Source organism: Mus musculus, chromosome 3 (assembly GCF_000001635.26).
Source record: "Mus musculus strain C57BL/6J chromosome 3, GRCm38.p6 C57BL/6J".
In the NCBI taxonomy this organism is placed as follows: Eukaryota; Metazoa; Chordata; class Mammalia; order Rodentia; family Muridae; genus Mus; species Mus musculus.
The window spans coordinates 94,461,328-94,601,616 of NC_000069.6; the positions used below are offsets into that span (position 1 = coordinate 94,461,328).

At 44.1% G+C, this 140,289-nt stretch overlaps 3 protein-coding genes and 1 pseudogene across 45 annotated transcripts; 2 read left to right on the forward strand and 2 right to left on the reverse strand.

The window, feature by feature from the left end:
- Positions 1–3,656: 3,656 nt before the first annotated feature.
- Riiad1 (regulatory subunit of type II PKA R-subunit (RIIa) domain containing 1) lies at positions 3,657–18,999 on the reverse strand. 2 transcript variants are annotated; one of them, XM_011240190.3, is made up of 7 exons: positions 18,911–18,999; positions 11,924–12,028; positions 11,495–11,595; positions 10,836–10,912; positions 5,558–5,604; positions 4,430–4,556; positions 3,657–3,768 (listed from the first exon to the last, which is right to left on the reverse strand). In XM_011240190.3, the coding sequence occupies exons 2-6, from the start codon at positions 11,985–11,987 to the stop codon at positions 4,486–4,488; spliced, it is 360 nt and encodes a 119-aa protein (XP_011238492.1). In that variant the 5' UTR covers positions 11,988–12,028; positions 18,911–18,999; the 3' UTR covers positions 3,657–3,768; positions 4,430–4,485. The 2 variants fall into 2 exon arrangements, with proteins under 2 accessions (XP_011238492.1, NP_079782.1); NM_025506.2 differs by lacking the exon at positions 18,911–18,999 and adding an exon at positions 12,169–12,264 and having other exon boundaries at positions 3,658–3,768; positions 11,924–11,992.
- On the forward strand, positions 16,958–35,459 carry Celf3 (CUGBP, Elav-like family member 3). Of its 38 annotated transcripts, none has more exons than XR_003954425.1 (14): positions 16,958–17,049; positions 17,819–17,924; positions 18,941–19,023; positions 23,490–23,538; positions 23,946–24,074; positions 24,170–24,249; positions 25,197–25,340; positions 25,467–25,608; positions 25,808–25,957; positions 26,376–26,525; positions 26,812–26,952; positions 27,200–27,343; positions 28,144–29,133; positions 29,806–35,459. XR_003954425.1 is itself a non-coding variant. In XM_030252912.1 (14 exons), the coding sequence occupies exons 5-13, from the start codon at positions 23,969–23,971 to the stop codon at positions 28,269–28,271; spliced, it is 1,101 nt and encodes a 366-aa protein (XP_030108772.1). In that variant the 5' UTR covers positions 16,958–17,049; positions 17,819–17,924; positions 18,941–19,023; positions 23,586–23,637; positions 23,946–23,968; the 3' UTR covers positions 28,272–28,280; positions 29,806–35,459. The 38 variants fall into 38 exon arrangements, 30 of the variants coding, with proteins under 30 accessions (XP_030108772.1, XP_030108773.1, XP_030108766.1 ...); XR_003954426.1 differs by having other exon boundaries at positions 26,460–26,525; XM_030252912.1 differs by lacking the exon at positions 23,490–23,538 and adding an exon at positions 23,586–23,637 and having other exon boundaries at positions 26,460–26,525; positions 28,144–28,280.
- A 755-nt stretch (positions 35,460–36,214) lies between these two features.
- On the reverse strand, positions 36,215–121,409 carry Snx27 (sorting nexin family member 27). 5 transcript variants are annotated; one of them, NM_001082484.2, is made up of 12 exons: positions 120,918–121,389; positions 100,442–100,673; positions 69,870–70,062; positions 67,585–67,649; positions 62,859–62,963; positions 58,861–58,939; positions 57,721–57,884; positions 49,715–49,804; positions 42,132–42,281; positions 41,529–41,657; positions 40,843–40,902; positions 36,215–39,944 (listed from the first exon to the last, which is right to left on the reverse strand). In NM_001082484.2, the coding sequence occupies exons 1-12, from the start codon at positions 121,220–121,222 to the stop codon at positions 39,897–39,899; spliced, it is 1,620 nt and encodes a 539-aa protein (NP_001075953.1). In that variant the 5' UTR covers positions 121,223–121,389; the 3' UTR covers positions 36,215–39,896. The 5 variants fall into 5 exon arrangements, with proteins under 5 accessions (NP_001075953.1, NP_083997.1, XP_006502321.1 ...); NM_029721.2 differs by having other exon boundaries at positions 36,215–40,738; XM_006502258.4 differs by lacking the exon at positions 120,918–121,389 and adding an exon at positions 100,892–104,792 and having other exon boundaries at positions 36,217–39,944.
- Positions 121,410–128,138: 6,729 nt separating this feature from the next.
- On the forward strand, positions 128,139–128,398 carry Gm15235 (annotated as a pseudogene).
- Positions 128,399–140,289: the final 11,891 nt, after the last annotated feature.

The following is a 140,289-nucleotide window of genomic DNA, read 5'->3' on the forward strand; positions in this document are numbered from 1 at the left end:
AGCAGTGCCCGCCTCCGCTCAGCAGGCAGGTAAGGGCGCCTTTGTTTCCCCGGCTCCCCAGTCTGCCTGGAAAGGCCTTTCTTGTCAATTCCATGCCAGTTCACAGGAGACTGCCCTCAGTCCCTGCCAAGCCTGGAGCTCTTCCTCCGTCCTCCTGAAACACGCATCTACTTCTGTTCTGCATAGATACTTGCCCTGATAGTGTTGATCTACTGAAATGTGACTGCCTATTCAACTGCAAGCACATCCGCTCTGTTCTTTTCTAATCACTGCTGAGACACAGAAAGGTCCCACCTTTCTGGAGCCGGTGGTGGTGGTGGTGGTGGTGGTGGTGGTGGGATAGTATTTAATCCCAGCACTCATGAGGCAGAGGTGAGCACAGAGGATAAGGTCTTGTCTCTGAGGGATAAGTCTTGTCTTTGAGTTCCAGGTCAGCCTGGTCTACAGTGCAAATTCCAGGACAGCCAGGGCTACACAGAGAAACCCTGTCTCAAAAACAAAACAAGCAAAAGACATGCTCAAGTAAAGCTGTGAGAGGAAAGAATTTCATCTCCCCAGACCATAAGCAACCTTATAGCAGGAGAGCCTCTCCGCCCAAGGATATTGAACACAATACTGAGCGTAAGAGAAGCCCTACCACCAGGTGTTAAACTCATGCTTTTCTTGGAAAAGCTTTGAAATGTATTTCCGATGTGTACATTCTAAGAGGCAACCAAGCAAAGGGGGCTGGAGGGCAACGTGAATAAGGACAAAATATACAACATACACTGGAGTAGCTAATTTGTTTTTCTATGGTTTTGGAGACAGGGTTTCTCTGTGTAGCCCTGGCTGTCCTGGAACTCACTCTGTAGACCAGGCTGGCATCGAACTCAGAAATCCTCCTGCCTCTGCCTCCCAAGTGCTGGGATTAAAGGTGTAGGCCACCACTGCCTGGCTTGGAGTGGCTAATTTTGGTGGTCAACTTGACTGTGTCTGGAATCAACTAAAACCTGAGCAGCTGGGCACACCTGCGAGGGATTTCTCTTGATTGGAGGAGGGATGACCACCCTAAAGCTGGGCCACACCTTCTGGTGGCAGCCCACATCACAGGGCATGGGAGAAGGAAGGGTTTGTTCTTTGCCTGCTGCCCCCACTCACTGCTGAATTTACCTCATCACCGAGATATTTGCTGATGTTAGAACCTGCTACTTCATGACTCCCAAGGAGACTAAAGACCAGTAGCTCCTAGGAACCCTCCAGGGCTCTAGCACTCAAGTGGGACAGCTGGGACATCCAGTTTTGTGGACTGAATAGCCACTGAATTCTGAATTCTTAGCCTTTCTGTCAGGAGAGAGCCACACAGCCTGTAAGCCATATATGTGTGTGTGTGTGTGTGTGTGTGTGTGTGTGTGTGTGTGTGTGTGTATAATCAGTTCTGTTCCTTTAGAGACTCCTGACTAACACATACATGTATTCAAATGTCACAATGAAACCATTTCTTTGTATGACCACTTTAAGTCATATAAAGCAAGGTGGTTAGAAGAACTGGCTGCTCTTCCAGAGGACCTGGGTTCAATTCCCAGCATTCATATGGTGGCTTACAATGTCTACAACTCCAGTTTCATGGGCTCTCACTCCATCTTCTGGCTTATTTGAGTACCACACACACATAAAATGTGCAGACATACATGCAGGCAAAACACTCGTACACACAAAATATAAATAATTTTTTAAATGTACTAAATAAGAAAAAGAACAACAAGCCGGGCGTGGTGGCGCACGCCTTTAATCCCAGCACTTGGGAGGCAGAGGCAGGCAGATTTCTGAGTTCAAGGCCAGCCTGGTCTACAAAGTGAGTTCCAGGGCAGCCAGAGCTATACAGAGAAACCCTGTCTCGAAAAAACAAACAAACAAACAAAAAAAAAAAAAAAGAAAAGAAAAGAAAAAGAACAACAGAGGGGACAAACATTTCCTCATTGCTATCACGGAACCTCCCACCCCAAGAATAAGCCATTGGGTACCCCACCAGCGTTATAGCAGCCAATCAAGCACCTCAAAAATTCTCCTGCTCCCTGATCCCATCTTCTCAGGTTCTTCTCACTGGGGTAGGCCCAGGAGGTTTAATATAACACATCACATAAGGCCTTGCTGTGTGTATGTTTTCTGATCAAAGCTTTCTTTGTTTTTTTTTTAAGATTTGTTTTTATTATTTAATTATGTGTGTAGTGGGAGAGGGGGGTATGTGCATGTGAATGCAAGTGCCCACAGAGGGCAGAGCTGGGGTTACAGGCAGTTGTAAGCTGCCTCGTATGGCTTCTGGGAATCACACTCAGACCTTTAGAAAAAGCAATATGTGCTCTTAGCCACTGAGCCATCTCTCCAGTCCTGTGTTTGTTTGCCTGTTTGTCTGTTTGTGGCAGGGCTACAAGCTACATCCACATGCGCACTTGTGGAGGCCGGAGGGCAGCCTTGGGTGGAGGGGTCTTCTGGCACCATCCACTTTTATTTATTTATTTCATTTTGTTTCTATTTTTGGGACAGGGTCTTCCATTGACCTGGAACTCACCTGCTAAGTTAGGCTGGCTTACCAAGAAGCCCCAGGAATCCACCTGCCTCCACTCCTCCAGTTCTGGGACTATAAGTGCACACTACCACAGTTGGGGTTTTTTAAATGTGAGTTCTGAACTCAGGTTCTCCAGCTTACAAAGCAAGCATTTCACTATCTTCATCCCCCTTTTTGTGTATCTCCTAAGCAAGGACAGCTCTGTCCATGCCAGAGATGCTGACGTATAATTCTGAAAGCACAGCAATAACTCCTCTGGAGCCAGATGTAGCAGCACCTTCAAAGCCATGGCTGAGGCAGGAGGATCATGGCAACTTTGAGGTCAGGGAGTGAGACCCTTTCTTAAAACCAAATCAAGCCAACCTCCGAGGGTTCCGGCTCCTAACGAACATGGTTCTGCTGCGTCTTCCTGTTCCCTTGCCCTTTTTGCCACTGCAAGTGAGGGCAGCTAGGAGCAAGGGAAAACAAATAACACTCAGCCTGTGCTTCTGTTGCCATGGTGATGTCGACACGGGAAACACAGGAGAGCTCCTTCATACACTGGAGTCAGCTGACTGGAGAGGCCAAAGACTGAGGCAACAAACCTGAAAGATGCGCGCGCGCACTCACACACACACACACACACACACACACACACAGCTCCTAAACATGCAAAGGGCTTCATGCTACCATCTGAACCATCTTTCAGCCTCTTAGCCAGACATCAAATAGATGACTGGCTTGCTCCTAAAGTCCCCAAAACAAAGTCCTCTACCTCCCAGCCATCTGTTACAACACTCATGGGCCTCTTGAGTTTTCAGTGTCTGTCCATCTGTCTTGATGTCCTTCCAGCCCAATTTTTCTCACTATTGCGTCTATGGGAAGCAAAGAAAATCACCACCTGACATTTGAGAAGGTCACAGGATGCTGGAGTGAGGACCTGCTTGTTTTCAGCCCGCCACAACTAAATGGCTTGCTCAGTACCCCCCAACTCTGTTTGTAGTTTGATATGTGACCAGAGTGGGAACAGTCCCTGGCACCCCAGACCCCTGACCACCTCCAGGAGAAAAGGAGTCAGGCACAGCAGGCTGCCATGCACTGAGCTCTCCCCCTTTCAAGTGAAAATAAGAGAGAAGGCAGGCAGATCTGGGTTTAATCAGTATCTTAAAGGCCCCTGATAGGAGAAGGCCCACACAGCTTGGAAATCCACACTGGTGGCAATGCTGCTCTCAGGGCTCCAGATGACCCTGCAAAACAGAAGTGGTTTCACTAGATTAGGAGTGGGGCCTTAGGTGGATTTCTGAGTTCGAGGCCAGCCTGGTCTACAGAGTGAGTTCCAGGACAGCCAGGGCTACACAGAGAAACCCTGTCTCAGAAAAAAAAAAAAAAAAAAGAGTGAGGCCTTTCCCACCTCACATTAAGAAAAAACAAAGAAATAAAAAACAAACAAACAAACAAACAACAAAACAAAAAAAAAACAACAAAAAAAACCTCTTCAGCCTTCAGAATGGCTTTAGGAACTATTCTGCCTGTGGAGGGAGGAGGAGCTAAAACACACTATGGCCTTAAGGGCTAATCTGATGTACAAGGTGGTTGGAAGACTGTAGGAGGGAATTCCTCACCTCTAGGGCTCAGGAAAAGGACTTGGTACTGAACCCCCCCTTCCCAGCCCCCGCACCTCAGGACACCTCCCATATCCATTTCCCAATCCACCTCACTAGACCAAAGACTCCTGTCAGTGACACAGAGACCAATTCCAGGCCTCTGATCACAGCCTCTATCCCCCTAGACTGTCAGGAAAATGGCCTACTGCTACCACACTGCTCTGCTGTTTCTCCACTTGCATTCTTTCACAGCCTGGATCCATAAACCCGTGCTGCTTTTCACGAGAGTGAGGCTAACACCCACCCAAAGCTTGATTCCTTCTGGCTTCTCCCAGCAGCTGAGCATTGTGGCTTTGCTAATTAGGTTCCTTTCTTCTCTTTAATTAGCTGCATGTGAATTCTGCTGGGAAGTCTTGGATCCGTGAAATAGTCTGGGACGAAAATCAGAACAACGCAATCATCAATGCTGAAGGGGAAAGCCTGGGCGACAGCTTACTCTGCTAAAACATCGGATGCTTTGTCCTAGCAGGGCTCACTGGTGGTCCCCACTTTACAACACAATCTCGGTGCCTGTACTGTCCCTGGCAGCCATCCCCATGAGTGCCAGGAAACCATCCTAGGTAAGGCCTGTGCATGTTGCCCAGGCTTTCTGCTCTTGGCCCACCTGAAGCTCCGGGAGCCACCAAGGCCTCCCAGATCCTGAGTGTTCTGCCCCTGGTCCATTTAGGACCTGCCCTCCACTCAGTTTGCCATGCAGGCCTTTTCAGAGAACGCCCTCTCCTGGGAGAGCCAGGCTCACAGCGTGATGACGGAAGATGATTTTTACACCAGGAAGAATGTGAGTCACAGTGCATCTGCTGTGGCAGGGAAGGCCTGCTCAGAATACTGTGGGCTCCCAGGGTTAACTGCACCCAAGACACCAGCCACAGCTCCCCACTCTATATTGTTTGACCGGAAGCCATCTCTGCAGCCAAGTCCATTAAAATCACCTGGGGAGTCTTCAGAACCTTGGCTGCCCCCCCCCACCCCCTTCCAGCCCCCAGCTCCCCCCCCCAGACTAATTAAATAAAAATCTCCAGAGACCAGGCCTGAACATCAGCATTTTTTAAAAGCTCCCCAGGTGGTTTTAGTGGGCAGCTTGGGTCAGAAACCACTTTGGGATCCCCATAGACCATGGCTGCCTGACTCTCCTTTGGGAATCTCAAAATTCTTAGTCCTCACCAAGAGAAGTCCTGCCCCAGTGCTGCTCTGGCCTCATTTTGAGAAAAAAAGACAGGAGAATGAAAAGGCTTTCAAAAAATAGCTCCTATGAGGGACATCAGGTGAAAATGGAACCCAGACTCCACAAAAAGTCCCGGGCTTGTCCAACTCTAGATCCCCAATTCTGCTTCTTGCACAGACATGTGGGACACCCCAATGCCACTGTACTCACGTGCAGCAAATTCAAGAATGTTGTCCGGTCTTTTCAGAAACATTTCTCTGTAAAACATTAAAAGGAGAAGGAGAAGGAGGGAGGAAGGAGCAGGAGGAGGAGGAGGAGGAGGAGGAGATAAATGGGGGTCCTGCAGGTTGCAGCCACTGCCCCATCTTGCTCTTTAGGAAGCAATTTAATGACAGGCCTCCCCTTCTAGAAGTCAATAGATCAGGAGATCTTAGACAAAAACATGAGGATCAAAACAATGGAATGGCTAGGCATGGTGCACACTCAGGAGACATGGGCAGGTGGATCTCTGTGTTGTTCAGGCCAGCCTGGTCTACACAGTGAGACCCTGTCTCAAAAGAACATAAACCAAGCATTCAAACAGCAGTAAACAAACCTAAGCCATATTCATTCCACAGAGGAGCTGCGGAGAGGCAGGTGGGGCTTTCTCATCTAACACTTTCATACACTCAGGACCAAGCAAATGTGAAGTGTCTTCTAAGTCCTCAAGAGGCCCATGCCTTATGGACAGAATGCAGCCCTGTGATGGTCTGAGGAAGTTTATCCGTGGATTTCCCGAGGCCAGGGAGACAATAAACAACCTAAAAAACATTTTTTAAAGGACTTCAAATGGGTTATTAGCTCTGCTGCACAGCAGACAGACATGAAGGTAATGGCAAAGTCTCAATGCAGCCAGGGTACTGGAAATGTCTGATAGTCCAGAAAGTTTCACAGTTCATAAAACATGTGTACTAATACTATCTCACTTTATGACATCCCTGTGATAATTGTATTCCTGTTTTGCTTATAAAGAAACCAAACATCACTGGGCGTGGTGGTGCACGCCTTTAATACCAGCACTTGGGAGGCAGAAGCAGGCAAATTTCTGAGTTCGAGGAGAGCCTGGTCTACAGAGTGAGTTCCAGGACAGCCAGGGCTCAGGGCTACAACAGAGAAACCCTGTCATGAAAAAACAAAAAGAAAGAAAGAAAGAAAGGAAGGAGGGAGGGAAGGAAGGAAGGAAGGAAGGAAGGAAGGAAGGAAGGAAGAAAGAAAGAAAGAAAGAAAGAAAGAAAGAAAGAAAGAAAGAAAGAAAGAAGAGTAATTGTATTGAAAGGGGCCCTTGTGATACAAATGGAATTCGACTAGCAAAAATAAAGATTGAAAGACAAGAGCATCCCAGGGCCAGGGATACAGCAAGACCAAACAAAACCCAGAGATGCAAACAGCCCTGTGTCCTGTGTGTGTGACTGCCTTGTGTCCTGGGTGTGACTGCCTTGGGGTTAGCAGCTGGGTTGTATCTGCTCTTATATCCCCAGGGTCCAGGAGAGCACTCAGGGGTGTCTGCCTGGGCTCCCTGGGTTTAGGGAATAACTAGAAAGGCTGGCTGGTTGGCTTGCAGACATGCGGAGTGGAGGAGACAGGAAGACTCCTGGTGGGAAGAGTGGTAGAGCATGTGCTTAGCACAGGGCACCAGGGTGCCTGGCACTGTGAAAAAGAAGGCAGCAATGGCAGTGTGTGCCGGAGTCACAGTCGCAGGATGGAGGTAGTACTGAGTATAAGGAAGTGGGCACAAAGTGGCAGGGACTGGAGAATGCCACAGACAAAAGGCAATGGATGTGTGCTGTTAGACTCGGCTCGCACCTGTCCTCCCACCACCCGGAAAGGCTGAGGCCAGCCTGGTCTGTGTTGTGACACTGAAACCCTTAGTATTGAGATCACCTGAGATGTTTGTTTCTCCATCGGGAGTGTAGCCATGCATGGGAAAGTTTGTCCAGCTTAAGACTTGTCATTTGTCTCTATATTTCAACAGGTTGTTTGAAAACAAACAGAAAAGGCAACATTGAGGAGCCGCTGGAGAGTCTTCTAGACAAGGGGTGATAGAGAGAGCTGTAAGCTTGAAGGAGCCGCTGGAGAGTCTTCTAGACAAGGGGTGATAGGCAGAGCTGTAGGAAGACTTGTCTGACTAAGCTTTTGAGGAAGCTGCAGCTCCAGCCCCGAGTCTGCAGTTTCTCGGTACCTGGAATAGGTTTGGTCTCTGTATTTCTCATTTCTCAGGCCCAGATTGAAGTTATTAAGTTATTAAATGGCCACAAATCACAGAATCCAGAAAACCCAATCTGAGGACGCTCTTCCCAACCGGAACAGTTTGCAGCTTCATCTGGCTTGCACATCAAGAGCACACCCCAGGGACAGGCCTGAACAGGCAAGCTGCCTTCACCTAGCCCTTTCTTCTCCTTCCTCTTCACACAGGAGGAAGCCAGGAGGGAGGAGGAAGCCAGGAGGGAGGAGGAAGCCAGGAGGGAGGAGGAAGCCAGGAGGAGTTCGCCCAGCTGAGCTGCAGGGCAGCAAAGCCACTTGGGCTTGGCTGGTTGGCCTTGGGAGGTGGAAAGGGAGGGAGTGGAAGGCTTTGGGGGCTACAGGGATACTGCAGAGCTGGTCCCAGATGCCCCATCTCTCCCTGGAAACTTCCTGGGCAGAGACACAGGGCCACCCAGAATTCCACCCTCATTCACCACCCAGTGTGCTAATCCCTTGTTTGTGAATGATGCCGGTGTAGATCTAACACAGGTCCTCAGTGTTTCTCTGCCAGAACCATACCCAGCTTAGACTTAGGTCCCAGAACTGGAGCCACGCCATTCATTCTTTATTTCCCTTTAGAATAAAAAATGCAAACATCATCCCCACATCTGACACAGGCAGATGACTGTGAATTTTTTTTTTTTTTTTTTTAAGACAGGTTCCCTGTATGTAGCCTTGGCTGGTCTGGAACTCACTATATAGATTAGATGGCACCTTGAACTTACAGAGATCTGCTTTCTCTGCCTTCTGAGTGCTGAGATTAAAAGTGTGCACCAGTGCACCCAGCTAGCACAATATCATCTGCCCTTCCCAGAGGCCAGGTCTCAGTGTCCACTAATCCCTTCCCTGCCTACTGTGTGAATCTGAAGCTCCTTGGAGAAATGGGCAAAAATATGAAAACTAGAAAGATCCAAGGAAAAGCAACAGGACCTGGGAAACCTCCAGGACTTGGGCTTGAACCCAGGTCTTCACACATGGCTAAGCCATGGTTCTGCCGTAGAAGTTCCGTGCGCACCTGTGCATGCAGTGCCGTAGAGAACAACCAGGGGGTGGGATCCTTGGTCGGCAACCTGAGGAATGAATATACTTCTCATCTGAGCTTAACTTGTCATTTGCAGAAACGGAAACAACAGAAGCTGTCCTCTACGTCTTCTAAGATTTATTTTTACTTGATGTGTATGAGTGTTTTGTTTGCATGTATGAAGATGTACTACATGTATCTCTGATGCCCAAGGAAGCCAGAAGTTGTCAGGACCCCTAGAGCTGGAGTTATAGGCTGTAAGCCATCCTGTGAGCGTTGGGAAATAAACCAAGGTCCTGTGTAAGAGCAACAAGTGGGCATAACCGCTGAGCCATCTCTCCAGCCCCCATAAAATGGCTTTTAATAAATAATAATGAGCTGGGTATATGATGCACACCTTTAACCCCAGCACTCGGGAGGCAGAGGCGGGCAGATCTCTAAGTTTGAGGCCAGCCTGGTCTACAGAGTGAGTTCCAGGCCAGCCAGGACTATATAATTAAACTCTGTCTCAGATTCATCATTACCTCCCTTTTATAGTGTCACTGGGGGATGGGAGGGGGTCACCAAATGTTACCAAGATGCCATCACAGTATAAATACGTAGAGGCACACATGGTACCACCAGCTTGGAACATTAAACCAGTAACATAAACCAAAGATTGATCACCATCACAATGCAGTTTGGTGACTGCCGACATGAGAAAACAAACCAGTCCCTAGCAATGGACACCAGCATTACTTTAACCTTGCTGATTGGCTGGAGTCAAACAGAATTCAAGGTAGTACTCTTGTTTCCGTTCACATTGCTCCATGATTCCTCAGATCTTTGCCTGTTACCCCATTAGGAGATTATTTTGAGACAGGGTCTCACTATGTAGCCATGGCTGGACTTCTCTATGTAGATCAAGCTGGCCTCAGACTCACAGAGATCCACCTGTCTCTGACCCCCATGTGCTGGAATTAAATAGAGGATTAGTGTCTTAGATCCAACGCCTTCACCACCTGGCCTTTCTGCATTCTCAGATTTATTTAGATGGAATACCCTGAAGAAGCCTGTTCTAGGACACCCTGGGAAATGGAAATTTTATTTGTTTCTTTATTGATGTTTGGCTTTTTGAGAGAGGGTTTTACTCTGTCATCAGACTGGCCTTGAACACACAAATCTTCCTGCCTCTGACTTCCAAATTTCGGGGCCATGAGATTGCCATCAAACTTGGAAAATATTATTACTTTGCCCTGATACTTTCTCTCTCTCTCTTTGGTTTTTAGAAATAAGGTCTCACTAATGTAGTCCAGGCTGGCCTTGAACTTGCGATCCTCTCCCCAAGTGCTGCGGTTACTGGCTGGAGCCCATACCTTGGCTCCTTGGCATTTTTCTACAGTGTTCCCAGGTAGGCAAAGGAGCACTATTGGAACCCTATCCTCCTGTGGGAGAGAACAGTGTTTTACACTGATGCCTGCCTGCTGCTCCCCAATGCCACATACGCTCTCCCAGGGACATGCAATGTATGTTTGTCTTTACAGGTGAAGCAAATTAACATTATGGTTTTAAAGAGTGTAGAGATAACTGAAGAAAACTCACAAGTGTCGGAGTTACAAACGGTTGACTCTTGGGAATTCTCTGACTTTTTTTTTTTTTTTTTAATTCTCTAACTTTTAAGAGGTCAAAACCAAGATGCCCTGGGATGGTGTGGTCGAAAGAATCATCACAAGTTTAAGGTTAGCCTATGCTACATAATGAGTTTGTGTTCGAAGCCACTCTGGGCTATATGAGACTCTGTTTTTAAAAATCAATAAATAAATCAAAGGAAAAGGAACAGTTTTGAGTCTGGGTTTCACTGTGTAGCTCAGGCTGGCCTCAAACTGAAGGTTCTCCCTGTGTGGCTTTAAGAGTTTGTCTAGGGCTGGAGAGATGGCCCAGTGGTTAAGAACACCAACTGCTCTTCCGAAGGTCCTGAGTTCAAATCCTAGCAACCACATGGTGGCTCACAACCATCCATAATGAGATCTGACGCCCTCTTCTGGTGCGTCTGTAGACAGCTACAGTGTACTTAGATAATAAATAAATCTTAAAAAAAAAAAAGTTTGTCTAAAGAAAGAGGCACACATAGTAATCCATTCATCTATTCCCAGCCACCTTTGTAAAGTTCTTACTAGCTCCCCAATGCCAGCCTGTCAAGCCACCTACCTGAAGAAGCCGCTGATGAGCAGAGACACCTCTTTGTGGGTTCTCAAGTACTTTTCATTTGCGATCCGAGTCTGGATCTGGGGAGCAACAACCAGGAGTCAAGATCTAGTGAGACAGCTCCAGGATTCAACCCTCAAAGGACACGTTAAGTTGTGTGGGGTGCGGGGGAGTGAACATAAGCCAGGTCTTTTCCTAGAGTGCTTGAAAGCTGTCTTCGGATTTTCTCTTGAGGTAACCTCATTTCTTTTCTCTTCTGGAAGAAATTCATATTGCCTGGGCTGGGCTGGAACTTGCTGAAGTTGGCCTTGAACTCTAGATCCTCTTGCCGCTACCTAGGGCGTGCTAGTTAATGCAGGTGGGGATGAGGTGAAGGGGATTGAAACCCAGTGGTCTGTGCATGCGAGGCAAGCACTCTGCCAACTAAGCTACACCCACTGTCGCTTCTCTGGCCAGACCCCTATCTGGTTCGCCTTGCACTTTCAAGTGCCTGGAGGGTTGGGTTCACGGTCACTCCATCTAGTCCTCTGGCACTTAGCTGGGGGAACAGGCCCCGTGCCCCGTTCCCCTTTCTCGGGACCTTCCTCCCTGTTTAATGGACCTCAGACTTGAGGAGCTTCACTTTGATAGAAACGGGTTTTAGGCGACGCCGACTCACGCACCTTGAAATCTCGCAACTGCTCCAGTTGCTCCGGGTTCAGCGTTCCGGGATCCGGCCCCACTATCCCATGGCCTCTGGTCTCCATCAAGCACACTCGGTTGTCTAGGCGACAAGCCGCCCAGTAACAAAGACCCGCCCCGCTGCCCGCCCCGCCCCTTTATAAAACCAATCCTTTCCAGGCAAGGAAGGCCTAGTCGCACCGAGGGAAGCAAGGGCAATCTAGCTAAATCAACTTGGACTTGGAGACTTCAGGGGAGTACTTTTCTCAGACTTAAAGACTGAGCTGAATTGTATATGAAATGAGCCTTTCTTCTTGATCCCACTCGCCCGACCTCAAATCGTGCATTTTCTTAGCTAGAGGAAAACCACTGAAGAGGTTCCTAGCTCAGGGTCCCCCAGAACCCAGCTCCCAACTTGGGCAGGCACTGACTGTGCTTGCCGAAAGAAATCCAGGCTTCTTCTCTTCCCTCTGGCGCAGAAGCCGAGCATTCCATCTGTTCTGTAGACAGACAGTAGATATTGAAGTCCTGGATTCCTAAAATATGAAATCACCCCAGAGCATGGTGGGATCCAAGCTCTGTAATTCTCAAACTCAGACTGCGGGACCTGGGTGGTACTCGGGCGGAAGTTCCCTTCTTGGAATGACTTCCTCGGGTAGATTAATTTTCTCTTCACCTTAGGCTCCTCATAAATTGTAAATTATTTCTCTCACTTTCAACTGAATTTAAAAAGGAAAGGAAACTAATTGGCTGCAAGATTTGTTTTTCTAGTATCTATTTAGAAGGGTAAATGAAACATAAAACCACAGTTCTTAAAATAGTTGCCTGGAAAGGGCAGGAGCCTGTCTGTCAACACACACACACACACACACACACACACACACACACACACACACACACAAGCTTTCCCTGTTCAGAAATATGGTGCCCAGCAGAGACCTTCAGAGAGGCATCAGAGGAGTTTGGGATTCATGAACAATCCCCACCCCCAATCCTGCCCCATGCCCAAGCCAAGACACAGCATGAGAAAACAGCTAAATGATATGTCAAGGAGGGATCTCTCTGTGATCTGAAGGCCTCCACCAGAGCAGCAGAAACAGAAACAGCGTTAACAATCCCAAGCCCATAAGCAGGTGAATCAGACTGTGGCTATAAGCCTCTTCCTAGAGGCCCATATGGGTTAGCAATCGTTTGGATTGTTTATCTGTTTTTTTTTTAGGCGATCGAGTTAATAGTGAGGGAGATAAGCTGCCATCTGCCAGAAGCACTGTTTCACCAGCAAGAGCAGAGGTTACTAAAGGGTGATAGTTTCTGTTGGAGGGAGAGACTAAGATAAAATCCATATAGACTTGTAGCTAGTGTGTCTGGCACAGTCTCTCAGTTCCCAAATGCTTGAAATGCGGCTATGTTAGATATGCCAGACATTTAACATGCACTCTGGATCCTGAAGACTTAATGGAAGAAAATAATGCAAACTGTTTCAATAACTTTATATGCATTGCATGTTCAAATAGTGTTTTGAAAATAGTAGGTTAAATAAAATCTTTCTGTGCACATGTGTGTGTGTGTTGTGTTGTGCACATGTGCATGTGTGTGCTGTGCACATATGTAGAAACAAGAGGTCCTCACCCCGTGTTAGTCACGCACTATTTGACCTTACACTGAGCCTGGAGCTCAGTGACTGGCCAGGAAGGCCTGGGGTGCAGGAGTCCACAGATGTCCACATTCTCCGCTGCCCCAGCGAGGGAAGCACAGACTCAAGACAGCACCCAGCATTTTACGAGAGTGCTGACGCTTTTGACTCAGGACTTCCATCTCCCCAGTCCTTTAAGATGATCTCTAATCAAAATAAGGTCTCGCTGTAGCCCTGACTGGCCTAGAACTCACTGCACAGACCAAGCTGGCCTCGAACTCACAAGAGCTCTCTGCCTGTGTCTGTTTCCTAAGTGTGGGGATCAAAAGTGTGTGCCATCATTCAGCTCCATAAAATTATTTTTCAAAGTAACTTCACAAGCTAGACACAGACAGTGGGTTATATCTGTAACCTCAAGGACTTGGAAAGTGGAGGCTGGAAGACCAGAAGTTTATCTTGGGCTACATAGTGAGTTCCAGGCCAGCTTGGGATACAGGAGACCCTACTCCAAATAAACAAATACACAATTATTTAAAAGTCAGTAAACAAGTACACACCTTTATTCCTAGCACTCCTGAGGCAGAGGCAAAGAGGGTCTTCATGAGTTTGAAGCCAGTATGGTCTGTGTATCGAGTTCCAGGACAGCCAGGGCTACATAGTGAGATCATGTTTCAAAAAACAAACAGGCAGTAAACAAGCCAGCAAGATGGTCAATGGGTAAAACATCCCATAAACCTCAAGTCCCAAATTTGATCCCCGAACCCCAGTAAAGGAGGAAGGAATTAGAGGATCCACTCTTGAGAGTCCTTTGACCTTCACACACACACTGTGGCACACTCACCCCATACACAATAAAATCATAATAGTGAAGATAGAAGAAGAAGAAGAAGAAGAAGAAGAAGAAGAAGAAGAAGAAGAAGAAGAAGAAGAAGAAGAAGAAGAGGAGGAGGAGGAGGAAGAGGAGGAGGAGGAGGAAGAGGAGGAGGAGGAGGAATAGGAGGAGGAGGAGGAGGAAGAGGAAGAGGAAGAGGAAGAGGAAGAGGAAGAGGAAGAGGAAGAAGATAGCAATGTAAAATCAATAACCTGTTGGGGGCTTGTTGTCTTTCTATGTAGCCCTGGCTGTGGTGGAACTTGCTATGTAGACCAGGCTGGCCTGGAACAGAGATTGCCTGCCTCTACCTTCCAAGAGCTGGAATTAAAGGGATGTGCTACCATTCTTAACCCTATTTTTATATGTATAGGTGTCTTCCTGCATGTATATTTGGGTATCATGTATGTGTATTGCTGTGGAGGCCAGGAAAGGGCCTAAGGTCTCCTGGAACTGGAGTTACATGTGATTGTTAGTTGTGATATAGGTGCTGGGAATTGAACCTGGGTCCTCTGAAAGAGCAGCCAGTGGTCTTAACTGCTGAGCCATCTCTCCAGCACCTTAAAGTCAGTAATTTTTTTTAATACATAGCAACTTAGCTTTGGCTGAAGAGTAATAGGAAAGAGTGAGCTTTGGAAAAATCCCCTGGGGGAATTACAGCCTGAAGCCTCCTTTCCCCAGAAAGAGGGTCCCAAGGATGGGCTTCTGAGTCACAGAGCTCCTTAGTCGTTACCTCACAGAGCTGCCATCCCCTCAGAGTGACAGAACTTCAGAGACATACCCATAGCCACTCAGCTAGGAGAGTCTCCGGAGTACCCTCTACCCTCTCTCAGACCGTACCAATATAGACTGGACACTAAGCAAAGGATTGAAAATTCTTTGCTGACTCTAGCTCTCTCCAAGTTGCTGCCTGGGAAAAGGAACAAGAGGGGTTCATTGAAATTCATTTTTGTGAATGTTTAATATTTCGATTAATGTGATTAGGCTCGAGCCTGAATGGGCAGCAGGGCGGCAGATCTGCTGAGAAGACACAGGGTAATGAGATCAGTGGGCCTGTCAGCGGGGTCTCCCACATTCACAGGGCGTGATCTGTTTAGCGTCTCCATAAATGTCAAGATCAGATTAGAAGGCAAGAATGGAGAAGTGGGGGTGGGGCAGGTGAATGGAAAGTTACTGTGGAGAATTACAGCTTTCAACTTCCTGGTCCCCTGGCACTCCCATGGCATCTCCAGGCCACTCAGTGTGGAGTCTCCTATGACCTCACCCTCCCAACACATTTTAGGGCACCCTACTGGGAGGGCCTGAGCATCTGCATGATGAAGTGTAACCAAGGCTCTGCACATACATTCACTTCACTCACATATATATTTATATACACCTCACCGAATCTAGCTTCAGGCTACAGAGAGCCAGATTAAAGGAGTCAGAAGCAGTCAGTAGGGAACAGGGCAGTAGCAGGAAGCACAAAGTCTTCCTCAATGTTTCAGTGAGCACAGAGGTAAAGAAAGGCCAGGTTCACATCAGTTCATTCCTGCAAGGCTGGGTGTGGGCATTCAGTGCCTGACCTCAGGCCCCACCTTGCCCAGGCTGGAATCTTACGAAGGTGTTTCTAGCTGTGTGATCTTGGCGAGTTATTTAATCACTCTGTGTCTTAGTTTCTTGATCCATATCATAAAGGGTGGTCTAGCACATTTGGGACAATCCCTAGGATGTGGCAGTGTTATTTCAGTTTCAGAGGAGGAACCTGCTTGCTGTGATAACTCAGGAATGGAGGCCTCTGGGATGCATCTGGGAGTCTCAGAGACAGCTGCTCCACCCTGGGCAGAAGGGGAAGCAGGGTGTTCTATGGAAGCTGCCAGTGGAGAATGGATGGATGGTGAGCCAGGATTGCTATCACAGAGAGCTGATGCCAACAGACACATGGGGCAGGTATGGGGCTGGAGCACAGAGGGCCAACCTGGAACATACAACCAGGTTTAGAAGTATAACTGTTTTGGAGAAAAATAGTTTCTATTTTTTTTTTTTTTTTTTTTTTGCCTCCTTTCATCTGACTCTGAGATCTACTCTAGGAACCCAACCAAAGGAAGCAAAGGAAGGAGAAATGGGGTACTTTGCCCTCAAGGGGAGCCTGGCATCTGTGCCTGTTCCCACAGAAGGAATCAAGATTCTCTACTTGTCACAGGTTCTTTACATTTGATAAGCACCTACTATGTGTAAGCAAGACATCATGCTAGACGCTGTGTGCAGTCTTGGTCTACAAGGATAATACGAGAGCTGCCACCAGCCGCTGCCTCCCTGCCCAAGCACTCATACACACAACACCCCCAGAGAGAAGGAAGGGGGTGTCTGAAAATGCCAGACTGCTATAGCTTCCCTTGTTTCTTTTTCTGGAAAAGTATGCAGACTCTCTCTGCACTCACTCCCACCAGCTCTCTCCTTTTCCACACCCGTTCAAATTTTTTTACTCTCCATCTCACTTTTGCTGTTTTCCTCCTAGACCCTGTGGCTGCTTCCTTCCTCATCTACACCTCCCTGTCTGCCCTTCAACCTGCCTGACTGATCTTTCTCATTTCTTTTCCTTGTTTCCTTCCTTGGGTTCTCACTCTCAGACTCCCCAAAGGCCAGGCTGCCCTCTCCTCACCGCCCCCCCCCCCCCTCCCAGCTTCCATCTCCCGGGTCTGCTCTTCCTCTTCCAGCACCGGGGACAGCTCCAACCCCCGGAACAATGGACCCCACCCTAGGGCTCCTCTATAAATTCTCCATCTTCGTCTCTTGCCCAACTCCTGATTGGGGAGTAAGATGGGGGAAGGGTTGTTATCAAGACCAGCTGCTCTTCTGGGGCAGAAAGGGAGTCAGGGAGGATAGAGATAGAAAGAGGGCGTGGCTCTTGCCCGGGTTGTGCGTCTCTCTCCAGGGTAGAGAATTTGTATTCCACCCCTGAGACTGACATCACTGATGTCAGGGGAAAGGAGGTGGGAGTGGGGAGGGGGGGTGTGGAGGGGGGGGAGGTTTTTGTTGAGGAGAGCGCGGCCGGAGAGCAGAGCTCCGGGACCCAGGTGACCGGGAAAGCAGGCAGCCCTAGTGTCGGGAGTAGCCGGCAACAGCCCAGGCCGGGGAACCATACAGGGTGGGGGTGGGAGGGGGGGGTCTAGGGAGAACCTGAAGGGGACAGGGCAGAAGGGACCCCCGAAGCCCTGCCGCCATCAGAGATCAAGCATTTGGCATCAGGGATCTTCGGACCCAGCAGAAGGATCAGCCACAGGGAGGTGTCTTCCCTAGGAAGCCAACGAGAGAGTCACCTGCCCCACATCAGGAGCAGGGACCCCCTCATGACGCTGCTGGCAACCATAGCAGTCCCCTAGCCCCTCAGCCTCTTTCCTATCGCCCTCTTCTGACTTTACCCCATCTCCTTTGGCATCTGTGCCTTTGCTCCCGCCCTCTGAGCTCCACCGTTCCAGCTACCACCCAAACGCCCCAGGGTTTGGTCACCCTGACCCTCAGCCTGGGATATTTGCCAGATCTCTGGGAGGGAGATCCTTTGCTTGGGCTATGCCCCTGGTGGCCTGACACTGTCTGCCTAGACCCCTGACCCCTAGCCCTCAACTCCCCAGGCCTCCTTTGTGTGAAGAGCCCTCCTCTGCTCAGCAGTGTGGTTGGGGGCCAAAGGAAAAGCTGGCCCTGCTGGGCCCCTGGGCCCTACCACCTGCCTCCTGGTTGGGCAGCTTCCCTTGTCTTTGGTCCTCTCCCTGCTCCCCCACCCCCGGCCCCTCCTCCTGGGCCGCCCCAATGAAGGAGCCAGATGCCATCAAGCTGTTTGTGGGGCAGATCCCGAGGCATCTGGAGGAAAAGGACCTGAAGCCCATCTTCGAGCAGTTTGGTCGGATCTTCGAGCTGACTGTCATCAAGGACAAGTACACCGGGCTGCACAAGGGTGAGGGGTCAGGCCAGGCTGGAGAGGAGGCACTGAGTGGCCTGCTAGGCAAGAAGGATGGAGGAGGCTGGGGGGATGGAGTGGCTGGAAAGGGCTGATTTGGAAGCAGAGTCCAGGGGCTGAAGGACTGGATAAAGGAACTAAGTGAGAACTCAGCTGAGAGACAGGGACCATAAGGTGAAAAACTAAGGGGAACTCTGCACGAGATGGAGGAGGGCGTTGGTGGCATGGGATGAACAGAAGGATGAGAAGGACAAGTTTTAGGAGATGATCAAGACTGACAATGTGAGAAGCCCCAGATAATGTTGGGATGGCTGGTCAGGTGTGTTTAACCTAGAAAGAGTGGCCACAGTCAAACCAGGGCAACCCAGGACTAAGATGAAGGAGCCGGGGAGAGGAGCATGGACAAGAGAGACTGGTTTTAGAAAGTTATTAGGAAGAGGTTCCTGAGGTCTCTCCAAGCGCTGTGCTGCTAAGCAGAGCTGGCTTGGATCAGCACTTGGAGAGCTCCAAGCTCCGGGGACCCAGGGCCACAAGACTTCCTGAAATCTTTGGGTTCTGGGGAAAAAGCACTTCCGGCTGTCGCTTCCTTCTCCGCGCACTCTGCGCACCTGTCTCTTGTGAAGTCTAGGAGATTCGAGAAGTAGGGAAAATGGAAGAGAGGGTGATGATGGTCAAGATGGGACGGGGGCGGGGAGGTGAGGGAGAAAAGGGAAAAGAGAGCGAGCAAGAGCGCGCGCACACTACTACTTGTTTGGAGATCACAGCTCTTTCTGTCCCCAGTTCCATCAACAGAGCAAATGCTCTCCCACGTCTCTCACCTCCAGGTCTCTGACCCAGAGATAGGGTATAATTTTTAAACCTCTGGATAAATGCCTCCTCCCTCCCCAGCCAAGCAGGTAGAGATGTCCAGAAGGGGAAAATCGCTCCTCCAGGTCCTTGGTCTGGCAGGGAAGCCCCTTAGGAAGGGGAACATGAGGACTCACCTGACACTGTCTCTCTGCCTGTGTCCTCAGGATGTGCTTTCCTGACGTACTGTGCTCGCGATTCAGCCCTGAAGGCCCAGAGTGCCCTGCACGAACAGAAGACTCTCCCAGGGGTGAGTTCTATGCTCAGCACGGTCAGCCCCCACCTTCCCCCCCCCCCCAATAGCCTTAGGAGTGGCTTCGGACCCATCGCCCTCCTAGGACACCGAGCTATTTTCCACCTCTTCATCACTGAAGTCCCTGTAAGCATCCCTTTCCCTCCGTAGAGGTGTGAAACAGGAATGATTGGTGGAGTGACCTTTTCTGAGGAGCGCATGCTCCTCCCCCACGCCCCAGTGTGTCCCCAGGCCATGCAAGAGGGAAGACTTAGCTGTATGGGAGGAAGGTAGAGTAGACGGGTCACCTGTGTCAGATGGAGCACGGGGCACCCAGGCGCTCTTTTGTGGTGCTAAGACAGGCTGGGCTGTGAGATGGGGGAGGGGCGCTGCTGCCCTGAGAACCAGCAGCTGGGCCTGCTGGACTGTTCTGTGCTGCTGTCTGAGATCACACACAGGCTCCCCTGCCTGACTCTCAGGAAACACTCTAAAACAGAGCCACAGGGCATCAAAGTAGAGAAGGCCGGGAGTTTGGGGACAGCAAACACGAGCCGACACCATCATGGAAGATCAGGCTTGACCCTACCAGGTGTGCCTGGGGAGTAGAGATGGCTCTGAAGTGGCTTCCCTTCTGCAAAGTGACTTTTTCCCCCTTCTTCTTCTTCTTCTGAGACAGTCTTCTACAAGCCTGGGTTGGTAACTGAGAACAGACATCAAGAAGCCTCCTGGTCCTTTTGGCCATCTATCTGCTTCTGTTTTCTCTCAGATTGAGTCCCAGCACTGTCTAGGGGCTGGAGACATCTGTCCTAGCCTCTGCTTCCTTCCCACATGGGACACAGAATGGTACTGACCACCCATCCTCCTGAGAGGAAACAGACAAAACAGATGGGGTGGAGCTATGGAAAATGAAAAAACTACTTAAACTGCCCCAACTTCAGACTCTCTTGAGGTCCTCCTGTAGCCCGCCTCAACCATCTTATCCCAACCAACAGGAACTGCCATTGCCCAGAGTGGAGGGAGGGAGCATGGGTGTGGACAGACACAGGGGTCTAGAGTAAGCATGCACTCGCTCATGCACACATGCATGTGAGCACCTGACAGGCCAGGTTAGGGATACATGCGAGCTGCTGAGTCCCAGCTACCCCTCTTTTTTCTTTCCAGAAGGCCCTCACTAATCAGGTTTTACCTCTGTTCCTGTGGGTTTCCTACAGGAACTGGAGAATCAGGGGAAGGAGCCCATAAGAGGCCAGAGTAGGGACTTGGCAGTGTAGGGATGGGCAGGCGCCCAAAAGCACAGTACCAGCTAGGCACATCTCCCCTGCATCTGGCTCCTCCAGCTGCCCGTGAAGCTCAGGTTAAGCTGTCCTGAGAAGCCAGTGGGCTGGACATAGGAGCCAGGAAAGGCTACCCGGTAAGAATGGCTCTGTCACTCTGCTCCAGGCTTCCCAAGTGACACTAAGTTCCCACAATGGCCTTTGTCACAGTGGACAGAATCCAGGGGGACTGATAAAGTTTCTATTAGGAAAGGAGGGTTCCATTCTCCTAGCAGGAATCTCACACTAAGGGGTTGAGAAAGGTGACTCAGGTCAGTTAAGGGAAGAGATACCTATAAACAAATTTTGCCTTTGTACCCTACCAAGTGGCCCCCTCAGTTGTGTGTGTGTATAGTTCTGTCAGTAAGTTTTTCCTACTGTCTAATCTGCAAACCTTCCTGCAAGGTCTATTTTAACTCATGCAGTTTTAGCCTGCCTGTGTTGCTCCCCTTATCACCCAGAATCTAGTGGCCTGTGGCTGTTGAGCCTCACTCCTCTCCAGCAAGAGTCCCCAGGATGGCTCTGTGGCAGGTTCCTGGGTCTGTTCTGAGTAGGGTGTGGCCTCTTGGAAGTTGGTTATGAGGGATGCCTCTGCCTGGCTTATCTTCCCCCATCTGTTCTGGATCAAACTCCCACTCTGAAGCTGTGGGTTTTCCCATCATCTCGAGGCAGGGATAATGGTCTCTGGGACACCAGGACCAACTGTGGAGCCAGGAGGGGCAGGGCTCCAGACCTGCTCATCAAGAGAATTAGATTCTGTGAGAGAACAAGCTCTTTTTGGAGGTGGGATCTGGACTGTTAATGAGGGGGATGGACCTGAACAGTGGTCCTGTTAGGGAAAGCAGATTAGAGATCCCTGGCTGGGGTATAAATAGCCCCTTCTTCTTTGGGCAGCCCTTGGGAGGGCTTATCACCTGGTGGGTGGAAGCTAGGGATGAGGTGCCTGCCGGTTGCCAGGTAAACACAGTACAGCTGGACTCAGGGGAGGGGGCAGGTGTGCCCAGGTGAGCTAACAAAGCTGAGCTTCCCACAGGAAGTGCCAGGCCAGGGAGGGAGGGCTGAAAATGGGCATTAGGAGTACTGAGAAGTCCTCTGTGAGAGTGGGGAGTTCTGTCCACAAGATCCATAATGTGGTCTGGGCTGTGTCTCCGTGTGAGTGCGCATCAGCCGTGGGTATTTATTGATATGCTATTTTTGTGCTGGAAGCCTGTGCAGGGCGGGTATCACATCATTTCTCTCCCAAGTTCTCGGTCTCTGAGAGAACAGCAACTTGCCAGAGACTTGTTGGATAGGGCAAAGTGCCAATCTAAGATTGCCCCATGCTGTGGCCCTGGTTCTGACTCATTCTATCTTGAGGGATGGGTGTGGCTAGCTGTGCTGGTGCCTGGGAGGGAAGTTCCTGTTTTGGCTTCAGTACAGAAGAGATGAATGGCCATAAGTTTCTAGCCTATAGACCTCCCCTGGTGCGTCGTGCGCGCGCGCGCGCGCGCGCACACACACACACACACACACACACACTTTAGGAGATTGAATTTCAGATAGGATAATCCCAGATTGGTAGAAGGTAAAGCTGGGGGCAGATTGGCAGGAGGATTTATGTGCCGGTGACCTCCCACCCCCCACCAGCTGCTCTCAGATGCAGAGATTTGGGGGGAAGGAAGGCTGAGCAGGAACATCATTGGAGATGAGTCTCAGGTTTGATCCAAGGCTGTGAACACCTGGCTGGCAGAGTCCAGCCAGGAGCTGTATTTATTTCTCCATGTTAGCGGATGTCACTCAAGGTCTCCAAATTTGAGAGCACCAAAGTTGAGTAGCATCTGGCTGCAGACTTCCTGGTCTATCCTCTTGTTTAACGGAAGAGGAAGTTGGAGCCTGGAGGGACACAGCCAGTGAGGGGCAAGGCTCCAGTTAGTTAAGTGACTTTCCTTAGAGTACCCTAAGCTAAGCCTCACTCTTAGCAAGTAAATGAATGCCTCTTTTATGGTTTTGGTCCCTGGAATTAAGACTGTCCCATCATCACATGAGTGAGGGGACTGGGTATGACCCTAGCAGCCAGAGTCCTCCTCAATAGCAAGAGAAGTTCAGAGGCGGAACGCTGCCTGCTTCTATTTTCCAGTTACTCGCCATCTTGGTTAAGGAGATCAACCTGTAGGAGTATTTCCCAAGTCCACTCACCAAACAAGACACAGAATAGAACTAGAAAATTTTCTGCCCACATTGAAGACTGAACAAAGAGTGATACTGTGGGTATCAGGGAGAGGATAGAGCTCTGGAGGACTTCCGAGTCAGGGAGGATTGCAAAGGAACACGGATAGCCTCCGCTCCTTCAGCGCTTCTTTAGCCCTTTCTTGGTTCTTCGGATAGGAAGGATTGGTTGTGGAGGCGGGACGCAGGAACTAGAGACCGGGAATAGTATGGGCCCTGTAGGACTCGCTCCACCTCTCTCCAAGACCAGGATGCTTTCTTGGGCCCCTCCCCCACCTCCCAGCCCCCACCCAATACTCTACCCCCAGCAAACCCTGTTCCCACCCCCCTCCAGTCCTCCTCTGATGTGTGTGGAGAGGCAGAAGTGATGACGTCACCACGGTCGCCAGGGCGACGGGGACGGATAAATCAGGCTGAGTGGGCGGTTGCCATGGTGCGCATTCTCCCGTTGCCACGGAGACTGGGCATCTGCTCCCTTTGTGCTGCCCGAGTGCCTTCCCCCTGGGGTCAAGGGGTGTAGGGGAGCAGAAAGAGGCAGACACACCTCCAGTGGTTAGAAGGAATTCTGGGCCTCTGTTGGGTCTCCCCCAGCCTTCCTTGGGGGTTCTCTATGAGATAGCCTGTTTGCGCTTACTTTGCAGAATGGAGGCAGCTCTGGTTGACCGGTTCCTTGGTTGAGCTCTGACTCAAGACCTAGGTCCCAAGAGCAGGCCTTCCTCACCTAAGAGAGCAACACCTATGGGTGACCCATTCTGAGACCAGCCTGAGCCCAGAGCTGCACCCCATGAAATCTTCCAACGCATCCCTCTCCCCAATTTCTCTAATCCCTTCAGGTTTGAATTCTAGACAAGGTTGGGCCTACCCTTTCCTTTCCATCAACTGAGAGGGTGGAGGCAACTCCGCTCCCTTCATCCCTCCGGATGCTCTGAGGAGGCCCTGGCAGCTTGCTTTTTTTCTCTCCTATAGATGAACAGGCCGATCCAGGTCAAGCCAGCCGACAGCGAGAGTCGAGGAGGTAGGTTCTATAACTTTGGCTTTAGCCCCTTTTCTCCTACCCCCCAGGCCCAGGGCTTGATGGAGCTGAAGGACAGCCTTTCTTGAGGAAGGAAGTCTGGTAATGCTAAAGAATTATCTGCTGAGGTTGGGTTAAGGAGTGGGCGGTAGGAGTGGTGAAGGTAGGAGATCTGGCCCATTTGCAGAGATTACAAAGCGGAGGCCAAGTAGAGTTCACGTCCTTCAGAGCTGAGTTCTGCATGTTACTGAACTCTAATTCCCAACTATCAGTTCTTCACACCCTCGAGCCACAGTTTCCCAGGATGGGGGAGGTGGTGTCAGGAGCAACAGGGATGCGTGAAGGTGGAGGGCTGGGAAAGTGGTCAGGAGGCCCCGTACATTCCTCCCCTCCTACGCCCCACCCCCCAGAAGACCGGAAGCTCTTTGTGGGCATGCTAGGAAAGCAGCAGACAGATGAGGATGTCCGGAAGATGTTTGAACCATTTGGGACTATAGACGAGTGCACTGTGCTCCGGGGGCCAGACGGTACCAGCAAAGGTAGCCCTCTGCCTTATCCCTTCACTGCAGGACCCAGTAGGGTGCCTTCATGGTAGGCACTTACCGCTCTTCTCCACCCCATCCACTTACTCTAGGCTGTGCCTTTGTGAAGTTCCAGACTCACGCTGAGGCCCAGGCAGCCATCAACACCCTTCACAGCAGCCGGACCCTACCGGTGAGCCCCAGTCCCCTCCTTCCTTGTCTCTCTCTCCCACTGGCACACTTGCCAGGCCCTGGCACAGAGCACACTTCCATTCAGGATAGGACTTGTAATGAACTTTCCCAAAAGAATCAACGAATCAAATACCACACTCCCATAGCTGCTGCTCTTCTCTAGTCCAATTCCCTTCCGCTCCTCTCCAGCCTCCCCTCTTAGCTCCTATCGCTTCTCTACCCTCCCGACCCCACCTCATCTCTTGGGGTGTCGGGACCCTGGTTTAGAGGCCCCACCTCTGCACAGCACATGTTGATACCTGCTGTCCCTAAATGTTAGTGTTCGTTCAGTTGCGTATGAGCTGGAATCCCAGCTGGAACCTAACGAGTTGCTTCAAACAGATGTGGGCCTCTCACAACTCAAAAGTTCAGACATCAGACGGAGAACTGAATCAGCTGGCTGGGCCCCTTCACCTCTGAGTCTAGGACTCTCTAACAATACTTGCCAATATTCCGATTTAGATTTGATTTGGCTCAGGCTAACGTTAAAATGTGCTGTGGCACCCACTGAGCACTCCATGAGACCTGGGCGTGGGTCCAGAATCATGGCAGGGAGATGGGGCAGCTTAACATTCCCCACAGCTAATCCGCTGTGGATTGCCAGCACAGACGTCTCTCAGTGCCATCCTTTCTATTTCCACAGGCCTGTCTGGTTTTTTTTTTTTTTTTTTTTTTTTTTTTTTTTTTTTGCTTCAGTTTGGGTTTTTTTGTTTTTTTGCACTTACGTTCACATTCCTCAATTCTATCTAGCCTTTTACATATCCCATTGCAGGGAGGTGGTGGGATTAGGGTCTCCCCATTTGGATTGGGCACTGTAATGGCTGTGCTCCCAAGGAGGCCTGAGGCCAGACGAGGTCCCCCAGGGAGCAGATTCTGACTCTTCCTGTGACATGTGGGGCCCATGCCCAGGGTGCCTCATCCAGCCTGGTGGTAAAGTTTGCTGACACGGAGAAGGAGCGAGGTCTCCGTCGAATGCAGCAGGTGGCTACCCAGCTGGGCATGTTCAGCCCGATCGCCCTCCAGTTTGGAGCCTACAGCGCCTACACCCAGGCCGTAAGCATACCCTCCCACCCTCAGTGCTAGATCTTGCTCATCTCCATGTCCTTCCAGACCCACCCTCTAAACACCAAAGCCCAGGTGCTGGGGGCCGGGCCCTACTCTCCTCTCCCCATCCCACAGCTGATGCAGCAGCAGGCGGCCCTGGTAGCAGCTCACAGTGCCTACCTCAGCCCTATGGCCACCATGGCTGCCGTGCAGATGCAGCACATGGCTGCCATCAGTGCCAATGGCCTCATCGCCACCCCCATCACTCCATCCTCAGGTAAGGCCTGTGCTAGGCAGCTGGGCAGCGAATGACAACATGGTGACAGTGACCAGGGGGAAACCATGGGGTGCAGGAGGTGCTCAGGGGCCAGAGAAGGGCCTTCTGCTCCACTCTGCCCCCCACCTCACCCCCCAGATTTTCTCTGCATCTGTGTGCCTGCCTCTCTGCTCTGTTGCTGTCATGTTCTCCTTCCTAGGAACCAGCACCCCTCCTGCCATTGCTGCCACGCCCGTCTCTGCCATCCCTGCTGCCTTGGGCGTCAACGGCTACAGCCCGGTGCCCACCCAGCCTACAGGGCAGCCTGCCCCGGATGCTCTGTATCCCAACGGGGTTCACCCTTACCCAGGTGGGGCTCTCTGCCTGCCCACCTTGCTCCATCAGCCACCCGGGCCACTACTCCCATTGCTGGCAGCCATGGCTCACCTTCCCTCTCCAACCTCAGGGCTTAAGGTGCTTTTTCTTGCTCTCTTCCTGGGCGGAAATGCTCCTCGGGTTCCTCCCTTCCTTTCTTTCTTACTTGTTTGTTTGTAAAATGTTTTTTTGAGACAGGGTCTCTCTGTGTGGTTGGCCTTGAACTCACAAAGATCTGCCTAGCTCTTCCCTGAGCATGGAATTAAAGGCATGGCTCCTGAGCTCAGGCATTCTTTGGGTTCTTGGCTAGGGCAGCTGAGGCCTTCTTAGCATGGTGACTAAAGTGGCATGTCAGTCTCGGGACTTGCCTACTGCCACATGCATTTCCCTTCTCATCTCACCCCACCCCCCAGATGAGGCTCTGTCTGCTGAGAGAAGTGCTGGCGGGGTTCCCATAATGTCCCAGGCCCACTCATGGCTTGTGATGCTCTCTGCAGCCCAGAGCCCGGCAGCCCCCGTGGACCCTCTCCAGCAGGCCTATGCAGGAATGCAGCACTACACAGGTGAGGCTCTCTAGCCCAGGCCCTGCCCAGGTGGGCGGACTCGCATAGGGCAACCCATCTAGGAACTATAGTCTGAGCTTCTCCATTCTCTGCCAACCACACCCTCAGGCCTTCCTGAGAAGCTGTGCTTGTGAGAGTGGCACACACTCAGGACTTGTCTGAGGAAGCCTCATCCCTGACGTCCTCTAGGCCTGTGGATTCCACTGGTTTGGGCTGAGGGGGGAGACTAGGTTGGTTGTGCCGAGTCAGGGGAACCCATTAGCTTTCTCTGTCTTCACCACCTCAGCAGCGTACCCCGCAGCCTACAGCCTGGTTGCACCTGCGTTCCCGCAGCCTCCAGCCCTGGTTGCCCAGCAGCCCCCACCACCACCTCAGCAACAGCAGCAGCAGCAGCAGCAGCAACAGCAACAGCAGCAGCAACGGGAAGGTGCCAGCCTAGGGCAGGGTCCTGATAGCTGAGAACCTGCAGGGATAAGAACGCCCATGTGTGGGCTTGGGTACTCCCGATGGCTCTTTCCCAGGCTCTGGGCTTGTGTGTGAGGACTGAAGGAGTGGGGAGCCCTGGCCCACACTGCTGGGGCCAGGACTGGTGGCCGCTGTCACCCTCATCTCTGCCAATGCAGTCTGCACTTCCCAGTCTCTGAGCTACCCCTTCTGTCTCTGCTGCCACCCAGGCCCTGATGGCTGCAACATCTTCATCTACCACCTGCCCCAGGAGTTCACAGACTCAGAGATCCTCCAGATGTTTGTCCCTTTTGGTCATGTCATCTCAGCCAAAGTCTTTGTTGACCGGGCCACCAATCAGAGCAAATGTTTTGGTAAGAATATGATGATCCAAAAGACAGAGTATGGACATTTTTGTTTGAACTCTTAGGACTGAGTTCGTCACATCTGAAGGCATTTAGGGCCTCAACGAACTCTGTATTTGAAAGCCTGTGTATCCAAGGCCAAAAAAGAACCATCTCTGCCACACCCACCATCCCATAGTTTCCACTCAAGCCTAGAAAAGTCACAGCTTCATCTTCCTTAAGAGTCAGCCTTGGGGCTAGAGATTGTAGTTCAGAGATCAGAGTGCATTTAGTGGCATGAGGTCCTAGATTCTATCCTCCTCCTCTCTCTCTCTCTCTCTCTCTCTCTCTCTCTCTCTCTCTCTCTCTCTCTCTCACACACACACACACACACACACACACACACACACACACACACACACACGGAACCCAACCTCCTTTCATGTAGTGTGGAAATACTAGATTTCAAAAGGACATAGGTTTCTTTCTGTTGTTTTCCTGTCTTTGGAAGCGTCCTACAGTCCCTTGTTTCAAAAATCACCTATGGGACTTCCAAAAGGAATGTTTTTGAGAGCTCTCAGGCTGAGGAAGGGGCCACTCTTCAAAGAATACTGGAAAGTACATCCTAGTTTGTGTGAATGGCTGGACTGGATTCACTCATTAAATCTATCATCAACAAACGATTTCTGAATGCCTACTATGTGCCAGGCAGGTTTCATGGTATTAGAGATGCCCGGAAGAAGTAGGGTGGGAAACCACACAAGTGGGCCCTGTGGCAGGCAGGACAGTGATGGAGGGCTGGGCCAGGCCTCATGCCCTTCTCACCTCAGGCTTTGTGAGTTTCGACAATCCGGCCAGTGCCCAGGCTGCCATCCAGGCTATGAACGGTTTCCAGATTGGCATGAAGCGCCTCAAAGTCCAGCTAAAGCGGCCTAAGGATGCAAACAGGCCCTACTAAGGGCTTCAGGTGGGTGCTGCTCCTGTTCTGTGACCTCAATGTCCGGATCCACACACTGCAGCCAGACCCCTTAAGTGAATGCCCTACCCCTTCATTACCACCCACCCCACCCTGATGCTGGACACGAGGAAAAGGGATTTGGGCCACTACCCAGCTATTATTGTTCAGTCAGTTGTGTCTCCTACCCACATAGACATGTGTGTGCATATGTACAACACACACACACACACACACACACACACACACACACACACACAACCACCCCAGAGGAGACAAGTCTACACCTGTGTCTGCTCCTAGAGTTTTCCACAGTATTTGGTCTTGTTTGTCTGGTCAGCGTCCATGTGTCTGTGTCTTTCTCTTTCTGGTTTTCTTTTGGGTTGGATGGAATTAGTATTGTAGGTTTTGGGGGCCAGGAGACTGGTTTGGAGAACTGGAGGGTCACAGAGCAACTTGATTTTGAAACCTGATCTCCAGAGAGGCAGAGACACAGCAGTTCCCATTGCCCTGAACTGCAGGTGGTTTTCCCAGGGCAGTGGACCTTGGGGCAGAACACCAGACAGATGGGAGTGGGTGTGGCTTGGTTTGGAGGAGGAAGTAGAATCATACTGAGGAGTCCCCAGCCCATTGTAGGCTGCCATCTGACCTTGGGGCACAGACCGGTAGCCCTTCCTAACTTTGTTTAATCTCCCTTGGACCAAACCTGAAAAATCACAACCCAAGAACAATACCCACATTTCTGTTTCTCCCCTTTCCCCCCAATCCTGGCTGCTTAACTCCCCCCACCCTGGGGGTCCCCAGCCCAGGGTCCGTGTCCATTGTCGGCTGAAGCCCCCATCCCGGACCCCTGCTCCGGGCCCCTGTAAGTTGCATGGAACGAGCGTGTTGTCTTTGGAGCCAATTGTTTGTTATCTGGGGAGGGGCTATGGAGGGAAACAGCCCCCAGCCCAGGCTCAGGGCCGGGGCAGCTCGCGGGATGTGCGTGGTCAACAGTGGTTGGTGACTGTGGTCTGTGGTCTGTGCATTGTTCTTTTGCTTCCTATGTTCCTTTCCAAAAAGGAATGAGAACGCTAAGGGCTGGGAGTGGTGTCACCCATGAGACTCCATCCCTAAGCCCCTCTGAGTCATCCCAGTCTCTGCGGATGCTCCCCTCGCCGGGTGTCTGTCTTGTCCATGCACCCCCAGCGCCTCCCTTCTAGTTACTTCTGCCTGCCTGTCTGTCTCATTTCTTCGCCCTTCTCTCCATCTAGCTGTCTTCCAGTCATTTTGACCTACTTCTTCCCAATAGCTTCAGTTTCTGTACTGTTCCATGCCTCCTGCCCTGTTTCTCTATCCTTGCTCTATGCCCTCATAGCTGGAGGGATGGGGAGGTGAGCAGATGGGTCTGCTGGGACAAGGCCTTTCTGATGGCCTGCCTTTCTCAGGAGGCCCCATCATAGGTGCCATCACTCCCTGCCACCCCAACCTTACCCAGAACCTGTGACCAGTACTGGAAACCTTCCCTGTGCTTCACCTATATTTCCTTCCTTCACAGGTCTGGAGATACCAGAGGAAGGGGCACTTCAGTATACCCTCTTCCTATGACTGGCCCTGGCCTTCTCTGCACATCTGCCCCAGGCCTTGATTGGACTCTGGGGCAAGAGCTGCTTCATGGTCCGAGGGCCCAGGACCTGGCTCACTCCCACCATCTTGCCTCTCTGAAGGGCCATGGTTTTGCTTCCCTGGCTTCAAGAGCCTATTTCCTCCCCAGTGCCCTTTTGGCCTTTGTGAGGAAGCAAGGAATAGGCTTGAAGGTTCAGGGGCATCTGCCTTCTGCTAAGGCTCCTGGATGAGCCTCTGTGCCCACTGCTGGCCCTTGCCTCCCCTCAGTGGCCTGCAGTAGCTGTGCAGGCTCGGAAGGGCAGCAGGACACTCTCCTCTTTCCCAAGCACCCTCCCCCTTGCCTCTCCCCACGGCAGGGCCTTCTCAGAAGCCCTGCCTTCTCAGAAGCTGGCTCCCACGTTTCTCCCCACCCTCAGCTAGAGGTAGGAGATCTCCAAACCCCGGGCTCTCAGCCCTAAAACTCACTGCCTTCCCCAAGAGCCCCCTCCAAGGAGGGTGTGTGTGTGGGGGGGGGGGGGCCTGAGGGCTGCCTCTCTGCCAGTCAGTCACAGAGACCCTCCTTTCATGAGGAAAAGACCTCTCCCTGAGTCCCTAAATATGTTTACAGTCTCTGCTGGCCCCTCCATGTAAATACCATGACCACCAGGGCTTTAATCAGCCCACCCAGCCAGACGCTGCCATCTCTCTTTCTGGGAGTTTAGACAATGCTGCCCTTGGATTTTGTTTTTTTCTTTTTTTCCTCTCTTGATTTCTCCCTTTGCTTTGGGGGTAATTGGGTATTTGGGGGAAGGGTATGGGGAGGGCTAAAGGGGTTTATTACCTGATCATTTTCTTTAGGAAGAGGTTCTAGGGAAAAAAACATGGGGTGGGGTGGGGAGGGTAAAGGATAAGAAGGGGGAATCAATTTCTGACAGTTCTCTACTCTTATTTATTGAGTTTTACTTTTAAAGAGTTGGTCTTTTCTGTCTAAATAAAGAAAAAACATTTGAAAGCATCAACCATGAGTCGTAGAAGGTTGAGAGTAGGGTGCTCACACTGGGGAAGGGGGAGGGAGGGAGAGACTATAGTTTGGCAAAACTTTCGTGGAAGGCCAAGTCTTCTCTGTGTTCAGATCTTGCCCATAACTTCATGATCCTACCTGCTCATCTTTGGGGCTTAATTCTAGAATGTTCTTCCACATCAAGCCCAGGGGAAAGGATATGCAGGTGAGTGCAGAGGCAAGCACTGGTCAGGAGGCCTCTCCCTGTGTCCAGCCACACCCCTCTAAGGCTGGGGTCTTGTAGTTTCAGGGACACTGGGAGCTGGCTTTAATACTACTGCTGTCCTTACTCTCCACAACCCTGTGGGGCAGGATATAATTTTGTAGGCAGGGAATTGGATATTTTGAAGGCTAACTCCTTTTCCCAGGGTCACAATGACAGAAAAGAGAAAAACACGGAAGCTGAACATTTGTCTAACTCCAGAGTATCAAACAGGCCGTTGTAGTGATCCATCCAGCAGAAGGTCTGAAAGTCAATTTCTTTCCTAAGAACTGCTGTTGGCCCACAGCGATCATGTGGTATAGCACCACCCACCTGCTTGTAGGTAGCTCCTCTCCACCAAGCCTTAGAAACTTGCCCCCTCCAGTTATGATCTGGCCTCTGGTCAGAGTTGTTCAGTGAAAATAGGACTGCAGCCTGGGGATGTAGCTCAGTGGCAAAACACTTGGCAAGGGTGTATATGACTCTCTCTACACCAATACAGAAAAATGAGAAAGAAATCAAGGAAGTAAGAAGAGGAAGGAAAGGGGTAAATAAAAGGGCAAAAGAGAACCTGCAGCCATGGGTCAAACCTCACAGCTCACCCCACTGCCCCTCACTCTTCTCTTCTTAGCACAGCCTCTAATAGTTCACAGGAAGTCAGAGCATGGCAGCACATGGCTGCAATTCCAGCACTTGGGGGATTGAGGCAAAGGGTTCAGGAGTTTGAGGCCAGCCTGGGACAGACAGAAATCAGGCAGGCAGGCACACAAGAAACACTATATGGAGATTCTCTTTTTGCGTGTGGCTTTGGGGAGAAACAAATATTAATGTGGTAAGGGTCAGGAATGGGGTGAAGTCCGTACTCCTCGCTGTTCTTATGAAAAGTGGCTTGTTTATAGCTCTAGAGCAGAGTCTGTATCTTTCTTCATTCAGTGTGGGTCCATGGGATGGTGCCAGCCATTTAGGGAGCCCATCTCAGCTCAACTTCTCTGGACATGCTCTCCATCCAGTCAAGCTGTAACCTTGGAACAACAATGAAGCTTAAAAGCCTGACAGTAAGGCTCCAGGCAGGATGTTTAGCCAGTAACAAAGAGCCTGAAATCTTAGTGACAAGTTGTGTGTGCATGCATTTGGCAGCACAACGAGAAGCAGCAAGTGTAAGGCCAATAGCAGCTGGTGGTTAGTGTTTGTAAACTTTCCCCAGAGCTATTTCAACAGTTTGTAGGTCAGAACAAATATGGTGAGTTTTAGCTCAAAAAGACTCTCCCAGAATGACTGTGCCTCCTAACTCCTGGTGTCTTTGGGCTCTTATGCAGATGTGGTAACTCCTCAGGGACTGCCTCTATTGTATGCTCCTTATAACTTGCTGAGGGAAAAAGAGTGTCATGTTAATGGAAGAGACAGGACCAAACCCAAGGGAACCTACAGCTGACGAGACCGCGGCAGGGAAGACCCTGGACGGGTTCAATACTCTTCCTTTTCTGTATTTTTAGTGCTGGGAAATACACATAACACTGTGAGGATGTGTGGATCCATACCACTCACTTCTTTGAGTATCTGTGATCCAAGAATCCCTTCATGGCCAAGCTTCAATGATCTCTAAATATGAGCATTTGGACAGCCCTGGTTCTTAGGACATTCTGGTTCTTAGGAAAGCTTTCTCACTTTTCACCCTCTGTTTTATTACTTATTAATTTATTTAGGTTTTTCTAGACAGGGTTTCTCTGCATAGTTCTAGCAGTTCAGGGACTCTCTATAGACTAGGCTGGCCTCAAACTCAGATCCACCTGTCTCTGGAGTGTTTGGGATTAAAGGCGTGCACAACCACCACCGGTCTCAGCCTCATTTAATGTGCACACACACATGCATGTGTGGCAATGAGCATGTCCGGCACGTGCGGTGGCAGTTGGAGGACAATTTCTGGAATGGACTTGAACTCCCGTTCTTCCTGTCCCCACTTCCCATGTTCTGGGATGGCAGCTGTGCACCTACACAGGGTTCACTGTACTTCTCCCAGAGTCAGCTTCCTCTTGCCAAATGCAAGATCTCCTCCCTCCGTGGACTGGGTCCTTTCATCTGCTCAGGAAGAACAAGTTGCTACCTTTTCTCTTAGTTTTCCTATTAGTAAACACTACCACATATACCCACTCACGGCCAAATCTGAATGACAACTGCCTTGTTCACTGCTAGTACTCTAAATAGGTACTCAACACTAGGAGCTAGTTAGTAAACAATGATGAAATGACCAGTGGGGCTGGAGAGATGGTTTATCAGTTAAAAGCGTTTACCATGCTTGCAGAGGACACAACTCTAACTCTAGTACCAGAGGATTCCAACTCATATATATGCACACACATAAAAAAAAAATCTCTAAAAAGAAATGACTCCTGGAGCAGAAGGTGGCTCAGCAGTTAAAAGCACTGGCTGCTTCAATTCCTACCACCACACAGCAGCTCAATACTGTAACTCCAGTTCCAGGGGCTCCACTGCACTAGGCATGCATGTGGTGCACATACCTGTGCAAGAAGGCAAAAATACCCCCACGTTTTTTTAAAAAGTGACTCCTAGCTATCTATACTGGATTTTCCACTGTGTGTAAATCTGAGTAGTCGAATACTAAAACATGTTCCCTCCAAAGTCTTGGGGCTTTTTGCTTTTCTTTTTTGGTTAAGATTTATTTATTTTTGATATTTCAAGACCAAGTTTCTCTGTGTAGCCCTGGCTGTCCTGGAACTAACTCTGCAGACCACCCTAACCTCAAACTTAAAGATACCACTATCTCTGCTCCCTACCTGTTGGGATTAAAGGCTTGTGCCACCATGGCCAGCTTTAAGATGTTTATGTGTGAGTGTCTACATGTATATTTGGGGGCTGCATATTTATTTGCCTGATGCCCAAAGAAACCAGCAAGGAGGTTGGATCCCCGGAGCTTGAGTTGGAGGTGCCTGTGAGCTGCTGTGTGGGTGGTGGGAACTGAACCTGGGTCCTCTGCAAGATCGGACAGAGCTCCTAACCAATAGGCATCTCTCTAGGATACTTTATTTGGTTTTCTTTGATTTTTGGCATTTCGAGACAGGGTTTTTCTGTGTAGCCCTGGTTGTCCTGGAACTCTGTAGATCAGGCTGGCTTGGACTCTACTTGCCTCTCTGCCTTCTAAGTACTGCCCTCTTCCACTTTATTTTTTGAAATAGAATCCCATGCAGCCCAGTCGGGCTTCAAACCTGCTACATAGTCACACATGATCTTGGATTCCTGGTTATCCTACAATTACATCCTGAATGCTGGCATTATAGCACATCCACCTGGCCTGGCTCAACTCCTAAAATAGTTTGATTCTCTAGTCACACAGAGCTTGGGAGCCCTTCACCCATTTCACGTAAATTCGGTGTCGTTAAATCACAAGATTCTGTTTCTATAATTTCTCCTTATGTCTATTTCTTCTTTCAGTTATTACTGTGTCTGCTTCTTAACATAATAATTATACCAGTCTCCTAATTCATTCCCTCTTCCACATGCTGGAAGGAGAATCAACTCCCACAAATTGTTCTTTAACCTACGTTTACTGTGACACACATATTCGAACACACACACTATAAAAACAAGGGACTGGGAGAATCCTTACCTCCTCCTGCATTCTTGAACATGCCCTATATTCCGCTGACACAGAACTATTCACTGTGCTCTGGACAAGTCTGGTTTTTTCTTACCCCACGCTTCTTCACTCTGCATGCTGCAGTGGTCTTGTACATAATGGCCAATACTGCTCGATACCTGCTTGATGAAATCTTGCTCGTGTTAAATCATTTACATTACATAGCACTTTAAGATTTCCCTTTATCATCTGTAAATCTTACGATTTATTATATTTAATGTATATGTGCGTGCAATACAACTCACATGTGTGCAGAGGATAACTTGTGTGAAATCAGTTTTCTCTTTCCACCATGTGGGGCCTAGGATTCTAACTCAGGTTGTCAGCCTTGGCAGCAAGCATCTTTACCTACTGGACCATCTTGCCCTTCCCCATGCTTTTGAGAACAGGGTCTTATGTGGCCCAGGCTGGCCCTGAACTTGCTATGTAGCTGAAGCCGGCCCTGAACTCCTAAACCTCCTGTGTCCTGTACTGGGGTTATACGCATATACCATCATACCTGGGTCTTTTATGATATCCCTAGAGCACTGAAACCTTGTGTTTCATGGGCCTGTCTCCCCTGTGAGGCTGTGAGCATTCCTGTATCTGCGATTTCACAGGCAGTGTCCCATAGATTTACTAATGCTGTTACTTCAGCCTCTATAATTCTACCCTTTTTATGGTTCTTTATTAAAGAGTTTTTTTTTAAACATATCTAGTGATCAGTATTTATTAGATTCCAAGTACTAGGTGAATGAGACTGTGAAAAATGTCTTGACCCAAATCCAAACAAAATGTGTCAAACTTGGTGGTCCTTGTTCTTAGGGTCAACTAAGGACCAAAGCATGTGGTAAAGGGCTATGAAAATACCAAGAAATGAAATGATGATTCACACAAAATGGAAATGTCTGACCCACTACAATGCTGGGCTTTTTGGAGAGCAGACTCTCTTCTGAGTAAGGAGGTGGCCTGGTACCTGGGTTCTCTGTGTAAGACCAAGGACAGCAAGGCCACTTTTATTCTCAGGCACATGATCAGAGGAAGATCACAACCCCCAGACTACATGGTATTGTTTAGGCACTCATTAGGGGAGATATAAAATATTTCCCTAGTTACTTATAAATGAGATACACATATTCTGGGGGTCAGGTGGGACATACCATGTCCCAAAAGCTCTGCCAGGTTTTGCCTGTGCTTGGCTGGTGAAGGAGTCTTGTGAATAGTCACAAGACTTTGCAAAGGAGAGCGCAACAACTGAGAAGTGAGGAAGCAGGTGGGATTTCCGAGGGAGCCATGGGGAAAGAGCAGCTCCTTCCTTCCTCCCCTGACTCTGTTTCCCCGGGTTAGCTGGGAAAAGCAGTTAGACGGCCCCTCTCATTTTCAGACTAGCTGCTCCAACTCAACTGTCAAAGGCCCCTCTTTACTTCTTCCCACATAACCCAAAGGATTTGTAGTCTAGGAAACCAAAGAATTGTTTCATCAATAAATCAATTTATTTAAAAGAATATGTTACAATTAATTACACTAAGTAACATTACCAAACAATCTTAGAGTGGTTAGCTCTAGAGCAGGGTTGGAGAAACACTGGAGCCAGTGGGTCTCTGCACTTTCTCTTCACATTTTGTAAATCACAAATAAAAGTACAAGATACTGCAGTGAAAATACAATTAGTTTCTCTCAAATAAATTATAAGTGTGCATGGCCTGGGAAAAACTGAAGCCCAGCTCAGCAGCTTACAAGGGGGCATAATAACAAGTTGGCACCCATGGTCAGCAGCTAACCAAGTGCTCCTACCAGGATCAGTCCCTCTGGTGTCGCTCCTCCCCAGAGCCCGATTTCCATGCACCCTCAGTTACTGCTGAGAAAGAAGCTGCTGCTATCCAGGGAAAGGAGCCCTGGCAGATATGCTGAGGGTTAGAGGAAGAAGAATCCAAGACGGAGGACTAAAGAAGCGTTCTCCCTCCCGCTGGCGCTAAGTATTCAGCCACACTGCTGCTCCTCCAAAAAGAAGTTAAAGCAACCCATCCAACTGGTGAAGGAGCAGCAGTGTGCTGAAGCCAGCAGAATGGAAAGGAGGGCAGAAAGGACCTCCATTCCTGGAGACTTCAGCTAAACGCAAATGCATGTAGGTCCCTTTAAGAAGACTGCTTTCTAGGAGCTGGCCCTTAAGCTGGAAACTCTGAGATGAGAGAGGTGCTCCCTCTTATCAGTGCCCTATTTTGCTGCTTCAGGCATCGGGTTTGGAGCAATGAAGGGATAATTCAAAGCTACTGGCCCAGGTAACTAAAGGATAAAATTAAATGGGCCAGGCAAGAGGATGCTAGAGCATTTACCTTGTTCCTCCCTGAGAGCTCTGTCAAGGCCTGGGAACTGCCCTGAACACTGACTGTAGCTGTGCTGAGCTGAGGCCTCCGCAAGGGCAAGGGGAAGGCGGAGAGACGAAGACCGGAATAAAAGTACAAAGAGCGGCAAGCTCAAAGCACTGCCCAAGCAAAGCTTCCTAGAGCACCTGGCTTCTCAGGGACTAAGTAGTTTCCTGCTCCGTAAAGATCTCTTGAGTTTTAGTATCAGAGAACAGAAACTCCTCGTGGAGGAAAGAACAGTTGGAGACCAGGAAGATTCTGCTGGAGTGAAGCTGGGAGGGGAAGTCCCTTCCCCAGAGACAAACTGCCCAAAAAACCTGTAGATGCCTTCCTGGGCAGAAGCCAGGTCTAAGAAACATAGAAGGGATTAGAGAAAGGAAGGGTAGGGGTTTGGGGGAGGGAGTAGTTACATCTAACACTGCTTCATGCAAAAGAACTTGATCCTGTGGGCCTCTGTGGGCCTCTAGGCCACCGTGACCTCCTCTTCCAGGACTGCAGCTCCACTGGGAGACCCTGGGAGCTGCTTCTTCCCAGCTCCCTGCTGCAGCTGGGTGTTCTGGTAGGAAGACTACCTAAAGCAGGGTGTTCCTACAGATTCTGTTAACCCCAACACAGTGGGGCTGACTCTTCAGGACTTCCAAAGCCCTGTCCCTATTCTGGAAGGCTCTCTTCCTGAGGGAATTAGCTGCAATGTTGCTCTTTTTACAGTTTGAACACAGCTGGCCTCCAGAGCATCTTGGAGAGGAAATCAACTCGCCCCCTCTTAAGGTACTCAGACTCATTAGTAAAGCCAAGAGGGAGAGTTGATCCTGATTAAAGCCTCCAAATCAGGTATTGCCCTTTTCAACTTTAAACACTACTATATTTTGTACTTTGTGGTCCCACGGGTTTGGACAGGGGAGGGAAAGACTATCCTAAAAGGTGTGTTTACACCTTCCTGCGACAAGTGGCTGCCAGAATAATGGAGACAGAAAAGTAGCCTCATAATGAATGCTCTGCAAAACCAAGGCATGAAAGAAACTTTAAACCAAATCCAACACTGCCAACTACATCCAATTCTGGCTGCCTTTCAGCTACATAAAGCCAAAGACGAAGCCTGTGGAGGCTTCAATATCGAAGGAAAAGTAGATAAAGAGTTTCAAAGACGTGTTTTAGTTGTACCTAACCTCAGAGTTCTTTACACTCAAGGTTTGAGACTATTACTCTAGTGCCAGCCTGGCCTCTGTCCCAAATGTTGCTTTTAGGTCCTAGGAGGTCTAAGTGCAGGGGCAGGTAAGGAACTCTTCTACTTTTGAGATATGTGATCCAGGATAGCCTTGAACTCATTAGTTAGCAGAGGTGGACTTGAAAATTCTGAGTTTCCTGCATTCCCCTCCCACGTGCTGAGATTACAGGTGTGTGCTACAATACCCCAACACCCAAATTTTATGTGGTGCTGGGGATGGAATTGAGGGCTTTATGCAGGCTAGGCAAACACTCCCGGCCCCAGCCTCAGCCTCGGGACCAGCCCCAGCTCCAGGTAAAGAACTCTTTAAGAGATTTCTCTTCAGTCTCCTTTGAAGTAAATGGTGGTGGTGAACTAAAATTGACCATACTCCCACTTCTTGGGCCCTCAGCTGTCATGAACAGGGCTCTGATTTGGTTGGCAGCAACCCAGACTCTAAGTTTACCCAAGACACTCCTTCCACGTACAGCTGTTTAAAGAACTCACAGAGGATGTAAAATAGATGGTTACTGGACAGGAATGGAAGAGGTAAGGCCCTTATAAATCTGAGGCACAGCTTCCATCCTCCCTTTCCTCCATCTGTCCAACCTCTGATGTCAGGGTTAGTCCTGATACAACCCCTGTTGCAGAAGAAAAAGTTTCCTACTATAACAGCTTCCTCAGATTACCCTGAACTGTTTTGGGTCAGTTAAAAGGGAGCATAATAAAAGACCCTAAAGAAACAGGAAGGAGATGGAGGACGGACTCAACGTCGATCGATGGACCATGGCTTGGAAAATGACTTGGAATCGAGACTCTAGGTCTTTAGACTCCCTGCAGCCTCAACTGCTCTTGAGAAACGGCCTTTCTCCTCCTCAGCACCCTCTTGAAGATAAAGACACTACACTCCTCGATCCTCAGACTCTATGGCAAACCAACAGCCAGAAACTGTACTCAATACAAAAAAGGGAAGAAAACCCAAGCAGGTTGTAAACTTTTCGAGTCCTTCATGAGGAGAGGTATTTTCCCTGTATTTTTTTTTCCTTTTTAAAGTTTGTTTCAAAATAAAGAGAGCAAGAGAGAGGTCATGAATTCTGTGAAAGGTGTGTAAAAACACAAGCTAAAAAAGGTACTGCCATCAATATGAAATTTAAAAAGAAATATATATATGTATATACGTGCAGCTAATTTGTGTATATATAATTTTTACATACATACATACATATATATGCTTGAACAGTGCAAATGGATGGAGTTCATAGTTCCAGTTTTAAAAATATAGTACAAGGAGAGTCTGTTGGTATGAGGCCCGGGTCAAACGACAAAGATGACTTTGGCGTGTTGGCTGGGCTTGTGTGTCTGATCTCAGTGGACTTCTGGTACTATCAACCTGCTCTCTACCAGCTCAGTTCCAGAGACGGGAAATTCTCAGGAAGTTATTAATAATATTTAGCTTAGGACTTTGGGACATAGTGACTTTTTTTTCCTTTTTTTCTTCTTTTGTGTTAATGGTTACTGTCTGACATGGGAGACGAAAAGGCTAAGAGGCTGAGGGCAAAGAGAAGATAAAGGGATGAGGAAAGGCTAGGTGGCCACATCCCTCTGCTGTGACCTCGCCATCTGGAAAATATTCTGAAAGGAAAAAAAAAAAAAAAAGAGTTACTGAGGAGCAGCAGGGCCTCCGATCTGGAGACAACCCTCCGACACGATGGGAGCAGCACACGCGCTGACAACCGGATTCAACAATCCCAAGCCAACACAGCCGCTCACATCACAGAGGACTCTGAATATTTACCACCTGGCTCAGTCTTTCTCTTTTACAAAAGAGATAATTCAGATCTAAAAAGGTGGTTGCTATGCCCAAAATCACAGACAAAAGAAGCAGGAGAAATCCCAGATGACTTCCAGAGCCCAGTGTTCTTTCTACTAGAGCAAGAACACCAACTTCCAAGTGACTGACTATACTTCTTCATTTTCTGATTTTTCTTTCAGAGTAAGTAACCAAGTATTTAGACAGAGTTTTCTAAATTCTGCTCCAGCACTGACACCTATAAACAACAGTAGCAAAAAATTTCCCCCACATTTATTTTCTTGGTTAGTGAAGAAAGACACTACTGTGACTTATCCAGTCAAATGGCTAAAACTCTGGACAGGTGCTCTCCTGGGTCAGGAACAGCATGGAGAGTTATTGATTAAAAATCAAACAAACAACAACAGCAGCAGCAGCAACAACAACAAAAATCAAACAAACAGGCAGAAGAGGGTCCATGAAGTCATGAGAGATAGGAGAGCCTGCAGCCAGTGTTCACCCTCTACACAAGGGGAGAAGCAGGGCTTTTTTGCATAGCCCATTCACCATCCAGAGGCCAGCCTCGCTGGGAGAATGTCCTGGCTCACATGGGATAATCAGTCTCTAACTAATATTCCTAGAAAGACAGAAATGGAGGTGAGGGTCCTGGTATTTGGTCATGGTCCTATGAATTGTAGACAAGAAGAGGAATAAATTAATTCAAGAACTCTTTAGAATTACCTCTTTTCTCCACTTGAGCTCGCAGAACACCCTCTCAAAGCATTCATGCATGTAATTGAACTGGAAAAAAAAAGGTAGCAATACTCACTGACTCCCCAAGACCAGGCACAAGGTCATGCCTTTGAACTTCAAGTCTATCATCCCATCTTCCAAACCCACCCAGGACAGAAAATCCTGCCAGGAACCACAAACCACAGGCATGACCATCTAATGTTCTCTAGCTCCTCCTAGTGCTGACTACGACACACTGCACAGGGTGTGAATTCCACAATCCCAGATAGACAAAATGTCAAAGTGGTTCATCTGTGCTCTTATGGTCATCAACAAAGGAATAAAGGTTTGTGGTCAGAGGCTAATAGACACACTATGGAGAAGAGCATACAAGGGTACAGTGGCACTCGTCTTTAATCCCAACACTCGGAAGGCAGGGGGATTTGAGTTCAAAGCTAGCCTGGTCTACATTAGCAAATTCCAGGCCAGCCAAGGCTAGCTAGTGAGACCCAGTCTTAAACAATCAGCAGCACACACCAACTACGGTGAGGCAATGGAGAGGAAATCCTCTGCGCTGACTTTGTTGCTTCCGTGAGCTCCAGGTTCTTGTGCCCTTCCCTTTAGTTCCCACTAGGATTTACTTCCAAAGTTCAAAACCCAATCTACTTTTCCCATGCCTCCCATCTCCCACTCACATATGGTGTGAAGATTTTAACCCATCGAGGCTTCTTCTCTCCTCGCGCATATTCAAAACAGAAGGCCATTCCTTCTTCATCTGTGTCCCATCGCTGCATCTCATCCCATTCAAACGCTATTACCTGGTTCTAGACAGCCAAGAACACCAGAGTAAGGTCTACAGTTTAAGTATGAGAATACTGGGTAGCTGAGGCAAAGGGACTCTGATGGCATCAGGGAAAGGCTGTGACAACAGAAACTTAGGCTGCTGGAGTGACTCAGTGGGTAAATGCTTGCTGGCCAAGTTGACCTGAGTTTGAGCCCCAGAACCCACACAAAGGTGAACAAAGAGAAAATGACTGCACAGAGTTGTCCTATAACCTCCACACATGCACCATGGCATGGGCACAAGTATACACACACACACACACACACACACACCATATACACATACAAAAATTAAAATGCATAATTTGGACCTAGTACAATAAGGATCAATGTGGGCTCACTGATTATTATCATCAATAGTTTTCATTTCATTTGCTCCACAAGGAACTAAAACACAGAAAGTATCCGAGTGTCCGTTGACAGAGCTCCCGCCCAGTCCCAGACGGAACTCTTACCTCCAGCTGCCCTTCTTCAGTGCATGCATGAAGTTTAAAGTGCGTGATGCTGATGGCTGTGATAACATGTCCCTTCCTCCTCGAGTCACAGGCACAGTGAGGGAAGATGATTTCATTGTAGCCCTCGCAGGTCCTTAGCATGTTGAGGTACTGAACAAACAAATGAAAGGGAGAACCATGATTCAACGATGCTGATGCCCAGTGCAGTTACTGAGACGGACAAGAGCACTTGACCCAGTCACCTGAGACCTGGCTTCTCATCTCACACTTGTCCCAGAGTTGGGACAGGCTCTGTGATACTCCTTCATCCCATTCTCAGATTTTCCTTCATAATTCTAACACTGAGTTCTCTTTAAGACGGTACAGAAGTGATGTGACAGAAGAGACACTGTGGTCAAGAGCACTAACACAACGACAGCCAGTGTGGTCCTCTGCTTTCACTGTACTTAAAGGATGGAAATCTAGCCTACCTTCATAATAGCTTCTCCCATCTCTTCTATACTCAAAATTACCCTGATTTTAATGATGAAGATAAAAGCACTCCATACCTCACAATCATAACATGTTAAAATTAAGATAAACTAAAAAAAAAACCAAACCTACTCATTTTTAAGAATCCAGAGTGGGATAAACCTATCTAGGTCACTTGTCAGAATTGGCACAATTAGAATCAGAACCTAGGCTTTCTTCTTTCCACCACCAACTAATTCCTAAGTGACCTGGTTATCCCGAGTCTCAGTAGATATGTGTGGTAGCTCTTTTTAATTGTCAACTCGACACACTCTAGAATCAACTGAGAAAGGAGGGCAAGTGTGGAACTGTCTAGACTGGGTTTGCCTATGGACAGTCTGTGGAGGTTATCTGATTGATGATTGATTGACTGGTTGATTATGATTGATAAATGATTGGAAAATGCAACCTAAATCTGAGTGGCACAATTCCCTGGGTCTGGGTCTGTATAAAAAAGGCAAGTGAACACAGGCGTACATGTACACACCAACTCATTTCTCTTTGCTCCTGAGGGTACAGTAAGCAGCTGCTTCAAATTCCTGCTAACTTGACTTCTCTGCAGTGGTGGACCATATCCTGGAAACGGTGAACTAAATTGAAAATTAAACCCTTTTTCCTTAAGCTGCTAGTCAGAGTGTTTTATCAGAGCAACATGGATGAAAAGAAGACAATGTGCCTCCTTTTTTTTTTTTTTTAAAGATTTTACTTATTTATTCTATACATATATGTGCTCAATTTATGTGTGTGTGTGTGTGTGTGTGTGTGTGTGTGTGTATGTATGTATATATATATATGCCTGCACACCAGAAGATTCCATTATGGATGGTTGTGAGCCACCATGTGGTTGCTGGGATTTGAACTCTAGACCATGAGAAGAACAGACAGTGCTCTTAACCACTGAGCCATCTTTCCAGCCCCCTGACAATGTGCCTCCTTAAAGACCATGTAGACTCATATCAAGTCATATATGCGGCCCTCACAAGATGAACCCAGTGACGCTTCAAACACTGAAGGTCACTCGGCTTTGTCCCACTCCTCTGCTGCTTCAGCTGCTCTCTAACCCATAAGCCCAAGTTGAGCAAAGAATAGAAGACACTTGGATAGAGCATAAAAACAGCAGCAAAGAGATATGGAAGGGAATAAAAAGATTCATGGTCTCTGAGCTGGAGTCCTTTCAAAGGCTGCCTCAGAAACAAGACACAGGCTTCAAAATCGCTGCTGCTGTGTGCAGAAAAGTAGCACCTTCGGTGACAACCATAGATGGGTAGGCATCCAAATTGAGAACAAGAGAGTTGCTATCTCTCTTACCAAGACAGAAGGAATGACACCAGAAAAAAAAAAAAGAAAGAAAGAAAGAAAGAAAGAAAGAAAGAAAGAAAGAAAAGACACGACAAGAAAGACAAGACACATGGCAATCTGTGGCTCTGCTACTGGTGAATCACACTTCAACCACTGCTGTTGGGGTTGCAGCTCTACAGGAGCGGGGTCACACCCTGACCCCTTCATATTTTTTTCTTCAGTAAAATAACAACTTACAAGAGAGGAAAGCACAGAAGGGTGGCAAGAGCAGAGCGGGGTAAGTTCAGAAGAGCTGTCATAATTCAAAGCCTCGCTCTTATTTTCTCACTCTCTCGCCACCATGCTATACTATCTCTTCCCTTTTTATTGCCCTTCCTGTACCAGTAGACATGGTACAATTTACTCCTGCTCCATGGCTACGAGTAGAAGAACAAACCCTGCCACACACAGGTAAGTGTGGCAAAAGGCAGATGCAATGGAACATGCAAAAACTCTTCAACAAGGCCTGGGACAGACCTAAGCCCAGAGAGCAGTGATGTAAGCATCACCTGGCTGCACTCAGGCCACCTTGCACTCAATTCCAAACTGCACTATTCCTTAGCTGTACTGGCTAGTTTTGTGTCAACTTGACACAGCTGGAGTTATCACAGAGAGAGGAGCTTCAGTTGAGGAAATGCCTCCATGAGATCCAGCTGTAAGGCCTTTTCTCATTTAATGATCAAGGGGGAAAGGCCCCTTGTGGGTGGTGTCATCTCTGGGCTGGTAGTCTTGGTTCTATAAGAGAGCAGGCTGAGCAAGCCAGGGGAAGCAAGCCAGTAAAGAGCATCCCTCCATGGCCTCTGCATCAGCTCCTGCTCTCTGACCTGCTTGAGTTCCAGTCCTGACTTCTTTCAGTGATGAACAGCAATGTGGAAATGTAAGCTGAATAAACCCTTTCCTCCCAACTGCTTCTTGGTCATGATGTTTGTGCAGGAATAGAAACCCTGACTAAGACACTAGCAATACAACCTTACACAAGTGTTGTACTCTATAAACAGGAAAGAATGATGGCATTTATATAATATTATTTATTCGCGGCAAATATAAAATACTTAGCACAGAATTTGACACACAATTAGATGATTAATAATAAATGATAGTTTTACATTTTTTTTGTTGTTGTTTTGGAGACAGGGTTCCTCTCTGTAGCCCTGGTTGTCCTAGAACTTGCTTTATAGACCAGGCTGGCCTTAAACTTACAGAGACCCACCTGTCTCTGCCTCCTAAGTGCTGGGATTAAAGGAGTGTGCCACCACCTTCACCACCTCCTCCACCACCTGGTGATAGTTAAAATCTTTTAAAAGCTTTCTTATCATTAGCCAAAAGGCTCATCATGTTCTCTCTGAAGAAGAGCTTGAGACCCGGGGAGTGATGGTACACCCATTTGGTGGACAAGAAGAATGGCTGTGAAATGACAGATCTGGAAATTACTTTTAAAAATTCCAGAGTAGGGGCTGGAGAGATAGCCCAGCATTTAAGAACACTTGCTACACTTTCAGATGATCAGAGTCTGGCTCCCAGCACCCATACTGGGGAGCTCTCAGTCTATAACTCCAGCTCCAGGAGCTCTGATGCCCTCTTCTGGATTCTCTGGGCACTACATGAACATGGTACACATACAGACAAGCAGGAAAACACATACATAATTTAAAAAATAATAACTTCCAGGATAAGGACTGGGAAGTTAGCTCAGTGAAAGAATACTTGCCAAACTTGTGAAGCCCTGGGTTCAACCTTTAGCATCACAGAAGGAAGGAAATTAAACAAACAAACAAACAAACAAACAAAAAAACAAGATATGATAGAGGCAAACAAAGCCTGCAAGATTAGAAAGGTAAGGACTGCAGCACTGTGTAGAGATGGTACCTGGGGCCTTCTGCACTTCCTACTTCTCTGTGCATTTGAAAAACTTACAATAAAATGGTAAAGGGAAAAGAATGCCTTGAACCCTGTCCTCTAACATCCAATCCATTCCAATCCAATTAGAAACACTGACAACTCGTGGTACTTAAAAATCTGTAATGTAGGTGGGTGTCACACAACCTGAAGATTACTTCTGCTCAAGTTATTTAACAAAAAAATGACAAGCATAAAAGAAATGTACTGAGAATTATCTTGTTTGGGACACACTTCTGCTGTTCTGACAAACATATCTGCCATATTCCTAAGAGGGCCTTTTACTACACAGATTTGTTTGGGGGTTGGGGGTGGGGGGAAGGTAGGATCTTATTATGTAGCTCAGTAAGATGGCCTGGATCAGGCTAAGTAGATCAGGCTAGCCTTAAACTTGTGGTCTCCGTTTCTGCCTCTTGAGCACCAGCATAACACGGTTTTACCCATTTGTACCCAACCTTCCATATAGATTTGTTTAAAAGCAACATTCAGATAAAGACAAAGATTAGAAAAAGCGATCAGAAGAGATGTGGACCACTGTATATCCTGAATGCTCTGTGGTATCAAGAAAGTTATTACTCCTGGGCCTTTCCACTGCCATGTGGAGGGAACAGAAACCTGCTCTCCCTTGATTCAGGGGACAAGCACTGGAGCTCTAATCCCACTAGAGCTCTAATCTGCTCTGACCAGAAACCACATTATCCCAGATACTGTGGTTTTGAAGGGGAAATGTCTCAAACAGGCTCCTATGTTTGAACACTTGGTTTCCAACGGGCTGACACTTCTTTTGGAAGGCTGTGGAACTATCAGAAGGTGGAGCTTCACTAGAAGAGCTAGGTGAGTTGGCACAGGCCTGGATCAGCCATCTCCCACTCTTGCCACCACGATGAACTGTATCCCCTCAAACTACTAAGCCACGGTAAACTCTTCTTCCCTTAAGTTGCTTCTTGTCAGGTATTTGGTCCACTTCTTTGTAAAATGAGGCTAACACTTCACATGCATTCTAGAACAGAACCAGCACATAATGAACTTTCTCTTCTTGTCCTTGGAATCAAGATATCACCCTGAAAGAAAAAAATCTTCAAGAGAGTCCTTACTGGCCTAAGTTATAAAAATAACCTGAGTGGGGACTGAGGGCACCCTAGTCCTTGATGAGAAGCCAGATGAAATCTTAATTGGGACCTAGGTCTTTGGAAACTCTCAGGCTGGTATTATTTCTCAGTTTTAAGTAGACAATTGCTATATTGCTGAATTTGTACCAAGCTTGAAAAGAAACATTGAAAATTTACATAAATTCAAAATTGGAAAAGGTGAATTTTTATTTTCTAACATATTTACAACATGTGTGTAAAAACCAAAGATTTAAAGCTAGAAATGATGGTACACATCTGTCATACTAGGACCTGGGAGATGGAAGTGGGAAGATGTTCAAAACTAGTTTTGGCTAAGAGATCCTATCTAAAAAAAAGGTGGCCACACAATTAATTATTCTGTGTATTGTCTTATATTACTTAGATAAGTAGAGAGGAAAAGTATAGTAAAGGACATTTTATAAATGTTCAATAGTTAATAAGTCATAGGCTTGGTTCTGAAACTCTTCAGGTTTCACAATCTCAAGTATGCTTTTTATATATTTATTTTTATTGTATGTACATGCATGTTTGCCTGCATGTATCTTTGTGTGCCTGGTGCTGTGAAGGCCAGAAGAAGGCTTCAGATCACTCACATAGTTGTGAGCTCATGTGAGTGATGAGACCTGAACCTTGGTCCTCTCTCCAAGAGCCACCAGCACTGTTAACCACTGAGCCATCTCTCCAGGCTCTAAGGCCTGGGTTTTTGTTTTTGTTTGTCTTTTGAAACAAGACCTCATGAAGTAGCCCTGGCTGGCTTGGAGCTCCCTCACTCATAGGAACTTGTTGGCATCACCATCACCCTTAGTCCCAGTGCTGTTATCTTAAAGAACGGATGTAGCTTGTGCTTTCAGATACTATTTCAGAGAAAAACTCTCTAAGCCAAAATTCTGCCAATATTTAATTATACTCAAAAGATTTTTGATTTTCTACTTCAGTCTGCTCGTATGTAGTGATAAAACAAATCCCTGATTTCTGGTGACTTTCTACGGGAAGGAGATTTTTTTAATCATGTAAGTGGTAAAGTGACTGACTATCCTTCCGAGACGTAAAGTCATGCCTGGGCTAAGGTCAGCGCTGACCCTATTCACCTTCTAACTTAATGTGCATGCACATGGTGAGGAGTGTCTGATGTTGAGACAGGGTCACATCATATGTCCAGGTTGATCTCAAACTCAAGCTTGTTGGATAGCTCAGTCTGGTCTTAAATAATGATCCTCTTGCCTTGGCTTCCTGTAGGCTGAGATTATAGGTATATTCCACCATATCTGGCCCAATTAAATTAATTTAAAATAGATAAGTATAAAGAAAGTAAAAAAACAATACAAGTAGTGTATCCAAGTGATTACCAGTATACTCATTATACACATGAAACAATGCAAAAAATTTTACTATATGTCATCTGTCAAGAGAGAAATTTGTAAATGCTTATGACTGAAATCTTTTAAATATTCTTTATCAGTATTATTATTATTATTTTACTAGTCATACTTTTTTTACACTGTCCACCATTGTACTTATGGCTGGTACAAAGTAACAACTTACTTTAAAACATTTGAAGACCATGCTAGGCAGCACTGTCTGACAGAACTTCCTGCAAGTCTGGAAACCTACACCTGCACTGTCACATGGCAGCCACTGGCCTCACATGGCTATTTAGTACTTAAAACGTGGCCAGGATAACCAAAGGAATAAATTTTAATAATTTTAAATCTAGTTTAAGTAGCCACGTGACACTAGTAGCAGCTAAAATCAAACCTAAGTCTAGGAAATCATGTGATACAAAGCACTGCTGAGAATAACTGTCTACACAAACAGGAACGATCAAGGGGTAAAAGCAATGGTTTTGCTACCTCACAACTAAACTCAATATTAATGTTAAAGACCTAACTGAATGTGGTGGCTTATTCTTGTTACCTTACTACTTGAGAGACTGGTATAGGATATTTAAGTCAAGTTCAAGGCCAGCCTAGGCAACACAGAGAGTTTGAGGCCAGCCTGGGCTACATACCAAGCTCCAGGCTGACCTGGCTGAGACCTGTTCTAGGATAAAGAAATACTAAAACTTTAAAAAACAAACAAACAAAAAAATCTAAATACTAGTTCTTATAGATTATAATGTTTTTAAAGGGTTTTTAAAAAATTTTATTTTATGTGCATTGACTGTTTCGCCTGTATGTACGTATGTAAACCATGTATGTGACTGGTGCCGAGTCCAGAAGAGAGGCATCAGATTCCCTGAGACTGAAATTACAGACAGTTGAGAGCATCCACGTGGGTGCTGGGAATATCAACAGTGCTCTTAACCACCAAGCAAGTCTCCAGCCCACAGTGTGTTTTATGGTCACTGTTGTTGGGTTGTTGGTCTGGTCTTAAGTTCACTACACAGCCAAGGGCAGCCTTTCCTTCCTGTTTCTACCTCCAGAGTACTAGGACTATGGATACTACCTCCAGCTTTGTTTACACCACATTTTCAAACAAATATTATTTGATTATTACTAAAATTTATAAATTACTAAAAATTAACTTACTAAAAACTATATGCCTATGTATAATCTAAATTTTTTTATGTAATAATGGGGAAACACAAGGATTTTACATCAAAGTCGGTATGTTCCACCTCTCAATTTATCAAGCCTCCGACCAGGCTGTGGTACCTTTCAAAATCAGACAAAACAAGACATTTAAGCAGTAATGGAGACACAGACTTACCATGACCATCTTCCTTTGTTCATGGAGCTTCTGTAACTGGTAAGATTTCTCTTCTGCTTTAATGTAACCTTTCTTTACATCATCAACAGCCTATCACAAAGCAGAGACAGGGAAAGAAAAGTTACTCACATGCATTTTTAGGAGGGCTTGTGTTCACCTGGACCACCATTACCATGACCACAGTGAACTGTCACCACAGGTGCCTTTACTAGAATAACTAGCACTGAAGGATGGTGGCACATGAGAAATCTCTGTGGAGAGCACGTTAACCATGTGATAACCACCAAAAGAGCAAGGAGAGCACATGTTATCTTTTAAAATTAACACTCTGTCTGGTAAGACAGAGTGTACGTACGGCAAAAAGTGTGCAATGTGCAGCTATAACAGGAGCAGCTGTAACCATAGTTACCAGAGAAGCCTAAGACAGACCTCCCTAGGCAGGTGAGTGAGAAACTCTCAGATGAAGACAGGGAACAGGAAATAGATCTGCTGAATTTAAATGAAACCTTTCTGACTTAAAGCAATGAGCTTAAGTGTGTGGCTAAAGTAAGTATGCTCATCCTATCTATCTCTCTATCTGTCTAAATCCATACACACACACACACACACACACACTCACACACACGGATCATGATGAGGAAGGAATGGAGTAAGATCATAGATGTTGTAACATTAAGGTACAAATGATTTCCCACTGTTTTAACCTTCTGACTATTTCTTTATAGATGGTTCCTTACTCAGGCCTATTTGGTGTGACCAACGCAGACTAGACTGCTCAGGACCACACGATCCTTCTGACTCAGACTTGAGTTCTGTGAATACAGGCGTGTGTGCACCACACCTGGTTTTCTGGAGTCCTAGAAAAGAGACTGAGTTCAAGATTAAAGGCAAGAACTAGATCAGGGCCTAGCTCTATCTCCTGCCAAAGTCCACTTCAAAGTCACCTAAATCATCTCAGTTTGGCAGACAGCCACACATAAAGATGACTACAAAAAAAGACAGAAATTAACAATTTTTGTAATGATAAAGTTTTATGAAATTATCTCTTGCAATGAAAGTTTTTATGATCATCCTTACAAAATTCTACCTGTTATGCTTACTGATAATTTCTTCCTCCTAGACTGGGGATTGAACCCAGAGGCCTCATGAACACTAGGCAAGCACTCTACCACTCAGCCTCATATCTAGCCCTATCCCAATACATTTTTACTTTTTTTTTAGGTATTGCTATGGTAGTCCAGGTTGGCTGTGAACTTATTGTTCTCTTGCTTCAGCCCCCAGAGTGCTGGGATTACATCATATGCCACACCTCAGCAGGCTTGCATGGAAACTCTTCTCCTAACTTCTCAATTAAAAAAAAAAGATAGATAAATAAATAAAGTTTAATCAGTGGCTGGAGGGATGGCTTAGCAGGTCAGATTACTTATTGTTCTTTTAGAGGACTCAGGTTGAGTTCTTAGCAACTCACAACTACCTGTAACTCTGGTTCCAGAGGATTTGACATCCTCTGGCCTCCACAGGTACCTATACACATGATACACATAAATTCACAAAATCACACACACATACACATAGAAAATATTTCTAGAATATTTAATCAATAGTACTTTGTAAGTATGCAAACAATGTTCAAACCCCTCCTTTACTGGCTTCCTTTAACAATTTAAAGATATCGTCTGTGAGGTTTATTATTCTTCATGCTCCTATTTGTAACTTTCCATCTGCAAATATCCAATTCTTGTCGATTAACTGTAAACAATAACCTTTTCTGTTTGTTTTTTGTTTCTCTGTGTAGCCCTGGCTGCCCAAGTTGGCCTTGAACTCAGAGAGGCCTCTGCCTCCTGAGTGCTGAGATCAAAGGAATATGCCACCACAATCACATGACTATAATACCAATTTTGTCATCAAATCTTTCACAAAAATCAAACACCCAAACTCCTCTAGATTCATTCAATTGTTTTAAAAAACTGCTAACAGTCTCATCTTCTGCCCTGTCCTCTTTTCCTTACAAGTTTCCTTTTACAGTCTCATGAGTTTAAGGATGGAGCAGCATTAGCTCATGTATAATCTGTCAGATTTAGCTAGAACTCTAAAATAAACTACCAAGAATTTTTACCTTATTAACTTTCAGTGAAAAGACTCATTACCATCATTAGGTAATATCTCACCAATTCTAAGAGACACATTACTTCATAATCTCTAAGACTGGGATGTATCTCACAGCGAGCAATGTGCTAGCTTTTACCTGGCAAATTTTCTTTCTTAAAAAAAAAAAATGGTGCATCTTATAATTTATGACATCTTAGAAGAATGAAATGTATTAGATTCCCCATCATTAAAACAGGGTACAAAGTAACTAAAACTAATAAAGGAAAAATTTAATACTATTTCACAAAACACATAAACAAAAAAAAAAGAAATCATCTGAGACTTGAATACTATTAGTAGAAATATAAAATATAACCACAAACAACAATAACAATAGTTCTTCAAATGCTTGCTCTGAAAACAACATATGGACTGAGCCTGGATCCCCAGGAGCTTGCTGGACAGCCAATGTAGCCACATTGTTGACCTCCAAGTTCAATGACAGACCCAGTCTCAAAACAAAGGGACAGTGGTAGTGATAGAGGAAGATGTTCGACTTCAGACTCTAGTCTTCCATGCACACAAGCATGGGTGCACACAGTCCATACACACATGAACACAAGCACACACCACACACAAATTGGAGATAGAATTACCAGCAGGATTCAGCAACCTCAATTCTAAGCATATTGGGAAAAAAGGGGATTTCAAATGAACATCTGCACATGTTCACAGTAGCACTATTCAGCCAAGTGGTAGGAGCAACATAATGTTAGTCAGCTATAGAATTCCACTATAGGAGGTAAGTTACGGCAATAGTGTTTGTACAGGGATGGTAGGGAGGGAAGCAAGGCACTGTTGTTTAATGTGCATGGAATCTCAGCATCTTTAAGGGTTCTAAAGACCTGCTGCACAACAAGGTAAGCTAGCTTAACACTCCTCCACGACACGCTCCTAGCACTTAAGAGCTGACAGTAGGAGGGTCAGGGTTTCATGGTCATCCTCAATTACATGGAAAGTTTAAGACCAGCCTGTTTTACATGAGACTGTGCGGGGCGGGGGGAGGATAAGAATAACCACAAGGAACTGATATGAAAGACAGAACAAAGAAACTTCATATGAGAACCTGAGTTCAAAAAGAGAACAATAGGTTAGAAGCTATCAATTTAATCATTCAAACAATTTGCCAGATCAGAAAAGACAAAATTTCCACACAGAGCTCAACATAAGAAAGGAAAATAAATCCAGAGCAGGATACATGATTCTGAGCCAGGCATGATGGCACATCTGTAATGTAAGTAGATACAGAGGTCAATGCCAGGACTACGCACTGAGTACCAGTGTGATGGCTAATCTTGATTGTCAACTTGACATATGGAATCAACTAAAACCCAACAGTGGCGCACACTTGCATGTACTGAACAGCTACTGTATTCATAAACTTTCTATCAGGTGGCAGCCATTGCTGAACCAGTGGGACTAATGAGACAGCCTGTAAGGTAGTCTAATAGACACACACAAGCAGGTACATGCTTGCATGTACACAATGATTTTGTATCTCTGAAGAACCCTAACTAGTACAGAGTGTGGAGCCAGGAGTAGTTCTTGAGAGACAGAATTAGAAGGATGACTTTTCTTTCTGTCTTTTGTTTGTTTGGTTTTTCGAATCAGTTTCTTTGTGTAGCCCTGGCTGGCCTCAAACTAAGAGATCCACCTGCCTCTGCTTCTGAGTGTTGGGATTAAAAGTGTATGCCACCGTCACCCAGATAGGGATGAATTTTTGAAGCTTCTGGTGAAGGCTTTACAATTCACTGACACTCAGTTACTAAAAACACCCCTGGTAGGTGAAGAACACTGAAAGCTAGAAACATGTGATGGCCACAAGGAATCTAATGACTGTATACTTTTGACAATTTATGGATTAATAAAGAAAATAACAGTGCTGGCTACTTTCTCCTAGGAGCTCTTGATAAACTGACAATGGAAAAGCATGAGCTCAATGAAAAATGTAGCCAGTTCTAGGTTCACATAAACTGTCTAAAGCAGTGGTTCTCAACCTGTGGGCTGTGAAAACACAGATAATCTACATTACAACAGTACCAAAATTACAGTTATGAGGTAGCAGTGGAATAATTTTATGGCTGAGAATTATACTAAAGGGTCGGAGCATTAGGAAAGATGAGACCCACTGGTCTAAAGGTTTTTAAGTGTGCCCTGGATGAGAATCTTCTTTTCAGCAGCCACTGAGCTCAAGCGGCAGATAATCAAACCCAAGCGTCATTTTAAGGCTGGCTAACTTACAGTAGTCTACTCAAGTCCCAGCCCGAGAGGGCACCAGTGTGTAAAAACACTGATTGGCAGGAATGGGATCTTCTCACTTAGGATGAAGATTTGTGGGAGGACCCAAAGCTGAGAACTTTGAACCCTCAGATCCTCGGGGGGTTTAACGCATATGAGGAAGTAACCTTAGCAGAGGATGGACCCTTAGCAGAGGATGGACCCTTAACCCCTGAAGTATTGCCCTCTCCACCTTTGCCAAGAGGAATTAATTGTTCATTGTATGCTGAAGCAGCTGTGATTTTCTCTGAAGGAGACACCAGGCAAGCCAATCCTGATGTCTCTTAGGAACCACCAATAGTTGCCTCTAGTCCCATAACTAGACCTAAGGCTAGGCTGGGAGATCAAAGGTGTGGTCATGAAGGAGTACACCATATCACTAAAGGGCTTAATGAGTTTGCTAATGCATTCAAACAGGAATCTTAAGACTATGAATTGAAATGGATTTTAAGGGTGTTAAGTAAGGTAGAAGAAACATAAAACTGGGTCAATCAGGCTGAGTTTATACATACTAAGTGGAGACTCTAGGTTTAATATGGAAGCTCATGCAGTTCAAAGGTGTATCAAAAGTCTGACTGGCTGGCTGAAGCATTTGCCAAAAGATGGCCTAAAGAAAAGACACTGAAGATTCTTGGCTCAGAGTTTATGAGGATTTTAAGGCTCAGGAAAATTGCAGTGCTAGAGTGGGTACACTGTGTATCTAATCCTGTATAATGAGAAGGCCCAGAAGACAAACCCATCAGTAATCCTATACAGCACAAAATGGTGAGAGGGGCACTGGCACTTTTTTTGTTTTTTTGTTTTTGTTTTGTTTTTTTTTTTTTTTTTTTTTTGTTTTTTCGAGACAGGGTTTCTCTGTATAGCCCTGGCTGTCCTGGAACTCACTCTGTAGACCAGGTTGGCCTCGAATTCAGAAATCTGCTTGCCTCTGCCTCCCAAGTGCTAAGATTAATGGCGTGTGCCACCACGCCCAGCTCGCACTGGTACTTTTGAAGGGTTTTGTTGTCGCCCTTCCCTTGTGCCAGACCTTAGGGTTGGAGATGCTAGTACTCAGCTGGATGAATACAATGGGATGGGTTTCAATGGGCCCTGGGGGAGCAGGGGACAGATGGCAGCACCAAGTCATGAAAGGCAAGGCAAGCATAGCTACCATAATGGTCTAACCTATAATGGTCAGCAATGGCAAAGTGATTTTTATATTGGAATGACCTTAAAGGACCCTTTTGGTACTGTGGTGGTGTTTACAAGTGTGAAATAGATAAGAAGCCTACAGCATTTCTTTTTTTTTTCCCCATTTTTTTATTAGGTATTTAGCTCATTTACATTTCGCCTACAGCATTTCTGTTGATTTGTATAACCAGAAAAACTCTCAGACAAATGTAAGAAAGGGCCAGGCGGCGGTGGTGGCGCACGCCTTTGATCCCAGCACTCGGGAGGCAGAGGCAGGCGGATTTCTGAGTTCGAGGCCAGCCTGGTCTACAGAGTGAGTTCCAGGACAGCCAGGGCTATACAGAGAAACCCTGTCTCAAAAAACAAACAAACAAACAAACAAACAAACAAACAAAAAAGTAAGAAAGGATATATTGGAAGGTGGTAAGGGGAAATCTCAGCCTGTGACCCAATTACCAGAATTGAGCCAGTTTGCAGACCTAGAATCCTTTGAAAAAAAAGAACCTTAGTTACTGTTAGTCTTTCCCTAGGTCTTCCCCAGGGGGACCTAGAGAGTTATAATCTGGGAGAAATCAAACTTTCCAGGGTCAATTGGATACTGGTTCTGAATTGACACTGATTCTTAAAGACCCCAAGAAGTATCGTGGCCTTCCAGTTAAAGTAGGGGCTTACAGAGGTCAGGTGATTAATAGAAAGTTTTGGCTAAAGTCCAATGCACAGTGGGTCCAGAGGGTTTCAGTATGGTATAAGTACGTAAGGCAAACACTATAACCTCAGTACTGGGTAGGCAGTGACAGCAGGATCTCTGGGGTATGCTAGATAGCCAGACTAGCATAAATGATGTTTCCCAAGCCTAGCGAGAGACCCTACCTCAAAGAGGATAATTCCTAAGGAACACCAAATGTTAACTTCTGGCCTCCACACAGATAGGCATTTATGTTCACCCACATTACCACTCTTCACATAAATAAATACAAAAATGAAACAAAACCCTCTTATGACAAGATCCCCATTTATGAAGGAAACCTTAGGTCAGGACTATGAAAAGGAATGCTGTTCAGAAAGGTCAACCTGGGTATCACCATCAAATCTAACAGCATTAAACCAAACCTTGTTTGTCCAGTCACATTTTAATATGGTTGCTTATATTACAGTCATGTCCATGTATTAAGTCCCTGTTAACACTAACACTCACACACACACACACACACACACACACATATCAAAATGAAGGAAGATGACTCAGTAAGTGGAAGTGCTTGTTCTACAAGCATGCTAGTTTGAATCTTCACTACCCATGTTAAAAATAAATAAATAAATAAAGGCTGGCCTATGCATGCCTGTAATTCAAGCATCATGGGGAGGAGGCAGGCAGATCCAGAGAGATCACTGGCTTTCAACATAGCCTAAAAGGTGAGCTTTTAGTTCAGTGAAAGATCATATCTCAAGACAAACAGAGGATGACTAAGGAAGGCACTTGATGTTCTGCTCTGGCCTCAGCGAACGCATATATTGGCATGCACACTGGCATATTTAAATGCATGTGCCACATACATATAACACACACACACACACAAAGACAGGCAAACAGACATACACACACACACACCCCAAAATCCAAAAGATGAAGCTCCTGGACCACTTACCATGGCCAGTTTGCAAGACAGCGAACATGAGAATTCATCCACCTGCAGGAGTGGAGTGTACTCCCAACTCTTCCACGGTGGAAGCTCCTATGCTTTAGACCTTTTTGGGCTCACTATACATTACTGCATTTCTTGCTTATTCATGTTCATTAAAATATCTCATAAGTATCAAATTTCCTGAGCTCTGTGAGCAGTGTAAGCAAATTATTTAAACCAGCTATGTGTGTGTGTGTTCATAGAAATTCGATCTGCAGCAAACAGCTTACCAGTTTCAGAGGACTTGAAACCAAGTCTAAAATGGGGGCAGTTTGAGGAATTTAGCCCTTGATCTGTGGGATTTGATATTTCCAGGCAGATAGTGTCAGAATTGCATAACACTTAATGATGTGTCAGAGTGGTTCCACCGAAGAATCACACACTTGCTGGTGGAGACAAATTCCTATACCCCTTGACATCACAGGCGTCTCTGCATTGATTGTGATATAAGAATGAAGTAAAAACCAGACATTCTGCTTTTCCCAGACTCACATAGTATAGTATTGCTTTAGAAATTCTGAACATATACATAACCATAGGCTCATTTTGTTGATTAAAAATGTGAACTTTTTCAAAACTCTGGCACAGCTCTAGCATTTATGACTCCTGAAACAGGATGAACCATATTCTAAGTACTACTTGGACCCAAGGATTCACACTGAACTGTCTAACTACTAAGTATATACAAGAAAGGAACCTAGCTTTTAGCAGGAAGACTTATTCACCCACCTGATGAAAGAAGTACGTAACAGCAAGGTCATTGTCATTTAAGAGGACTTCTTCTTCTGTTGTAAAGAGCCACTTGCGAATGGTCAGGCAAGTGCCTGGCACAGCTGATGTATAGTTCTGGACGTAGAGTTTATGAGGAAATTCATTAGGTGCCAGCTTACGTACTGAAGAAGACAAAACAAAGAATGCTGAGTGGAGTGATGTATAGGAGTTTCCCTAATAGAAACTATACACAGCAGACCAATAATGGTAGGTTGTCATTAATTAGAGCACCAGCTCAAATTCATCAAGTAACTCTACCTCAGGAGCAGAAAACAACCAAATGCCCAGCTAAATCCACTCTTTCTAACTATGAATCTAGCCAGTAAAACAAATGAGTGCAGTCTGTTGCTTAGATAACTGGTCCTTTAGATAACATGACTGCAGAGAGAGTGCCTACTCCAAGTTCAGTTAAAATGTTTCATGTATGACCTGTTACATTAACATGCATGTTTGGTCCACCAAACATCTTCAGAGGAGCCTCTTCTCTTACCCAGCTATGGGCCATTTGGACTCTCCTATGGCCATTCTCAGTGTACTGCATTTATTCATACAGAATTAAAAGATACTTCTCAGCCAATCGCCCCCAAATCCTAAGGCAGCTGTCACACTCCAGGTGTCTACTGAGTAACTTCTGAGCAGCCTGGCTCCACTGTGAGCTGGGATTACAATGTGCCACCATGCCTAGCTTACACCTTCCAATTTCTACACTAGCTCTTCAAATCGTTCTTGAGGCTTACTTGGCTTCACAACACTGCAAAAGACAGACTCGATTTTTCTCCTTTACAGAAAGCTTGGGAAGGATAAGGTCATTACCAATTCTTTACAACACAATTTATATCTGTGTATTAGGCTACTGAGAGTTGGGAAGAAAAATAATGGGAAGAAAAATAATCGGAAGATGGCTGCTTCCATGGATTCAAAGTCGCTATATACTGACAAAAGAAGAAATGGATGAATATTGATCAGAAATCCTTTATAAGATCTGCCAAGTCTGCTTGCTGAAGGCAGTATTAGTAAGTTGGCTCTCCTTTCAGCAGTTTTTGTTCAAGAATACTAGACTAAAACAAACAAAATATAGTAACAGCTATTGGCACTTACCAAAGGAATGATTGATCACTTCAAATAAGGCAAAGTAATTCACTGTTGTACTGTCCATGCCAACCTTTGCTGCAATAGCCTGAAGTTTAAACAGGACACAATTATTTCAGGAAAAGTAAGATCAGACAATGCTATGGAGGCAGGTACATGCAGGAGAAGGGGAAAAGGAGACACTACATCCTAGCTTCATAAAAACTACCATGGCCCACAGGTATCCTTAAGGTGCACATATGCACACAGGAGAAGAAACCCAAATATAGCTGTCCTCTCTCTACGTGAGCACCTATCTCTTTGATACAAGTTAATAATAGTTCCTCCTTAGTGTCAAATTTCCTTTCTCAAATATGAACTAATTCTACAAAGGTAGTTTTTAAATATATTTTTACTAATGTGTATGTGTGTGTTGGTGTGAATGATGCTGTATATATTTGGATACCCACAGAGACCAGACAAAGGATCTCTTAGAACTGAGTTATCACTTCAGCCCCGACAAAGGTCTTTTATATCACTTAAAGAAATATACTTGATAAGACAATCATAAAACAACATTTTTTTCAAATATTCAATTTTTGAATGTGTGTGTGCGTGTGTGTGTGTGTGTGTCTGGCTCTGTATGCCATGTGAGTACTGGAAATCAAACCCAGGTCCTCTGAAGATCAGCCAGCACTGTGGCTGCTAAGCCACCTCTCCAGACCCCTCAACCTTTGATTTGTGTTTATCTTAGAGATAGAATCTCACAATGTTAGCTACCGACCTTCAACTCCTAGACTCAAGTGGTTGATAAGCAGCATATTAAACAAGAACCAATTATTACTCTCTGGAAACTAAGGACTTCATGTGCAAATAAATCAAAATTGAAATTTCATACACTTAACAAAAAGAAAAGAAGCACAAAGCAGATTTTCGTAACAAAATCAATTTTTTAAAAGCACTACTAATATAAGCAAGGCATTCACTAGATAGGAAAAATCATTGGAAGACTGAACCAAATATGACTGTATCACTTCTTCCTGTGTCTGTTCCCATATCCAGCCTCAATTCATCTGATATACAATATCAGATGAATATAGGAACCGGAAATTATAAGTATTTTAAATCACTATTCTATACTGCACTGGATGAAAACTGGAATACTCTCAGGACTTACAAAATGGTTTCTAGCCACAAGACACAAGAATGAGATGAGAGAAGGGGAAGTATTAAAGCAGCCTAGGTCTAGGCTGCAGAGAAGGCCCAGCAGATAGAGCTCACTGCTCTCATTAGCTTAATTCCTAGCACCTGCACTGAACTCCAGTTTCATGGTACCCAATGTACCCAATGATACTCTGACCTTTCCAGTAAAGTGCATGCATTTATATACATATTGATAGGTACACATACATATAAAAAACTAGACAACAAAATGCCCTAGGTCTTTCTAAAGAAACACTGAAAGAAGTAGAGAATAGAACATCTGAAAACTATAAAAACATACTTTTTGTAATTACTCCACTACTATAAAATTTCAAACATGGCTGGAATCGTACCTATGTCAATTGCCACTGTATACTGTAGATGATCAAATGAAGGGTAGATTTTTCTCATTTACTACAAAGGAGCACTTTCTATAAGCACTGATAACAGAAATCCATCTGTTACCCTGAAAGTCTTGATCAAGTTCATATCAAAGGTCTGTAAGCAGCAACTGGATGACATGTAGATCTGATCTCAAATATCATTTCTCACAAAGGAACCAAGACTAATTGATGAAGGGCTATTCTAGATATAGGGCAGGAAATGTTTAAAGAAAAGCTCAAGATACACTGTTATTCTAAAATGCCTATATAAGCTAATGGATCACATCAGAAGTATACAGAAACAGACATGAAGGAACTTCCTTTGACCAAAGATGAAACCATTTGAGCATCAAAGAGATAATCACATTCTATTGATTAAATCACATTTAATTAGAAATTTACCTGTAACTAAAAATAAAATACTAACAATCGTTGCAATGGACAACACTAGAATCAACTAAGGCATCAATTCTTTACCCTAAAAGCTGCCAATAAAGGAAATAATTAAATATTTATCCTTTCTCTCCCACAAACAGCTTTTCTTTAATTTGTTATTTTTCTAGGGAAAGTTACTTACAGAATTATAGCTGTGTAAGGAAAAAAAAAATAAGAGGGAGTGAGAACTGAAATCCAGCACTTTGCAGCTTTTACAAACTGTTGAATAAGGCCACAATTATCGATGTACAGGCCCTCTGTAGTGAAGAGATCAGGTAGCCACCACCAAACTACTAATGAATCATATATCACAACTACAGACTGTGCGGTGTCCCCTGAGAAACGACATATTATATTTTGTTACAGCCTTGTTATGAAGTATTTCTATTTTGTATTAAAAACAGAACCTGGATATAATAAAGCCTCTAGAGCAAGTTTCTATTCATAGAAAATGCAGGGAACTAGAAGGACATGATAAGCGACCTACAAGAAAACAAGAAGGTAACTCAGAGTGACCCAGCACACAAAGCATCCACACAAAGCAGGGAAAGGAGACTGCTTATAGTAAATGAAACAAAACTGCATGGAGGACCTGTTTAGATCCAGATTTAACAAATCAACTCTAAAAATCATTTTGATAACTGAAAATTTCTATGAAGTTAAACGAAGTAATGCTCTTTTTAAGATTTGATACTGGTGTTGGATATACAGGTCTACCATGGTGCTTGCTTAAAAAACAAAAACCTTAGAGGGAAAGGAAAAGAGGATACATGATGTATGTGTGGCAAGATCTTGACTGTTACTAAGTATGACCAATGAAGGGATGGGGAGTAGAGCACTTTCGCAGCATGCCCATGTCCCCGGGTTCCATAGCTCACATCATAAGAATAAGTATATAGGGAAATTTATGATTTGATTCTATTCTGATTTTATATATGTTTGAAAAAGTATTTTACAGGGCTGGAAAAATAGCTTTGTGGGAAAAACACTTGCAGTGCAAATGTGAGAAACACAGTTCAGATCTCTAGTGCCCACATAAATGCTGGGAGCTGTAAGGACTACCTGTAATCCAAGCCCCCAGGAGGCAGAGACAAGGAGTTCCTAGCTCAAATTGGCCAGAAACACTAGCCAAATCACCAAGCTCCAGTTTAGCAAAAGTCCTTGCCTTAGTCTGTAAGGTGGGGAAGCAATCTAGGAAGACACCTAGTGTCAACCTCTGGCTTCCACAGCACGCATACATGCATGTACTTCTGAACATACAGGTACACCTGTGGAGGTCCACAGGCACATATACATGTAACACAAACATATATACACACACGGCCACACACAAAGGTTTTATTCTTTTATAAGGGACTAGAAAGATGGCTTAGTGGGTGAGAACACTTGCTAGCAAACATGAGAATCTGAGTTTGAAACTTGCTCCCCGCCCCACCAGCAACGAAAATAAAAAGGTGAGCACAAACCTATATGCACTCAAGATCGTAACCCCAGCACTACTGGGGTGAAACCAGGGGGACTGCTGGAGTGTGCTGACCACCAGTCTAGAGATTCTGTCTCAAGAGTAAGCCAGAAAGTGATAGAGGACAATCAATGTTTAGGAAGACATCAATGTGACCCCCAGCTTCCACAAATGCACACACAAACACACTTTTTTAAAAAAAGTTGTATTTTTTTTTTAATAACAACAACAACAAAAGAGGAAGAACAGTTAATTATAACCATTGCACTCTGGGGTATTTACTGCACTTTTAAAAAAAAATACAAGGTTTTGTTTTATACTCCTGAATATTCTAGTACTTGCAGAATTCTTGCCTTAGCCTCCTAGGCACTGAGATTACAAGCACATGCCATATACTCAGTTCTCATACACCTTTCTTTTAAGAAGGACAAAGTTAACTTCATAGTAGTAACATGAATTAATAAGTGTACTCTGCACATTTTGTATGTACTAACTCATTTAATTTGTTTCTTAGTTTCGCATCATCCAATGTAAGTTGGCTTTACCTGGTACACTTGGTCTGTAGTACTGTTCTTCTTAACTCTGACAGTAACCGTTGTTCCATCCGGTAGTGCTACTCTCAGTTCTACATCAGACACACCATTGTAATTCTAAAGGAAGAGAAAGAATTTGTATTAAATCTTCATTCTCCTTGCTACATGCTAGCTAAATAATATTTAACATGAGACAGAAAGTAAATTCTATTAAATTGAGAAAAAATTAAGTCTTAAAAGTTTATATATTTACAACTCATAAAGCTGGCTTTAGGTTGTAGAAGTTATCCTCTAAGATGAACAGATACGTTGCCACTTCAAAATAGAATCCTGCCTAGGTGAAACAGTCTAGGTGAAGCCCAGATGAGATTTCAGTTCACTCTTGTCACTCCATTTAGAACTTACAAAGGAGTAAGAAACAGGAGACAGGAGATGTCTCAACACTGGTTGAATAAGTCGGCAGCTTACATGGGCTAAAGGCACATGCTGATGTCCTTTCTGAACCTTGATATAATCAGACCATCTTCAAAATGTGCAATAGACTTTGAGATGTAAATTGTGTCATTACCAATATTCTAGCTAAGACTATACAATTCTTACTCTATTTAATTAAAAATAAACACTTAAGCCAGGTGTGGTGGCGCATGCCTTTAATCCCAGCACTCGGGAGGCAGAGGCAGGTGGATTTCTGAGTTCTGCTCTACAAAGTGAGTTCCAGGACAGCCAGGGCTATACAGAGAAACCCTGTCTCAAAACACCAAAAACAAACAAACAAACAAACAAACAAATAAAAATAAAAACTTACAGAGTTGGGGACATTGCTCAGTGTGAGAACACTTGCCTAGAATGTTTAGGGCTCTAGAACCACACACGCGCACACCACAAACCCACACAACAAACAAACACCCCCACAATTCTCATTGCTTTTGAGAATAACACATATTTCATTTTTTAATTTTTTAGGTTTATTTTATGTGTTTGGGTGCTGCCTACATGTGTGTTTGTGTGTGCATGTGTGTGCCCAGTACTTACAGAGGTCAGGAAGACCTTGGGCAGATTTACTTGCTGGGAGCTGAACCCAGGTCCTCTGCATGAGCAGCAAATGTTCCTAAACAGCTGAACCCTTTGTAGCCTCAACATATGTTTCTAATAGTTTATTTTTTGTCTTTTTTGTTTTTGTTTTGTTTTGGTTTTTGAGACACAGTTTTGCCTTGCAGCCAAGGTACACACCATGAACTGAAGGACATCCATCTTCCTCCCTTGGTCTCTAGAATGCTGGGATTATAGGAATGAACCACCATACCCAACTTCTAATAGATTTTGATCTTCTAATTTTTATTACTGAAAAATAATCACCTAGGAATAAATTCATTCTCATTGACCATTAAAAACATTCTACTCTTTGCTTAAAAGCACACTAAGCATTATGATAGCTTCCTCCTTACTCACAGGGGTTAAGTTCTAAGATCCACAGGAGATGCCAGGAAACATGGTTAGTATTGAAACACTTAATGCATGCTGTCCCCACCTGCACTAAGCAGTTGTCATGTACTGTGGCTGTAACTTTTACAGTTTAAGGTGCTTCAGCAAAACCAGCATAAATTTATTTTTTCTTGCCCATAATTTCATTGACAGAAGAGACATCCTCTCAGACCTTAGCAATCTTATCAGAATTCTTTTTCTTATTGTTGCAAGGCAAGTACTCTATGGCTCTCTTGGATCTATGTGTTGCTAAGAAAACCACTCTTGCTTTGAAGGGTTGAGAGTTATTTGAATACAGCCAGGAAGCGATGCCAGTGCAGGCAATCTGAAGACTGGCCAAACTCCTAGGTGACTACCAGATAGGTAGCAGATACAGAGGAGACATATTGGACAGACCATTCAGGTCCCAAATGGGACAGCATGGAATAGACATAAAGCTTTATTGTGGTTCTCAGAATACCATACAATTTGAAGTTTACATAATATTTACTTCTAAAATATTGTATTTTATATGTTGAGACCATGGCTGACAACAGGTAACAAACTGTAGAAAGTAAAACCATGGATAAAGAGAGGGTACTACTATACTTTATACCCTTATCTACAAGAAACCTATAATCTAGTCTGGGAAAGCAAGATATATACATAAAGAATAATTGCTGGATAACAGTATTACATACTCATCCTTCTAGCCAGTTAATACTTATTAAGCACCTCCACCATGCGTGATGCTGTGGTAAGTAAGGCACTGGGAATATAAAGATAATCAATATTTAGCTCTTACCTACTGGTAGCTCACACACTCTTGTAAGCTAAAAATATAAAGTGACAAACTGATTATATGAATAAAAATTAAAAATGAGATGGCAATAAAATGATGACTGAGTTATACTAACTGTAGAAGTTCTTTCTAGACGAAAAGTTGATAACTTGAGTCATCAGGAAAGACTTCAAAGAAGTAAACCAGGAAAATGGCAGATTAGAAGCTGCCTCTGCATTACAATGAATGAGAAAAGTCAAAGTAACAAAGAATAGATTCCATTCCCAAGACAAACAGAGCAGGGCATAAGGGATTGCAAGGGGAGCTGATAAAGACTGCTGAAAAGTACAGAGGCCCAGACTGCAGGTCAGAGAGGAGTGACCTTTGACATGCTGTAAAGGATCAGTGAAGGAAAGGACAGCACGGAATGAAGTGAGGGAAGTTCCCTGAAAGAGGCCATAAATGCTAGAGAAGGACAGAATGGATTAAGGAAATCAACAGTACTCCATGGCCAATGAGAAGGCCAGTAGATTGGCTCAGCTGATAAAGGCACTGCACTAAACTTGATGTCCTTGATGAGTTTGGTCCCCAAAACCCACATGGTGGAAGAAAGGAACCAACTGTTTCCCAAGTTGTCTACCATGTTGTAATGCACTGTACTGACTGTACAGAATATACATATAACAAATAATAAATGATGAAAATGTATTTCGTAGATTTGGAGATGTGGCACATTGGCAGAACCTTTTGTTGGCATGTATGAATGTATGGACTAAAGATGTATCAAACAATGGTAGGGAATGAGATTAGAGAGAGATGAAGAGAGACCAGGTCATGATGGGCCTAATGAGTGCCACTGTAAGAGTTCAAACTGAATCCTAAAAACTGTGGAAAAGTTTCAAACTTTTAAGTAGGGAAATGGCAGTAAAATAGAACATCCTTTAAGAAGCTTAGCGTGGGCTGGAGAGATGGCTCAGTGGGTAAGAACACTGCCTGCTCTTCCGAAGGTCCTGAGTTCAAATCCCAGCAATCACATGGTGGCTCACAACCATCTGTAATGAGATCTGACACCCTCTTCTGGTATGTCTGAAGTCAGCTACAGTGTACTTATAATAAATACATCTTTGGGCCAGAGCAGTCAGGGGACTGAGCGAACGGAGTTGACCAGAGCGAGCAAAAGTCCTAAATTCAATTCCCAACAACCATATGAAGGCTCACAACCATCTGTACAGCTACAGTGTACTCATAAACATAAAATAAATCTTTTTAAAAAAAAGAAGCTTAGCTGTGAATGGAGAAGATGAGCCATGCTTTTATTTAGAGACAGAAAAGCAAAGAGGTGGAGAAGAGGAGGGGAGAAGAAAGGAGAGGGGAAAGAAGAAAAGGAGAGGGGAGGGAAGAGGAGGAAGGAAGAAGAGAGGAGAGAAAGGGGAAGGAGAACGGAAGGGAGAAGAGGGAAGAGAGAGAGCAGAGGACTCCAGCCTTTTCTCACAGCAGTGGAATTATGGCAATGAACTGTCAATTAGTCCTGCCACATATCCATAAAAAGAGACTCCTAAACCCAAAGCCTCAGGGGCTCTGAGATCAGCCAGCCACTGTGTCACTTGTACATAATTTTACAGCATTATAGATAGAGTAAGTCACCATGTTTGCTGATGATCAGGGTCTGTCAGACAATGTAGAAATAATCATAACAGTACCTCAGAAACACAGAGAGAGACTTGAATCTCAAGAAATACAATTTACCAACGTGCAGGTCCAGAATAACCACTGCTTGTCACCAGATGAAAAAAATTACCTTTAAAATAACTTCAAAACCAGCAAGCAAAAGGGAGACTGACAGGTAGACACACAGAGGATCAGCACACTGAAGAGGAGCGAGTGTCTCTAGCTCCAGCTGAGAGGAGAACAGAAGGCGCACAAGGAAAACGGGCGGAGCTAGAGATCACCACAATCCAAATCAGCCAGACTCAAAGGGAAGACAGCAAGCTCTCTCATACTTGAAATTCAATTTTAACACATGTACAGAACACGAAAGGGAACAAAAGAGAGTTAATACAGAAGGAAACAAAGATTGCATCCCATTTTTCTCTCCTGTGCAGACTCTAGACTTGAATGCATAAATATAAATGAAAGACCAAAGCAGGAGGGAGTCCTTGGAGCAGAGAAGATGGCCAGAGGGAAGTGACAAGAACAACATGGGGAGGGAACATGGGCAAAATATGGTGACATGTGCATCTGCACATACATATGTGATTGAAAATACCAGAATGAAGGTTATTATTTTATAGCATAACTAAAACAAAAATCATTAAAACAAAAAACAGAGAAGGTGAACCTGGTTCTAGGTATTAAAGGGTAGATACGCACGGAAAGGAAACGGGAGAAATCCACTCATTCACAGAGTTGATTGTAATTCATCTCACAAACATTATCTATATTTTTTCCCAAAATGAGCTCAGCAAGAAATGATCAGGGAAGGGAGTGATCACCTACCTCATCAGACTCAGACAGGAATTCCTGCATGATGTCACTCTCACCAATGACTCGGATTGAACACACTGTAGAAAACAAAGATAGTATCAGGCCCTAAACCAGGAATATAAAGAATATATCAAAAAGCTTCCATTTAAATCATCAGGGCAAAGCAAGTTCATACCTATCTGCAATTTTAGTACTTCAGAAACTGAAGCAGAAAGTTTGCTGCAAGTTCAAGGTCAGCTTGATCTTCAGAGTGACTTCTAGACTAACCTGGGCTATACAGCAAAACCTTGTATAAAAAAAGTAGACAAAGCCTTGCAGTGGTGGCTCATGCTTTTAATCGCCACACTCAGGAGGCAGAGACAGGTAATCTCTGTAAGGTCGAGGCCAACCTGGTCTACAAGCTGAGTCCCAGGACAGCCAAGGTCTATACGGAGACACATCTCAAGATGTGAGGGTGGGAGTGAACACAGAACAATTTAAATTAGCAGCAGGCAACTATAACCTAATATGTGTATCCTTAGGATATGAATCTTAAGGCCTGGCAAAATTCATCTAAATATGGTATAGAACAGTACAATAAAAGGAAATATAAAGATATAGACAGACAGAAGACAGAGGGACACAGAGAGCAAGACACAGGGAGAGTAAGAACAAATGAAGAGGAGGGAGGCAGGTAACTAAGTAACTAGTTATCTAATTAATCTAGGGTAGCTCTCCACCCCAAGGATGGTAAGTTACATTGACAATGTTACTGCATTTTTAAAGTGCTCTACCTAACATCCTTATAGCGTATTCAAGGGGCCAGTTTACTTTAGGAAAAGGTAAAAACAGGGGTTCCACTACTTTCAGGAAGCAGCTTTTCAGGAAGAAAGTTCACTGCCAAAGTAGGTTGGGTTGTTTGTTTTAATTGAATTCTGACAATTAGTCTTTACAGTTATTCTTTTAAACTAATATTCTAAAAAAAAAACCCTATTACATAGTGTGGTGATCTGAGTGAGAATGGTTCCCATAGGCTCATGTGTTTGAATGTTTCATTCCCAGTTGTTGAAACTGTCTGGTGGGGACTGGGGTATGTGGCCTTGTTGAAAGAAGTGTGACACTGAGGGTGGGTTTGGGGATTTCTACAACTTACACCAGATCCAGTCTCTCTTGCGGACGAGATGTAAGCTCTCAACTATGGGCTCCAGAGCCCTCCCTGTCCAGTTGCTGGCCTGCCTGCCACTGTATCCCTGCCATCATGATGGTCATAGACTCACCCTCTCAAACTGTAGCAAGCCCCCAATTAAATGCTTTCTTTTATAAGCATTTAAAATAATATAACTTGGTTATAGTGTCTCTTCAAAGCAATAGAAATGTAATTAAGACACACCGTTAGCAAGCTATATAGCTATAATACAGCCAGGCAAGTGTCTTTTCACAACCACAAGATTACATGTTTTCAGATCTGTGTCATTTCTATACCTTTCTAGAGAAACAAATATCACAGTACTACATCCATACAACCCTAAATTATCATTTGGAAGCTTTATTAATTCTCCCTATTGAGAATAAGGAGACTTTAGATTGTCAACAGATAAACCTATACAGGAACAGCTGTAGAAGGAATAAAGAATTTCTATACAGGACACCCCAATGAACCAAGAATCATCAATGCACCATAGTAATGTATTTATAGGTAAATACAACCCTATAAATAAAAGACCATGAAGGGCCACCAACAACTTCATTTTTCTGTTATGAGGTTCTCTGCAAGCTAGCAAAGCAGGGTACTATCACCATAGAGAACATTTCAGCCTTGCCTTCAGGGCCCAGATCATTCAACACTTCTTATCAGGAACATGACTTCCTTGCACTACTGATGTTTAGGAAACACAGCTATGCAATTTAGGAATTAGAATCTACACCCATTCAGCATAGTAAAGTTTAATGGACTAGCTTACCTTCTGAACTTTTTTTTTTTTTTTTTTTTTTTTTAGTTTTTCGAGACAGGGTATTTCTGTGTAGCCCTGGCTGTCCTGGAACTCACTCTGTAGACTAGGCTGGCCTTGAACTCAGAAATCCACCTGCCTCTGCCTCCCAAGTGCTGAGATTAAAGGTGTGCGCCACTACCGCCCAGCCCTTTTGAACATTTTTAAAACTTACATTTATTTATTCACCCGTTTGGGTAGGGCACAAACCCATCATTGCAAATAAACGGTGGTGATAGGACAGCCTGTGTGAGTTGCTTTTCTTCTACCTCAGGTCATTAGCTTTGGTGGCAAGTGCCTTTACCTGCTGAGAAATGAAGCATCGCTTACCCTTTTCTAGATATTCTTCCAACCCACGACGCCGGGCATCCAATTGTTGTTCTGATAATGAGAATGGCCACTTTCCTGGAAGTCGAGGAAATGTAAAGTTGGCAAATTCTCTCTTCAGGTTTTGGTGCAGTATGGCAAACTCCCGGTACCGCTTAGAACACAGCTGCCTCCCAGCCATGTAAACATTGTATACCTGGTGAGACAGGAACAAAGAATTCACAGTCATCTAAAGCCAGGTGCATAGTGGCTAGGTCTATTTCTATGCACTACACAAAAAATGTTCACAGCCATTTTAATAAACATGGCAAAAGTTCTATGTACAAGAAAACTACTCTTTTTGAGGAGGTATGATCTCATTTTACCAGTTTCTTTAATATCTAAATACCTTCAAAGGCAATTACTAGGTTTTCCAGAAAGGCAAAAGTTTCTCAGAACCATTGCAATGAATGCAATGAGTGAACAAGCAAGCTAAGGAAGGAAAAGAAAAGTTAGGATTTACTATAGAACAGCATGACTTGGCTGACATACGTGTAGCTCACACTACCTAGCTCTACAGTCATTTCAAAGGTGGTCTGGGAACAACTTGGGGGAATCAACTCTTTCTATTGTGTGGGTCCCAGGAAAAGTCAGGTTTTCTGGCTAGGTGGCCTGTACTTGCTTGGCCATCTCATCAACCCTATGGTCATTTTGTTTTATTTCTTCTCTCATTGTTGGCATTTGGGTTATTTCTGAATTAAGCTAGCAATGTGAACAATGCTGCTATAAACGTTTCTATGCATGTCTCCTGTTGTATATTCAGAGATGAAAACTGGACTGAGGATTTAAAGATAAGTACATTTTAGCCTCACGAAACAATGTCCAGCCAAGCTGTAAGATTTGTTACAACCTATACTCCTAAGGAAAAAATCTTTTTAGGGTCTGGGGAGGAAGTATAATCGGTAGAGTGCTTGCCTAGCATGCAGGAACCCTGAATTTGATCCCCAGGACCACATAAACAGGCGTGGTGGGGCATACCCATAATCTCACCATTCAGGAATCATCTGCAGCTAGACAGCAAATTCAAGGCCAGCCTGGGACGTGTGAGAAGAAATGCATTTCTGCCGATGGAATGAATGTGAAAAGGCTTCTGCATAGTTCTAATTTATTTTTCCAAAGTTACTAGTCAGGACAGTTGGCCCCTTATCAGCATGTCACACTAATAAATAACTTCATCTCCAAGACCCCATATTAATATCAACATCACAATCTAAAACATTCTAACTTTTAAAAGTCCACAGTCAACTGGGCCTGGAGGCGTATGTGTTTAATCTCTAAGTCTCACACCACCCTGGTCTACAGAGTGAGTGAGTTCCAGGACAGCCAGGGCTACACACAGAAACCGTGTCTCAGGAATAAAAAAATAAAAATTAAAACAGCACTAGTCTTTAAAAGTTCAGTCTCTTTAAAACATCCAAATGCTAGAACATCTTTTAACATTCAAAGCTTCTCTATGATGAAAATTTTCTTTCTATTTATTGTCCAAGTATCCCTTTTTGTTTTGTTTTTGTTTTTTGTTTTAATTTTTCTGAGACAGGGTTTCTCTGTGTAGCCCTGGCTGTCCAGAAACTCACTTCGTAGACCACACTGGCCTTGATCTGCCTGCCTCTGCCTTCCGAGTGCTAGAACTAAAGGTGCACTCCACCAGGCCCAGCCACTTTTTTTGTGAAATACCAATTGTTGTGGTTCACCTACTATTACATTGAATTTGTGTGCATTTTTCACGGACTTGTTGAGTCCGTGATTTGTCTGTCTCACTATGTTGCCCAGTTGACCCCAAACTTCTGAGCTCAAGTGATTTTCCTGCTAGAGTCAAAAGAACAAGCTACCACTTCCAGCTCTATGTGGTTTTTCTACCAGAATTTTTGTTTGTTTTTGAGACAAGGTCTCAATGTATAGCACAGGCTAGCTTCAAACTTAAGATCCTCTAGCTCATGCCTCCCAGATGCAATGTGCAATGTGCCACCATGCCCAGCCTTTTGTTGTTGTGGCTGACATATGTTTTTCACATGTTCACAGTGTGAATATCTTCTCTCATTTTCATTGTTTTTACTTTATTTAAGGGTCTTTCAAATACCTGGTTTTATTCTTTATATTTAGTTTTTAGGTGTCTGTCTTACGACAGTCTCACATAGAACTCACTGTGTAGCTGCAGCTGGCCTTCAACTCCTGATTCTCCCATTCCCACCTCTCTAGGGCTGGGCCACTATACCTAGCTCAGATTACAACCCTTTCTTCCTTGCTAACAATTCCATCAAGCACTGCAAAAGGCTCTGAATTTTAAGAATATAATTTATCACTCTTCTTCATAAAGAACACTTTTGTGTGCAAAGGAGACTTTTTTTTTACCCATGGACACAAAGCATAAGTAGAGTGTGGTAATGCATGCAGTCAAGAAGTGAAGGCAGGAGGATCACTATAAACAAAAGGAAGGCCAGTGTGGTCTACACACAAACTCTGTCTTAATAAAACCAGAAAAAGATCTAAAAACTTCTTGACAATATTTACTACTGAGAACTGTAAATTTTTTCTATAATATGGAATTCCACCGACATTTTTTTCTCATTTTCTTCTTTTTTAACTTGTCATATTTCTTTTGAAGTCAATAACAGTTAAATTATTTTTTATTTTCCCTAAATACTACATAATGCTTTATAGGACACCTAAGCTGGATGTCCTCAAGTGGTCTATAGTCAACCTCTTACTATAAATAATAGGAAACTGGACATAAAACACAAACAACTCTTCCAGACATGAGACAATGGGCAGCTATTAACTGATCACTAAGACAAGGAAACAAGAAAGATGAGCCCTATAACTCCTAGGCAGATCTCTGCCTGGGTAACTTCTAAAGAATGGCTCAGGGAGGCCACATGAACCAAGTAGGCCAAAGCAGCTAAATTTGTAGGGCTAAGCACCACAAGAGGGTGCTAAACACAGGCAGGCTCCAGGTCACCTTCAATTCTAACTGAACAGCAACCCAAGGAAAGAACTCTCACCAGGGGGTAAGGTAAATGAACAACTCTCAGAGTTAACACTGGGTTTAGAACAATTCAACTTTCCTCCAACCAGGAAAAAAAAAACAAAAACAAACAAACAAAAACAAAAACCAGACTTCCCTGAATTTTGTGGCTTTTAGAAGAGAACACAAAAGGCCTGTTCTAGGAAAGAGACTAAATTAGTTCTAGGGTGGTAGTGGTGGTGCATGCCTTTAATTCCAGCACTCAGAAGGCTGAGGCAGACAGATCTCTTGAGTTTGAGGCCAGCCTTGTCTACAATTGAGTTCCAGGACAGCCAGGACTGTTAAACAGAGAAATCCTGTCTTGAAAAACAAACAAACAAACAAATAAATCTTACTCCTAGAATAAGAGCTATTCTAGCTGGGGATGTACCTCACTCATAGACCACTTGTCCAACATACTCAAGGCCCTTGGTTTGAACCCCAACACTTTATAATTTATTGTGTTTTTTAAAAAGCTATACAATGCCAGGTATGTTGGTGCACGCATTTAATCTCAGCACTCTGGGGGCAGAGGCAGGTAGGTCTCTGTGAATTCGAGGGCACCTTGGCTGACACAGTGAGTTCCAGGAAACCAGAGCTACATCCTGAGCTACATACAAAGTTACTACCCTGTCTAGTACACACACACCTCAAAACCCATATGGTGGGGCTGGAGAGATGGCTCAGCCATTAAGAGCACTGACTGCTCTTCAAGAAGTCCTGAGTTCAATTCCCAGCAACCACATGGTGGCTCACAACCATCTGTAATAGGATCTGATGCCCTCTTCTGGTGTGTCTAAAGACAAGTACACTGTACTCATATAAATAAAATAAGTAAATCTTAAAAAAAAAACAAACCCAGATAGTGGAAAATCTCCTGAGATGTCTTCAGACCTCCATACACATCCACAATAAACAAACAAATAACAGGAAGTAAGTAAATATAAATAAATGAAACAAAAAAAGAGAACTTGTCTGTTGTATAAACACTCAGGTAGCAATGGAAGAACACTGAGAACCCCTGAGCTGCCTCCCCAGCTGCCACTCTCAACAGCAATAGCAGCCACCCAAAAGGAACTGAAGCCCACCACCAATAAGATAAGAAGACAAGAGAGCACAGGATAGAACAAGAGAAGAGAATAGCTACTAGGCCATCCAAAAGCTTCAGCCCAATACCAGTCTAACAAACAAGAAACCGGAATCTCGGGAGGACATGAGGAGGCAGGAGAAACATCTCAACAGTTAAGAGCACTGACCGATATTCCAGAAGACCCAGGTACAGTTCTCATCAGCCACATGGTGACTTGGTAACTCCAGTTCCAAGGGATTCTACACCCTCCTGTGGTCTCCAAGAACAACAGGTATGCATGTGACACACATACATGCAGGCAAAACACCCATACACATAAAATAAATCTTTAAAAAAAATCTTTTAAAAGAAATTAACAAAAGATACTAAATCAGCTTCCCTAAACAGGATAAATACTGAGAAAAACCATCTTAAGACTTACATAAATCAAAGATTAAGAAAAAAACCTTGAAGACAGCCAGAGGGAGTTAAAATATTATATAAAAAAGACCAAAAAATAAACGGAGCAAACTTCTCATCACAAACTATGTAAACCAAAAGTCTACGTTGTGTGTGTGGTTTGTGTGTGAGCACACATGTGCAGCCATATGTGTGTGTGGTTTGTGTGCGCACACACATGTGCAGCCATGTGCAGGGAGGTTCAAAGGACAACATTCAGGATTCAGTTCTCTTCTTCTACCCTGTGGAAACTGTGTATTGTACTCAGGTGTCAGGTTTGGCAGTGAGCACATTTACCCCTTGAGCCAGTCTCACCAGCCCATGATGTGGCTGGCTGGCTGGCTTTCTTTCTCTCTCTCTCTCTCTCTCTCTCTCTCTCTCTCTTTCTTTCTTTCTTTCTTTCTTTTTCTTTTGTTTTTTCTAGATAGGGTTTCTCTGTGTAGCCCTGGCTGTCCTGAAACTCACTTTGTAGACCAGGCTGTCCTCAAACTCAGAAATCCGCCTGCCTCTGCCTCCAGAATGCTGGGATTAAAGGCGTGCATCATCACGCCCAACGCTGGTGTGGCATTCTTATAATTTAAAAAAAAAATTAAGAAAAACATTAAACTATACATAGTTCTGTATCCTATAAAAGTATCTTTCAGCTGGGAGATACACACCTTTAATGCTAGCACTGGACACTTGGAGGCAGAGACAGGTAGTTCTCTATGAGTCTGAGGCCAGCCACTAGCTTGGAACTTGTACATAGTTTGGTCCCAAACTCAAATTGACCTGCATTGCCTCCCAAGTGTTAGCAACCAAAACTCTCCTAGCTTTTTTTTTTTTCATTCTTTTTTTTTTTTTTTTTTTGAGATGGGGTCTCACACTACAGCCCAGGCTGGCCTAGAATTCCCTATGTAGTCTATGCTGATCTTAAATTTACAATCATTTTCTTGCCTCAGCCTCCCATGAGCTAGGATTACAGGCTCGCAGTCACTCTGTCTCTCCAAACTTTTTCCAACAGTAACTAGAGCTTTAGTTCAGTTTTAGTAGCTAGAGATTCTAGCCCTGTGAGTCTCTGGATTGATCTCTAGTATCACATAAACCAAGAGTACACTCCTGTATTGTAATCCCAACACTCAAGAGCTTCAGGCAGGAGGGTCAGGAGGCCAAGGTCATCCTTGGAAGACATCTGGGATACATAAGCTTCTATTCTTAAACTTTTCAGACCAGCAAAAACTGAAGAGGACAGACACATTGTCTATAACAGATGTGCATAAAAGAAATGATAACTAAAGCTCTATGGGCAAAGGGAATGTGATACCTTATGAAAATTAGATTTATACAAAGTAATGAACCACACCAGAAATAGTATGAGGTTAAATTGATCTTTTTTTTCCTTTTTCTTACTATTTTCAGTCTTTTTAGAATTAACTGGGAAGAGCCAGGCGCAGCGGTGCACTTGGAAGGCAGAAGCCAGTGAATCTCCGTGAGTTTGAGGCAAGCCTATTCTACATAATGAGTTCTAGGACAGTCAGAGCTATATAATGAGACCCTGTCTAGAAAAATAAACAACAACAAAAAGTAATTGGCTTTGGGCCAGTGAAGTGACTCAGCAGGTATAAAGCACTTGCTGAGTCAGCCTGCCAGCCTGAGTTTGATCCTCACAGCCCACAGTAGAAGGCAAGAACCTGCTCCAGAAAGTTGTCTTCTGGCCTCCACAAGCATACAGCAGTGTGAACATGCTCCCCACATCCCCCTCCCCCCCCACACACACACCAAAAATAGTAATTAATAAAATATCTTTTTAAAAAATTGGAGCCTGGGCTGGAGAGATGGCTCAGTGGTTAAGAGCGCTGACTACTCTTCCAAAGGTCCCGAGTTCAAATCCCAGCAACCACATGGTGGCTCACAACCATCCGTAAGGAAACCTGATGCACTCTTCTGGAGTGTCTGAAGACAGCTACAGTGTACTCACATAATAAATAAATAAATCTTAAAAAAAAAAAAAATTGGAGCCTGAGCTGAGCATGGTAGCGCAGGCCTTTAATCCCAGCACTTGGAAGACAGAGGCAGGCGGATTTCTGAGTTTGAGGCCAGGCTGCTCTACAAAGTGAGTTCCAGGACAGCCAGAGCTATACAGAGAAACCCTGTCTCGGGGGGAAAAAAAAATGGAGCCTGGCTCAGTGCACACACCTAATCTGAGAACCAAGGTAGCCAAGGCTGGAGGTAGAGCCCAGTGATGACCTGACCTGGCTTGCACAGGCTCTGAGTTTGACCCCAGCCAACCTCCCCACAAGGTATTATTTAACAGTGTAACAGAATTGTAACATAAAAGTAAATGAATAATAACAATAATACAAAGGATGGAGGTATGGCAAATACTCATAAAATAAAATATTTGGGGGCTGGAGAGATGGCTCAGCTAAAGAGCACTGACTGCTCTTTCAGAGATCCTGAGTTCAATTCCCAGAAACCACATGGTAGCTCACAACCATCTGTAATGGGATCTAATGCCCTCTTCTGGTGTGTCTGAAGACAGCTACAGTGTCCTCATACAAATAAAATAAATAAATAAATAAAAATATTTGAAAGTTAGAAGTTCATAAATTAAGATGTATACTATATTCCGAATACTAAGAAATTAAAACAATAAATTACGCCTAGTAAAACAATAGTAGAGACAATTATCTTATTTACTCAAAAGGAGGCAGAAGTGTTAAAAAAAAATAAAAAATAAAGATAGCCAAGACCTACCAGGCTGAAAAGAGCAAGAAAAAGAAGGAAGATGAAGATGAGGAGGAGGATGAAGAGAATTAGGTAGAAGAGGAAGAGGAGGAAAGAAGACAAGGATGAAGAAGATGATGATGATGATGAATAAGTTGGTTCTAGGGCAGTTTTTTTTCTGTCTATAAAGCATTCAAACCCCCTCCCGTACATAACTCATTCCTTTTAAAGACAAAAGTTGAAATGGGAAAAAAAAAAAAAAAGTCAAGACCTAGAGAACAAATGAGTAAGATGGTGGAGTAACTGATTATAGCAATAATTACACTGTTAATAATTTAACACTCCAAATAAAGACTAACATTACCAAGTTACATGAAGAAACCCAGTTAAAAGCTATCTATAAAAAGCATACTTTAAAGCCTGGTATGTTGGCACACACCTTTAACCCCAGCACTTAGGGAGGCAGATAGATTTCTGTGAGTTCAGCTTAGTCTACATAGTCTTCCAGGGCAGCCAGAGTTACCTAATAGGACTTTTTCTTTTTTTTTTAAAAAAAAAAAAAAAAAAGGGAGGGAGGGAGGGAGGGAGGGAGGGAGGGAGGGAGGAAGGGAGGGAGGGAGGAAGGGAAAGAAGGAAATCCCCCAACACACTACTTTAATTATATAGACAGCATAATGGCAAGAGCATAGTAAAAATAATGAAAACAATAATCAAAATAAAGTTGAAGTAGCCAAAGAAGCATTTTAGAACAGAGAGTACTACCACCAGGGATAAAGATTTCATAATGCTACAGGAGCCAGTCCATCAATAATAGCTTTTTAATACATAAAAAAATGGATAAAACTCAAGGTGCTACTTCAGGTATTACATAAACTCATTGTAAATCAATGTTCCTACTGATAAAAACTCTCAACAAAGCACACACCAACAAACCTGAGTATTTTGAACAGTGTTCTATATAGCTCTCAGGCTGCAGAGTAGAGGAGAGTCAAAGCATCAGGCACAGAGCTGCACAGGGTGTTCTACATGTTTATTGTCAACTTTACACAAGCTAGAGACATTTGAATAAAGAGACTCTACATTGAGAAAATGGCCCCAATAGGATGGCCTGTAGACAACCCCGTGGGGAATATTCTTTTCTTTTTAAAAATGATTTATTTCTTTTTATTTTATGTGCATTGGTTTTTGTCTGCATGTATAACTGTGGAATTGGAGTTACAAACAGCTGTAAGCTGCTATGTGAGTGTGAGAAGTTGAATCCAGGTCCTTGGGATTCACTGAAGCATCTCTCCTGCCAGCCCTCAGCAGGCAGTCCAGGACCTCTGCTTCAGTTCCTGCCTGGGTGATAGACTATAAGGTATAAGATAAAATAAACCCTTTCCTGGAAAAGTTGCATTTGGCTATGGTGTTTACCACAGCAATAGAAATGTTAAGTAAGTCAGAATTGGTACTAGGTCATGGGGTATTACTGTGACAGATCTGACCATGTTTTGGGGGAGATTATGGAAGGACTTTGGAACTTTGGGATAGAAAAGCCATGAGTGTTGAGTTTAATGATTTGATTCTAACTGTGCCCTGCTTCATCCATCTTTTTTCTTTTTCTTTTCTTTTTTTTTTTTTTTTTTTCTCAGAGCTGAGGACTAAACCCAGGGCCTTGTGGCTGCTAGACAAGTGCTTTACCATTGAGCTAAATCCCCTACCCCAGTTCCTCCATCGTTAAGCACAAAAGTATGTAACTTATTTTTGACTTTACAGAAAGGGAGAGTTAGAAATTTGAGGAAGATTTTGAATATTTTAGAGACTATGATATTTCAGAGAAACTGGATGCTTTAAAGAAACTGAAATATTAAAGATTATGGAGCTATTAAAAGTTGCAATGTTTCAGATTGTAATGCTGATATTAATATGAGATCTTCAGGATGAATCAAAAGAATGGTGAAGCCCGGCAGTGGGCAGTGGTGGCGCACGCCTTTAATCCCAGCACTCAGGATGCAGAGGCAGGCAGATCTCTGTGAGTTCAAGGTCAGCCTGGTCTACAGATCAAGTTCCAGGACAGTTATGGCTACACAGTGAAACCTTGCCTCAAATAAACAACAAAAGGGGGAGGAAGAAGAGGATGAAGAGGAGAGGGAGGAAGGAAAGGATATAGTCTTGGGAAATGATATGTTTGTGTATTAAATTAACATGGGGTCAACTCAACTATCCTGACTAGTTTATTAAAATCGACATAAACCTAGACATGTCTGGGAAGAGGCACTCTTGAGAAATGCCTCTGTAAAACTGGCCTTAGGCAAGTCTGTGGGCATTTCCCCAATTAATGATTGATGTGGGAAAACCTAGCTCACCGTGGATGGTGTCAACCCTGAGCAGAAGTCTCTGAGTTGACACAGAAATTAGGCTGGGCAAGCCATCAGGAGCACTCCTCCATGTCCCTATATCTGAGTTCCTGCCCCAACTTCTTCCTTCAGTGATAGATTGTGACCTAAAGGTTGTAAACTGAAATAAACCCTGACCTCATCAACTTACTTTTGGTCATGGTGTTTTATCCCAGCAACAGAAACCCTAAAACACGGGGTTAACTATTTTTAGGGGACTTTTCACTGCAATGGATGTAAGTAATCGAAACACACAACTTGAGCAATTACAACTCTGAGAGAAGCGAGACAGATGGCATGAACCTGCTGTCTCAATTGTTTGAGAGGCTGAGGCAGGAGGATCACTTGAGCCAAGAGTTTGGGGCTAGCAAAGGACTACATATTGAGACACCCCCCCCCCATCCCAATCTCTTAACAACAAAAACCTCCAAAAGAAAATCTAACATCTCCTCAGCTTAAACAGGAAAAGAATCATAAGCAACTGTGGCTGCCATAGGAATAGGTAATAAAGATGCCTAGAGGAAGAGCTGGAGTTGAGGATCTATTCTTTGAATAAACATACATGGGCTGGAGAGATGGCTCAGCGATTAAGAGCACTGACTGCTCTTCTGAAGGTCCTGAGTTCAAATCCCAGCAACCACACGTGGCTCACAACCATCCGTAATGAGATCTGACTCCCTCTTCTGGAGTGTCTGAAGACAGCTACAGTGTACTTACATATAATAAATAAATAAATCTTTAACAACAAAAAAAAATACATGAAATCTGAACTAATCTCTTTTTGAATGCTGTGTGCAGACACAAAAAGTACAGCTGAGGCTGGGGATGACTCAATGGGCAAAGCAGGTAAGTCAAACCCTGTCAGATACAAGGTTGAGGAAGATATTTTTATGACATGTATATGGTTAATTAACCTAACCAATATTTATTCCACCAGACATGGTGATACACACTTGTAATCCCAGCACTTGAGAAACAGAGACAAGAGGATCAGGAGTTGTTCTTGCTTTGAAATAAGCTTGAGGTTAGTTTGGGCTACGTGAAACCATCTCAAAGCACAGCAGAAGGGGCTTGGTGGATAAAGTGCTTGCTGTGCAAACATGAAGACCAGAGTCTGGATCCCAACGTGTAATACTAGTCCCTCAAAGAGGGAAGGAGAAGATCCCTAAGGTGAGTCAGCTAGCTAGACAAGCTAAATTGGAGAAGAGTTCTGGGTTCTAGTAGTCTCAATATATAAGACAGAGCACGAACCAGGAAGACATCAATGTCAACCTCCGACCTCTACACATGCAAACATACCCACCAGCCCACAGACATGCAAATGTACATACATACCACACATGTATCCATACACCCACCCAGACATGAAATATATAAACATGATACACATGAAACACACATATACATGCATCATGTAAACACACATACATGCATAAAGGCATACACACACACACACATACACAACCAATGCTGTGAGAAGTAAACTGAGATTGAAGACGATACAAATAAAGTAAAATCACCAGTACTCTTCAGAAGAAGATTAGAGAATCCAGAGTCTACACAGTGTAACAGTCACAATATCCAGGATACAAGCAAAAATTAATATAAAGAGTTGTGATATGGGCCATTCTCAAGGGAAAGCCACTCAGTTGAAGACAACCCCAAAATGATGTAAGAATTGAAATGTCCAGATATAAACAGTAAACAGACAGAAACAAGTTCAGAAAAAGAATCACTTATTTATCAGCTGTTTTTCAACAATAATGCTAAGATACTTCAGTGAGGGAAAACATATTCTTTTCCAAATAAGTTGCTAAAACAAAATGGCTAGCTGCTTTAAAAAAAAAAGATAAAAGAACCTTGGTGCTGTGAGCAAGATGGCTAATAAGTGGGACCCAAAATATCTCTCTCCACAACAAAGTACCAAATCAAAGAAAAAAACACGTATTTCGGTGGAGAGTTGGAAGCACAGCTACTCCCTCCTGCCCCAGGAAGCAGCTGGACAAGCCGACTTGAGTGAAGTGGTATGTGACAGAGACAATGGGCAGCCCAGAGGTACACAGTGGTCTTAGAAAGAAGGCAGCTGGGGAATGGAGAGATGATTAAGAGCATTTGCTGCTCTTGTAGGACCACAGTTTGGGTCCCAGGATTCATGGCGGCAGCTCACAACTGCCTGTAACTACAGGTTTAGAGGATTCAATGCCCTCTTCTGGCCTCTGTGGGTACTCATATACATACAAATAAAAATTATATGTTTACATTTTAAGGTATAGGGTATGAGTGGCACATGCATTTAATCCCAACACTCAGCCTGGTCTACATACCAACATCCAGGCCAGTTGTGGCTAAAGTGAGACCATATCTCCAAAAAATAATAAAAAATGAATAAATAAAATGAATAAAGGGAACTATGTTGTGGACGGGCCTGGTGCTGTTCTTGTGAACCAATCTCCTAACGAATAAAGGAGCCAGTCACTGGATGAGCAGGTGGGACTTTAGGGTAGGAGGGAGGGAGGGAGGGAGGGAGGGAGGGAGGGAGGGAGGGAGGGAGGGAGGGAGGAAGAGGAGAGAGTTAGGTCCTTTTAGACAGGGATACTATGAGGATAAGATGTAATTAAGAGTATCTCCCAGTTTCAATAGTGGATTTGCCACCGGAGGATTTAGCTTTAACAAGGCATTCAAAATTAAGATTTTTAGTTGCTGCATCCAGAGACTGAGTTTCTATCGTTTCTGAACTAAGTTTGTGTTGTGTTTTCCTTCACTTGGCAGCTCTGCTGGGTTCAAGAGAGAAAGGTATAGTGGCAAAGTGTGGTTTTGCCAGATGTATACCACAAAGGCTGTGGGGGTTTTGAAGCATGGGACTGGTGTGGTAGTCACTGGGAACTTAGGGAGCTGGGTACATACATTTCGGGAGCTCCAGGCCAGAGAGTCTCCTCAAGATATAACAGGTTGCCCATTGCCATCAGGGTGTGGCCGGCCAGGCTGCTGGGGCAGAGTTGCCGGAACGAGCACAGGAATGGGTTGGCTTTTTTAATATTTCCCACAACAGAACTAAAATGAATAAACGGAAGGAACTACAGTCCTCATCCTTTTCTCTCTCACGATCAACCGTGAGCCAAGAGGGTCTCTATATGACAAGAAAAAGATAACCAGGAGGCCCATGGATACCTGAAACATTTGCTATTAAACAGACTGCAGCCAGCACAGGCCCTGGGCCCGGTTTGGGGAGCAGCCCAATCCCTATTATCACTGTCCATTGGACTGTAACTACACTGTACTCATTGGACTGTAACTACACTGTACTTATCCATCCCTACCCAGTTCCTCCTCTCAGCCTGAGACTTCTACACCCTGGCCTTATAAAGTATAAATACCTGCCCTAGGCAGCCTGATGGATCCAGACCTATGAACCTCTCCAGGGCTTTATTCACCTTGCCATAAGCTCTAGATACCCATTTTTCCTCTACATCAGGAAGCAGATATGCAAGCTGGCCATAAAAGCCCTGCAAAGTTATCTATGCAGCCCTTGAACAGACAGGTGCCCCATCTGGGCCCACTGGTACCACTTGGTACCCATGTAGAACTAGACGCTGATGTATTTTCTGCTCTACTACATGCCATGCTATGGATGTGCATACTTATCTAAACTTACCAACATAGCCCTACATTGACACTGTCCTTTAAAAATGTGCTAACACACCTCTGTTGCTGCACCAGCTCCACCGCACCTGTATCCTACAGGCCCTCCGTGGTAAAGCCACCTCCATGCAACCCAGAGAAAATGATAGGCACACTCTATGCCTAAACAACCTGCCCAAAAGAGCTGCATTCTGGCTGGTACTATAATCATACAACTTATGCAACACTAAAACATTCAGACATCACCAAAGTTGATTACTGGAAGAAGCTACACAGACACTACATTTAAAGCACTCGCCCCTAATCAATGCCAATGAACCCTATCCAAGTAACAGTGTGGGATACATTGCAAGAAAAAAAATGTTCATTTTCTTAATGAAAACCATCCTGTGAAATTGATACAGAGATGACAAGACAGTTCTGTGGGTAAAAAGCACTGGCCACATGAACCTGTGGTGTGGGGAGAGAATGGACTGCAGGGCATCTGGCACCCTCTTCTAGACTCTTTGGGTACCAGGTACCACGTAGTATACATACATCTATATAGGCTAAACACTCATGCACATAAAATTTAAAAAAAAAGAAAGGAAGGAAGGAAGGAAAAAGAAAGGAAGGAGGAAAGGCTATTCAATGAAGAGCTAATGAAAATTTTTCAAATCTTGGAGAATTCAGGTTATTAGATTTAAGCAATGTAAGATCTTCTCAGAGGCATCTATGGTCAAATGTCAAAAGAAGACAACAAAAGGGAATCCGAGAAATGAGCCAGGAGTATTGAAGCTTGCCGATGAACCCCAATACTCTGGAGATGGAGTAGGAGGACAGGGACTCGGCATCATTGTCAGCCACACAATGAGACCAGCCCAAGCTACATGAAACACTGCCTCAAAAAAGGAAAAACAGCCAGGCAGTGGTGGCTCACACCTTTAATCCCAGCACATAGGAGGCAGAGGCAGGAGGATCCTCTGAGTTTGAGGCCAGCCTGGTATATAGATAGAGTTCTAGGACAGCCAGGGTTACACAGAGAAACCCTGTTTCAAAACACACACACACACATACACATGCACACGCACGCGTGCACGCACAACTCCTCTTCCAAACTGCTCACGAAATGTTGGCCTCCTGCTCTTGCCACCATGCCTTCCCTGCCCCCACGGACTGGACCACCTCTGACACTATAAGACAACGATGAAAAGAACCAAACAATCCCCAACCCCATATACATCTTTAAAATAAAAGTCAAATTATATATGAGAAAATCATTATACTAAGATCAGATTCTCAGTAGAAACTTTATAAGCCAGAGGAGAAAGGGACAGTACATTTAAAGTCCTGAAAGAAAAAAACTATCAACCTAATATACCCAATAAAGCTTTCCATCAAAAAGAAAAAAGAAAAAGAAGAAGAAAAAAAAAAGAAGTTTTTTCAAGTGAAGTAAAAAACTGAAGCAATTCATCACCACCATTTCCTCTACTAGGAAAAAAAATCAAACGGTAATGATCATCATGAGAACTTGAAGCTCACTAGTAGAACACATATACAAAAGAAGAAGAGAAAATAATTAAGCCTTATTAATACACAAAAAGAATCAAACCACAAAAATGAACAAAAATGGCTCAGTGGTTAAGAGCACTGACTGCTCTTCCAGAGGTCCTGAGTTTAAATCCCAGCAACCTCATGGTGGCTCACAACCATCTGTAATGGGATCTGATGCCTTCCTTTGGTGTGTCCAAGGAGAATGGCAGTGCACTCACACACATAAAATAATAAATGTTTCAAAAAATATACAAAATTACCAGAAAAAATATCATATGACAACAACATGTTTTTACTTATCAATAATCTTGAAAGTGACCAGATTAAATCCCCCCTAAAAGATACTGACTAGATAAAAACAGGACCAATACTAAGCCAGTTGTAGGACGCTCACGTCACTAAGTAAAGGCAAAGACCAAAAGTAATAAATGGAAAAAATGTGAATCAAGCAAACAAAAACTAAAAGCAAGCAATAGTAGTTAAAACAGATTTTAAGTAAAAAAAACAAAAAAAAAACAAAAATATATATAATAAAATAAAAGTTATCAATATATAATGACAAAGGGACAAATTCAACAAAAAGAAATAAGGATTGCAAATATATGTATATCCCAAAGTTATAAAGCAAACTTTATTATAACTAATGGGAAAGACTCTAATACAATAAATAGTTAGAAACTTGACACAACACCTTCGTCACCCAAACCCCTCCAAAATATCAACAACAAAAAAGTCAAGACTAACCTATTGTAAGGACTAAAAGCACCCAAAAAACATTTATACAACTTTAAGAGTTACAGAATACACATTTGTTTCATCATCAAATAGAATCCTGTGGAACTGACTGAATGTGTGGGTATAAATCAAGTTTTAACAAAGTCGAAGGTTATAATCATAACCTGTGTCTTTTCTAATCTCTCTCTGTCTCTGTCTCTCTGTCTCTGTCTCTCTGTCTCTGTCTGTCTGTCTGTCTGTCTGTCTCTCTCTCTCTCTCACACACACACACACACACACACACACACACACACAGATACACACAAATACACACTCACAAGAAATCAGAAACCAGTGCAAAAAAACCAGTACTTTGTAAGTATGATTGGGGAGTAGCGGGAGAGGCTTATTTTGTTTTAGTTTTTTGGCTTTGGGCTTTTTTGTTGTTTTTTGTTGAGACAGGATTTCTCTGTGTAGCCTTGGCTGTCCCGGAACTCAGGCTGTAGACCAGGCTGCCCCTGAGCTCCAAGATCCACCTACCTCTGCCTCCCAAGTGCTGGGATTAAAGGCTCACAACGCCACTGCCCAGCTATTTAAAAAGACACGAGTTATTACATCTCAGTGTGAGGCATGAAACGTCTCTCTGTAAGTTATTGGTCAGGGAAGCCTCAAAGGTCCTCAAAACACAGGCTGTTGCATTGCTCTTGCTTACCCATCAAAACTAGATGATCAAACTCTATTGCTGCAGACACACACGCTTCGGTTGTGGAACGCGGAGAAATCAAGCTGAAACTGATTGAAAACATCCTCCCTATTGGCTAGCTTTCAAAGTGCCAGAGGTGCTCTGCAGGCTGCTGGGGAAGAAAACTCATCAGTGGTACTAACCAACAAGGAACCCTGCATGCTACAATCCTGACATACCAGGCAAGATGTGCCTACTCGGCACTTCAGCATACAGAAGTGTAACTAGCGATCACTTTTGAAGTGGGTTGAGGCTTGCTCCACACTCCACACCTGGTTCATCAATCTGGCCAACAGCCCACGGCTATAGAAGACTATAAACCGTCGAGGGGGAACCTATGATTGTGGTCTTGCTAAACGGACACATTGTCAAATGGTTTTCTAATTAATTCTGCTTTTGTACACAGATCAATGCGTCCTTTAATCCTGGCCAGAGAAGCGGCTATGGAAATGAGCAGCAGTTAATGCAGACTGGTAACTGGTCAAGAGCTGAGGATAAGCAACTATCCAGTACTAAGTCCTAAATAAAACACTTGTATCAATTTCTCTTCAACTCAAGACTCAAGAAACTGTGTCAAGAGGATGAAGAGTGTAAGAGCCAAAGAATGGAGACGGGAGCTGTGAAGTGCTGCCTTCTGGGCACGACATGGCTACTACATTCATCAACTTTCAACAGTTATAGCTGCCTGCACAAGGTCAATGACATTCCAACAAGAAGCACCAACTCAGTAGGTAACCAACCAACCAACAACAACAACAAAAAAAAACAATAAATAAAAAGATGACATAAAGGTGAAGGAATGTTAGAGTGCTTTTGGGAAGTGGGAAAGTAGATTTGGAGTACATTATGATCAAGATACATTGTATTGTTTATAAGCATGAACCTGTCAAAATATTTTTTAAATCACATGAACAAGAACTTTAGGGGCTCAGCGGTTAAGAGCACTGATTGCTCTTCAAGAGGTCCTGAGTTCAATTCCCAGCAACCACATGGTGACTCACAACCATCTGTAATGGGATCCAGTGCCCTCTTCTGGTGAGTCTGAAGACAGAAACAGTGTACTCACATATATAAAATAAATAAATCTTTAAAAAAAAAAAAAACTTTAGAAACTGTACAAATACATACAATTAAAGAAAATTCTAAGGCAAGAAGATGCCTCAATGGGTGCTGACAAGGTTAACGACCTCAGTCAATGCATGTGACTCACTTGGTAGAAGAGAACTAACTTCTACAAGTTGTTCTCTGACTTCCATAACTTTCTAGGTATGCATATGACCCCCCCCCCCACACACACACACCAGAGCCAGTACAACCAAATCACAAAAACTAAAAGCAGCCGGGCGTGGTGGCGCACGCCTTTAGTCCCAGCACTCGGGAGGCAGAGGCAGGCGGATTTCTGAGTTCGAGGCCAGCCTGGTCTACAAAGTGAGTGCCAGGACAGCCAGGGCTACACAGAGAAACCCTGTCTCAAAAAAACAAAACAAAAAAACCTAAAAGCAATACCTTTAATGAACAAGCATGTAAAACTTCAACAAAATATTAAAAAGCTAAATTTGATGAAAAATTGGTATAACATATGCAAATCAATAAATATATCACATCAAATAATGAAGGATAAAAATCACCATCGTCTCAATACATTCAGAAAAAGGATTTGCTGACGTTCAGCATTCCTCCAGGGAAAAAAAAAAAAAAAAAAACCAAACTGCCTTCAGCAAAGTATACTGAGATTGTATCTCATCACAGTGAGGGCTAACCACAACCCACAGCCTATATCAGACACAATGGGGAAAAGGTGAAATTGTTCCTCTAAGATCAGGAAGTAGGCAAATATATTCAACCACTCTATACTGATCATTACACATTATACACAGGTATTGTGTCATATTGTACTCTACAAATATATAAAGTGTCTGTGCCAATTAATATTTTAAAAATATATATTTCAGCCAGATGGAATTACCTATGCCTCTAATCCAAGCACAGACGTGAGCCACTATACCCAGCTACATATTTTTAAGTACATATACAGTAATGACTAGAATAAATTATAACAATGGGTTTTGTTGTTGTTTGATCTTTGAGAGTCAAGATCTGACCATTCGGAGAACCTGACAGCTTCTGGAACAGGCGGAAGCACAGAGGCACTGAGGCAGCACCCTTTGTGGGCCGGGGACAGCCAGCCACCGTCTGGACCGGAGGACAGGTGCCCGCCCGGCTGGGGAGGCGGCCTAAGCCACAGCAGCAGCGGTCGCCATCTTGGTCCGGGACCCGCCGAACTTAGGAAATTAGTCTGAACAGGTGAGAGGGTGCGCCAGAGAACCTGACAGCTTCTGGAACAGGCAGAAGCACAGAGGCGCTGAGGCAGCACCCTGTGTGGGCCGGGGACAGCCTGCCACCTTCCGGACCGGAGGACAGGTGCCCGCCCGGCTGGGGAGGCTACCTAAGCCACAGCAGCAGTGGTCGCCATCTTGGTCCGGGACCCGCCGAACTTAGGAAATTAGTCTGAACAGGTGAGAGGGTGCGCCAGAGAACCTGACAGCTTCTGGAACAGGCGGAAGCACAGAGGCGCTGAGGCAGCACCCTTTGTGGGCCGGGGACAGCCAGCCACCGTCCGGACCGGAGGACAGGTGCCCGTCCGGCTGGGGAGGCGGCCTAAGCCACAGCAGCAGCGGTCGCCATCTTGGTCCGAGACCCGCCGAACTTAGGAAATTAGTCTGAACAGGTGAGAGGGTGCGCCAGAGAACCTGACAGCTTCTGGAACAGGCAGAAGCACAGAGGCGCTGAGGCAGCACCCTGTGTGGGCCGGGGACAGCCGGCCACCTTCCGGACCGGAGGACAGGTGCCCACCCGGCAGGGGAGGCGGCCTAAGCCACAGCAGCAGCGGTCGCCATCTTGGTCCCGGGACTCCAAGGAACTTAGGAATTTAGTCTGCTTAGGTGAGAGTCTGTACCACCTGGGAACTGCCAAAGCAACACAGTGTCTGAGAAAGGTCCTGTTTTGGGCCTTCTTCTTCGGCCAGGAGGAGGTCCAAATACAAGATATCTGCGCACCTTCCCTGTAAGAGAGCTTGCCAGCAGAGAGTGCTCTGAGCACTGAAACTCAGAGGAGAGAATCTGTCTCCCAGGTCTGCTGATAGACGGTAACAGAATCACCAGAAGAACAATCTCTAAACAGAGTCAACTATAACTACTAACTCCAGAGATTACCAGATGGCGAAAGGTAAACGGAGGAATCTTACTAACAGGAACCAAGACCACTCACCATCACCAGAACCCAGCACACCCACTTCGCCCAGTCCAGGGAACCCCAACACACCTGAGAACCTAGACCTAGATTTAAAAGCATATCTCATGATGATGGTAGAGGACATCAAGAAGGACTTTAATAAATCACTTAAAGAAATACAGGAGAACACTGCTAAAGAGTTACAAGTCCTTAAAGAAAAACAGGAAAACACAATCAAACAGGTAGAAGTCCTTACAGAAAAAGAGGAAAAAACATACAAACAGGTGATGGAAATGAACAAAACCATACTAGACCTAAAAAGGGAAGTAGACACAATAAAGAAAACTCAAAGCGAGGCAACACTAGAGATAGAAACCCTAGGAAAGAAATCTGGAACCATAGATTTGAGCATCAGCAACAGAATACAAGAGATGGAAGAGAGAATCTCAGGTGCAGAAGATTCCATAGAGAACATCGGCACAACAATCAAAGAAAATGGAAAATGCAAAAAGATCCTAACTCAAAATATCCAGGAAATCCAGGACACAATAAGAAGACCAAACGTACGGATAATAGGAGTGGATGAGAATGAAGATTTTCAACTCAAAGGTCCAGCAAACATCTTCAACAAAATTATTGAAGAAAACTTCCCAAATCTAAAGAATGAGATGCATATGAACATACAAGAAGCCTACAGAACTCCAAATAGACTGGACCAGAAAAGAAATTCCTCCCGACACATAATAATCAGAACATCAAATGCACTAAATAAAGATAGAATACTAAAAGCAGTAAGGGAAAAAGGTCAAGTAACATATAAAGGCAAGCCTATCAGAATTACACCAGATTTTTCACCAGAGACTATGAAAGCCAGAAGAGCCTGGACAGATGTTATACAGATACTAAGAGAACACAAACTGCAGCCCAGGCTACTATACCCAGCCAAACTCTCAATTATCATAGAGGGAGAAACCAAAGTATTCCACGACAAAACCAAATTCACGCATTATCTCTCCACGAATCCAGCCCTTCAAAGGATAATAACAGAAAAAAACCAATACAAGAACGGGAACAACGCCCTAGAAAAAACAAGAAGGTAATCCCTCAACAAACCTAAAAGAAGACAGCCACAAGAACAGAATGCCACCTTTAACAACTAAAATAACAGGAAGCAACAATTACTTTTCCTTAATATCTCTTAACATCAATGGTCTCAACTCGCCAATAAAAAGACATAGACTAACAAACTGGCTACACAAACAAGACCCAACATTTTGCTGCTTACAGGAAACTCATCTCAGAGAAAAAGATAGACACTACCTCAGAATGAAAGGCTGGAAAACAATTTTCCAAGTAAATGGTATGAAGAAACAAGCAGGAGTAGCCATCCTAATATCTGATAAGATTGACTTCCAACCCAAAGTCATCAAAAAAGACAAGGAGGGACACTTCATTCTCATCAAAGGTAAAATCCTCCAAGAGGAACTCTCAATTCTGAATATCTATGCTCCAAATACAAGAGCAGCCACATTCACTAAAGAAACTTTAGTAAAGCTCAAAGCACACATTGCGCCTCACACAATAATAGTGGGAGACTTCAACACACCACTTTCACCAATGGACAGATCATGGAAACAGAAACTAAACAGGGACACACTGAAACTAACAGAAGTGATGAAACAAATGGATCTGACAGATATCTACAAAACATTTTACCCTAAAACAAAAGGATATACCTTCTTCTCAGCACCTCATGGTACCTTCTCCAAAATTGACCACATAATAGGTCACAAATCAGGCCTCAACAGATTCAAAAATATTGAAATTGTCCCATGTATCCTATCAGATCACCATGCACTAAGGCTGATCTTCAATAACAAAATAAATAACAGAAAGCCAACATTCACATGGAAACTGAACAACACTCTTCTCAATGATACCTTGGTCAAGGAAGGAATAAAGAAAGAAATTAAAGACTTTTTAGAGTTTAATGAAAATGAAGCCACAACGTACCCAAACCTTTGGGACACAATGAAAGCATTTCTAAGAGGGAAACTCATAGCTATGAGTGCCTTCAAGAAAAAACGGGAGAGAGCACATACTAGCAGCTTGACAACACATCTAAAAGCTCTAGAAAAAAAGGAAGCAAATTCACCCAAGAGGAGTAGACGGCAGGAAATAATCAAACTCAGGGGTGAAATCAACCAAGTGGAAACAAGAAGAACTATTCAAAGAATTAACCAAACGAGGAGTTGGTTCTTTGAGAAAATCAACAAGATAGATAAACCCTTAGCTAGACTCACTAAAGGGCACAGGGACAAAATCCTAATTAACAAAATCAGAAATGAAAAGGGAGACATAACAACAGATCCTGAAGAAATCCAAAACACCATCAGATCCTTCTACAAAAGGCTATACTCAACAAAACTGGAAAACCTGGACGAAATGGACAAATTTCTGGACAGATACCAGGTACCAAAGTTGAATCAGGATCAAGTTGACCTTCTAAACAGTCCCATATCCCCTAAAGAAATAGAAGCAGTTATTAATAGTCTCCCAGCCAAAAAAAGCCCAGGACCAGACGGGTTTAGTGCAGAGTTCTATCAGACCTTCAAAGAAGATCTAACTCCAGTTCTGCACAAACTTTTTCACAAGATAGAAGTAGAAGGTATTCTACCCAACTCATTTTATGAAGCCACTATTACTCTGATACCTAAACCACAGAAAGATCCAACAAAGATAGAGAACTTCAGACCAATTTCTCTTATGAACATCGATGCAAAAATCCTTAATAAAATTCTCGCTAACCGAATCCAAGAACACACTAAAGCAATCATCCATCCTGACCAAGTAGGTTTTATTCCAGGGATGCAGGGATGGTTTAATATACGAAAATCCATCAATGTAATCCATTATATAAACAAACTCAAAGACAAAAACCACATGATCATCTCGTTAGATGCAGAAAAAGCATTTGACAAGATCCAACACCCATTCATGATAAAAGTTCTGGAAAGATCAGGAATTCAAGGCCAATACCTAAACATGATAAAAGCAATCTACAGCAAACCAGTAGCCAACATCAAAGTAAATGGAGAGAAGCTGGAAGCAATCCCACTAAAATCAGGGACTAGACAAGGCTGCCCACTTTCTCCCTACCTTTTCAACATAGTACTTGAAGTATTAGCCAGAGCAATTCGACAACAAAAGGAGATCAAGGGGATACAAATTGGAAAAGAGGAAGTCAAAATATCACTTTTTGCAGATGATATGATAGTATATATAAGTGACCCTAAAAATTCCAACAGAGAACTCCTAAACCTGATAAACAGCTTCGGTGAAGTAGCTGGATATAAAATTAACTCAAACAAGTCAATGGCCTTTCTCTACACAAAGAATAAACAGGCTGAGAAAGAAATTAGGGAAACAACACCCTTCTCAATAGCCACAAATAATATAAAATATCTCGGCGTGACTCTAACGAAGGAAGTGAAAGATCTGTATGATAAAAACTTCAAGTCCCTGAAGAAAGAAATTAAAGAAGATCTCAGAAGATGGAAAGATCTCCCATGCTCATGGATTGGCAGGACCAACATTGTAAAAATGGCTATCTTGCCAAAAGCAATCTACAGATTCAATGCAATCCCCATTAAAATTCCAACTCAATTCTTCAACGAATTAGAAGGAGCAATTTGCAAATTCATCTGGAATAACAAAAAACCGAGGATAGCAAAAACTCTTCTCAAGGATAAAAGAACCTCTGGTGGAATCACCATGCCTGACCTAAAGCTTTACTACAGAGCAATTGTGATAAAAACTGCATGGTACTGGTATAGAGACAGACAAGTGGACCAATGGAATAGAATTGAAGACCCAGAAATGAACCCACACACCTATGGTCACTTGATCTTCGACAAGGGAGCCAAAACCATCCAGTGGAAGAAAGACAGCATTTTCAACAATTGGTGCTGGCACAACTGGTTGTTATCATGTAGAAGAATGCGAATCGATCCATACTTATCTCCTTGTACTAAGGTCAAATCTAAGTGGATCAAGGAACTTCACATAAAACCAGAGACACTGAAACTTATAGAGGAGAAAGTGGGGAAAAGCCTTGAAGATATGGGCACAGGGGAAAAATTCCTGAACAGAACAGCAATGGCTTGTGCTGTAAGATCGAGAATTGACAAATGGGACCTAATGAAACTCCAAAGTTTCTGCAAGGCAAAAGACACTGTCTATAAGACAAAAAGACCACCAACAGACTGGGAAAGGATCTTTACCTATCCTAAATCAGATAGGGGACTAATATCCAACATATATAAAGAACTCAAGAAGGTGGACCTCAGAAAATCAAATAACCCCCTTAAAAAATGGGGCTCAGAACTGAACAAAGAATTCTCACCTGAGGAATACCGAATGGCAGAGAAGCACCTGAAAAAATGTTCAACATCCTTAATCATCAGGGAAATGCAAATCAAAACAACCCTGAGATTCCACCTCACACCAGTGAGAATGGCTAAGATCAAAAATTCAGGTGACAGCAGATGCTGGCGAGGATGTGGAGAAAGAGGAACACTCCTCCATTGTTGGTGGGATTGCAGGCTTGTACAACCACTCTGGAAATCAGTCTGGCGGTTCCTCAGAAAATTGGACATAGTACTACCGGAGGATCCAGCAATACCTCTCCTGGGCATATATCCAGAAGAAGCCCCAACTGGTAAGAAGGACACATGCTCCACTATGTTCATAGCAGCCTTATTTATAATAGCCAGAAACTGGAAAGAACCCAGATGCCCCTCAACAGAGGAATGGATACAGAAAATGTGGTACATCTACACAATGGAGTACTACTCAGCTATTAAAAAGAATGAATTTATGAAATTCCTAGCCAAATGGATGGACCTGGAGAGCATCATCCTGAGTGAGGTAACACAATCACAAAGGAACTCACACAATATGTACTCACTGATAAGTGGATACTAGCCCAAAACCTAGGATACCCACGATATAAGATACAATTTCCTAAACACATGAAACTCAAGAAAAATGAAGACTGAAGTGTGGACACTATGCCCCTCCTTAGAAGTGGGAACAAAACACCCATGGAAGGAGTTACAGAAACAAAGTTTGGAGCTGAGATGAAAGGATGGACCATGTAGAGACTGCCATATCCAGGGATCCACCCCATAATCAGCATCCAAACGCTGACACCATTGCATATACTAGCAAGATTTTATCGAAAGGACCCAGATGTAGCTGTCTCTTGTGAGACTATGCCAGGGCCTAGCAAACACAGAAGTGGATGCTCACAGTCAGCTAATGGATGGATCACAGGGCTCCCAATGGAGGAGCTAGAGAAAGTACCCAAGGAGCTAAAGGGATCTTCAACCCTATAGGTGGAACAACATTATGAACTAACCAGTACCCCTGAGCTCTTGACTCTAGCTGCATATGTATCAAAAGATGGCCTAGTCGGCCATCACTGGAAAGAGAGGCCCATTGGACACGCAGACTTTGTGTGCCCCGGTACAGGGGAACGCCAGGGCCAAAGGGGGGGAGTGGGTGGGTAGGGGAGTGGGGGTGGGTGGGTAAGGGGGACTTTTGGTATAGCATTGGAAATGTAAATGAGCTAAATACCTAATAAAAAATGGAAAAAAAAAAAAAGATCTGACCATTCATTTGTTACTCTGAAAGGCTTATTTTTGACTAGACTCAGACTTAGTCTTACCGCCACCCCCACCCCCACCCTATTTTTAGAGACAGGGTTTCTCTGCATAGCCCTGGCTGTCCTGAAACTCACTCAGTAGTCCAGGCTATGCACCATCACTGCCCAGCTGTCAATCAGATTTTTAAACCACCCTAAATCTGTACCACACCTTCAGTAGCCTACATAAAAGGACACAGACAAAAGCTTTGCCTTTTGCCTGCTAGCACTCTTGTTGGTAAGTTCACCTAACTTCTTGCTGCCAATTACTTCAGGATTCTAATAAAGTCCTCCAGGGTTCCTGCACCAAACTGGGTGGGACTAAAGAGATAATAGCCTCGAGTGTGTGTGTGTTTGTGTGTGTGTGTTCTGAACAGGTATGGCAACCATACTCATGTGTTTGAATACCTGGCCCATAAGAAGTGGCACTATTAGGAGGTGTGACCTTATTGGAGTAGTTGTGGCCTTGCTAAAGGAAGTGAAGGTAGACTCTAAGATTTTAAATGTGCTCAAGCCATGCCCAGCGTTGTACACAATCTCCTGTTACCTTCGAATCAAGATGTAGAACTCCTAGCTCCATCTCCAACACCATGTCTACCTAGACTCTACCATGTGTCCCACCATGAAGATAATAGACTAAACCTCTGAAACTGTAAGCCAGCCTCAGTTAAATGTTCTCCTTTGTTAAGAGTTGCCTTGGTCATGGTAACTATTCACAGCAATAAAACCCCAACACTAACAAACACACACACACACACACACACACACACACACACACACACACATTCTGGGCTGGAGAGATGGTTCAACTAAAGAGCACTGACTGCTTTCAGAGGTCCTGGGTTCAATTCCCAGCAACCACATGGTAGCTCAAAACCATCTGTAATGAGATCTGATGCCCTCTTCTGGTGTGTCTGAAGACAGCTACAGTGTACTTATATATAATAAATAAATAAATAAATAAATCTTTTTTAAAAATTTTATCAGTTCTATTCATTCAGAAAACCTTGACTAATAAATTCACTATGCAATGGAAAACTAATGGAAGTTAAAATAAAATACAGATTCATAATATAACACAGGTAAGCCTTGAAGAGATGCTAAATGAAAGAAGTCACACTCAAAAATCCTATATGACATATTTATATGACATATTCAATATATATAAACTTATAGGACAGAAAGCACACTAGTATAACCTAGAGCTGGAAGAAGATGAAAGGTTTAGGAGATGATGTTATAGGCTATATACTGTATCAAAGTAATGAAGACACTAGAATCGACTGCTGTGGTACAATCTGCAAATACTCTAAATAACAGTAAACTATATAACTTATATGATTATAGTAATGATTTATACATTATTGTGTGAATCCATAGATTTATCAATAACATTACAAAAATTGTTAAAGTAACTATAAAACATTTATAAAAAAAAAAACAGAAAAATAAAGTAAGGCACGGTAGAACATAACTGCAGCCTCAGCTTTCAGAAGTCTAAGGCAGGAGCATCATGAGGCCAAGGCCAGACTAGGCTATATGGTAAGTCCCTGAAGAGAGCTGGGGGTGGAAGGGTTGACATTCTGGGCTTAGGCAGTGTACTGGCTAGTTTTGTGTCAACTTGACACAGCTGGAGTTATCATAGAGAAAGGAGCTTCAGTTGAGGAAATGCCTCCATGAGATACAACTGTCAGGCATTTTCTCAATTAGTGATCAAGGGGAAAGGCCCCTTGTGAGTGGGACCATCTCTGAGCTGGTAGTCTTGGGTTCTATAAGAGAGCAGGCTGAGCAAGCCAGGGGAAGCAAGCCAGTAAAGAACATCCCTCCATGGCCTCTGCATCAGCTCCTGCTTCCTGATCTGCTTGAGTTCCAGTCTTGACTTCCTTTGGTGATGAACAGCAGTATGGAAGTGTAAGCCAAATAAACCCTTTCCTCCCCAACTTGCTTCTTGGTCCTGAGGTTTGTGCAGGAATAGAAACCCTGACTAAGACAGGCAGCTTTTCTAAAACATTAAAATTTGATAAAGTGAACTTCACCAAAGTTTCTAACTTCCACTCTTTAAAACAGTTTAAAAAATTAAAAGCCAAGCCACAGACCAGGAAAATACAAAACATCTAAGAGAGGATTTACACTCAGTACACATAATAAATTCTTATAACAGAATAATAAACAACCAAAATGTTACATGAACAGAAAATTAACAGAACCTCCACACCAATGATAACAGATGAATGGCTATTAATCTACGGAAATCAATTCATTACCAATGAGTTATTAGATAAGTATAAATTAAAACTGAAGTGGGATATCACTATACCCACAAGAATGCCCACCAGGGGGCTGGAGGAATGGCTTAGTGGTCAAGCGCACTCTCTGCTCTTGCCAACGACCATGCCCTCCCATTACTCCAGCCCCAGGGATCCAACACCTTCTTCTCACCTCTGCAAGTACCTACAAACAGTTGGCATACACTAACACAGACACACACACATACATAAGAAAAATACTTAACAAAATAAAAACCAGAATACTCTGTAGTAAGGATGGCTCTGTGGTTAAGAGAACCCAAGTTTGGTTCCAACCAGAAGCTCATAACCAATTGCTCTAAGATCTGACATCTCTGGTCTGAGGCAGGAAAACCATGAGTTAAATGCCACCCAGGGATATATGGCAAGTCCCTATGGGGGTGATGGGGGTGTAATTAAAATACCAAATATTGAAGTTATAGAAAACTAGAATTCTCTACTGCAAATGAGAAAACATGACAAAGGCACTTTTAAAAAGCAGCTTGTCAGTTTCTTTTCTTTTCTGTTGAATTTTTCAAACAGGGTTTCCTATAGACCAGACTGGCCTCAAACGTAACTGTGTAGCTGAGAAGGCCCTTGAACTGCTGATCCCCTGTCTCTAGCTCGAGTGCTAGGATTACAGGAATGTTCTCTTGTACACCTGATTTTGTTGCTAGGGCCTGACCAGAGCTTCATGGACGCTAAGCATAGTATCTCCCTCTGAGTTACACATCCAGTCCTAGTCTGGCAGGGATTTGTATGTGTGCAGTGAATACATGAGTGTGTTCGTGCATACCTGTGTAATGTGGTGTACAAACAACAGAGGACATTGACTGTCTTCCTCCATCACTTCTGCCTTGTTACTTGGAGGCAAGGGCTCTTACTTCTCAGACAGTCTGGCAGTCAGCAAGTTCCAGTGATGATCCTGTCTCCACTCATCTGGCTTGTTCCATGGGTATCTAAACTCAGGTCCTCATAGTTGTGCAGCAAGCACTCTTAACCAATGAGACATCTTGTAAGCTCTGCAGTTTCTTGTAACATAGAAGAGGGTCAGTAAGATGGCTCAGTTGGTAAGGTGGCTTGCCACAAAGCCTGATGACCTGAGTTCAATCCCTGGAACCTACATGGTAGGAGAGAACCAACTCCCACACATGTTGTTTGCTGACCTATACACACCCATGAACGCAAATATCCACACCCCAACCCCAACACACAAATAAAAAAATGTAAAGAGCTAATAATAATAAAGTTGAAAAGTAACTAAGGAAAGACACTCAATGATGACCTCAAGTCTCTGCATGCACAAGCACGTGTGTGCACTCACACATACACAGTACTGAAGTAGTTAATCTTTACTGTTAACTTGACTTGATACAGAAGGTAACCTTTCATTTCCAAAGGAGTTCACGGAGGAGGGCAGGACTACCCTGAATGCGGGCAACGCCATTCACAGGCTGAATAAAAGTTAAAAGGAGAAAGCAAGTTAAGCATTCATCTCTTCCTGCTTCCTGGGTGTGGGCGTGATGTGACTGACTGCCTATGGCTTCCAACCACAGCAACTGGAAACACTCCAGCCCCCATGCCTTCCCTAACACTGAGTACTTGAACCATGAGCCCAAACAAACCTTCCCTTCCTCAGCTTACTGCTGTGTGGTGTTTTGCTGCAGTAACTAATACAAGTACACATTGTTTGTTTGGCATTCCAAGAGAGAGAGAGAGAGAGAGAGAAATATAGAGACAGAAAGCAGATCAGTGGTTAGTTAACAAAGGAAAATAACTATAAAACATAACAGGGGAACTTGGGGCTGCTGAAAGTATTCTGTCCTTATGTGGTAGTACATAAAAGACTATAAACATCATAAAACTGGACATCTAGGCAGATGAAAGTTAACATACAAAAACTTTGCTAATAAAACTGACCCTTTACAAAAGAATAATTAGTAGTTTCATTCCTTGTCTCAAGGCTTACAGAAGTTTCCAAAGTCCTAGGTTAATTCTCAAAAAGTTCCATAACTAATCAGCTCTCATTTCTAAAGTTTGTGTACAGCTCTAAGAACACAGAGACCATGCTGCCACAAAACCTATGTGCAATTATCCCCAGCTAACTTGTTTTGTTCAGCATCCCCCTGCCCCTAGGAAGAATTCCACAAGCACTTAGCAGCACATTCCTATACATGGGACAAATTCTACTTTTAGAGGCAGTAACTTTAATCAGCATATCAGTTTTTTATTTTATAGAGTGTTAAACGTAGAACCTTATGTATGTTAGTTAAACACTACCCACTGAGCTAGATCCCCAGCCCTACAGGCCAGCTCTAGACACCTGTAGTCTATTTGCCAATATCTAACAGAACCCACTACATTTCTAAAAAGAATTAAATAATTTATGCTTTTTATGTCAATGTTTCTGAAACAATTAAAGGTAAATAAGTACACAGTGCAACCAAGAGAACAAATAAACAGCAGCAGCTAAGGTTTGAAGACAAGCACCATGGGAAACAGGCTGTCACATATCACCTAAAATTCAAGATGAGTTCTACTTATCCACAAAATAGAAATGTGCAAAACAGCTCAGGGAATTGCAGTCAAAGTATACTAGGGCCTCGAGGGGAAAACTCAGGAGTTAATCATGCACACAGACATCACCAAGAACTGAAAGAACAAGGTGTGGAGAGGAATGAGTACAGGAATGCACAAGCTTCAAAATGACAAACCTCTGTATTACCCAAATATTTTGGAAGGTATCTTTTAAAATTATCTCGCTCTATAGCTCCAGAGCCAACAGTAAATCAGACTACAGCTAGCAGAGACATATGGTTAAAAATAATATTCACAAATACAAACTTGAAACTGTCAGAAAATTAAACAAAATTGTTCTTATGCAGAAACTTATTACTGTAGGCCACCCCCTGCAATAAATCAATTAGTGTCAAGATCTTCTCTGAGTGAGCCTAACTTCCTGACAAACTGGCCAAGGCTGCAGTCTTATTTGATCTCCTGAAATATACTCACAATGAGACTGAGGGAAATACAAGCTAACTACATGTTTGAGGATCAAGTTGGGCTGACACTCACCACAAACTTCTCACCATTCTGCTCCACATGTTTGTATGTGGGGACCGATATGGGCACTGCTTGCTTTTCTGTGTAATCATAAAATGATTGTCCCAAGGAGTCGTCACTGGGATCTAGGTTATCAGCCTCATGAGGAGGTACAGACAACACTGTCAAGATCAATTCCTTCTCGCCTGCTCGGATCAGGTCCACCACCTGCTTGTGTGTCGCCCCCTCAACATTCACGCCGTTCCTAAGGGGAAAAAGGGAAAAAAACAGTCCCATAAACCAGACGGGTTCAAACACTTTGTAACTCCACCCTCCTGTCCCCACTCCAGTGTCATAGTATGAGCCATAGAATCAAAAGATTCATCTGGTTCCAGAAAAGCTGTTTATCTTTCAGAGTCTAAAGTGAAAAGGCTGTTTGTGAACTTATGGCAGGGAGAGGAAATGCAAACAGGAGAGACCTACCCTTCCTCTAGTCCAGAATGCTACACACTGCTCGATTCAGGAAAGCATGTGGGAAAGATGGGGATGCTGGGGAGAAATAAAGCTCATTTTAGCCATCCCAACAGTCTGCTTCCCTTGTTTTAACCAGCCATATGTACAATACTATCAAAGTGCCTTGAATACTTCTCCCACTTTTACTACAGTCTGTTCACCTACACTTCAAGGGGATTTCCTTCCTAAGACTTATTTCTACTATTTTTAATTATGTGTATATATGGGTATGTGCACATAAACACAGAGGCCGGAGGCCTGGAGCTAGAGTTACAGGCCACTGTGAGCCATCCAAGATGGGTACTGGAAAACCAAACTTGGGTCCTCTGCAACAGCATTATACATTCTCAACCACTGAGTCATATCTCCAACCCCAGAGATTTTCTTTTAAAAAACTCCCCTTTGTAGAGATTGTAGGTGTGCCCCCAAGATAGTTACTTAAATTATATATACATTTTCCCCATATCTTCAAATTAACCTTCCTTTATACGAATTTATTATCTTGATAGTTAAAAAGTATTAACCTGCATATAGACCAGTTTCCTCTATCTCTTGGCTTCTAAATGGACAAGATTACCTCTCTAAACTGCATTATTTTCAGGGGCTAGAGAGATTGCTCAGCAATTAGGAGCACTGGCTGCTCTTCCAAAGGACCTGGAGTCAGTTCCTAGCACCCACATGGCAGCTCACAATTGTCTGTGACTCCAGTTCCAGGGGCTCTGACACCCTCATACAGACACACATGCAGTCAGAACACCAATGTACATAAAATAAACATTTTAAAATTATTTTTTAAATTCTATTATTTGACCTAACTTCTTTTGTTCTCCCAATCAGCCTGGATAATCTCATAGGATGATTTGGATATATGAATAAGCTAAACATTTTCTCCTCCATACATTTCACTTTAAACTCTGTATAATCTGTCCAAACCAAGAAATACGCACCTACAGTTATACACAAGTCAACCTATTCACTTCACTTGTACAGACCCTGAAACAAGGAGAAGTGTAAGATACAGAAGAACAATAACTTTGTTAAGAAAGGTGCCTAGTCCCACAAATACTCAACAAACTGACAGCCTTCCCAGAACGCTGACCTAGTGAGCTGCCTCAGTAAAACCACTGAGCAGCTGGCCTCAAGGTTCCCTGGCACTCACCAGAGACACAGTTAAAATACACCTGGCCTCTACTCACTTTACTATTTAAAGTTTATCCTCCTGTTAGAGTTAGACTATTTTTTCAGTTCTGTTCCAAACCTTTAGGGTCTTCCCTTCCTGAAGAGAATGCTGAGTTTTCAGCCGTGGACTAGCCTTGTATCTAAAACACCCATCTGTATAAACAGAGCAGAAAGGAGAGACCTCAGCCAGCCTCCCCTCACCCCCCCATTTCTCCTTTAGCAATGTAGGCAGTAAACCCGGCTGGGTACCGCACTCAGTCTGTAAGCTGAGCACGCAGGAGGATTACTAGCATGTGCTACATGGCAAGGCGCTGTCTCCAAAAACTCAGAAAAAGAAAAATTCTCTGATCCTCAAAACTCCTGACATTTCTCAACCTAAAATTCTAATTATAAGTAAATTCTTAAAAGTAGTGATTTAACCAAAACCATCAGTTCTATACATAAAAATTAAGGGTGTCTTTGTGATAGAAATTCCAATTTATACAATCTGAAAAGAAACCAGACTATGAAATTCCAACTTTTCAAACATAATCCTGGAGGCAGAGACATGAGGATCTCTGCTTCCAGGCCAACATGAGCTACGATACTCACTTTAAAAAGCCAAGCAAGAAAGGAGAGGAGTAAGAAGGAGATGAGACTGAGAAGGGGTGTAGAGTAGAGCTCATAGTGGGGCACCTGGGGTTCAGTTTAGAGCTCAGAGCGGGCATGACATCATGCATCAAGACACTGGGGGGACAAGAAACTGAAACCTAAACTTATGAGCTGGCAAAGGAGTTCATCATCTTAATACTTCTGAGAAAACTCAACTGACAAGGTTAGAAATCATCACAGGATGTATTGATCCCTAAGGACCTTAGCTTATTAACAAATATTCATTTTAATTTTTCAATAAAATAGGAGACATAAAACATCTCAAAGACTCAAAAATACAATATCCTAAACACTAACAAGATTGTTTTGTGAATATATCCTCAAATCTTACTATTTTCCTTTTGTTTTTCCTTTTGTTTTTGTTTTTGAGACAGTCTCTCAGGCTGGAGGGATGGCTCAGCGGTTAAGAGCACTAACTGCTCTACCAAAGATCCTGTGTTCAATTCAATTCCAGCAACCACATGGTGGCACACAACCATCTGTGATGGACTCCGATGCCCTCTTCTGGTGTGTCTGGAGATAGTGACAGTATACCCACATATATAAAATAAATAACTCTTAAAAAAAAAAAAAGACAGTCTCTCTACAGAGCCCTTTTTTTCCTTTAAAGCATTGTTTGTTTTTTTTAGCAGAGCAAACATATATTTATTACAGGAAAAACTACCCCCCATGGCTCTGCCCTCCCCCCACCCCCCTCCGGGAGGAATGAACACTTTCCCCAGCGTTCCCAGACAGGATCTGACTTTGCAGCCACACCCTGACTTCACTTCTGCTGCCACAGCTCCCTAGTATGGACATCACAGCATATGTCACCCCATCTTGGAGTACTTTGTTTATAGTCTTGGAAATTAGTGACCCTACAAAATTTGTAGGTAAAAGTGTATTTATGTGCATGTATATGTTTTCTGGGGAGAGCATTTCTGGAGAGTGCATGTCTTTCATTGGTTTCAAAAAAGAATATGTAATCTCCAAAAAGATTAAAAACTCCTGATTTCAAAACACAACTTCAAGCTGTAAACAGAAATGAACTGCTCCTTGAGTCACTCATAAAAGTCCTCCCTGAAGCTGGCTACAGTGCCATGTACTTTTGATCCCAGCAAATCTGGAAGCAGAGGCTTCTGTGCGTTCAAGGCTAGCCTGCTTTATATAGTGAGTCCAGGCCAGCCAGAGCAAGAGAGTGAGACTGTGTCAAAAATAAATAAATCCCAGAAAGACTCCAGAGAAATTTAAGAGAGGGTTATAAACAGCCAGACAGCAACAGGAGCAGCTTCAGTTCCCTGTCCTGATCGTCAAGAATGTACTTCCAACTGGCTAACATCCCAAAAACTTCATTAAAAAATACAGATGAGAGATGAGGGGTGGGGATTCGGCTCAGTGGCAGAATACTTACTCAGCTTGCATGAGCCCTAGATTCAACCCCAAGCATTACAAAAAGAGACACACACACAGAAAAAAAAAAAAAAAAAAAAAAAACAGGAAAGAACTTCTAGTGTTCTGTGCCATATCCTAAACACATTTGCTAATGTTCATCTGGATAACTGCAGAAGGAATGCTCTATGTGCCTTCACTTAATACAAAGAAAGAAATTCTTTCATTCTCTAAAGAATGAAGTCACTAAAAAACTCCAGGCCATCTAATTTGAAACAGGGCCCTCCCTCCTCAGGAATTTCCAGGGCTTCTCAGTCATAAAAGTGTTAGTCATAGGATAGAGAGACAGCTCAGTATGTGTATACTCCTTTTGGAGAAGACTCAAGTTCAATTCCCAACACCTACTCTATGTGGCTCACAACTGTAACAAGCTACGACACACCTCAGGCCTCCAAGAGCACTGGTAATCACATGCATATACCCGAATTCATTCACACACACACACACACACACACACACACACACACACACACACACACACATACACGCTCTCTCTCACTCATAAATAACTACTTTTAATGTACTAGTCATTAAAATGTTGGTATAATACACTGTTTTACACAAGAACACTATTAAACCAGGTTCAAGTATGGTCCCAAACTTATACAAACCTGAAATATAAATAAATACAAAATGTAACTTCCATCAAAAAGGGAAGTTTCAGCAGTGCAGACATTTGTCTCAAAGCATGGGCTCTAGGGAGTCAGACTGCATGGGGTCTGAATACCAATGATGCCGTCTTAGATAAGACCTTATTTAGTATTAGGTAACTCATTCAGTCTTGCTAGACCTCAATTCCCCAATCTGTATGAAAAGCCACCACATACAGCTAATGAAGGCTATGAGAACTAAAGACAGAGCCACTGATAAAGCTATTAGGACAGTGATATCCACACAGTAAGTGAGCTGGTTCAACTTGTTCTCCATGACAATAAAACCTCTTCCAACAATTTTGTTTTCCTTCCGTCTTCATAACATAATCTATCAGAAATTCATCTGAAAATAAATGATCACAAAATAAGCAAGCATCAGAGAACCCACACAAGTCCAACCAACAACACAAAAGATGTGCAGTGAACTAAGAAATACCAACCTATCCTTTTCCACAAAGAAGTCAGTATCTTCAAGGAACTATCAAAAAGAATTCAACAAATATGTGACCAAAGAAATAAAACTGAATGTTAATGACAGAATCAGGAGGGTAAGTCCCGAGGCTGGAGAGAAGTAACAGCTCTGCAGGTAAGAGTATTCACTGCTCTTTCAAGAGGACCTGAGTTCAGTCGCCAGCACCCACACCCATCAGCTCACAACTGCCTATAACCCTAGCTCCTTCAACACCTGCGTGCATGGGTGTACCTATACATAAACATCATCTACATGCACAACTGCATTCATACACATACTTTAATATAATTGTGAATAAATAAGTACATTTTTTAAAGATGCTAAGCCTACAGGTACTCATTTTACAATCCTTTCAACTTCTCTGTGTTTGAAATTTTCCATAAGAAAATGTTTTATAATAAAACCCATAAATAAGACCTGAGTTTTATTTGGGAATCTAAGTGATATTCAAATTACCTGGATGTTTTCAGCATTGTAAAGATGCACTTGATAATTTTAAAGAAAGCCTCATTTTTACTTTGAAATCAATGTTTAGCTCCAATGGAGACATTTTTAGCTAGCTAATGGAAGTGGCTTCAAATAGTACAACTAAAGTTAGCCAGCTGAGGAAATTACGAAGCTAATATAAACACTTCCAGAAGCAGAAGAGAAGCTCTGGTCAGGATTTATACTCTGCTTCTGAAGGAAGCTAGACATAATGGAACAAGGTTTGGACAAAAACATAACAAAGCAAACTTCTGTATAAACCAGGGAAAGGAGCCATTTCTACCCCACAAGCACAATACTATGTGACCCCTGGTGACATACACGAGTGACTAAATGGCAATTAATCCTCAGAAGCAGTCCTTTAAACACAGCCAATAGACTCATGCAATTGTAAGCAGTAAGATGCTTTCCAACTTTATACATTAAAACACAATGGCAATGTGCCACAAGTGCCTAAATTTTAACAAGTGACAAGGACACAAGAAGGCTTGGTGGGTAAAAAGCACTTGCTATATAAGCATAAATGCCTGTGTTCAAATCCCAGCATTCATGTAAAAAGCCAAGAGCAGCTGCAAGGTTGCAAGTGTCTATAAATCCAGTGGTGAAGGATGGAAACAGTGTTGTTATTTTTTGTTTGTTTATTTATTTATTTATTTATTTATTGTTAATGAACTAATGCCCGGGAATTATCTTGGTCAGTAAAGTACTTGTCTTACAAGCATGAAGATCTGAGTTAGATTCCCAAAACCCACATTAAGGAAGGAAGACAGGGAAGCAGGCAGGCCTACCTGACATGCCAGGTATTACACATGCTTTTAAATTTAGCACTCAGGAGGCAGAAGCAGGTGAATTTCTGTGGGTTCAAGTCTATCTTGGTCTACACAGTAAGTTCCAGATGAGCAAGCACTGCAGAATGAGACTGTGTGTGTGTTTCTGTATGTTTGGAGATAGATAGATAGATAGATAGATAGATAGATAGACAGACAGACAGGCAGGCAGGCAGGCAGGCAGGCAGGCAGGCAGGCAGGCAGGTAGATATCTCCAAACATGTCAGTGCAGAACTATAATCCTAGAAACAGGATCTGGAGATAGAAACAGGAAGGGCTGTGGGGTTTGCTGGTTAGCCAGTCCAGGTCAATTAGTAAGCTTCAGGGGGCAATGAGAAAACATGTCTCAAAGGGAATGGACATCACGTGTGTGTGTGTGTGTGTGTGTGTGTGTGTGTGTGTGTGTGTGTGTGTGTGTGTGTGCTGAAGTGTGTATGCACATGATGTACGTGGAGGCCCCAGGTTGATGTCAGGAATCTTCCTTAATGACAACCACCTTTTCTTTTTAAAGCAGTTTTTCAGTCTAACCCAGAGCTAGCTCATCAATATACTAATCTGACTAGCTAGCTTGCTCAGGCACCCTCTGCCACCACTTTCCAAGGCTGTGCTTACAGGTATACCATGTGGCATTTATGTGGATTTTAGGGATCTGAACTCTAGTCCTCTTGCTTTACCCATTTAGCTACCTTTCCCAGCTTGTAGACAGCATTTCCAAAGCTGACACTCAGTTGTCCTCTTGCCTTTACATGCACACACACATGCATGCACACCTATACATGCACACTTCAACATGCATGCACACACTTTTGAAAATGTGTACTTTATATAGATCAAGGCTATGCATCGATGGTAGAGTGCTTGCCTATCAATGTCCTAGATTTGGACTTCTAGTACTGCTCAAAGTAAGTTAGTTAATTAATTTTTAAAAAAGATTTATTTTTTTTTATTTTATTTTATGTGAGTACACTGTAGCTGTCTTCAGACACACCAGAAGAGGGCATCAGATCTCATTACAGATGGTTGTGAGCCACCGTGTGGTTGCTGGGATTTGAACTCAGGACCTTCAGAGAAGCAGTCAGTGCTCTTAACCACTGAGCCATCTCTCCAGCCCAGTTAATTCTTTAAGCAAATATTATAAAGTTGAAAATTTAGGGCTGAGCAGATGTGCTACACGCCTTTATCTCAGCACTCGGCAGGCAGAGACAGATGGATCTGAGTTCGAGTCCTGCCTGGTCTACAGAGTGAGTTCCAGAACAGCAAAGACTACACATAGAGAAACACTTGTCAAAAAAAAAACAGAAAAAGGAAAGAAAATTTAGTTGTAAGGAGGGAACTCTGGGAGAATCCTACATTCAGGAAGCTGAGGTGGCAGGACAAAACTCAAGGCTAGCCTGGGGTACATAGCAAGTTCAAGATCAGCCTCTGATAACATACTGAGGCCCTGTCTCCAAAAAATATAAAACTTCTAAAAAGAACAGAGTACAAAAGCTCTATGTGATTTGGTGTTTGAAAATGAGATTTTAGATATGACCTTAAAGACACGGTCCACAAATGGAAAAAACTAGCAAGCTAAACTTTACCTAAAACTTAAAAAGTCTCTATGAAAGACAGAGAATGAAAACATTTACAAAAACGTGTATCCAAAAAAGTATCTGTATCTAAATACATGGCAAACTCTTAAAACACAACAACCCAATTTACTTGGGGCGGGGGGAGGGACAACACTGTGCATATGAAGTCAAGGAATTACTTTTGGGAATCAGTACTCGCCTTCCACTATATAAGCCCCAGGAATCAAACAAAGGTTCTTGGGCTTGGTGGTAAGTGCCTTTATCAGCTGAGCCTTCTCCCTGGCCCCACAACCCAAATTAAAAATGGGCAAAGTATCTGAACAGATATCTCACTGAAGATATGCAGATGGCAAGTAAATACATGAAATGAAATTCAACATTCATCATGGAGGAATTCAAAATCAAAACAATAGCATGGCCATTAAACATGGCTAAAATCCAAACTTACATGTCAGACACCAAATACCAGTAAAGATGTGAGATAAATACAATTGTCCTTGTTGCAAGAATGTAAAATGGTAGTCACTTTTTGTGTGGTGGTTTGAATGAGAACAGCCCCCCAGAGGTTCACATATTTGCATACTTAATTCCTGGCAGATGAACTGCTAGGTGAGGACAGAGATTTGTCTTTCTTGGAATAGGTGTACCACTAGGAGTGGGGTGCCAGGACCAGTATTTGACTGTTCCCATTGCCCTCTCCATCCCTCGAGGTTGCCTGAGGATCTCATCTACCTCTCCAGCATCATGTTTATCTGCCTGCCACCATGTTCCCTGCCATGATGATAATGAACTAACCCTCTGGAACTATAAGCAAGCCCCAGTATTTCTTTTTATGAGTTGCCTTGGTCATGGTGTCTTTTCATAGCACTAGTACAGTGACTTTGAAAGGCAAGTTGACCATTTTTTATATAGTTTTACTATCCAATCCATCAATCATGCTCCTATGTGTTGACCCAGATGAACAGAAAAATTCACAGCCACAATAAAACCTGTACACAGATGCTTAAAACATCCTTATTCATAAGCGTCCCAAACTATTCCTTCAATCAGTGAATGAATACATCCATATAATCAAGTATTAATTCAGCTATCAAAGGAAATATGCTACTGGGGTTGGAGCACTGACTGACCCTGCAAAGAACACAGGTTTAGTTCCTAGCACTCACATGGCAGCTTATAATGGGTGCACAATGCTATCTGTCAAACAAAACCTATAAACTATCCAACACAGAATGAATCTTTATGTACACAATTTCTGAAACTAAGACAACCCTTTGTCTCCTTAAGAGTTGGGTATATGACAACAACTGGATTTACCAAATTTTTGTTTGTGTACAGGGGTGTGTGTGTGTGTGTTTGTGTGTGTGTGTGTCATTCCTAGAGGCTGGAGTTACAGCTTTTATAGAACACTAACTTAAGATCTAAACCCTGGTTCTCTGATTGTAACGCAAATGCTCTTAACCACTAATAGATCTCTCTAGCCCTTATCAGCACTTTTATTTTTCATTTAATTTAAAGGTATGGGTACTTTGCCCACATGTATGTGCACCAGTTGCATACTTGGTGTCACAGAGGCCAGAAGAGGCTGTTCAATGCCCTGGAACTGGCATTAAACAATTTTAAGCCACCATGTAGGTGCAGGGTCCTCTGCAAGAGCAGCCAGTGCTCTTAACTACTGAACCATCTCTCCAGCCTTTACCAATACTTATAAGGCATTTCCAGCCAGGCATGGTGGCACATGCCTTTAATTTTAGCACCCCAGAGGGCAGAGGCAGGCAGATTTCTGTGAGTTCAAGGCCAGCTTGGTCTGTATAGTATGTTCCAAGACTAGAACTATACAGAGAGGCCCTATCTCTAAATACAAAACCAAATCAAACCAAGTATTTCTATTCAGAAAATTGACACTAAAAAAAGAGTTTTCATAACAGTGAAAACTGGCCCTGGTAAAGCTGACTGTGTGTGGGTCAGCACCAGAAGCTCTCAGGCTGGGGGGGGGGGGGGGGGGCGATAACTTGCTGCACTGAGACTTTACCTGTGGCTGCGTGTTCTCCCAAAGCAACTGCCTGAGGCAAGGGAAGTACAGAAAGCTCACCTGTTCTCCAACCTAACACCTCCAGCTACAACAAACAAGGGGTTATTGCTTAGGAAAGAATGAAAAGTTCCTAAGTCTGTAATTACAAGGCAATCAGTTTACAAATACAGGATATATATCTGGAAAATGAATCATATTTGTCATCCAGGAAAGTATGATACTTTAAGATATTTTTCAAGCTATAAAAATATAATCGGGCTGGCGAGATGGCTCAGCGGGTAAGAGCACTTACTACTCTTCCGAAGGTTCTGAGTTCAAATCCCAGCAACCACCTGTAATGAGATCTGATGCCCCCTTCTGGCTTGTCCGAAGACAGCTAGAGTGTACTTATGTATAATAATAAATAAATCTTTGGTCCGGAGTGAACAGGAACTAAGCAAGCGTGGTTGACCAGAGTGTAGGGAGTTGGCGGGGGGGGGGGGGGGGGGGGGGGGGGGGGGACGGACAGGAGTGAGCAGAGGTCCTAAACTTCAATTCCCAACAACCACATGAAGGCTCACAACCATCTGTACAGATACAGTGTACTCATGTACATAAAATAGATAAATAAATCTTTTTAAAAAATACATAATCAAGCTAGAAAAAAAGTTTGGAAATTGCCTATGAAGCCAGCATGACCTTTGTTATCAACAATAAAACCATTTTTTTCATCTCACTCCTGCTAGAATACAAAATTCCAGGGGCTGTCAACAATGCGGCTCAGCAGTTATGAAGGCTTACTGCTCTTTTGTTTGTTTGTTCTGAGACAGAGTCTCTCTCTGTAGACCTGGATGTCCTATAACCTGCTCTGTAGACCAGGCTGGCCTCAAACTCATAAAAATTAACCTGCCTCTGCCTCCTGAGTGCCAAGATTAATTGAATATGCCATCTCACCCAACCTGAAGATCTGTTTGTGTGTGTGTGTGTGTGTGTGTGTGTGTGTGTGTGTGTGTGTGTGTAAAAGAGTGTGTGAGTGTGTGTGTGTATGTGTATGTGTGTGTGTGTGTGTCTCCAAGAGGTCTAAAAGGCGCCAATGGATCAATTCCCTGGAGCTTGAGTTAAAGATGATTGTAAGCCAGGCATGATGGCCTTTAATCCCAGCACTCGGGAGGTAGAGGCAGGCGGATTTCTGAATTAGAGGCCAGCCTGGTCTACAAAGTGAGTTCCAGGACAGTCAGGGCTATGCAGAGAAACCCTGTCTCGAAAAAACAAAATAAAGTAAAATAAAAAATAAAAAAAAGGATGATTGTGAGTCCCTGCAATGTGGGTGCTAGGAACTAAACCTGCATGTTCTTCAAGAGCAGCAAGTGTTCTTAACCAGTGAGCCATCTCTCTAGCCCTAAGGGCTTAATTGCTCTTATAATTAAATAGCATCTTTTAATATAAATATAGTATAACCCTCAGAGTATATTCTGTAGACCTTGCACATTTTGAAGATAAGTAACTAGCAAAACAAGTGAAGGTGCGTTTCCAAACTTTCTGAAATTATCACATCTTCCCCATCTCCAAATACTCAGTCTGCCTCTCAATTCTAAACAACAGTATATAACTAAACCCAAACAGACACACAGACTTAAGAAACTTCTGCTGTATTAAGGACCAATTTCCTTATTATTTTCATTAAACAGTTCTGAAAGAACCTTCCTGAAAGCAGCTGAAGAGTACCAATGCAAGCAGACAACTCCTACAGATGGCTCTTAGTAAGCAGATCACTTGGGTATTGAATCCACAGCATACATGGTTTGGTTTGGTTTTTTTTTTTTTTTGGGGGGGGGGGGTCTGGTCTTGATCTGAGGTCTGTCACACAAATATATCACATTTTGAGTAGTGTTAGGGGTATAGCTCAATAGATTTTAGGTATTTAAGTATGCATAGACACTGGGTTTAACCAGCACAAAATAAAACAAAAGCTTCAGATAGCTTAAGCAAAAACAAAACATTTTTAAAAAAAAAGATGTTTCTCCACTGGGCGTGATAGCACATGTCTGAATCCCAACACTCAGTAGGTGGAAATGGGAGAACATTGAGGACAGTCAACCTAGCTATATAGCAAGTTTGGTGTCAGCTTGGACAACCTAATAAAACCAAGCCGAATGTGGTAATGCATTCAGATACAAGTAGAAGAATCAAGAATTCAAAACCAGCCCAGTGTGTTAGTGCACACCTCTTTTGAGTTCAACACCAGCCTGGTCTACAGAGTAAGTTCCAGGACAGCCAGGGCTACACAGAGAAACCCTGTCTCAAAAAACAGAGAGGGAGGGAAGCAGGGAGGGAGGGAAGGAGGGAGGGAGGGAGGGAGGGAGGGAGAGAGAGAGAGAGAGAGAGAGAGAGAGAGAGAGAAAGAGAGAGAGAAAGACACAGAGAGACAGAGAGAAAGAGTTAGTTCAAGGCCAACTTCAGCTAAGTAGTGAGCTAAAGGCCAGCCCGGACTGTCACAAACAAGAACATTTTCAAAACAGAAGTTCACTTAAGGAAAAACATAAGAACACTCATACACGGTGCCTCATTCAGCAACTCAAATACTCAAGAATGGGCACATCTCCTCCAGTGAGGAGAGCCTTACTTAGCCGAAAGAGACTAAGTACAAGATGACACACACCACCTGACATCTAATTAACAGAATCTCACAAAACTGAAGCACCCTTCACATGCCTGACACAGCGAAAATTCACCTTTTTCATGCTGAAGGCAGACTTCAGATACACACTTTAGTACTTTAGTCACCTCAACTTCCAACAAGCTATAATACCAAAACAGAAGATTTAAGATTATTTTTATGTCCATGTAATGTGTGTGTCTCTGCACTCACACATGTGAGAAGAGAGGCAGTATGTGGTCAGAGTGGGTATTGGATCCCTGGAGCTGGAGTTACAGGTGGTTGTGAGCTGTCTTGTGGGTGCTGAGTACTCGGCTCTAGTCCTGTGGGAAAGAAGCTACTGCTCTTAGCCCTTGAGCCATGTTTCCGGCACCACCAACAGAATGGATTTATATCCAAGGTGGCACTTTCCAATCACAGACACAAAGTATATCTAGAACAAGACATCGGGAGTTAGGGCCCTGGAGCACCTAAGGACAAAATGCTATAAACACAGTGATAAGCCCAGCTCAGTCATTTACAACATAAGGTGACAGGAAGCAGACATTCCAGAAGCTGGCTAGGACTCTGGGCAAAGTGCGGGAACAAATGAAAGGCAGCGTCTCATCAGCTGCTTCTAACACAGCGTGTCAGAGCAACCTTGCTCTCAGCTCCCTTCTCTATACAGCAGAAGACAGTCAAAGGAGAAAAATGGTCTTTCATTTTAACACCGATTTTTCCACTTCAACCTTGGAAATGTGTTCAACAAAATAAAACCAAAATTTGCATGGGTACAAACATATATATATATATATATATATATATACATACATACATACATACATATACACACACACACACACACACACACACACACACACACAACTATATTCCTAACACATAAGAACAAAATCCAGACTTGTTAGCCAGGTGGTGGTGGCACCTGCCTTTAATCCCAGTTTGTGCCTAAGAGTAAATGAAACCAGTCCATACAAATTAACAGTGGGTGGGGAGGCAGGGTGATAGCTAAATCACTATGTTTGGGGCTGCAGATAAACTCATGGATAGTAGACTACCTGCCTAGCACCTGTAAGACCTAGCATCCAAAGGATGAACAAATCAGGGTTTTTAGAGTGTGGACATGGTCCAATGAGCATTCAAACAAAGAGTGGGCTGGCAAGATGGTAGCTCACTGCAAAATGGCCATACCTGGAAAGCCAGCCCTGAGTTCTAGCCCCAAAACTCACACAAAGATGAAAAGAGAGAAAATGTGGACTCCACAAAGCCATATTCTGGCCTCCACACACATCTTGCAGTACACATGTACATGCAATATGCGTGCATGTATGTGTGCATTCATACACACACTACTAATAAATAAAAATTTTAAAAGACATTGCTTTTTTAAAAAGGTAGAAAGTTGACTACTGTACAAAAAAAAAGACAAACAGTGAATAGTTTTGGTGGTTTACTTTGGTGGCACTTAATGCAGGTCTCTGTGTGTACACTGAGTTGTAATATAAAAGTTGTAACAATTTGGGTTTTCTGTCTTGTTTTATTTTAGGGTGGGGTTATTTTTTGGGTCTTGTTTTATTTTAGGGTGGGGTTATTTTTTGGTAGTTTTGTTTTTGAGATAGGATTTCTCTATGTAGCACAGGTTGGTCTACAACTCAAGATCCACTTACCTCAGCCTTCTGAGTGCTAGAAACACAAACTTTACTGAAGGGTTTTTTGAAAAGGGTTGGCTGGTTGGTTGATTAATTGGTTTTTTGAGACAGGGTTTCACTATGTATCCCTGGCTGTCCTGGAACTTATTATGAAGACCAGGGTGGCCTGAAATTCACAGAGAATCCAGCTACCTCTGCCTCCTTAGTGATGGAATGAAAGGTTTGTGCCACTACCATGAGGCCTGGTTTTTTAAAAAGCTTCCAACACTGCCTAAAGATTGTTTTTTTTTTCCAGAATGAACGTCCCTGGCTTAAGCTAAACTACCACAATAGTCTTTGTCGGTAATGTCACCATGCACTGAATAAACTCAGCATGGATTGTATTCTTAAAGCACTTTGTTGTGATCATAAAGTCTTTGCTTCTCAGTTAAATCTCAGTTGGGCATGGTGGCACACACCTTGAATCCCAGCACTTGGGAGGCTGAGGCAGTTAGATCTCTGAGCTCAAGGCCAGCCTTGTCTATAGTGGGAGTTCCAGGACAGCCCAGGCTACACATAGAAAAACCCTGTCTCAAAAAAAACCAAAAAAAAAACAAAAACAAAAAACAAAAACAAAAACGAAAAACAAAGACAAAAACAAAGAATCCAAAGACAGTTAAATCTCTCTGCTTATCTAGCATTTCAATTATTCCCATTGAGACATTGAGACTTGGCTTCTAAAATACTTACCAGTCAGTGCATGGTAACAAGCCCTCACCTAAAACAAATTAAAATTAACTAATAAACTAGTAGTGGCTGAAAGACAATTGTTTACCACAAATTAAAGACTAGCCCTTATGCAATTAATCAGTCTTCTTTTGGGGGGTGGGGTAGAAGGTAAAGGGGTTTAGACTGAGTCCCTCTATACAGCCCTGGCTTGCCTGAACTCACTATATACACCAGGATGGCCTTGAACTCACAGAGATCAGCCTGTCTTAGCCTCTCGGGTGCCAGGATTAAACGCCTGCACCATGCCTTTACTAAGCCACAGCAACCCATAAAAATGATTTCTAAGGGAAGGTAATGTGGTTTTCAAGTTTACTATTATTTGTTTGTACCCTCACTACATGAGACGAAAAGTATTTTTAAGTAACAAGAATGACTGTCATGTTCCTTCCCTTTGCTGGCAATAGAGAAAACCAAGCAATAGAAGAGCAAAGATAGTTAGTTTGCTTTAGACTCCAGCCTCTGATCCATACTAACATGAGATAAAGGATGAATATAAAAAAAAAAATGCAAGTCACATGTCACAAACAAAGTTCAGCTACTCTTTATTGATTTTAAATAACCAGTTACCATCCAGAATAGCCGACTATCCGGAGACCCCCACCTAGGCTGTGGAGCTATTGGCAATTGATGGCTGCTGCTGGGGAAGGAAGTTACTCTTCTTGAAAAGTATGGCCACTGGGAGGTCCCCCTGCCCCAGTGAATGGCCTACATCCATGCCCATATGAACAGCACTAATTGGACTGAGTGGGTTAAAAATTATCTAATTAATTAGTTATAAAAGGAAGACATGAAGTTGGGAAGGAGATATCACAGGGGTGGGAGGGGGAATCCTAAGGGAAGTTGGGAGGAGCTGGGGTATATATGATCAAGATACAGGTATAAAACTTCCAAAGAATAAATAAAAAATAAGGTAGTTGACTGTTAACAGTCAATAACCAAAACAAGCTTTCTAACTGGGAGAGCATCCTAAGACCTGGATTTAACTCTGGATGTCACTCAGTACAGACTCTTCTTACAACTCAGGGATAATTTTACTCCTATCTACTTAGTATTTAATAGTACTTTAGTATTCACTAAAGAAAACCAAGGTTCCACAACATATTTGGGATTCAATAAACATAATAGTTAACACAGTCCCTGCCCCCAAGGAGCTTTAAACCTTTCCTTCCAGAAGGCTGTCCTGAAGTTCAAATGAATATATATTGCACTGCAAACTGTAACACACCATAGACACTGCGAGATGACACAATGATTATCATCACTTGTCTCTAAATGATAATACACCTTTGTTGCAAGACAACAGCAAAATCCACTTAAGTAGGGACAATTGGACAGACAGCTTGGTGAGGAACTGTCTTCCCCTTAGTTTGGAATTCAGGAGCTTAATAAGTCACTGTGTGTTAGCAAAGTCCTAGCTAGGGGCTCCCAGTGTAACCGTAACGATAAAGCACAACGCGCTGAGAACAATCTTGAAGAGTCCGTAACTATCATGTTGTTCTGAGAATGTGGCTTAGCATGTGACTTACATTCCCTACACCTGGCAAAGGAGTGACAAAGATTCCTAGTCTTATGCAAGACCCACTCACTGAATCACAGCCATTAAAGAGTGTAGCTGCAAGTCTGTGTTTCTGGTTTAGGACCCCAAGTGATTCTCATGCATGGCAAGTGTGAGGACTTTGCCATAAACATTCCGTTTGCTCAGCAATCATTTCAAGCATTATTATCCAAGTCTACCTGGGAAATCTGAGCCAAAGGGAAAAAAAAATCAAATTTTTTTAATAGAGGTTAAGAAGATACTCAATGTCTCATGACTCACTCAACTGTAAAAATCATTATCAAACCGTTAAACTATTTTCATAAATTCACATGAAATTAAACAAAAAATGACCCTCAAAAAACAAACTGCACAAAATAATTTATTTATGCTTTAACCTTAGCAAGGAAAAGCTGATGGGTATATTATCAGGTAGCTACTAAGAAGGGAAGCATATACTGTCTGACTGGCAGACAGTGACAGACATCATGGTTTTGAATGTTTACAAGCCAAGCCTTAAGGGTCTGTGCTTGAAATTCACACTCTCCAAAGCAGGTTTGGCAGGTAAAAGTGCTGGCTTGTGCAAGCCTGACCGCCTGAGATTGACTCTTAGAACCCACCTAAAAGCTGGATGTACCGGGGGAAACATCTTTAACCCCAGCCAACCCTGTGGTGAGAGAGGAGAAGGCAGAGACACACACACACATACAAAGATCCCAGGATCAGGTCAAAAAAGGCCTACAAACACAATCTCAAAAATTGTAGGCAGTTCTATACCCCACTGCACACAGCAACTCTCCCAAAGGCAACTCTCTCAAAATCAAGTATCCTCAGACCTACGTTAACTTTATAGAGATTAACCTGAAGTCAGTTATTCACATACTATATAATCAGTGCAAAGATATATTTATTTTGGTTCTATTTGTTGAAAGCATCTTTCATACTCTGGCCTCAAGGTACATGCACATCAAAGGGAAGGCACACAGTACACATTACACTGGGGAAAATTACAAGGTGGAGACTGTGTTAGTCAAGAAACTTTCCATCCATAGTAAATTTAGAGCCCAGAGGGCTTCTTCATACTGTGGTACCAAGCCCTGCAACATGACTCTAGCCAGCCTTGAAAGGAAAAGGAGAAAGTGAGCCAATACTGGCTCCAGTCGAGTTTAACAATTATCCCAGGAGTCAATGAGCTTGGGTAAGCAGACTCTAAGAGCAACACAAAGAAATGGCTCCTCTTGCTGATGTTCAAGTCTAGATCCACTTAAATGTTACTATTCTTTCACACCTTTACCAGTTGTCCAAACAATGACAACATGACAACTGGAGTAAAAGCTGTCTGCACATAGGGAAAGGAGTTTAAAATAGGGAGAAATCTCAAACTTCAATTATCAAGGCCCAGACATCTACCTGCCTGTGACTTGGCACACAACGATAAAGCTATATACAGTAATAACCAACCTATCCCTAACTCAGATTCTATCACTTTTCATCAACATGAAAAGCTTTCCAGGGACAACTGAAAGATTAATTAAGAATTTGGGTAAGACAAATTGAAAAGCTCAGGCTGGGAACTGTAGCTGAGTGAGTAGAATGCTTGCCTAGCAAGCATGAAGCCCTAAATCCCTGGGTTCCATCCTCGGCACAACATAAGCCCAACAAAGTGGCACAGACCTGGAATCTTAGCACTCAGCAGGTGGAGGCAGGACAACCAGATGCTACATGCAGAGTCTGAGGCCAGCCCGGGCTACATGGGACTCTGCCTCATATATATAAATAAATCCCTAAAGTTAGTTGATTTTTTCTTCTCTTACTTGAAAAGTCTAAGGAAATGGGGGAGTTGGGGGAGGTATACAGAAGTCTCAGAAGTTATAAACTAGCTTAGAATTGTTAGTTACCTCTGTTACTTCTACAGTGGTACCAGAGTTTCAAAGAATTTTGAATTTTGAAAAAGAATTTTGAATCAGAATACAAAAAGCTCAAAGGAATCCCTGTCTTGAAAAACCAAAAAAAAAAAAAAAAAAAAAAGCTCAAAACCAATACCATGAAGATTTCTTTTTATCATCACCAACCTTCCAGGAACAACTGTCTAGGCAGTATTTCTTTTCCCCTGCCACCAAAAATTAGAAAAATTTCTCTCACCACCAAGGACAGTACCAAAAAATATTAGCTTCTACTTCCTAGGCTCCTAGTCTCTCATAAGGATTCACAGGATCCCTCAGCTCTTCTTTACATTGGCTAGTTTACAGCTGGGATTTCTGCTGGAGACTATAATAAGAGTAAAAAGTTTAAACACTCTTGGTAGATATTAGCTGTAGTTTCATCATTTTGGACCCTATACAGCAAATGACCTAGAACTTTAATACACTTATAACTGTATATATTTTAAAACTAAATATAAAGAGCTGAATCAAAGCTAATTTCCACAGGGAAAGCAAAATGACAATTCTAAAAGTTTCTATCAGAAGAAACCATCAGTCACAACTTTTGCGTTTTCTAGAAAATAAATACCAAGGGACCCAGTTAGAAGGCAAAGTCATTATTGTATTCAGTATCTTAATGCTACCCACAAAGACTAAAAATATACTACCCGAAAATATTAGAAAATAGTCTGTAATATAGCAATTTAAAACAAAACAAAACAAAAACCCCACAAGCATCTCTTTCCATAAAGGTCAGAAGAAATGTGCAAGCTCTCCACACACATGCATTAGTGAGCTACTCTTTCTTGAAGTGGAAAAGACGAGGAAACAGAGTAAGAGTAATGGGCACAAAAATGGGAGGGGGGGGAAAGGCCTGGAGGAAGGGGGCTCCTTTACAAGGACAGACTCCCAAGATTCTGTAAGTGCAGCTCTTACATGAATCTGTTTTACAAAATGAAGAGCAGGCAGCTGTGGAACTTACAATTAAAATGAAATATTTAAAAAGAAGAAAGACTTGTGTGAGTAAATCCCATCATGGAAGGAGAGGCTGCGTGTGGGGGGCGGGGAGGGGGGGGCGATACAATATAGATGCAGTAAGGAGAGATCCAGGATTGAAGGAGAATGGAGACAATGAGAGCACACAGCGCCAACAAGTCAACCAACAACCACTATACAAATTTAGGACAAAGTACAAAATCACAACCACAACACAGCTTAGGGCAGTGGAGGTCTGCGTTCAAACTGCCAAGACAACATCTCTGGAGCTTTAAGGGATGTGGTGGTGACAAGTGAGCCTGAACAAGTTCGATGAAGGAAGACTGCAGCAGAAGGTGGGTTGCAACAGCAGAAGGGGCCTTAAAAAGAGAAGGGAAAGCTACGTCGAGAAATTTAAAGTGTAGGATTGCAATAGCACAGAGCAGGAGGAAAACGGAGCGGGCAAAGACCTAAGTCGACTGCAGTCTGAGGGAAGCAGGAGCTAGGAGCACTATTAAACCGAACTCCAAGGTGTGAGGAGTGGTGCACGTGGGAAGTCGGGGAGCCAGAAAAGGCTGTACTCAAAAGCAATGTAGCCATGGAGAAGCTAGCCTGAAAATCAGGTTGCAACCCCTCCCCCAAAAACGCATGTGATAAGGTATACTCGAGATGGTGTGACTACAAAGAAGAAGAGGGGAGAAAAGGCCAAACGGTGGATGCAAAAATGTCGGTGTGCTTTTATCATAACGGGGAATAACTAAGGAAAGTGGGTGGAGGGTTAAGGTGGGGAGAAATGATGCCTCCAGAGGAAAATGAGCTGACCACAGGTCCTATCAGGTCTAGAGGGCAGAAGGGACAGTCCACAAGGTCTGAGGGGAGTGGCAGCGACCAGGAAACTATGATGCTAAAGATGAAAAGTTGGGGAGGACACAGTACTGGCTAGGTCGAAAGGAGACTCCCTCAGTAAGGGGCAGAAAGAGGCATGCTATAGAAGAAGGCAAACGGGTTGAGAGCAGCCAAAGGCATGGGAGCAGCAGGGAGAGCACAAACTGGAGACGCCAGGAAAGCAGGAGGCTCCAAGCCGGGCCGCGAAGGCCCGCGGGGGGCGAGGGTCGCGGCAGGCTCTCGAGCTAAGAGAGGTGCGGCCTGGGTGACAGGGTGCGGGGCCAGGACAGGCGAAGGATAGGAGGACGGGGCGTGGCGGCAGCGATACTCACACCTCCAGGATGCGGTCCCCTTTGCGCACCCCGGCCCGGTCGGCCGCCCCCCCGGGCAGCACGGCGCTCACATGCTGCAGCGGCGCGTACAGCTCCCCGTTGATGCTCCGCAGTTGCCCGCCCTCGCTCACTTGGCCCCGCACGTTGAAGCCGTAGCCGGATTCGGACTTGACAATGCGCACGACCCGCGGGCCGCCGCCTCCCCCGCCACCGTTCCCGGCGCAGTGGAGCCCAGACCCCCCGCCGCCGCCTCCATTCCGGTGCGGGGCTGAGGGGTGAATACCTTCCCCGTCCTCGTCCGCCATCTTGCGAGCAAGCGAGCGGTCCCCCGCCCCCCTACGCCTCCACTCCTCCGGCGCGCGCCCGCCCCCTCCGGCAGCCGCGCGACCCCGGCGCGCGCCCGCTCCGCCGACCGCTGGAGCTAGTGGGCCACCGCGCTGCGAGGGGGTGAGGAAAAGGGAGCAAGGCGGGAGAAGCAGACGGTTGGGCGCTGCAGGGCCTCCTGGGAGATGTAGTTCTGCAAATGGTGCATGACGCATCCGGGCTCAAAGCCTTCTGGGAGTTGTGGTTTATTGGGCTTTGGGCTCTGGTTAAGTTTCCTTGGTTGGATGATGAGAATCTTTTTTTGTTTTGTTTTTTCGAGACAGGGTTTCCCTTTGTAGCCCTTGCTGTCCTGAACTGGCTCTGTAAAGCAGGCCGACCTCAAACTCAGAGATCCACCTGCCTCTGCCTCCTGATTGCTGGGATTATGCCCGACCACTAGTTGGTGATTCATTGCAATCTTGAATCGGTTATTCATTTGTATATTCATGTTGGACAAAGCCCCAGCAATCAAGTGATACAACCAGATCGTGAATTCGGTTCCTTATTTCAAGTATTAGGATACGGAACTTTAGTGTTACCAAAGTCAAGCAGCAATTATGTAACAGCATTTAAAGCTCAGCTGTTTTTGCGCAACTTTCTTTTCCATGTTATTGCAACTTCACGGCTATATACAGACATACAAAAAAGCATGTGTGGAGGAAAACAACAGCTTCCATGATTTAGAACTGGATATTAAAGTGGTCAATAATTTTAATTTAGCAAGAGTTTTGAAGTTGCTTTTATCTTGTTTATTTCATTTCTTCCAATAGCACAAGAGAATTCTTAGAAAGCATGCAGTTGGTGTTTTTGGCGATCTGGCAGGATATAAACTTGATAGAGCTGGGTGCCTGGTGACAGCAAGTAATGACAGAAATAATGCACATAGCAATCTACGCCATCACTGCTCCACTTTGGTATTTGATTTCCCCCTACTGATAAGGTCACTAGTTAATCCATTCCTGTTTAGTAGATGTTGTAGAATACACAAGATTCCACAAAGCAAAGACAAAGGAAACAGTATCAGCCTCCTCAGGTATTCTCAGTTCTTCCCCACCAAGCACCATGTAGATAAAGAGCTCTGATGAGTGATGTTCCCCTAAGGTATCAGAGCCTAAGACACACAACTTGGAAAGGTTGCCATTCTGTACAAAGGAATACAGTAGACTTGCTCTTTGTCCTGAGGGGGACATTACTTCATCTCCCAAAGTGACATATTAACACAACCCCCCAACCGGAGAAATAACCTGGAGATAACGAGCCAGGAGTCTTCCTTCTTGGCATCCAGCAGAAGAAGAGGAGAAGCACCAAGAACTACCTTTCTCAACATGACTATGTACCAAGTCTTTACATCTAGAACTTATTAACGCTTTACAGCACTAGCCCAGTCCCTGCTTGGTAGATGAGGTTACACAAGTAAAAAATTATGAACCTAAAAGAAGCAGATAATTTATAAAAACAAACAAGCCCCTGAAAGAGTTTACTGGCCATGGAGAGTTTTTAAGATTACAAGGGACAGAAGAAGCAATAGGGGGATTAAGAGATTTTGAAACATACTGAATGGAGACACAAAGTCACTACAGTTAGAGCATACATATGAAGGTTAAAAAGAAAGGTTTGCATTATAAACAAAAGGAATAAAAGTAACCTTGTTTTACAACAAAGCTGATGAAGACTCTTGGTTAGTTCTGAAATACTGAAATAATAAAGATAGAATAAGTTTTGCTTCAACATAATGATGGAATCTGGTTTGGACTTGAATAATTTATTTTGAATTGAGTACTGGATGGAAAGAACTTGCTGCTAAAATAACTAGTTTTTTGGTTTTTGGTTTTTTTGGTTTTTCGAGTCAGGGTTTCTCTGTGTAGCCCTGGATGTCCTGGAACTCACTCTATAGACCAGGCTGACCTTGAACTCAGAAATCTGCCTGCCTCTGCCTCCTGAGTGCTGGGATTAAAGGCGTGCATCAACATGCCCAGATAGAACTAGTTATTTTTGCCAAGCCCACATCTTTAATCCCAGCACTCGGGACACAGAGGCCAGCCCATCTCTGTGAGTTGAGGCAAGCCAACCAGGAGCTACATGCTAACATTCTGTCTCAAAAAACAAACAAACAAACAACATTTGCCTTTATTTTTTATTAAAAAAATATACTGAAGGTGGGAGGGCTAGAGACATGGCTCAATGGTTAAGAGCACTGGCTGCTCTTCCAGGTGTCCTGAGTTCAATTCTCAGCAACCACATAGTGGCTCACAACCATCTACAATGGGTTCCGATGCCCTCTTCCATCATGCAGGCATACATGCAAATTGAGCACTCATATACATAAATTGTAATGTACTTACTCGTATATAAATACATATATACATAAACAAATATACATATAGATACACTGAATGAGGCTAAGGGTGTCAGCCAGTCAGTAGACCACTTGCCTAGCATGCAGGAAGCCCAGCTTAATCCCTAGTCGCATAAAAACAAGATGTGGTGATACACTCCCAGCACTCAGAACTTGGAGGCCCTAGGAAAAATCAGAAGTTCAAGGTCATCATCCTCAGCTATAGAGCAAGTTCAAGGGGATCCTGGGCTATAAGAGACCTTTTTTTAATATTTTTTTCAGCACACACGCACACACACATACATATGTGTGCACGCACACACACACACACACACACACACACACAAATTGAATGTACCTTCTGTTCTAGGCTTTTTAACAATGGTGAGAGATGCAGAGATAAACGAGATAGCTACAGACTACAGGTTTAGGGAGTCAAACTGCACTGCCCTTCATGCAACCTCTTCACCCCTCAGAGTCCGTTTCCACTCACACACCTGGGAAATAACACTTTTGTGACGGTCATTGTAGTACTGTTTATAGTCACAGTAGCTTGGATTAATAACAGTCATTGGGTAAAATATGATACATCCACAATGGAAAACATCATCACTTAAAACAAAAAGAAAAACTAAAGAAGCTCCTAGTGGTATGGCATGAAATGAGCTCACAGAGACTGTGCCCAGTCAAGCGAGAATAGGACAGAGCACAGACGTAATATCTTACAGTGTATAAACGGGGAACCACATAGCTCAGTATCTTTAGATACAAGAAACTGGTTGGAGAGATTGCTGATAGGGAAGGAGTCTGGACAGCTGGGCAGGGGACAGGAGTAGGAGAGAGACTTTTCTCATTATTCCTTTTCTTTAACTCTTCTCTAACTTTCAAACTTTCAGTCAAATGAAAGCCAGTAAGGGGACATAGCTCAATGGCACGTTGCTTGTCTAGCATGCAAGAAGTTCTGGGTTTCAGCTCTCACACCACTTGTAATGCCAGCACTGGGCAGGTAGAGGCAGGAGGATCTGAGGTTCAAGGTAATCCAGGCAGCTAAGTAAGTTCAAGGCCAGTCTGGCACGGGAACCCTGACTTATTAAAAACAAACCTAATTAATTAGCTAACTAAATGAGCCAGCACCGGGGACTTATACCTGTTTTCCTGGCACTTGAGAATGAAAGGCAGGGGAATCGTCACAAGTCCAGAGTGAGATCTTGCCTCAAAAAGACATAACGAATTTTAGGAAAGATCAAACTGAAAGACAAGTTTGGTATATAATAAGAATGAGAAAATAAGGGCCTAGGTGATGGTTTGGTGGTAAAGCAGCCTACAGCCAGGCCAGCAAGGGCCATGGGGATGGCTCTGTGGTAAAGGTGCCTCCAGCCAGGCTAGCAACCTAAGCTCTCTCCCTGAGACACCAAGAGAACCAACTCCACAAGATGTCCCCTGACTGAGACACAAGCAGAAAGAAATGTCATCTAAAAATATGTTTAGCCAGGCATGGTGGCACATGATTTTAATCCCAGCACTTGGGTGATCTCTGTGAGTTTGAGGTCAGCCTTGTCTACAGAGAGAGTTCAAGGACAACCAGTGCTACACAGCAAAACCTTGCCTCAAAACAAAACAACATGACAAAAAAAATGTACATGTATATGCTTGTGTGTGTGTGTGTGTGTGTGTGTGAGAGAGAGAGAGAGAGAGAGAGAGAATAAGTTGCCAAGTCCATGCAATGGTATATACATATATACACTGGAGAACTAGATGCAAAAGTTCAAGGCCAGCCTCACAGAGCTACTTACTGAGTTCAGGGCCAGCCTGGGCTATGTGAAATGTCTTAAAAGTTCATAGGCTAGCAGTCAAGATAGCAAAAGACAAAACTAGAACAGTTAAATCACACTGAGAGAGGTGACAGACACTTTCAAGCATCTGGAGGTGAGGGCATAGGGAGATGTGGTTATACATGGACAAATTCACAACAGAGAATGATGGTGAGGGATGTTGAGGTCCGAAAGAACCTCAGTGTAGTGTGGGAATGTGCTGCTCAGTAGGACTGTGGCCGGGAGAACAGAGTTGGAAGACAGGAGAGTTAGAACTTGGGAGGCTCCAAGATACTAGATATTGTCTGTGCCCGGGAATTGGAATTTCATTCCTAGGATTTTAGGGGTCTTTGAATGCTTCTTGAATGGATTAACCACATTGTCAAACTTGCACTTCAGAAAAGTTCATGCTCCGGGACGTCTGGAGAGTGAGCTGAGATAGATAATTAAGAAGCAGTTGCAGTGATTCGGGAGAATTAATGGGACTCAAACTAGGGCGGTAGCAGAGGGGATACAAGGAGGGAGGTGTGGGAGAGGAGAGGCTCAGAACCTGGGAGGATCTCAGGTACCGTGGCACAGGGAGGAAGTGAGGGTACACAGTCCCCCAGTACAAGAAGGAAGAGGAGTGACACAGAGTTCACTTGGAGCCTAGTGAACCTGAAGAGCCTGTGAGAAGCCCAAGACAATTTGTCAAGTCACGACTGGACACTGGAGTCTGGGCCACTGCATAGGTTTGGAAGCCTTTGGGTGGTGACAAATGACAGAGTAAAGTAGACAATACCTTACTCTAAGCTAAGCTGCCCAGGAAACGTTTCCTCTAGCCACTATGCAGAAGACTTGAAGAGCAAAGAGATCAGTTAAGAGGAATCAGAGACCGGGGGACTCGGACACACGGAGTCTTGGAAGTCAGCAAAGCTGTCTTCAGTATCAGACTTGGACCACTCATTGTTTGCAGAGCACATCCCACCTCAGAGCCCAGTTTACCCTCACAAAGGCTCAGATAACAGCAGACCTGCTAATTAACCCAAGAACTGAACCTTGAACTGGAGTGTTCTGACCAAAGCCAGATACTCTCTTTCCTCTGTCCACCATCTTGATAAATTCTCCCTACATCCTGTGACCTGCAGGGGCAGTGAGTTCCATCACCCTTTTCAAGCAGAGATACTTAAGTGGAAACCCCACCTCTGCATGTCTGCTCACACAACCTTTTGGTTGTAGATGTTTTTTACCTTTTTGCTGCTCTGAACTCTCCTCGGCCAAGCCCTAGCTGAAGTCTCTCTCCAGTGTCCCTGAAGACTGCTACTCTCTCTGACATTTCCCTTTTCTAAATCCCTGAGGCAACTACAGTTCCGGATGACCCCTTAATGAGTCACGCTCTTGTGTAACCCCCTCCCTTGAAGGTAAGTAGAACCCGTGACTTGCTTCTGGGCAATAAAATGTGCCAAAGTTGACAGCTGTGTCACACCCATGATTCTGCTGTGTCAAGTAAGGCTGCTTCTTAGCAAGACTGGTCCTGCTGGCTTTGGGGAAGGTTCAGAACTGTCTAGGAGGCAACCCACATACGTGAAGCAACAGGGGACTTCAGAACCTGAGTGGCTCTTGGGGATAGGAAGACCATAGGTCCCTCCAACTTATATCCTCATGAAATTCTGCCAACAAACACATGACACGTGGAAGAGGACCCAAGTGCCACAAAGAAACCGCCTAACAGAACCTTGATTGTAGCCATGTGAAATCTGAATAGAGGCCCCAAACAAGCTGTGCCTAGATGGACTCTTGACACCAAGCCCTCCAATAGGAAGAACAGCTGTTTTAAGCTGCTGGGTCTGTAGTAACAAAAACAGCAAAAGGAAAATCAATGTAACTCCTTACTGCATCTATGGTCAGCACAGCTCAGTTTAGAACATGACAGAGAGTATTTAGCTGGGCTTTACCTTCCCAAGCTGAATGCAAGCTTCCAGAAAATGGCAAACTGGTCCTTGCAGAGGGCCCGAGTTTGAGTTCCAGCATCCACATAATGCCTCACAACCATCCACAACTTCAATTCCACAGTATCACATACCCTCTTCTGACTTGCAAGGGCACCAGACAAGCAAGTGGTGCACAGACAGACAGACAGACAGACAGACCTGTAGGCAAAACACTCATACACAAAGGAAAGCAAGCAAGTTCCCCAGCAGTCACCTTCCTAGTGTTCTCTCCTGTCTCACATGCTAATAAGCTAAACCAACCATTGACAACAACAAACACAACTGCCTTGGCTAGTTTAAACGAGTCAAGACTGTCTCCTGACACTAAGAGTAGGGCTGTCCCTGAATGTATAGCTTCCAATGAATACCAGACTCAAATTGGAGTTCTGCAAATACAAAAGGTGGGAGCAAGAAGAGATAAAAAGTTAGAAGGGTGGGCTTTGAGACGCTTCCACATGACACCACTTCGTCTCCATGGAGATATGAAAGCAAGAAAGAGAGAAAGAGAGAAAGGAAGAGAGAGAGAGAGAGAGAGAGAGAGAGAGAGAGAGAGAGAAAGAAAGAAAGAAAGAAAGAAAGAAAGAAAGAGGAAGAGAGGAAAAGAGAAAGAGAGGAAGGAAGGGAGGGAGGGAGGGAGGGAGGGAGGGAGGGAGGGAGGGAGGGAGAGGTGCAGCATAAGTGCAGGCTTCTAAGCCCCGTTTCTGGCTTAGGATCAGGGGCTGGAGAAGGGGCTGGAGGCTCCATGTCAGGCCTGGAAGGTGGCAAAAAGAAGCCCCTGAAACAGCCCAAGAACAGGCCAAGGAGATGGACGAGGAAGATAAGGCTTTCAGGCAGAAACAAAAGGAGGAGCAGAAGAAACTCGAGCAGCTAAAAGCCAAGGCCGCCGGGAAGGGCCCCCTGGCCACAGGTGGAATTAAGAAATCTGGCAAAAAGTAAGCTGTTCCTCACATCTGGGGTGATGGTGACCCTCCTCTTCCATTCCTATTTAAACAGCTGGATTCCCTGTCATAACATCTTTGCCATTGTACTGGCTAGTTTTGTGTCAACTTGACACAAGCTGGAGTTATCACAGAGAAAGGAGCTTCAGTTGGGGAAATGCCTCCATGAGATTCAGCTGTAAGGCATTTTCTCAATAGGAGGTCCCCTTGTGGGTGGTGCCATCCCTGGGCTGGTAGTCTTGGGTTCTATAAGAGAGCAGGCTGAGCAAGCCAGGGGAGGCAAGCCAGTAAAGAACATCCCTCCATGGCCTCTGCATCGGTCCTGCTTCCTGACCTGCTTGAGTTCCAGTCCTGACTTCCTTGGTGATGAACAGCAATGTGGAAGTGTAAGCTGAATAAACCCTTTCCTCCCCAACTTGCTTCTTGGTCATGATGTTTGTGCAGGAATAGAAATCCCCAACTAAGACAGCCACCTAATAGCTAGAATGGAGTGTTATCTTGGCGCATGTTGTACATTGTAATAAACTTTTGTAAAGAAAAAAAATGAATAAAGTGACTAATGCAATGGCTCGTTCAGTAATTCCTACCTCAGCTGTGAATTTAAAGTGAACCCAGTCTGTAATCCCACCAGAGCCTACTGTTCCATCTTCATTGTACTCTGAATTCTGTACCACTTTGAATTAAACCAACTCACTTAAAAGCCAAAAAAAAAAGAAAAGAAAAAAGAAAAAAGAAAGGAAGGGAGGGAGGGAGGGAGAGGGAGAGAGAGGGAGAGGGAGAGAGAGAGAGAGAATATGAATTTGGGCTGGAGAGATGGCTCAACAGTTAAGAGCACAGGCTACTCTTCCAGAGGTCCCGAATTCAATTCCCAGCAACCACATGGTGGCTCACAACCATCTGTAATGGGATCTGATGCCCTCTTCTTGTGTGTCTGAAGACAGCTACAGTGTGCTTATATATATGAAGGGAAAAAAAAGGCAGCTAAGTAGCTGTTGTCCCACAGCGGGTCACTGGACCATCAGGGAAGATGGCAAAGCGACATATTTAAAAAAAAAAAAAAAAGGCCAGGCAGTGGTGACACACGCCTTTAATCCCAGCATTTGGGAAGCAGAGGCAGGCGGATTTCTGAGTTCGAGGCCTGCCTGGTCTACAAAGTGAGTTCCAGGACAGCCAGGGCTATACAGAGAAGCTCTGTCTTGGAAAAAAAAAAGGAAGAAAAGAAAGAATTTGCAGGGCACTCTAATTTATTTATTTATTTATTGCCCCCCCCCCCCCCCCGCCTCTTTCTTTCTCTTTTGAGACAGGTTTTCTATGTCCTGGAACTTGCTCTATAGACCAGGGTGACCTTAAACCAACCCAGAGATCTGCCTGCCTCTGCCTCCTGAGTGCTGGGATTAAAGCATCCAGAAAGTGGAAATGTCTGGTTTCTTTGGAGGCTCCATTGGGTCACGTGATGTTTTTCTGGAAACTGTCCTATGAGAGGATGTTTTTGTTGAGGCAGACATGTGGGAGGATGTTTTGCTGAGAACAGACACGTGGTGTTTTCCTAGAAGCTGCCTGAGGGAAGGTCATGTGATGCTTTGATGGAGCAGATGCTTGAGAGGACATGTGATGCTCGGAAAGGTTATAAAAATAACAGGCAGTGGGTGAGGCTATGGCCTTGACTTGCCTTGCTACTTATTCTTCGCTGGTTTTGTTGGGCCCTGCTGACTGACAGGTCTTCACTGATGATGCTGTAGCATTGGTTTACTTTGCCTTCTTTACTGATCATCAGTTGTCATGACTTCGGAGAGAGAAATGCACCAGAAACCTGCTGGTGGTGTTCTGGAGGCTTCTAGCTGCTCCTGTGAACTCAGGCCGATGGGCAGAGAGTGCTTTGTGGTTTCTTCTGGATCAAACTGTTGTTGCTGATGCATGAATGGTGTTTGCGAGTGGATTGAGCCACCACTGCTGATTTGTGTGACCTGAACTGCTGATATCCTGACAGTGAAGACTGGAATCACCCCAAAGAACTATTTCTAAACAGGTCCACATCCGCCTTTCCTCTATTAGCCTTTCCTTTCCACTGCCTCTGGTGGGTGGTGGGCTAGAACGAAGGTTGAAGCTCTTTTTTTTTTTTTTTTTTTTTTTTTTGGGTTTTTTGAGGCAGGGTTTCTCTGTGTAGCCCTGGCTATCCTGGAGCTCACTTTGTAGACCAGGCTGGCCTCGAAGTCAGAAATCTGCCTGCCTCTGCCTCCCTAGTGCTGGGATTAAAGGCGTGCGCCACCACACCCCGCTGAGGTTGAAGCTCTTAACCTAAGAAATCTAAGCCTGCACTTGCACCACCACCGCCCAGCTGCAGGGCACTCTTATGAAAAATAGTTTTTTTATCTTTTTAAAAAAGATTTATTTATTGTTATGCATAAATATACTGTAGCTGACTTCAGACACACCAGAAGAGGGTGTCAGATCTCATTAAGGGTGGTTGTGAGCCACCATGTGGTTTCTGGGATTTGAACTCAGGACCTTCGGAAGAGCAGTCAGTGCTCTTACCCACTGAGCCATCTCACCAGCCCTAGTTTAATTTAAAAAAAAAAAAGAAATGCATTCTATAACAGGGTAAACCTTGAAGATGATGCTGAATGATATTAGCTAGTTATGAAAGACAATATAAAAATTATAGTATACAAATCCAAGGTATAGTATGTGATTATTTTTGTATGTGGTGTGGACAGAAAGTAGAATGGCAGTCACAAGCACTTGAGGGACAAAGAAGCTAGAAGGAATTTTAATAGGTACAGAGTTTACATTGGGAAAGATGGAAGAACTCTGGAGATGGGTGAGGTGGGGTGGTTGCACAACACTGTGAAAATAATGCCACAACCACACACTTAAAATTGGCTAAATGGAAAATCTGTGTTATATATAACTTAACATAATGAGAGACTTTATCAGGAGGCAGAGGCAGGTGGACCTCTGTGAGTTTGTGCCAGCCTGATCTATACAACATGATTCAGGATAACCTGAACTACATAGGGAAAGCCATGATAGATGCTCAAGATCCAAAGCAAAAGAATTATGCTAAGCTCAAAAACTATTAGTTCATGGTTGTCTCTAACAGCCCTCTATGCTGAACCTCACCGGCCTTTACCCATGAAGATAAGCACGTCCCAGCATCTCCCATTGCTTTTTCCCAGCCTTGTACTTTTGTTCTATCCTCCCAACCCCCTTTCCTCAGATCCTCAGTCAGGTTTCATGTTTAACTAATTTATTTTTAAATGTATTTACTGGCATAGTTTCTCTGTGTAGACTGGCTGGCCTGGAATTCACTGTGCAGACCAGGTTGATCTCAAACTCATGTTGAACCTCCTGCTTCTGGCTCTTGAGTGCTAGGATGTGGTGGTTCAAATAGGAATGGTCGTCAGAGACTATGTTTAATACTCGGTCCCCAGTTGGTGGACATGCTTGGGAAAGATTGGTGGGTATTGTGTAGCTGGTCTTAGCCTCTTTGTGGGTTCTTCCTTTTTTTTTTTTTCATCCTTCTTGACTCTTCAACTCCCTAACACTAAATAAGAGAGGGGGGGCGGGGAAAGGGTAGGGATCAGAGGAAAGAGATCCTTGAATCTTTAAAGACAGGGGTCAGAAAGGGGATGACCTTATCTGCCGCAGTCTCCGATACACAGAGACAAGAACTACACGGACACCAAGTCGGGTTCACGCAGCAGCTTCTTCTTTTACTTGCAGCTTTTTCACTTACAGCTCTCTCCACTTAGGGCAAGGGAAATTTTCATATAGTCGCAGCAACTGACCTCATCTTGCTCCACACCACCTCATCCAATCAGAATCACACACGCTCCAGGCACGAGCTCAGGTTGGTCACAGATAGGCTGATAGATCCAGATCATGAGGAGTAGTCTAGCTTGGCAGGCAGCTTATGCATGCAGTTTCACTGCGCATGTTTGGGCAAGGCAGTAAACATGCGGGGTTCACGGGGCCTGGCAATGGGCCAGGGTGCCATTTTGGCCCATGCAGCCGCACCTGCTTCCCGTATCTCCCCCTTTTTGTTTTATTAGTAGCTCTGGGATCAGCATCTGCCCCATCTGTGCCACATCCTTACCCGTCATGGGAGTGACAAACTCACTTTCGCCATCCTGTCTTAGGTTGGTATGCGCACGTGAGGGTCTTACCCGTCATTGATTACTGATCCAGCATGTTGAGCCAACATTGGGGGGATGTTTCTGCTTCCAAGGCTGCCATAGCCTGCACTAAGGCTCGTTTATCAGCCCTGTGCCACCTTCGCATACGTGCCATCCACCAAAGCATTCCTCCACACACAACAGTCAGCAGGAACGCCCAAAAGGCCATCCCTCCCCAATTTTTTAAGAATCCCACAGTTCCCTGGATGATCTCCAGCCATTGCTTTGCAGTTGAAATCTCCACATGGGTGTTGTTCACAGCAACAATCGATGCTCGAAATTCCTTCATCTTTGTGTAGAGATCATGACTCCAATTTCCTAGCAGCATCGCACCAACATGCGACAGATTTGCAGCTCTGGAAAAATTCTGATACTGAACAGAGGTTACACACATTCCTGACATATGAGTAATGCAGAAAGCAAATACTAACTGCTCCAACAACAGCTTGTGCAGATTGATAGGGAAATACATGAGCTTGGGGTTGATTTCCTTCAACATAAACTACTCCCACGCCGCCTTTGGATCCATCAGTAAATACATTAACAGCACCTGGGATTGGCTCAGTCTGGGTAATTCTGGGGTATATCATAGGATTTCTTACGATAAACTGAAGCCAATTAGTGGAGGCAAGTACCTCAATCTGTTTTACATCAGGTTGTTTACCAAAATCTCCTAGCCCCACCTTTATACCCTTAAGAATTAGCTGGGCTACTCGGGACTCAGCCTGAGTTACCATCCCTACAGGTAGAGGGTTCTTCATATAGGAAGCTTGGAGATCTCTTCCCAAACACTCCCAGTACTGTTGATTAATATACCCTTCCTCTAAAAATCATGGAGCTTCCTTGGACAGGGTGTCCAGAAATCTGTCTACCGACTCTGCTTTCATGTTAATACTGCTTCTTTTAAGAAGCTGGGTCAACGCCATTTTTACTTTCATTTTAGACGCAGTTGAACCCATGTTGCTGAAATTCCCTTCGTCTCTATTCCCGAGAACCTTAGTGCTCCGTCCCCTTTTTTCCGGGGAACCTGTCAGATTTTCTCCTTCATGAAGAGAGACAATCGCTTAAAATGATTATTAATAAAGACAACTAGAAGCACCTGCTGCAGGGGCACACTGTATGTTGTAACAAAGTACTGTCACAGCAGGTCCTTTCTCTCCTGTGTGCATGCACCTATGTGAGCACTGGGACCACCACACAGGGACCACCATTCACTGTACTGACTTTAAGAGAAGCTCTAACAAAAAGTCTTCAGAAAATACTTAAGAAGTGGGATACACTGCAGCGAAGTGGAATGCTCAGTACTTATATAACTGCAGAGCACAACGCTCAGAAGATAAGACAAAAAGGGATCAGCACAGAGACTTTTGGGGGAATCTGAGTTCTCAAAAATGAAACTTTCATTACATCATCTTTACATTTTCTTTAAGAACAGGAATAATTTTATACATCTTTACAGACTTCTCACCGACTAAATAGTCAATAAATATTTGCCTATGTGGTCATAAATTTTCATCTCAATAAATTCATTGGTATCACAGCTCTGGATGTTAGTTAATGCCAGCGTTTCCACTAATAAGGTTAACTGGAAAAAAAAAAAAAAACAGACTTAACCTACGCCAGGAAAAATGCAGGCAATATATTATAAGATATTAAAATTATGAAATATACATTTAATAGTTGACATATATTATGTATGAAACATTCCACATTAGCCCTAATAACTACAATAAATGTTGGCATGTGCCTCTGACAGAGTAGAATAATTTTTGTAAGTTAAAATTCCAAATAATAAAATAATAAAAAAGGCTTTTGGCAGTGTTCTTAATATTGTTTAGATAAAAACACAGAATTTAGAGGTAGCCACAGACTCTTACAATTTAACTAAAGAGGTTCTAAACTGGCCACTTGCCTTTGCTTGCCTAAATTTCCCTGTACGGGCCACCACTTGCCGCAGTCTCCGACCCACAGAGACAAGAACTACACGGACACCAAGTCGGGTTCACACAACAGCTTCTTCTTTTACTTGCAGCTCTTTCACTTACAGCTCTCTCCACTTAGGGCAAGGGAAATTCTCATATAGTCACGGCAACTGACCTCATCTTGCTCCATACCACCTCATCCAATCAGAATCACACACGCTCCAGGCATGAGCTCAGGTTGGTCACAGATAGGCTGGCAGATCATGAGGAGTAGTCTAGCTTGGCAGGCAGCTTATGCATGCAGTTTCACTGCACATGTTTGGGCAAGGCAGTAAACATTTGGGGTTCACAGGGCCTGATAATGGGCCAGGGCGCCATTTTGGCTCATGTGGCTGCACCCGCTTCCCGCACTTATCACTAGATTACTTCCTGCTGATTAGGAGCATCAAGTTTCTTAGAGGGAGTTTGATTTTCACTGTCTGGATAGCTAATTTTTTTTCTTCTTTTTGTTTCGTCTTGCACATGACTCCTGAACACACTGTGACCAACAGCTACAACCAACCAACAACCCTCCACCTCTCAGGTCCCTGGCATTTATCTACCCTCTGAAAAGTCCCCAGAATTCCAAATGTCACATGATCACAGAAACTATCTGCAGCTGGCAAAATCACGTCCCTACTAGAGCACAAGGCAAAGCTAGTAAGCTGGACACTCTGAAGCAGCCCCACATCCCACATCTGGGGTTAAAGCAAAAGTATATTCTTATAATAGCTCTGTGTTTTTCAAATAAATCAAATTTCCCAAACCATCTCTACATTTTGGCCTTGTTAGAGGAGGTAGGTCTCCGGGGACAAGCCATTCCCAGGTAGCTCTCTCTGTCTAGAGGTTGTGTCTCAAGATGTGAGCTCTCAGCTCCTGCTCCAGCACCATGCCTTCTTGCTGTCATGCTCTCTGCCATGATGGTCATGAACTCGAATCCTTTGAAACAGTAAGCCTCACACAAACTCTTGCTTTTATGAGTTGCTTTGTCATGGTGTTTTGTCACAGCAGTAGAAAACCAACCGAGACATATGACTTATTATTATTATTATAGAATTAATTTTTACGTATATGTATGTGTGGGAGCTCTCTATGTGAATGTGTACATGACTACACGTGCCACCAGAAGCCAGAGGCATGTAATTTCCCTGGAAGCTAGGGTTACAAATGATTGTTAGCTGCCTGACATGATTGCCAGGAATTAAACCCAGGTCCTCTAGGAAGAACAGCCAGTACGCTTAAACATTGAGCCCTCTCTCCAGCCCCAGGGTTGTTTATTAATGGCTTCAAATTCTTTGACTCAAGTTATCCTACCTAAGTCCCCCAGTTGTTGGGATAACAGGTGGGTATGACCTCGCTCAGTTACATTTCCAAAGTTTTTTTTTTTTTTGACTAAAACCCAACTCAAGAATCTCCCTTAAAGATTTTAAATAATAATAATTAATAATAATAACAATACTAAAAGCACTGCAAGGGAATGTTGTTTACAGAGTGGGGTCAACTGCCATGTCCACTTCCAATTCCCCTTGAAGGTCACCTGTTCTTTTATTCCTTTGTTTCCTGTCCTCTTTCAACACAGCTGGCTCATGTCTTATCTATGCTAAGAGCTGTTGGGACTGGGAGGCAGAGAGGAAGACTCCAAACCACAAAGAAGCCCAGGCACAAAGCCTGAGTGGGTGTTGGCGGCTCTTGAAAAGTTTATTTACTGACATCTTATATGTAGTAATGTTTACAGTCCCTCAGCAGTTCACACATGAGGCAAAGCTCTGCGAGCCAACCAAGAATCGCAGGGAGAATCTGACCCCAACACCCACTCTGGGGGCAGGAGGACACTACTGAAACTCAGCCTGTGCACCATGCCCAGAGCTGAGCAAAAGGCCTGGCCTGCTCCAGTCTGTGAATCTGCAATTATAGATCATCCATTTATCTCAATCTAGTAATTCCAGACAATTTTTCTAGGAAGTATTATTGACTATGGTCTCCCCAGTCCCTCAAGCCCAAGCCCTGGAGCTCACCCACACTCATCCTTGCATTTAATCTTCTTCTAAAGTTAAAATAGATTTCAATCAGCTGCTACCAAGTGGTCTCTTTGTTTGGTTCAGGTGTGGTTTGGTTTTCTGAGACCATAAGCCCTGGCTAGCCTGGAACTCACTATGTCACCACTAATCTGACACTTGGCTTTGGTTTGTGACACAAGTTCTCATTATGTACCCTAGGCTTGTGTGGAACATATAAGCACTGGGCCTCCCAAATGGCTGGGATTACAGAGGCCTGCCACCCCACCCAGCTCCATCAGTTCTAAATGGCATATACCCTCCAGTGCCCAGGCACTCAATATTAGCACTCAGTTTTCTCCATTCCGCTCCTGGTGCCAGGCAAGTGCCCCAGGGCTCCTTCCAGGAGTGGTTATCTTTTCTTCAGTGATCCTGGGCAGCCACCTCATAGAACATCCTGTTAGTGAGCAGAGGTGGCTACACTCCCATAATGTGGGTCCAGTACCCACAAGCCACTAGGCACTGGGCCAATACTAGGATAGGGAGACAAATAACCACTGCCCTTTAGGACTTCTCAAGTTTGGGCTAGAGGCAGAGAGAAGGACAAAGAGGTACTCTGGGAGACTGCATACCAGGTGCTGAGGGAGCACTGTAGGAATGATTAACAGTGTCTGGCACCCTTTGAGGAGGGGGAAATGATTCCCAACAGGTATAAGCTGTGGGGGGTTTCTTTGTTTTTGAAACACATACCATAGCCTCAAACGTGTCTCATCACTTGGTTGTATGCAGCACTAGGAATTAAACCCAGGGCTTTATGCTCTAGGCAAGATGAACTCTACCAACTGAACTGTAACCACAGTCTTTTTTTTTTTTTTTCCCTTTTCTTTTCTTTTCTTTTCTTTTCTTTTCTTTTCTTTTGTTAGACAAGGTTTCATGAAGTGGAAATTTCTGGTTTCTTTGGAAACTCAGTTCGTCATGTGATGTTTTTCTGGAAGCTGTCTTGTGTGAGAGGATGTTTCTAGTCTTTGGTGGGCTTTGCTGGTCGTCTTTTTTTTTGGTTTTTCGAGACAGGGTTTCTCTGTGTGGCCCTGGCTGTCCTGGAACTCACTCTGTAGACCAGGCTGTCCTCAAACTCGGAAATCCACCTGCCTCTGCCTCCCGAGTGCTGGGATCAATTCCTGGAGAGACCACACAAAAGAACTTCTTGTGGTGTTCCAGCCGATTTTTGCCACTTCCGCTGACTCCTGTCGATTCGGTGGAGCGTGGTTTGCTACTGGACTGGACTGCTGCTACCGATTCGTGTTTAGTGTTTGCTATTGAACTGGACTGCTAGTATCCTGACACTGAAGACAAAGAAGTACTTCTAAACAGGTCCACAACCCCCATGTCCTATCAACCATTTTTCTCCCCTACCTTTGGTCAGAGGGCCAGAGGGAGGTTGAAACATTTAAGAACCCTAATTAAAGTAGGTTTTGAAAAATCTAAGCCTACAGTTTCACTAGCCTGAGTGAACTTTGTATGCAGGTTAACAATAAAATCCTGATCCTAATTTATTAACTTCTCAAGTGCTGGGATTACAGGCATGCCGCATTATTGAGTAGGGCTGTTTGCTTTTTGATATTATTTATTAATTTAGGAGGGGGTGTTCTCAGCAGGTGCATCTTTGGAGGTCAGAAGGAAATGTTTGGGGGTGGTTTCTCTCTACCATATGGGTCCCAGGAATTGAACTCAAGTTTCTTGCCTTAGCAGCAAGCACCTTTACCTGCTAGCTACTTTGCAGACCCAGGCTCCTGTTTGTTTGTTTTGATTATGGTAGGAGTATGGAGGTTAAGGAACAACTTTTTTGGGGGGTGGGTGGGGTGGGGTGGGTTTTGAGACAGGGTTTCTCTGTGTAGCCCTGGCTGTCCTGGAACTCACCCTGTAGACCAGGCTGTCCTGGAACTCAGAAATCAGCCTGCCTCTGCCTCCCGAGTGCTGGGATTAAAGGCATGAGCCCGGTTTAAGGAACAACTTTTAAGAGTCCGTTTTCGCCGGGCTTCCCAGGATCGAATTCAGGTCACTAGCCTTGGCAACAAATTCCTTTCCCCCATTGAACCATCTCTCCTGGCCTGAGTAGAGATTGAAAGAAGACAAGAGCAGAAGGCAGGGCAAAGTAAAGAAAGGTGTAGCAGCATCTCAGAAAATCTGCACCCAAGTCCAGAAACCAGGCTGAGGGAGTAAGGCTAAAGTCATCTGTCACATCACCATGCCCTGGGGGTAGGAGAAAACAAAACAAACAAACAAACAAAAAAACCTCAGCCCTGTTGTCGCTCCCAGAGACAAATTATCTTTCTATGCAGCTGTCACACCCTTAAGCCCATTCTATGGATCTCTACAGAGTAGTCGAGGACTGATCTCAGGTTCTCTTGCTTTCTGAGGAGCTGTTTATTATCTCTTCCTTTGTTTGGCGCAGGTGGGGGGGGGCGTTCATGCAGATGTGGAGGGCAGGGAGAAGCGATTTGACTCACTGAGCACAACCTTGAACACATTTTTCCAAAAAAAGAATTTTTTTTTGTTTTTTTTTGTTTTTTGAGACAGGGTTTCTCTGTGTAGTCTTGGCTGTCCTGGAACTCACTCTGTAGACCAGGCTGGCCTCAAACTCAGAAATCCGCCTGCCTCTGCCTCCTGAGTGTTGGGATTAAAGGCGTGCACCACCATGCCCAGCAAAAAAAAAATATTTTTATGTGTGAGTTTTGTGTGTTTGTGTCTCTGTGCCTATGTTTGTGGGTGTCCCTGAAGTCTCCCACTAGAGTTGCAGTTACAGGCTGTCTTAGGGTTTGTATTCCTGCACAAAACATCATGACCAAGAAACAAGTTGGGGAGGAAAGGATTTATTCAGCTTATACTTCCACATTGCTGTTCATCACCAAAGGAAGTCAGGAACTCAAGCAGGTTAAGAAGCTGGAGTTACAGCCGGGCGTGGTGGCACACGCCTTTAATCCCAGCACTCGGGAGGCAGAGGCAGGCGGATTTCTGAGTTCGAGGCCAGCCTGATCTACAAAGTGAGCTCCAGGACAGCCAGAGCTATAAAGAGAAACCCTGTCTTAGCTGATGCAGAGGCCATGGAGGGATGTTACTGACTGGCTTGCTTTCCTTAGCTTGCTCATCTTACTTTCTTATAGAACCCAAGACTACCAGCCCAGGGATGGCAACACTCACAGTGGGCCCTCCCCCCACCCCCTTGAGAAAATGCCTTACAGCTGGATCTCATGGAGGCATTTCCTCAAGGGCAGCTCCTTTCTCTGTGATAACTCCAGCTTGTGTCAAGTTGACACACAAAGCCAGCCAGTACACAAGCAATTGTGTCACCCATGTAGATGCTGGGATTTGAATTCAGGTTCTGTAAGAGCAGCGTACCATCTCGACCACTGAGCAATCTCTCTGGCCTCTTCATGTGTGGCTTTACAAATGTGTATTGAGTCTTCAGGCTGCTTGTGATTATACAAAATCTAACAGTCGATGGTTGGAACTCAAAGAACCTGCCACTGTTTGAGAGAAGAAGGAGCTGGGGTTCAGATCTGTGAGATGCCGATGCCTGGAGGGTAACCCACGCAGCAGCAGCCCTCCTTACCACCCACACTGACCTTTCCCCTTAGTGTGCTCAGGCTGGTGATTGTCATCCAATGAACATGTGACAATTCCAGTCACATCATCCTCTCTAAAAAGGGGAGGGGAGGCAGCTTGACAGAGCTTTCTGGAAACCTCCAGACCCAATTGTTTCATGACAAGAACTTATTTAACTCGAGCAAGAGAACTGACATCTTGGTTAAACACCAAGCCTTCCTT

Bases quoted from the DNA above. Each gene is read 5' to 3' on its own strand.
- Riiad1 (XM_011240190.3), bottom strand. From the start codon at position 11,987: ATGGAATGCTCGGCTTCTGCGCCAGAGGGAAGAGAAGAAGCCTGGATT. The intron at 11,596-11,923 runs GTCAGTGCCTGC...CTTGTCGCCTAG, and splicing joins GATTTCTTTCGGCAAGCACA to ACAACCGAGTGTGCTTGATG. The intron at 10,913-11,494 runs GTGCGTGAGTCG...GTTGCTCCCCAG, and splicing joins AGCAGTTGCGAGATTTCAAG to ATCCAGACTCGGATCGCAAA.
- Celf3 (NM_001379249.1), top strand. From the start codon at position 17,780: ATGAAGGAGCCAGATGCCATCAAGCTGTTTGTGGGGCAGATCCCGAGG. The intron at 25,341-25,466 runs GTAAGCATACCC...CCCATCCCACAG, and splicing joins ACAGCGCCTACACCCAGGCC to CTGATGCAGCAGCAGGCGGC. The intron at 27,344-28,143 runs GTAAGAATATGA...TTCTCACCTCAG, and splicing joins CAATCAGAGCAAATGTTTTG to GCTTTGTGAGTTTCGACAAT.
- Snx27 (NM_001082484.2), bottom strand. From the start codon at position 121,222: ATGGCGGACGAGGACGGGGAAGGTATTCACCCCTCAGCCCCGCACCGG. The intron at 67,650-69,869 runs GTAAGCGATGCT...TGTTTTCTACAG, and splicing joins GGAAGAATATCTAGAAAAGG to TGTGTTCAATCCGAGTCATT. The intron at 57,885-58,860 runs GTAAGTGCCAAT...TGTCTTCTTCAG, and splicing joins AGTGATCAATCATTCCTTTG to TACGTAAGCTGGCACCTAAT.